We start from the raw sequence: 143211 nt of genomic DNA, 5'->3' as shown, positions 1-143211 counted from the left end.
TGGGCGTTTGTGTGTCACTGCTAATGCTTTATGGGGGAGACTGGCATGTGACAAGGTCAGAAAAATAAGCGTTTCCACTTGCTTCGGTTCGGCGTCAGGCCTCATGCTTGCTAAGCAAGTGCTTCAACCACCGAACCACATCCTCAGCCCCAAACAAAATTTTAAATTGCGTTCAATAACGACGAGACCATGTTTTGACATTTACCCGCCCTTTCATACGTGGGAGTTTTGAAGACCTCAGAACCTGCTAATTTCTCCTAGATACTATCACTTAGGACTGAATGTTCAGTTGTGGTTTGCTTCGCCACAGGGTAGTTGGAGGATGAGTGAGTCATGGTAGCGTGAACATCAGAGAGTAAGTTAGACAGCTATGATGTCACTGAGCGATAGAGTCTCATGAGACCACGGTTGCCTTCTCTGATCCTTGACAGAAGCATCATTATGCAGCCCAGAGCTGTACCAAAGGCAACAGGCTCTGTCACCAAACGAAAGTTGAAAAGGAATCTCGGCTACTTTATGTTCCTTGCTATAGGGTCTCTAGACTGTCCCATGATGTCCCACTCCTGTCCTCTGGCAGAGGAATCCAGTACATCTTCAGGTGATCACTGTCACTTAGTTTCTGACCAGGCTGCCTCTGTCCATGCATTTCACATTGGGACAAAGTGTTTGTTTGATTGTGGGATTAAATAACCTGAGATTTGGGCAGTACACAGATATCAGAGGTGAGCAGAAACCTTACACTGAAACAGGAGTCTGGCAAACATCTGTGCAGCAAACTAATAGAATTATTAAATTCTTTATAACTGTGGTGCAGAGAAACAAATCAAAAGGTAGCTGTTGTTTTCAATCCCTTAAAAAAATCCCTTAAATTTTATAGATGCTCTGTTATTTGCAGATGATATGATAGTATACATAAATGACCCCAAAAACTCTATTAGGGAATTCCTTCAGCTGATAAATGCCTTCAGTAATGTGGCAGGTACAAGACCAACTCAAAAACATTGGTAGCCCTTCTATATACAAATGATAGAGAATCTGAGAAAGAAATCAGAGAAATATCACCCTTCACAATAGCCACAAATAACATAAAATATCTTGGGGTTAACACTAACCAAAGAAGTAAAAATCTGTACAAAAAGAACTTTAAGTCTTTGAAGAAAGAAATTGAAGAAGATACCAGAAAATGGAAAGCTCTCCCATGCTCTTGGATAGATAGGATCAACATAATAAAAACAGCAATCCTACCAAAAGCAATCTATAGATTCAGTGTAATCCCCATCAAAATCCCAACACAATTCTTCACAGATCTTGAAAGAATAATAATCAACTTCATATGGAAAAACAAAAAACCCAGGCTAGCCAAAACAATCCTGTACAATAAAGGAACTTCTGGAGGCATCACCATCCCTAACATCAAACTCTATTACAGAGCTACAGTAATGAAAACAGCTTGGTATTGGCATAAAAACAGACAGGTTGACCAATGGAGTTGAATCAAAGACCTGGATATTAATCCACACACCTATGAACACCTGATTTTTTTTTACAAAGAAGCTAAAATTATATAGTAGAAAAAAGAAATCATCTTCAACAAATGGTGTTGGAATAACTGGATGTCAACATGTAGAAGAATGAAAAAATAAATCTGTTGTAGGATGCTGCTTGTTTGTTTCTGGCTGCTCAGCCCCCAAATAATCACACAGAAACCATATTATTTGCAATACTGTTTGACCAATAGCTTAAGTACATTTTTGGCTAACTCATATCTTAAATTAACCCATCTCCGTTAATCTGTGTATTGCCATGAGGCTGTGGCTTACTGGGTAAAGTTCCAGAGTCTGTCTCTGGTGGGGTTATATGGCTTCTCTCCGACACTGGCTTCTTTTTCTCCCAGCATTCAGTTTAGTTTTCCATGCCTACCTCTATTCTGCCCTGCCAGGTCTAAGACAGATTCTTTATTAACCAATGGTATTCACAGCATACAGAGGGGAATCCCAGATCACCTCCCCTTTTCTGTTTAAATAAAAAGATTTTAATTTTAACATAGTAAAATTACATATAACAAAACAGGTATTAAGCAAGATTACAGTTACAATATTTATATCTACTTTATCTTTTATCATAACTAAGGAAAACTGTAACTATCTATTTTTCAACTCCATCAAAGACTCCAGAATAATATAATATTACCTAAGTAAACAGGCAGTGCATTGTAGGCAACTTTCAAAACTCTAGAATTCACAGAGACATCTCACTACCTGGGCAGTCATCCAAAGTCTCATTTGCAATGTTGGAGCAACCAACTTTGACTAAGGCCTAGAGTAACTGACAGACCATTTTCAGAGGCAGGAAATTTTTCAAAACTGTCTTACCCTGTCTTGGCAAGATTTGATAGTCATTTTTCTTGTATCCTGCTTGTCATGTCCAGACATCGTGCATTTTGACAGTGGTCGGTGCATGGACAGTTCTTTGCCCAAAGGTCAGTTTTACCAAAAAGAAAACAAGCTCCAAGTGGAGTGTCTTTGGTGCTCAACATTCTCTCAGGAATAGATCGGTGCTGCTAGGAGCAATCTTATCTCACGTCAACAGAATCCTAAATTATCTAAATAACATAGTCTACAGCTCTTTGAAGTGGTTGAAGATTACCTATCTATGCAAAATATAGTCTCTATGTCTCTAAAGAACCCGATGAGTCTAACTATAAGTATGGACAAACATGGATAACTATTGACCTATAACTCTTAATATCTACATAATTTAAAGACTAAGACTTCATATTAGAATTAAACAACTGTGCAACAAATGAGAACAATGATCTCAAAATGTAAACAATGTATAAGTATCTTGATCAGAGGTAGAAATGTATATTGCAATATGATAAATATATCCTAAAATTGTATCAATATACAAAATGTCTTAAGCAGAGGTAGAAGCATGCCTGCATACAATATGACAAAATAACTTTGCCTAGGTGTACAAATATTATAGATAGAAATAGGAACATATTCAATATAATTTGAATTTGTATCAATATACAAGAATCTATACCAATGTAAATTGCCTGTAAATAATAGCTCACAAGTATTTACTCTATTACTTACTATTATTAGTGTGAGTAAGCTCACATTAATGTATCTATTATCCTATCTAATTTCCTGTTTTTTGTTTTTAAAGAGATCCTGAGCTTACATAATTTCCATCCCAACCCCTAATCCTATACCAATTATAATCAACCCACATCCCTAACCCCGAGGACAAACTTTGTTAAGAGAGGGGACGTCGTCTTCTAGAATTACTTCCAGATGTCATGGGGGCGATGTTCTTTCTATGGGGCTCTGTGAAAGTAAAATGATGGTTAAGTTTCAAGATTACTGTCTGGTATAAATGTAAATAGTCTCTGAGTATCCGGTAGGTTTTTTTCTGAGGATCTATTTGGAGTTCAGGCCAGAACACTGTAAAAAGGAGCACCATTTCAGCTAACCAAGATGGAACCATCTTGAGCAGTTGGTACCCAAAAAGGTCTTATGATAGCACTATCTGCATTATGATGTCATATCAACCAGGTGGAGTCGTTGTTGTGGGGCCCCATGTTATTCTTGCAAACTTCAAAGATTACTGCAGGAAAATTCATTGTTCATTGTGGAAAACTTAAACATTATTTATACAGACATATATTCAATGAAAGGTACAAAAGAGACAAAAATAGGTATGAAGAAAAGTAATTTTTTAAAAAATTCTTTCTTCTTTCTGTCCCATACCAGACATGACAGAAACTCTGAATTTTTCTTTTAACAACATGCTTAGATTTAGAGAAGGACAGAGCCATTGTCCAATTCCAAAGCTAGCTTTTATTTTTAAGTGAGTCATAACTATTATTTTAGTAGGGAGCACCACAGTGCATGCAATGCCTGAAAGGACTAGAAGAGGGTGTTAGATCCTCTGGAACTGGAGTTACAGTTATGAGCCATCTTGTGGGTGTTGGGAACTGAACTCCGGTCCTCTGTAAGAATAGTCAGTGCACTTCCCTGTTGAGCCATGTCTCCAGCTTGACTGTTTATTATTATTATTATTACATTTTTATTAGTTATTTGGGAGTTTCATACATGCTTTGATCATAGCTAACCTCCATAGCTCTTCCCAGATTCACCCTTCCTCCCTATTCACGACACTTTGTGCAACTTAAAACAACCTTGATTGTAAATTATTCTTGCTTTTAGAAAAGGGTATGTGCCATATTAATTTTTAATATCTAGGAACTTTTGAGTTTCAGCCTGAGGCAACCCGGTAATATCAGGGACTCTGGAGAGATTGGCATTGTATCAAAGGAAGAGGAGGGGACTGGCTTCTGCAGGAAATCCCTATGTGCACAGCAAAATGCCGCCAGTGACATTATTGCAGAAGCTTTCTCTCTTAGCTCAGTTTTCGAGTTGTTGTTCCTCTCTTTACCTTACTCCATCGCTCGTGGCTCCCGAGATTCCATCACCTCTTGTTATTCTTCTGTTTTTCTGGAACAGTCCTCTTGGGACTAAACACAGCATTCCTGGACTGAAACACATGGCCTGAAATAGAGAAGTGAGGAGAAAGAGTGAACGAGGAAGGTGAGGGGGATGAGACCCCTGCCTAGACCACCAAGGTGTCTCCTTGTAGCATGAGCCCAATCTAACACTAGGGCCACTTGGAGGCATGCTCCTGGCTTGGCATCTCCTGGGCTGGCTATGAACTGAGCCCAGGTACCCGTGCAGTCATAGAGCCTTTCTACTCCCCCACAGCACTGATATGCTCCACATTTCTGGTTGGCTGCCTCAGTTTCCCCGATAAGCAAATCAAGCTTACCCAGGTCCTGATCCTCTGGTGGATCCCAGCCCAGCTGACTCTGTCCTATCCAAAGTCCCTTTAATCATTTCTTGTGTTGCAGCAAGCTAGTCCACTGCACTGGGACTGTGGCCTTGTGAATTTGAGGCTGTAGATCCCTTCCCTCTACCTTGCCTGCCAGGGTCTTCTAGCTTCCTCCAGCAAGTGAAAGGGGCTGTGTCTTCTCCACTCCATGGAAGGGCCCGAAGAGGAAGAAAGCATTTAGCCAGGGATGCTTTTGTTCACAGTGGTCCAGCGGATTTGGGAGCACTTGGCCTTGGGTCCTGGTCCTGCTATTTCTGCATCCGTATATGAGATGGCTTGTGGTTAGCACCCCTCGAAGGCACAGGTTCACATCCCTGGAACCACAGCTGCTGCCCACCTGCTTCTCTAGCCTCCTGGGAGGCCCTGTGTGGGAGCAGCTGGGCCACAGAGCCTTCTTGTTTCAGCTCAGCTCCCTGCCCCTGGCTGCCCCGGCTCCACCACAACGTCCTTCTGGAGACTAGTAGTATGTTTGTATAAAAAGAGTGGGGTCTAAGAAAGGTGGCTCGGCCCTTTCAGTCTCTCATCTGGGGTGTAAAGGGTTAATGGCCTAAAGCCTCAGGTGGACGGAGAAGCTGTGGACAGGAAAGTTGACCTGACCGACAACACCCCTGGAAGTTTCTAATCAGGGGATCCACAAACCAAACACAATCTCCACTCTGAGGAGAGACTGGGACTCTTCAGCCGTTCTGATTAAAGAACAATTCTGCTTCTGGAGATGCCTGTCTGCTTTCCACGTCACTCCATCAATCCTGATCTAACAGGGTGTACAGGCCTGGTTCCATGATCTCATCTCTCTCTCTCTCTCTCTCTCTCTCTCTCTCTCTCTCTCTCTCTCTCTCTCTCTCTCTCTCTCTCCAAACTTAGATGCAAGAAAAGGTTGTCAAGGCCTGGGTGCTTCTGGGTGCTTCTGGAAGCCTCTCAGGAGGATTTGTAGAGAATGGACGTTGCAACAAGAAGCAAGATTAGAAAGCCCTTCATTACGTTAATTACCCCTCTCGCAGCGGCTTCCCAGGAAGCTTTTAACAACCTGCATTATGCTTGTACCAGCTCAGGCTCTGCGTGGGGGAGAAAGAAGGTTTGTCAATTATACATGGCCCAGGCGGGTGGAGTCAGCGCCCCAGGAGAGGCTCTGTATTGACTTGGACCCATGATCCCATGGGAGAGGGGAGAAATGTGGCTCATTTCCCAGGCTGCTCCACCTGGCTCCACCCCAGCAGGCTGGGCCTCCCTCGGAGTAACTCGGAAGTGAGGAATCATCTGGCGATGAACCGTGGAAAAGGGTGACACATCATCGCTGGAGATCTGTGCAGTGCTAGCGGTTAGCGGGGTGAACACAACACCCGAAGAGCTCATTTCTGTGGGTTTCTGGGGCCGTGCGAAACCCTGGAGAAGGGGTGGAGTGCTATTGAAAAGGCCGTGTGGCGTGTCTCATTCAGTCTCAATTCACAGATGAGGGCACATGTGCCAAGGGAAATGTGACCCACCTGAAGTCTCACAGCAGGGTCATGGGGAGACTGAGGTGCTATTACTGGGAGCTTGTGGCGGGGGAAGGGAGGCTCGAGTGAGCTCACAGTCCCCAGGTTTGTTTCATGGTGTTTCCTTAGATGAGGAAAACAAGCTTTGAAGGTAAGTATTCCATCACTGGGAGGGCACTGGGCGGCACAGCGGGCGCTCAACTCTGTGCTTCTATCCCAACTCTTTCCCCATACCTGGCCCACAGAAAATACCAGGTTGAGAGCCCTGACCCTCTGGAAATCTGATGACCCTTTCAACACAAAACAAAGCTCTCACCTCTAAGGGAGGAAGAGGCAGTTTATCCCGGAGGCACGTTTGAGTGACTATGGCCCAGAAATAGACTAGCTCCAAATTTCATGCTCCAATGGGGAAGCAGTTTCTTGCAGTTTTTATAAGTAACAGAATAGAGAAAATCATAAATCAAAACATACTAACCCTGCTACACAGTCTCCACTCCCAGGGGAGACGGTGGCTTCCCTATCATTCTTATTAAGGAGAAGTTCTGCTTCTGCAGACACCTGCCTGCATTGGTGGAAACACCGGAGAGGTAGGTACCAGACAGGTGGAGAAATCTCAGGTCCAGGTCTCAGATGCTGTGGGATAGCGGGCATTCCTAGTCCTCTGGTTGGTAGAGAATGCGGATTTGTTAAACTAATACATTCCAGCGATTTTTATCTTTTTATCAAGACATTAGATCTGAGCCAGAGGTGGGCAAGGAGGGTGGCTCATTGCGAGGTCAGAGATAGCAAAAAGATAAATTGCAGTTAGACTCTGGGCCAGTCCTGCCACGTTCCAAATTCTCCACGGGCATTGAGGTTTGAATCCGTGAGTCAGATCTGCAAACACAGCTTCTTTCCAGGAATTCTTGTCCGTAATGCAGTCTTTGGTCTCTTGTTACCACGGAGGCCCTCAGCGCCACCAGCTGCCCCTGGGACCAATGCCTCAGTCGTGTCCCTGAACACTGGGGGTGGAAGTGGAGGATGACTGGCCTCTGGTATGCCCATGGGGGCTCTGAAGGCTTTGGTATTGCAGCTGGACATAGTGTTGTCTTGGGGGAAGGAAGTGGGATGAGCTTGGAGCTGTGCTTCTGGGTAGGAGACTAAGTCTTAGGAAGAATGTGGTGACCAGGCCACCTGAACAAGCCACTGTACTGCCTGAAGCCCCCAAGGCCCTTTCACTTCCTATTATCCTGGGGACCAGGGGCTGTGTCCTCAGTGTGCCTGTTGTGGAACTTTGTCCACACCCTTTGCCCCTTAAGGGGCCTCAAGGATGGTCTCCGGGCCACCTTTGCCTTCCTGGCCTCATGCACGGCCTCTTGTGGTTTGTGCCCTGTACCAGCCCTCTGCCGACTCCTCCCTTTCATCCAGTTGACTATTAGCACCTTGCTGGGCCTGGAGCTCTGAGGTCTCCCAGCAGCCTCCCCTCTATCTGAATAGAAACAGAAAGACTTTCCTTTCTGTTAAGTTTCCAGCCCCAACAAACAACTGAGGTGCTTAGTTAGCATTTTAAAGTGAACCTGCTACCAGGTTCTCCCAGCATTCCTCAGTCCCTACCTGTTACAGGGTGTGGCTGGCACACCCTGCCCCCTTCCCCTGAACTCTCCAGCCTAGAGGCTGGGCACGCCTCACCCCCACCCTCCTCGAGGCTCTTCCTATATAATCTAGACATTTTGGTTGCCCCTTTTTTGTACCTTTGGCCTCGTGATGCAATACGATTCTTCTCTCTCCCCACTCCCTTCTCCCCCTCCCTGTCTCCCCATGTGGCTACCTCAGTGTGGTCATGTCGACTCTGGATTCTCCCAGATGCCCCTGCCTCTGGCTACATTCTCCTGCATGTCTACAGTAAACTTTCTCTTCCACCACACCTAGGAGCAACCATGTCCTGTCCTTTCCTTTCCTTTCTTTTCCTTTCCTTTCCTTTCCTTTCCTTTCCTTTCCTTTCCTTTCCTTTCCTTTCCTTTCCTTTCCTTTTCCCTCTCCCTCTCTCTCTCTCTTTCTCTTTTTCATTCCCTTTCAGCCCTGGGCGATGGACTCTCCAAGCAGATCCAAACTGCAGCTGGGACCCTGCTTGGCAGCAGAGCCCTTCTGATGCAATCAAAGGGTCTTGATTGGACCAGTTGAAGAGTAAAAGGCAGGAAACATCTTGAGTGTGACAGCAGAGACATCGCACACACCACAGACAGAGCCACAGGTTGAGGAAAGGCACTTATTGGGAGTGAGGAAATGCACGCATGTAGCAGATGCACAGGGAAAAAGACCTCTACAAAGCAGAAGGAGGGAACTCAGGAAGGAAAAAAAATCCAGTCTCTCATCGAGGGCTGGAAAAGTGAAGAGTTTTCCTTTCCTAGTTTGGTACTGGGTGGTTTGAAGAAAGAAAGCAATGGTTGATGGCCGGCTTGTCCTGATCAGGCCTTGAACTAGTTGAGCCAGTTCACCCACAGGGGGCCTGTTGTTGGGAGAAAAAGTCTTCAAGGCCCGTGTTTTAAGTCACCAGGCTTTTGGTCTCAAGTTGGCAGGGTGAGGAAGAAGCTGCCATCTTGGAAATTCATAGTCTTTGTTATCTAGCGATGGTTTTACCCTATCTGTCTGCCTACCAGAGAAACTACAGTCTGTGGCTACAGCCTTGCATTCAGAGCTCCTTTCTACATCCAAGCAGGAAAGCAGGTGTGATGAGGATCTGGGCCAACACAGCAGTGGGTGTGTTGAGGAGGAGGGAGGGACTGGGAGCTGATGAGAGCTGTAGCGTGTGTCCTGTAGGACCCAGCCGTGAGAAGCTCAATAGAGGCCAAGTCTCTGTAGTCTAACCTAAGGTTATACTCCAAGAAAGACCAGAAACTGAGACCACCCAGGCACCTCCCAGGAACAGACCATCCAAAGGAAATTCCTAATGTTCCAACCACTGTGGATCACCTGCCAGCACACACACCCATTGCTTTTACCAGGACACCCCTAGACAAATGTCATCCAATCAGGGATCCTGAGCCTTAGAGATCCCTCACCCCAACCTCTGCTATTATAAAAATCTCACCCCAGCTGAGCTTGGGGGTCTGTGATTACGCCAATAGGTAAGACTCATGAAGAGTCTGAGTTTGAACTTGAATAAGAATAAAGGCCTGTTGCTTTTACATACAGGACTCCGTCTCCTAGTTGGTTTTGGGGGGACGCTGTGATCTGGGCATAAATGTCCATTTGAAGTGCCCTTTGAGGCTTGCTAGATATAGACTGAAGGCTGGGTTAGAAACAAGTGCCGGGTGGCAAAGAAAGAGACCACCGTCCCAGCTGAAGTGTCTGGACAAGGCGGACTTTAAATGCGCTTCCTGTCTCCCTGTGTGTTCGCTCTTCCCCAGCACACCCTCCTGATCAAGAGGAAAGCGTATATGCCGCCTTGCAGGAGCCTGAATAGAACATGATCAGCCTCCCTGGTGGATTCTTTTCCAGAGGGAACCAGGTCCCAGTGCTCACGGGACAGATGAGACCTGCTATAAAAAGGCTAAAATCCTTCCACGTAGGGGCAGAGAATTTTTGGAGAGACCCACAGAGTCTTTTTTGGGTTTTAGGTTTGCCCAGACATGAGGCAAGGCTGAGAGAAAGGGGTCTTCTGGCAGGCTGGGTGGTGCTGGCCTCTCTCCCAAGAATGCTAAACTGTGGCAGTGGGACTATGACACCTGCCACCTGTCAAGGACTGAGCGTCTGTGATTCCCTCATGTTCCTATGTTGAAGCCCTAACACACATTTTAATGGTGTTCAGAGATGGACTCCTTGGAAGGGATTGGGTGTAGAGGGACAGTCAGGAGGCTGGGGTCCTGTGGTGGCATTAATGTTTTCATATGAAGAAATATCGGGGAGTAGCTTGTTTTCTCTCAGTTTCTCTGTCTCTGTCTACATGAGGACACGACAAGAAGGCTCTATTTGCAGGCAGGAAGAGCCCTCACCAGAAGTCGGTCCTGTTTCCCCTCTAACCCTGGATTTCCTGCCTCCAACATGGTGAGAAATAGATGTTTGTTCCATCTGTGGTCCTCAGCTGATGAATGATAACTGGCTACCTGGCCCTCATCATCTCTGAATCATCCTGAATTTATTTTTTAACATATATTTATTTGTGGTGTGTGTGTGTGTGTGTGTGTGTGTGTGTGTGTGTGAATGCATGTGGAGGTCAGAAAGCAACTTGTGGAAGTCAGTTCTCTCCTGCTACCATGTGGGTCCCGGGGATTGAACTCACAGCATCAGACTTGGAGAAAAGCACCTTTGCCTGCTAAGCCATCTTGCCAGTCCCACTCTGGATCCTCCATGATGTGTTTTAGAGAAGAAAATGTATGTGCTTCTCCCTTTGGCTCTGATTAGTTACCTCCAGTGTGTCTCCAAGTCTGGTTCCATGGGTATATTCAGTTTACTGCCCAGAGGAAGATGGGTGCTTGGCCGCTCAGAGGTCATACGACTCAACTCAAAATGAGAACAGATTTGGTGTCTGGCCAGAATTCTGTATTAAGGGGTAATTTCTTTTCCCATTATAAATCCATTAGGAAATTACAAATCTCAGTTCTGACATTAAAATAGGGAATGGAATTTTCCTCAGAATCCCTTAGGTAAATTTTGTTTTCCTGTGCTAAATGCGGAAATGGGATGAATTTAAGCCCTCTTGGTGAGGATTATGCTTCCAGCGGTGGCTGCTGTGCCTAGCAAGTCACTGGCTTGCAGCTAAGATCGTATTTTTAGGAAAACTGACCTAAGGTCAGACAATGCTGGCCCCAGGCTGGAACCCTGAGCTGGCAGGTATGAAGAAGTGCCTGCTGTGCGCTGGGACCCGCTGAGTCCTGAGCTGTGTAGTGGAGGTAAAGGAAGAGAGGCAGGGAGCCTCGTAGGTAGCCTGAGTACACCCAGAGCTTCGTACAAGAGAGGCCTGAGAAGATCAACGCAGGTATGGTTTGACAAGTGTGATGCCAGCCAGAGCAAACTAGGGGTCCACCAGGACAAGGGAGAATGTGGCAGGAATGCAACCCGTCTCTAATCAGAAGTGTGGTGCACACTCAGTGAAGTTAGCATCCATTTCCACAAGGTTAGTGAACAAAGAACAAGGTTAGTGCATATGTAACCAGGCCAGGTTTGAATGTTACGACGTTTCACAGATCGGAAATCAGACTTTCAGCACATCCTGGTGCAAAACAAACTCAAGACCTGGGCTTGCCAATACAGAGATGAGCAGAGAAAGGCTCTCAGAAGCCAGCTACTTTCCTGGAGGCAAATGCAGCCTTGGGTCCTCCCCCAACAGCCGTGCTTCTGCCTAAGCAGGGGAGTCATCCTTAGCTGGGACATCAGACAGCAAGCAGAGGAGACTTGCAGTGAGGCCAGAGACTTGGGGGGTGGCGTGGGTCAGGGTCAACTCCTAGCACCCAGAAACTGCAGTTTGGTGGTGGAGAAGAGAAGCTGGGTTGACCTCAAAGGTAAATGCATATGCCAACGAGCATTCTCTTTGATCCCTAAAGTCAGTTAATGTTCTACAATAATATTTGTGTACACCTTGGTTGTATCTAAGGAGGATGCTCACCAGAGTTTCTATGAGAATTTTGTGACTGATTTTTCAGGGTGCGCATACTCTGATCATATATTAAATTTGCTGAGTCAGGACATCTAGGCCAAGCTCAAGGGATCTTGGTATTTAAAAAGCTCCACATGTGATTTTAGCATGATCAAAAGTTGAGAAGTGGTTATATTAGGAGATGCTAGCTTAAAGCACGCCAGTTAAATCTCACCAGTTCAACATGGTCAACATCTGCTCTCATTCTTTTGTGGTCTTTGGTTTCTTGAACAACGTTTCTCTGTGGGACCCTGACTGTCCTGGAGCTCACTCTGTAGACCAGGTTGGCCTCACACTCAGAGATCCACCTGCCTCTGTCTCCTGAGTGCTGAGATTAAAGGCTTAAAAGCATGTGCCGCCGTGCCTGGCTCTGTTCTCATTCTTGTAGCAATCCGTGAACCATACTAACAGCTAGCCACTAAGACATTAGTGACTTATTCTAGCTCCTTCTGTCTGTGTCTCTCTCATTTTCGACCACCTCTGGGTTCTCACAGGGTTGTCTGTTCTAATGAGCTGGAGAGGAAAGAGCAGGGGAGACCTGTGGAAGGTTTTGATGGGCCAGGCGAGAAGCAGAGTGTCTCAGTTGCTTTCTCTGATGAATATAAAGTCTTCTGGTTACCCGCACCTCCCGCAAGGGCTGCTGGGAGAGATAGTTCATTGGCAGATGAGACGGGTTCAGCAATAGCTGGCTGTTGTAGCAATGGTTAACAGACACTAAGATATCTTTTTGGGCAGCAGCTTTCCTGAATGTTCATCTGTTTTTTAACCGTAGCCCTCAGCTAGAACATCTGTGTGAAACTGCTTCCTTCCACATCCCACTTAAGCATTTCTCGGCATCGCGTCTCCCCCAGATGATGCCTCAACAAGCAAGGGTGATGTCCTGCTCATCATCCTTCCTTCTCTGCAAAGCATCCACCTCACTGTTTCGCATGGATTATGGACTCAGAGGTTACCTAGGTGAATGACTTAAATACAAAATTGGCATACAGTTCTCAGTCCAGAGAAGAAGGGCAGGAGGCTAGTGGTGTCTGCCAGGTGTCTGCCCTGGCTCTGTCTCCTACTGGGAAGCCCTTCTCTAGCTACGGTCTCAGTGTGGCGTGGGAGAAATGTCTGTATTCTATCAATCATGTTTTAAATAAATGCCGATTGGCCAGGCAGGAAGTATAGGCAAGTCAACCAGACAGGAAGTAGAGGTGAAGCAATAGGAACAGGAAAATTCTGGGAAGGAGGAAGCCCATTCCTTCCATTCCTGCCCAGACCACAGAAAAAGCAAGATGTGGCCTGCCCTACTGAGAAAGGTACCGAGCCATGTGGCTAACATAGATAAGAATAATGAGTTAATATAAGTTATAAGAGTTAATAAGAAGTCTGAGCTAATGGGCCAATCAGTTTATCATTAATTCAGACTCTCTGTGTGGTTTTCTTTGTAGCTAAACAGCTGTGGGAACTGGGCAGAACAGAAACCCCAACAAGCCACCCTTTATGTTATATCAGTGAACTTGGGCAACAACAGCTGCTAAAAGGTTGAGCAATGTTACAGTGACATCGAGGCTATGAAGATGACATGCTGGTACGGCACCTCGGCACATGGCTTCTGCTGTTGTGACAACGCTTCAGCCATCAGGATCCGGACAGATCAGAGCATTTCATATTTTCAAATGGCCTGGAGAGGACGTTTGTCATCATGGAAAACGACATGCAAGATGTTCGATACTTTATCCAGCGGTCCAGCTGAGTCTTGTGCAGTCACACCGGGAGGAAGGACTGTACCTCCTTACACTTCAGTAGGATTTTATGGCTTTGATGAGTCTTTGAGCAAACCTCATCAATATCTCTGGCTTTGCAGAATGCAGAGTGGCTGTCACAGATCTGCCTATCAATGTACTGGCATATCAAGGAGCAGCTACGGCCTCATTCTGAGGAATCGGTGGCAGGTAGCACTTCAGATTTGTTTTTTTTGGTTTTTCAAGACAGGGTTTCTCTGTGGTTTTGGAGCCTGTCCTGGAACTAGCTCTTGTAGACCAGGCTGGTCTCGAACTCACAGGGATCCGCCTGCCTCTGCCTCCTGAGTGCTGGGATTAAAGGCGTGTGCCACCACCGCCCGGCAGCACTTCAGATTTTGCTTGCTTAGAGTGCCACTGAAGGTCTGGATTCATGGGATACAACTCTTCCTTCTGCAGCTGTTTGGATCAGAGGGATGGAATCCCAGGCCAGCTGTCCTTTGGCTCAGCACCATTCAGTTTCTTTCTTTAGAGAACTGGAAATTCAAAGTGAGCCCATGCAGTCTCCTTGCCTTCCAGTGCCAGGCTCACAGTGGCGTCTCATAGATGCTAGCTGAAGGGAGGACTGGAGCAAGTGACCTAGAGGAGAGACGATGGGCAGTGCTTGTACCCGTCAGGATCAAATGTGCCGTAGTGGGTAGAGAGAGCTAGAGAGGACATGTGACTCAGAGAAAAGAGAGGGGAAGAAGAATGTGCAGACAGAAACAGGGACTTAGAGAGAGAGGGCATCTCAGAGATGACCTACTGACCTGCATCTGATGACCTTCAAATACACACACCCCTGGCCTTCTGCAGGGCTCCTGGCTTTCAGCAAACACTTGGGTCTCCCCTCCAGGGCTTCATCATAGGGGGTCTGTTCTGCTGGAGGGCACTTCCTGACGTCACCAGCTCTTACTCTGACAGTGACCAACCATATCCTGAAGCCCGGGACCCTCTGCAGCAGAAACTGACACCAGCTTCCCTGAGAGCATTCTTCAGTTTGGCACTCTGCGCTTTCGTGTTCACAACCCCATTGCCCTGCTTCAGGGCTCCTTCTGCCCGAAGAACTTCTAAGAGACAGGTCTCATCACTGACAGACAGTGTTCCTTCCACCTGTTTACCACACACAGCCACACAACAGCACATAAATACTGCACACCACATATGTACCGCATACCACACAGACACCACATACATTCCCACACACCACAGACACGTACCATCCATACACAAATCATACATATGCATTGAATACATATCACCACATAAACATCAGCCACACTAACACCTACAGCTATACGTATTGTACACATCACAGAGAGCGCGAGAGACAGAGAGAGAGAGAGAGAGAGAGAGAGAGAGAGAGAGAGAGAGAGAGAGAGAGAGAGAGAGAGAAGCGTTTTCTGCTCTCCTTTGCAGTCAAGCTAACATCTCCCTTCTCCCTGCTTCACACCACCGGCATCCTGAAGGCAGGCTCCTGAGTCATTCAGCAGTATTCAGGCTGAGTTCCCAGTTCCCTCTCATTTCCTCCTATTGTTCCAGGGAAATGTGTCTGAAGCTGGGTGTTTGTGAGGAGGAAATGGCCACAGGATGGTCAGTATTCACCAAGGACAGGAGGGCAGCTTTTTGTGCTGATTCCAGGAGGAAGCAAGCCTGGGCCCTCTCTTCTAGGCTCTTTGCCATGGCTTCAGCACCTAGTTGCTGAACATTCACTGTATCAATGAAAAAAGCAAAGGAGAATTAGAAAGTTACATTCAAGTCTAGCACAGCTGGTGGGGAGGGAGTATTGCTCGTCTTTGTTGGTGCTGGCTGTGGGCATGGGGATTCTGTAGTTAGCCCCTCCCTCTACACAACCTCAGAGCTGGGTTGCATTCTACTCCACTGTTGCAGATGAAGAGATAGAGTCTGATTAGAGATTCTGCCAGTACTTGGAGGAAAAAACTAAAGTTCCAACTCCCTTCTGCTGTGGCTGAGTCCCGAAGCTGACTTGGGGAACAAAACAAAACAAAACAAAACAGAAAACAAACAAAAAAAAACATTTCTACCTCACCATAACTGGATGCACAGAAAAAGCAACAATGAAACATTAGCTCCAACTCCGCTGCTGAGAACCAGGAGCAGCCAGGGCAAAGACAATCTCCTGGGGGTGGGGCTTCTTAGGGAAGTAGAAGAGCTCCTGTTCTGTGTTCTAGAAAGAAACAGGACTCACGCATCCAGGTGAGAATGCCAGGCTCAGCCAGATGGCTTGCTTGCAGTAAGCAATCCCTACCAGAGTCAGCAGGCTGAGCCAGACAGCAAACACCAGCTCTGTCTGGGGACTTTTCTCCCAGGTCTGGAGGGGTGCTTGTCCCAGCACACATGCTGGGGACTTTCCCTCCATGTCTGGATCAGCCCTTGTCCAGCGCCCGCCGCCGCCCACTCTCCTCTCCCCTTCATTGGCCTCCCTTCACCAAGCAGAGTGGGTGGGCAAGGTGAGGCAGGCTCTCACATTCTGTTTTCTTACAAAATTGCTTCTTCTTCTTCTTCTTCTTCTTCTTCTTCTTCTTCTTCTTCTTCTTCTTCTTCTTCTTCTTCTTCTTCTTCTTCTTCTTCTTCTTCTTCCTCTTCCTCTTCCTCTTCCTCTTCCTCTTCCTCTTCTTCTTCTTCTTCTAACATCGTGACAAGGGAGAGTTGTCATTCTCCAGCCTACAATCTTACTAATACAGTCCAGGTGCTCTGGGCTGCCCATCAGGGTGCCTGTTGGCAAGCCGCTGTTGACCCGCAGCTGATGGAAAACTAAATGGCTACAGAGAGATGGGATTCCAGCCTGGGTCACCGCTGGGCTGCTGAGAAGGGATTGGAGGTGGTTCCTGCAAAAGCAGTTCACACAGGCCCTCCACCTAGTCCCACCAGCTCTGCATAAAAGTGGATCTGGCCCAGGAACTTCAGAATGCTGGCTTGAAGATAGACTCTTATCTCCAAGATGAGAGCCAGGCAGAGTGCTCCCTTGCGTCTCAGTTTCCCCATAATGCATCTAAGCGGCAAGTAGGGTGAAATAGCAACTTCAAATACATGACTGTGCCCCCCCACCCCGAGGCTCTGACTTCATGGCGGGGGCGGAGGGTTGGGGTGGTTTTTAGTGCCTTAAAAAATGTCCAAAGCAGATCCTGGTGCACAGACAGAATGGAGATGTGTGTGACAAGGTGACCACACCCACTCTTCTCCAGACAGAATCGTCCACAGGATAGTGCTGACAGGAATATATTTCAAACTTTTTATTTTTTGTAGATTGAGAAACTGAAGGCCAAAGAGGCCAGTGACTTCCTCATAGACTCAAGTCTGGGTGGGGATGATCCTTACCAGAGCCCTCTGTATTGGTTTCCTGAGCCATACTTCATTTTCTTCCAGCTCTAGTGTGTCCGGACTCTGGGCTCAGCTATGCCAGACACTGAGACCAGAGAAAAAGTGGGAAGGTGGGAGGAGCTTATAGGGGTTGCATAGCAGGGAAGGGCTGGGATTCTTTGGGGGGTGCATGGGGAACAGGGAGAGGGTGCAATCCTATAGAGGTACATAGCAAGGAAAGGACTGGGATCTTACAGAGAGTACATGGGGAATAGAGAGAGGGTGTAATTCTATAGGGGTACGTAGCAGGGAAGGGCTGGGATCTTACATAGGGTACTTGGGGAATAGAGAGAGGGTGTCATTCTATAGGGATACGTAGCAGGGAAGGGCTGGGATCTTACAGAGGGTGCATAGCAGAAAAGGCTGGGATCATACAAGGGGGTGCATGGGGAGCAGGGAGAGAGGGTGCAATCCTATAGGGGTACATAGCAAGGAAGGCTGGGATCTTACAGGGGGTGCATGGGGAATAGAGAGAGGGTGTAATTCTATAGGGGTACACATACAGCAGGGAAGGGCTGGGATCTTACAGGGGTTGCATGGGGAGCAGGGAAGGGGTGGTATCCTGCAGGGAATACATAGGGGAACAGGGTAAGGCCTACAGGTGGATTTGCAAAGCAGGGGAGAAGGCACAGGTCAGATGCCAGGCTGGATCTGAACCAGGCAAACCAGGGCAGAGTGAGGGTGGCCATGTAAGCAGTGCTGCCAAGAGCCCAGCACAGATCAGGAGTATGTGGGGACTGGTACACAGCTGGTAGCTTGTGCAGCGAGCCTTGATTCTGTCTTTGTTCTTCCCACAGGCAGGTCACTTTCTGGTGGCATTCCTGTCCTTCTGGAGCCTTTTGTATCAAGTACATCCCAAAGGGCTCTGATAACTATGCCTGGGTCCCCATTCAGCAGGGGTGTATGCACTCTTAGAAGGGCTGGCTTCCTCTCAGTTTCAGTCTCTGGCAGCCAAGAGCTGATGTGAAAAGGAGTCTTGGCCTCTTGGGTTGGTGTCTTGGGGCTGTTTGTGAAAGAGACTGGAAGGGATATGGAGAAAAATAGATCTCCTTTCTTTATCCCTTTGAAGGTCTTTACTATAGGGCCGATTTTATCAAGTGTGGGTCAGGGCCAAGTCTGTTATCTGAGATGGGGCCTGCCAGGCCTGTTCTGGAGTCCGTGCCACCTGGGAAAAGCCCCCCTGTGCTGTTCTCCTGTTGCAGGTCTGGTCCAGCCCACTCCCGCCCCCTCTCAGCCTAGTCTTCAGAGCTGAAATGAAATCTCAAATGGAATGTGTTTTTAGGGTAACAGTGAATAATTTTCATAAAAAGTGCGATTTCATTTTCTTTTCTTTTTCAAATTCTCAGTGGAACATATGACTATTAGCATTTTTAAAAAAAGTATTCAGGGGGCTGATCCGGGGGCAATTAGAGCAGGCGCTTTAAAGTCCCCAAAGTGCTCTGAAAGTGGTGTGCTAATGGTGATCAAATTATAGATGCAAGCTGGGTTCCCACTGGAAAGAGAGAGGGGGAAGAAAGCTTGCCTGAAGGATGCTCCACGTTACAAGTTAGGAACTCCAGAATCATCGGGACTGATCCCAGCTGTATGCGGGGACATCACAGGCATAGCGAGGAAGCGAGCATCCTAAACCATGGGTAGGAAGGAGCCCTCCAGCCCCAGAAGCAAGCTAGCTCCATTCTTAGGAAAAATCTCCAGATAGCTTGGTCAGACTGAGGGTCAGGGTGCTGACCTCTGTGAAATTGTCTGTTCCGCTCGGGAGTTGGTGAGGATGAGAGGTCTGTTGGTGAGAAAGTAGGAAAGAAACAGGAGTGGCCGGGTGGTTAAGAACGTGTGCTGTCCGCTCCTAGAGAGGAGCTGAGTCAGTTCCCAGCACTCACACCAAGCGGCTCACAACCATCTGTATTAAAAAAGTGAACTATGGGGGGGAGGGGGATTTGGGTTGGCGACTTGAAACTACAGGCACATTCCCTTAGTGAGCTATAGATCTGCACTGAGACACACACCTTCCTCCTTATTGAGTCTCCTCTGTCCTGTCTGTAAAATGAGTTTGTTTGGTGAACTCTATGTGCAAAAATGAATCAATGCTTCAAGGCAGGTGGGGATTCTTTTTTTCTTTAAATGTTTCTCTAGAATGGATTTATGACTTGGAAATGGGATAAAGGAAATACCTTAGGCTCCCTTAGCCCTTATGTTTTTGGTTTTGTTTTTTTTTTTAACACTTTTATTTATTTATTTGACATCCGGGCTACAGTTTCACCTCCCTTTCCTTCTCCCAGTCCTTCCCCCATACTCTCTCTACCCCTTCCCCCATTCACTCATTGCTGTTTAGAAAAGGGCAACAAAACGTGGCATCTCAAGTTGCAATAAGACTAGGTTCCTCCCGTATCTTATTTTTCCTCTCCATATCTTAAGGCTGGGCAAGGCAACCCAGTATAAGGAGTAGGGTCCAAAAGCCTGTAAAAGAGTTGGAGACAGCCCCTGATCTTACTGTCAAGAGTGTCACAAGATGCTTAAGTGAAGATTTACCTAAATCAAAGCTACAGCTGGTACCTGAACTCCACCCCCCCTTGGTTTCTTGCATTCAGTAACCCACTGACCCCACAAGGAGGGCCTTTCCCTGAGATCTGTCCCCTTCTCACTGTGGCCTCTCCTATCCCTCTTCCAGCATGAACTCTCCAGGCTGTCCTGACAGCCCCTGCCTGCTCTCTACCCTCCAACCCAGCCCCTCTCTGCCTGTGATGCTTTCTTTCCAAATCACCGTGCTCCTGAAGTCGAGCTTTCTGCCCATTCCACAGCAGCCTGGACCCTGAAGCCAGTGTGGCTACAGGAAATCATAGCCATGCTGTATGACTTCTCCTTGAGCTCTGGACTGTGATCCCACGTGTCTGGCCACACTCCCGCTCTCTGGTCTTTACAAACTCTCAGTGTCCCCATCTCATGCCCTTGTCCCCACTTCAGGGAAAATATAAAGCCACCTAAGAGTCCCTGATCCCTCTGGTTGCCCCCCAAAGCTCTCCTCTCACAGAGGTCTCTGCATCTAGATGCAACCTAATCTATGATGTCAGGTCCCACTTTCTCCCACTTGCTTCAGACATTCTTCTCGCAATTTCTGACTTCCTCTGAACCCAGGTTTTCTTCCTCTGTGGGCTAACGATACCCACAAACTATTCAAACATGCTGTACATTTCCCTCATAAAACAAAACCCGTCTTGTGATTCCATTTCCGCTCTGCCCACACCCAGCTCAGCTGTTTCCTGTCACAGCTACGCTTCTTGAGGACACTGTCTATCTCTTGTCAATCTTCATGATCTCAGTGTTTTTTTTTCATTATTCTCTGATTGTCTCTTGATATCCACCGGGAATTGGCTGCAAGACCCTGTTCATCTATCAAAATCTGTATATTTTTAGGTCCATTCTATAAAATGTTACAATTCTAGCATCTAACCTACACACATCCTTCCCTACACTTGAAATTGTTCACATCATTATTTATAGTGCCCAGTATGACGTAAGTGTTATGTAAATACTTGTTATGCTGTATTGTGTAGGGAATGATGGCAAAAAGAAGTGTTTGCACATGCTCAATACAACTGCAGTGGTTTTCAGATATTTTCAATCTATGGTTGGTTGAATTCTCTTATAACTAGAGGATGTGGAGCGCTGACGGCATTTATATACCTTGCTCAGGATCTACTTCCAGCTCTTTGAGGTCAGGGATTCAGTCAGATTTATTCGTGACTGTTACCTTAACACCTAGATCAGTGCTGGTATTGGGAGAAACTAATACATACATACATACACACACATACATACATACACACACAAACACACACACACACACTATATATATATATATATATATATATATATATATATATATATATATATATATTCCTGAGACAGGGTTTCTCAGTCTGGCCTCGAACTCACAGAGATTCACCTGCCTCTACCTCCTGAGTGCTGAGATTAAAGGTGTGAACTACCCCCACCCAGCTAAATAAATATTTTAGAACAATCAGCAAAATTTATACCTTCACATTTACGATTGTTATAAGTCATACAAAACCAGAACTAACTCTTTTGTATATGTAACATAGGACACAGGGCACAGGACGCTGCTTAATTTCTTCTGGGTCTCGGGGCTTTGATGGTACAAGGTCTGGTGTCTGAAGTCATGCCTTTGACTCTGTTTTGTGACCCACCTTTTCTCCCCCAGCCCTCTCCAGCAAAAGTGTCTCCTTGCTTCTGTTTTTCCGAATCCTTGATGAGAGGAGACTTCTGTCTACTAACTTTATTAACGGGCCCATATTGAGTGAGAACAGAGCCTCGACCCAAACAGGAGGTGATCTGCATTAACCCCGTGGCTCAGTGTCTTTTTGCTCCTCTCCCTCGTCTGACAGTGACCTTCCATGGCTTCTTGAACCACCAGCATTTGGCGAGACATTGATTGCATGATGTGCTGGTTAAGATATTTGGGGGTGTAATTAATTCAGAGGCAACTAGGCATTCAATATTCCTGATTCTGTCCTCTAGTAGGAATTAATAGAAAACCTCTCAATCAGCAATAACTACGAAACAGTTTTGTCCCCAAAGATAATCAATATGACCCAGAAGAGTGTTCTTCTGCCTTCAGTGGGCCAAGCACTCCTGGTCCATTTGAAACAAGAGCAGGACACCCTACTCCCATCTCCATCAAATGACACTGCCCTCCTTCTTTATGTCCACTCTTTAAAATGGCACAGAACTCGGTGTGGCATTTCCCAGTCAGGTGCTAGCAGTGCTCACAGAAAGCCATGCACACTGGGAAGGTGGTGTCCTTAGGGACGTTAGCTACTCCCCTCCAGGAGCCTTTCTTCCAGAGTTGCCAGGGCCCTGTGGAGAGAATGGAAGCATACGAGACCCTTTGTTTTGCCACCAGGCGATTGGTTCAGAAGTCTCTCTGAGCCAATGAACCTTGTGTGTTTTGAGGAGCACCTCTGAGCCACTGTTGGCATTTTCTCTCCCTTCTGTTGTATGTGCGTGGTCCTAGGTTGACCTTTGCCCCGGTTTCTCTGTTACCTTGAGAAGGGAGTTGCCTCCTTGGTAAAGACTATGTTCTCTCCTAGGTGAGATACTTGCAACAAAGGTTTTGTTGGCTCTGACCCTCTCTGTCTGCTCTCGTCATTCTCCATTCTGTTGTCTTGGTTCACATTATGGTCTCTGGGAAGTTTAGTGGGGTTCAGGTGGGGGCTGTGGCCAGCAATGGATAGGCATGGTTTTCATATGCTAACAGGGATAGCTTCCCTCAGAGACAATCGTATACTACAGGGTGAAGGAGACTATAGAACAAGTATAAGGGAGACAGAATGTTCTAAAAGGCAACTTTTACACTAGCTTCTTCAGTAAGAAGCCCCGTGGGAACTAAGAACATTTATGTAATTTTAGGCCCAACTATCTGTTTTTGGAAGTTCTGCAGTGTGAGCATTCACCTCCCTTGGGTTTATTACGTGCTAACTTACCAGGCTGATGCCCCGTAGGCACTGTGAGGATCCTGAAAGGGCACGGAAAAGCTGTTAACTGAGCATCTTCCTGAGGAAGCTCCTCTCTGAGAGGCCACCTCTAAGGACACACCTTCTTACTTCCCTCCAGCCCTCATACAAAGGAAGGGGGACACGAGAGGCTTGGGGATTTAAAGCCGGACATAAGCAGTAAAAGCTGTGACCAAACTGGCCAGTAGAGTGCAGGTGACATTGGAGGAAGCCTGGGAACCTGTCAGAGCACTGACTTTCTTGGGGTGCAATAGTGGATTTGGTGAAGTGCATTCAGCCTGGGCTAACACCACTAAGGAAGTCTGAGTCAGTCTCATTTCCAAAAGACACAGAGGAATACTCCTGAAACATAACCCACCAGTGTAACATTTAACCTAGGAAAGAATACATTTTAGGAGACTGGATGTCGCCATGCCTAAGTATTTATGCTCAGTGACAAGTCAATGTCTCCAAGCCCTCTCCTTCCCCCACATTCATCCTCCCTCTGCCCCATCTTAATTCTTTCCTTTCCATTTCCCACAGTTTCACCCCTGCGTTCAGCAGCAAACCAATCCACACAAAAGCGAGTCCCTCTCTTCATGTGACTCTTGAGGGAACTGAGGTTTTAAGGCCTAAAGGGACGGCTAGGAGTCATGAGAGAGGAAACAAAGAGAGCTGAGTTATTATACTAACTCCAGTCTGTGACTCTGTGTGCTGTCCACAGTGGGGTTCCCGAGAGATTTTGGATTAACTTCACACAAATGTCCCTTAAGTGCTCCAAGCATCCAGTTGTCCATTTACCAAGCATCTAATGGGTGTTTAGAATGCATTAGGCGGCTGCCTCAGGCAGTGTGGCTTATCCAAGCAGCTCAGAAGGGACCACACACCCTCACTTCTGTGATCTGCTTTTCCCAAGTCCCCACACTACCATTTCCTGAGCCTAGGGACGGAGACTTCCTGCATTGTTTATTGGCGAGTGGAACAAGGAGGTGATGCCCGCACTTATGTGGCTGTGTTTTCAATTAGCTGTGCTTTCTAAGGACTTGGTGCTGATACAAGGAGAGAAGGCCCTGGTCTTTGTGGGTGGAAAGGCAATGAGTGCTGTGTCTGCGGAGAGTTCTTCTATCAGTTCAAGAGCATGGAGAGAAGCCTATTGCACTGGGTGTCCGGTGTCTTTCTAGGTTTCTGTCTCAGAGTCTGGGTGGGCTGCTCCAAGGGTGGCTTCCTGCTCCTGATGAAGTTTCTTTGCAAGGGTAGGGGCGGCATGGACTGGTGGACCCTCAGCTTTTTCCTGCTTCCAATCCTTCCTGATCTTGGCTCATAAAACTCTCCTCTGTGAGTCCATTATCTTTATAGTAGCTTTGTGCCTTTGACCAGGCAGTATGCATCCATCCATCCATCATCCATCCATCCATCATCCATCCATCCATCCATCCATCCATCCATCCATCCACCAATATTCGTGATCTATTCTCCATGGCCTCCAGAATAAATGCCAGGTTTCTGATTTTTCAATTTAGGATGATTTTGCTCTAAGTATCAGAAAATCTCAATTCAAACTACTTTAACCTCTAAGGACATTTGTCATCTCAGTCCAGAATGTAGATAGATAGATAGATAGATAGATAGATAGATAGATAGATAGATAGATAGATAGATAGAGCCACACTTTCAAGCAGAATGACAAGACTCTGCCTCTACCTCTCCTGTCTCCCGTTGGCTCTGTCCAATCCTGCTTGTTGATTTCTCCCTCTGGCTGTCTCCAGGAAGGAGAAGGGCTCTCTCTTCCTTTGTCTTTTTTAGATGACAGCAGATCGGGTGGAAGACAGGCTTTGGTGATTGGGCATTTTCTAATCCCTAGGAAAGCTAGGAGCTGATTTTTAAGCATTGACTTGTTGGTTGTCTCTGGGTCCTAAATCAGGCCAGTGGAAAAGATAAACAAACAACTACCTCCATCGGATTCCTGGAGCCCAGCAGCTAGTGGGAGGGACAGAGCCATCTCAGCAGGCCTCTGCCCCAAGACTGCACTGAGAATCCCTTTCCCCCAGAGCCTGACATTAGCAGTCAGTTGGCAAAGAACAAATCACAAGCTGTCTGCTCACCTCCCAGCCATGGTCCTGCTGTCACGCCCGCTCTGAGAGCTGACCTCCCCTGGCCTCTGAACAGCCTTCCTGCTTGTTACCTGGGGGTCGCTTTTATTTTTTTCTTGCCCAGTACTGAAGACAGTGGGCATAATGACTCCCTTGTGTTGCATGTGATACCAGCAGCAAACCTGCCAGGGCTGCCTGCAGCTCCCTTCTCCTGCCTTGCTCTGCTCTCAGTGTTTGCAATGAGGAGCCTCAGGCCCACAAAACTCTTCCACCTTTGTAAATAAAGGGCAGAAGGTGGGGCAGTCAAGTGGGCTCAGGGCCTAGAGAACTCTTGGTCCAACAGAAGCCATTGAATTGAGTGTCCTGGTAGAAGCCAGGAATGGAAACTGTGCCGTGTGTGTGTGTGTGTGTGTGTGTGTGTGTGTGTGTGTGTGTGTTCAAGTGTGGATGGATACTGAGCTCAGAGACTGTCCTCGGTAGTTTTTTTTTTAAGAGGCTGTCCTGGCTAATTTTTTTTGTCAATTTGACACAAGCTAGAATCATTTAGGGAGAGGGATTCTCGAATGGGAACATAAGAGTCTGTGGAGAATTGTCCTAACTAGAGATTGATGCTCAGCTCACTGGGGGCAGTGGCACCCCTGGACAATATAGGTCCTGGATGGTATAGGAAGGCAGTAAACCATGGGGAGAAAGCCAGTAAGCAGCATCCTCCATGGCCTCTGCTTCAGCTCCTGCCTCCAGGCTCCTGCCTTGCTTGAGCTCCTGTCCTAACATCCCTGGATGATGAACTTGGAACTATAAGCTGAAACAAACCCTTTCCTCTTCTGCTTGTTTCGGGCATGGTGTTATATTGCCGCCATGGAAACTCTAAGACAGAGGTCAACGTTGGATGTTGCTCCTCCGTCACTGTCCACATTATCTTTTGAGATAGCTTCTCTTATGGGGACCTGGGGCTCATAATTCAGCTGGCATAACCAGGATCTCAGGGATCCCCTCCCCATCCCTTCCTCCACAGTGCTGAGATTATAAGCACATGCCATTACACCCCGAGTTTTATGTGCTAGGGGTTGAACTTAGGTTCTCATGGTAGCATAGCAAGGTCTTTCTGGATTGAGCTATCTCCTCAGCCCCGTCCACCTTTCTTTATATAATTCTTTGTTGAATGAAGTTCAAAGGACATTTCTGGAGCTGGCTGGCCTGGTAGAGGAGCTTTGAATGGCACTTATTGGGCATACCCCTCATTTGTGGAAACCGCAGGAAGACAGATAACAGGGTTTAGTGTGACCTGCTGGAGGGTGACTTTAATGTACTAGTCTGAATGGGCAGGCTTGCCTCTGCTATGGTCTGCTACCCAAGACGTCAATAGTTAGACACATTTAATCTACTTGTGTGTCACATGTGCAGGCTGTGTCCAAAGGCTCAATATCTCGTGTCCTTACAGAGGCTCAGTGGTTGACATGGCTTTGGCTTCAGCGGTTCATCATCTCAGCAATGATAGGAGGATAAATAACAGCATCCATCTGTTCTTCCCTCACATCCCACTCCTGGTCCCTTGGCAAGAACTCAGCACAGGTATCAATTCAGTGGGAAGGCAGCTATGAGATGCAGGAGGCCTCATGCCTACTCAGTGGGCAATATTGTATGCACATAGGGCAGGGTCAGCTTTGAAGGGGCAGCGTGTCTTCCAAGCAATGGGGAAGGAAAAGAAAGAGACCTTGCTGAGGAAACCCTGGGCAGCTTATCTGCAGGGGTGAGAGAAAATGAGGACTGGATGTGGACTAGATAATCTCTGGGAGAAGACAGCAAGCCATCTGGACTCCAGAGCTGTGGCCACACTGAAGGTGATGGGGTGAAGGTTGGGTAAAGAGACACTGTGGTAATCTATTCTAGGGCTCTGGGAAAGACGGTGCAGGGCTGAATGGAGGCTATGGCAGTGGGTTAGGGGAGGAAAGGTCAGGTCCTTGATTTCTCAGAGGTGTCACCAGGGAGGAGATAATGACCGTTCTCCAGATCTTCATCCATGACTGTTTTTCCTCAGGTGTGGGTCAGAGGGGCAGGGTCAGCTTTGAAGGACAACCAGGAGTTCAGTGGTGGTTGTACTCAGCAATTGCAGGACAAGCTTTAAAGGCTTAGGACGGAGGTCTGACCACGGAGCTGGGTGGTGCATTACTCCACTACCCAAACCTAGTACTGGCTGCAGGGTCTTCCTCCATTCCTCTCAGCCTGCTTAGAAGAGCTGGGAAATCATCACTTTTAAATCACTTCAGACTCACTGCTTAGCCACAAGGAACAAAACCCCACTGCTGGTAGCAGGAGATCTTATCTTACTTTTGGGATGAATTAGGTTTTGGGGACTGTGATGGCTACTCTTGGTTGTAATCTGGAACCAAGATGTAATCTGGAACCAAGATGTGATGTGGGAGTGTCATATATCAATCTGTTGATTTCATTGTTTAAGCAATAAAGAAACTGCTAGGCCCATTTGATAGGCCCACCCTTAGGTGGGTGGAGTAAACAGAAGGGAAGGCTGGGAGGAAGAGGAAGTGAGGTCAGACTCCACAGCACTTCTCTCCGGAGCAGACGCCTTCAGAGAGACGCCATGCTACCCGCTCCAGGGAAGACGCACGCCATGCCCCAGCTCCGACCCAGGATGGACTTAGGCTAAAATCTTCCCGGTAAGCGCACCTAGGGGCGCTACACAGATGATTAGAAATGGGCCAGAGCAGTGTTTAAAAGAATACAGTGTCCGTGTAATTATTTGGGGCATAAGCTAGCCGGAGCCGGGCGGCTGGGGTATTGGGGACGCAGCCCAGCCGCCGCCCCTATTACTACAAATGGCGCCCAACGTGGGGCTAACTAAACCTACTTAAAAAACCTGAGAAGGCTTAAAAATAAGGGAGAGAGAGTTTAACACAGATTTTTGCTGTTTGTTGGTGGCGTGCTGTAGAGAGATTTCCTGATTCTGCAACAGCAGCAGAAAAAACGCTGTGTCATTTCAAAGCATGGCTTCCTGGGGCTGTGCCGCCAGTGCAAACTCTGGCTTTATGTTTGTGTTCCCGCTTGGGATCGGAAGGAGAGTGCTCTGAGACGGTGCGATGACTCAGAGCTTCCCGCCTGCTCCTGGGCAGAAGGCAGAATCAGGCTTAGGCAGGCGGAAGAGCATGGCGGATTCCTGCCGCCATACAGAGACGTGTTTTCAGACTGCACAGTGCTCTGCGTGTCAGATTTGGATGTAACTTGGATGAAAAGAATTTCTGTGCTGCACGCTCAGTCTCAGAATTAAAGTGCTGAGTGCCGCTCCTACCTGGTAGCCCCAAGAGGCTTCCTGACTCAGCTTTAGCTGCAAATCCCTGCAGCTCATTAAGAGGTCCTGCCACAAAACACTTAAACAGTGTTGATGAAAGGCTGAATGCATGCTTTTCGGTTTTCAGCCGTAGCAGGAAAAAAGCTGTACCGTTTAAAAATGCCGGTTTTCTGGGCCATCCTGCAAGGGCAAACTCTGACTGTTTGAGGCAGGAGAGCCGGCTACCGAGAGAGGACTTGAGTGTCGTCTGTTGTACCTTGCTGGCTGGCAGGGACCTTGAAATGCTATAAACATGATATCTGCCATGAGGCTGGAAAGCTAAGAAATGGACTGGATCTAGCTGCCAAAGCCACGCCTTTAGTCCTACTGATATTGCCTGGTAAATTAAAGGCTCTTGTGGTCAAAAAACAGAGATATACAGTAAAGAGAGATTCAAAGACAATGAAAATTTCTGAATGGTTTAAAGTGTGTTAAAAATATATGCAAGCTGAAAGTTGAAGTTCTTAAAGCAAAAACAAAAAGAGGAAGAGAGTTGTTGTGTGTCGTAGTACACACCTTTAATCCCAACACTTGGGAGGCAGAGGGAGATAGAACTCTGTGACTTCAAGGCATGGTAGCACACGCCTTTAATCCCAGTGCCTAGAAGGCAGAGACGAACAGATCTCTGTGAGTTCAAGGTGTAGTAGCAAACACCTTTAATCCCAATGCCTGGGAGGCAGAGACAGGCGGATCTCCGAGAGTTCAAAGACAGCCTGGTCTACAGATATACGCTCAAAAAGCAAAAAGTTAACCTAGGAATGTCACAGGATAGATTCTTAAGCGTCTAGTGATTTAAAGGCGCAAATCAAAAGTGCTCCTGGATAGTAAAAAATTGCAGATTCACAATAGGACAGATTCAGACCGCTAAACGAGTCACACTGTTGCATGGATGTACGTAGGCTTGGGAGAGAGAAGAAAAAGAATATAGAAAATAAAGTTAATGGTTAAAAAAAAAAAAAGGTAAAGTCTTTAAAGAGACAGAGTACAGATAGTTAAGAGATTAAAAGAAATAAAGAAAAATAAGCCGCGTAAAGATGAAAAATTCACAGAGAGTCTGGATTCTTTGTATTATTGTGTTTTCTTTAAAATTTTTGACTGTAAAGGAGCTAAGTACAGAGAGACATTTCATTACATGGGCTGCCAAGCTAAACCAGAATGGATATAAGGGTATTACGATTTCAAAATTTGGGTCTAAGGATATGATGCTTTGGAGAGAGTCTTCTTTTGTTTTCACAGAGGATGAGACTCTATGGATTTCTTCTATTCCGATTTGGTATGATGGACCACGTCCTCCTGAAGGGTTGCTGTGAACATCTTCAGAAAATTGCCTTGCTCAACTGCCAACTGAGATAAACCTGGCACACAGGTTACACCCTAAATAATCTGATTAACGACGCCCCCATTCAGCAGGAAGCAGTTTGGAGAGAAAAAACTGCGCCCATGTTCCCAAATATAGTTTATAAATGTTCTTTTACATTTAAAGGGGGAAATGATATAGGTATGAATAATTTGCATTGGTATGGATTTTAAGGTCAATTTTGTTATATGTATAAATGTTTCTGATGTAACTTTTACTTGATAACTGTTTTGTTATATGTAATTTTGCTATGTTAAGGTTAAAGCCTTCCTTTTTTTGTTTAAACAGAAAAAGGGGAAGTGATGTGGGAGTGTCATATATCAATCTGTTGATTTCATTGTTTAAGCAATAAAGAAACTGCTAGGCCCATTTGATAGGCCCACCCTTAGGTGGGTGGAGTAAACAGAAGGGAAGGCTGGGAGGAAGAGGAAGTGAGGTCAGACTCCACAGCACTTCTCTCCGGAGCAGACGCCTCAGGAGAGACGCCATGCTACCCGCTCCAGGGAAGACGCACGCCATGCCCCAGCTCCGACCCAGGATGGACTTAGGCTAAAATCTTCCCGGTAAGCGCACCTAGGGGCGCTACACAGATGATTAGAAATGGGCCAGAGCAGTGTTTAAAAGAATACAGTGTCCGTGTAATTATTTGGGGCATAAGCTAGCCGGAGCCGGGCGGCTGGGGTATTGGGGACGCAGCCCAGCCGCCGCCCCTATTACTACAGTGATGGGGTGAAGGTTGGGTAAAGAGACACTGTGGTAATCTATTCTAGGGCTCTGGGAAAGACGGTGCAGGGCTGAATGGAGGCTATGGCAGTGGGTTAGGGGAGGAAAGGTCAGGTCCTTGATTTCTCAGAGGTGTCACCAGGGAGGAGATAATGACCGTTCTCCAGATCTTCATCCATGACTGTTTTTCCTCAGGTGTGGGTCAGAGGGGCAGGGTCAGCTTTGAAGGACAACCAGGAGTTCAGTGGTGGTTGTACTCAGCAATTGCAGGACAAGCTTTAAAGGCTTAGGACGGAGGTCTGACCACGGAGCTGGGTGGTGCATTACTCCACTACCCAAACCTAGTACTGGCTGCAGGGTCTTCCTCCATTCCTCTCAGCCTGCTTAGAAGAGCTGGGAAATCATCACTTTTAAATCACTTCAGACTCACTGCTTAGCCACAAGGAACAAAACCCCACTGCTGGTAGCAGGAGATCTTATCTTACTTTTGGGATGAATTAGGTTTTGGGGACTGTGATGGCTACTCTTGGTTGTAATCTGGAAATTAACTAAGGCCCAAGTGGCTGGGAACACCTACGAGGGATTTTTCTTTTTGTTCTTTTTTTTTTTTTTTTTGATTTTCAAGACAGGGTTTCTCCGTAGCTTTTTGGTTCCTGTCCTGGAACTAGCTCTTGTATACCAGGCTGGCCTCGAACTCACAGAGATCCACCTGCCTCTGCCTCCTGAGTGCTGGGATTAAAGGCATGTGCCACCACTGCCCGGCAAGGGATTTTTTTTGATTGGATAATTTGAGATGGGAAGACCCAGCCTGAATCTGGGACACACCTTCTGCCTAAAAGACACAGAAGAATGAAGCCTGCTCTCTGCCTGCTTGCTCTGGCTCTCACTGGCAAGCCCATTCCTTCACTGGCATTAGAGCCTACTTCTTTAGGATTCTGGTGTATACTGAAGACCGGCTGAGACATCCGGCCTTGAGAACTGAATATATTGGATCCTTGGGTTTCCTGGCGGGAGACAGTCATTGTTGCCACAGTCAGACTACATTCAGCTCTGTGTTTCTGCAAAACCCTGACTAATACAGGAACCAACCAGAGGAGCATTCTTTGCAAATGCATCAAGCCCTGAATTTCACTCCAGGTATTTCTCAGACAGTGAAGGTGAGCCAGAAGGCCATGTCATTGAGGGGTAAAAACAAAACAAAACAACAACAACCAAACCAAACCAAAACAAAAAAAACTCGAGGGTGGGAAAGGGAGCCAGAAGCTGCAGATATGAGTCCTGGCTGCCTCCTCCTCTCTGCAGAGGACAACACAAGCCTCCTAGAGCAATAGAGGACAGCTCTATGCCTAAGGAATCCTGCAGGGAAGCAGTGGGCTGGAGGAATAGGACTGTGTCTGCAGAGACCTCTGCCCAGGCGTGAGGCCCTGGTGCCTTATATTAGCTGGAAGACCAGTCTACGAAAATGCTTCTCACACAGGCCTGAGAAGTAACCATGGTTGGCTCCCTCCCAGCAGGACTGAGTCAGCAGGAAACCTGCCAGGGTGCAGCAAACCTCATGTCTTGTGGGTTCCCTGTGTTGATATTTTTTAAAGCCCAGGCTGAGAGCGTAAAGACTGCCAAGTGTGCAGTATGCATGCCACTCTCATGGGTCCTAGTCCTGTGAGTAGATGCATGGATGGTTTAGCAGCCTTGGGAAGGGGTCAAAGCAAGTTTCTTATTTATGAAACAAGATAAAGAATATTAATTCCTCAGAGTTATGAAGATCTAAAGATTTCCCAAGGGTGGAGGGTTCAGCAGGACCAGCATTAGATTTGATTGTATCTGATTACTTACTTATTCATTTACCTTGCTGTATATTGCCCCTGGCCTTGAACATGCTAGGAAAGTCTCCTACCCCGAGTCATATCGTCAGGCTTGCATGGTAGAGTGATAAGTTAATAGCTATGGTTTTTTTGAGCAGGAGGTCTCTCTTTTCTCACCCAGCTGCTAACTTTACCAAACAGTGGACCAGTATTTCCTCCATGAACCTCTGGATTTATAAACTGGTTCAAAGAACCAGACAGATAAGGAAGTGTTTGTAAAGGCATGGTTGTTTTTGGTACAGAACAGGTCCTGAGCAGCTGAGAGACCTTGTTTCTTTATGGTGTACTTTTAGCTTCTCCATGAGGACTTGATAGCAAGAGACTATATCCACGGGATGGGTCTCGCTCGTTATTAATGCTTCAGAGGAAAATTACCCAGGAGCTAGGGATGTAGCTCAGGTGATGGAGTGCCTGCACACTATGTCTGAACTGTATATGGTAGACTGGCACATGTTTGTAATCCTAGCTCTTATGAGGTAGGGGCAGGAGGATCATCCTAGACTATATAGTGAGTTTGAGGCCAGCCTAGTCTATACAAGACCTTATCTTTAAAACAATCTATCTATCTATCTATCTATCTATCTATCTATCTATCTATCTATCTATCTATCTATCTATCTATCTATCTATTTATCTATCCATCTATCCACCCCCATCTACCCATCCATCCATCCATCCATCCATCTACCTACCTACCAACCTACCGATCTATATCTCAATAGTCTCTGTTGAGTATGTTCCTCAACTCTCCCATCACGTGTTCAGTTCTCTGAGTGAACTGGAAGAAGAAATAACTGTTTTCATAGCTGCCTGCTAGGTAGACAGCTAGGGGCGCTATCCCAGCCTCAGGATGGAACACTTAGGCTAGTTGAGGACAAGAAGTACATAATCCTAGCTTTTAGAGGGTGGAGGCCAGCCTGTTCTACCTAGTAGGTTGAAGGCTAGCCAGTGATACATAGTGAGACCCTGAAGAGGAAGAGGGTGAAGAAGAGGAAAAAGTAGTGATGTAGGCATGTGTCAGCTTTGCTGGATTTTATACAAGTTACAGTCATCTGATTAAAAGGAACCTCAACCAAGAAGACACCCCTTAAGACTCACGGTAGGCAAGCCTGTGGGACATTTTCTTCAGTGATGATTGATATGGACTAGGTCAGCCCATTGTGGGCAGGGCCACCCCTGGGCAGGTGGCCCTGGGGTGTGTAAGAAAATGAACTGAGCAGACCAGGAGGGGCAAGCAGCTCCCCATCCCCAGTTGCTTTGGGTCAGTGCTTTATCACAGCAATAGAAACCTTAACTAAAAAGACGGGAGGAGCCAGGAAGACCAGGAGTGAGGCCAACCGTTTCTTTCTGAAATGCAGACTCCTGGTTGCTTTGGCCTTCCTCTCCATTCTTCACCCCCTTTCCAGTCTAAATGCCCTCCCTGTCCCTGAGTGCCACAGTCACCAGTTAAGACACCACAGGGCTGGCGGGGGCTTCAGGGTTCACCTATTCCTGAGGGGTTTTGGGTGGTGCCTGGATGGGCTGTTAGAGATAAAAGTGGCACATATTGCCGGGCAGCGGTGTCACACTCCTTTAATCCCAGCACTCGGGAGACAGACGCAGGCAGATCTCATGAGTTCGAGGCCAGCCTGGTCTACAAAGCTAGTTCCAGGATAGGCTCCAAAGCTACAGAGAAACCCTGTCTCAAAAACCAAAAAAAAAGGGGGGGGCACATATTGAGAATTTAGTTTTTCACCAAATTTAAAAAAATCTGACTTGGATTTTGTTTGGTGAGACAGGGTCTCATTATATAGCGTAGGCTGGTCTTGAATCTACAGCAATCCTTCTGTCTCAGAATCCAAGTGCTTGGATTACATGCATCTGTAGACTCCTAATGAGTCTTAGAAAGTTTTCCCTGTGAGACAACACGGTGCTCTGGTCCTTAGCCTCTAGCCCGTGCTCACGGCCCTGATCTAATGTAAATTTTTTGTTTACTTTTCAATCGGTTTACTTTGTGATAATTTTTTTTCAATAGTAAATGATAGCAGTGTTTTCTATTTTGATGAAAACAAATTATCCTTTATGGATACTGTTAAACTCTTTTCATAGTGGATTATTTCACAATGCAAGTGACACTGGAGATGCCTTGGAAGCCTGTGCCCTCCAGCAGCTTGCTTCCTGACTCCCCAACTCTTTCCATACCCCATCACAGAGCCACTCCCAGCCACTGCATGGCTCTGTCTACCGACATTCCAAGATATGAATGTTTCCCCGTGAGTGTGTTGATAGAATGTGGGGTTAGAAGTGTAAATCATGGCACCGGAAAGTCCTGGCTACAGCAATTGCCTGAAGGACCTGGGGTGACTGAGGGTGGGGACTTCTCTTCAGGCTAGCTCCTTGCCAGGTGCCTAAGATCTCTGCAGCCAGAGAGAAGGCAGCAACCAGCTCTAGCCCTTGTTTGTGTATGTCTTTGCAGACTAAGGGCCCCTAAGGATAGAGTGGGGCCCTGGGACTCCTGGGTGTGTTTAGGAGGAAGTGTGTGAGCAAGCAGGTTTACTTCCCGATGCAGAAGAGGAAGTATGCCAGAAGCTGAATGACCCCTGTAATGGCCAATCTTACGTAGGACTTGACTGAGCCTTGAGATGTCTAGATACTCAGCCAATGGTATGCTGGGTGTATCTTCTTTTGGAAGATGCGGACATTGGAATCAGTGGATTGAGTATGAATGATTGTTCTCCTCAGTGTGGGTGGGCCTCATCCAGTCAGTTGAGAGCATGTATTGAAGGAAAGCCCAAGTGAGAAAGGGTTCTCTCTGTATCCATCTTTTCTTGACTCCTGCAGACTATTGCACGGTATTGCTCCTCATCACTAAGGCTAGGATGGTGACATGTTGCATAGCAATAGGAGACTGAATAGAAATAGCGAGCCAGTCCCTTTATGCTCACTTCTCTAGGTGGGTAACAAGAAACTCTGATGTCAACGTGGAGAGGTAACAGCCCAAGGGACCATGCAATCCTAACATTCATATCCCAAGGAAGGATGTGAGAAAGAGATGCCAGGGCAAACGAGGTTCAAACCAGAGCCTGGCACAACTGCTGCATCTAGAAAAGCCCTGGTAGGATGGAGATAGAGAAAGAGAAGGGCTTGATCTGGATGTTTCCCCTCCCAGATGCCCACCCACAGCCAAAGCCATACTTACACTGGGCGTTAATTTCATCAGAGTAGTTTCTCAGGGGCGCATTTCCTTTAGTTGACATCCATCTAAAGAGCAGATAGTTCCTGGACAAGGGACACCAGTGTTTTGTGATGCCACTGACACAGAAGCCCTGTCTGATTCAACTCGAGAAGCTGATGTAAGAAGGAACCAGAAAAGAGGAAGGCCCACAGCTGTGGGAGCCTTGGCCCTGACCTGGCCATACAGACCTCAGTTGTCTTATTGGTGCCATGGAGGCTTGAGACATGAGTGTCAAAGGTCTTGACCAGAGGGTTGACAGGACCAGATAATGTTTGGGGGAGATCCTGGTGGGTCTGAGAGAGCCTGTGACATGGAACCTATCAGGACCCAGGATTCTATATTTTAAAACTCCTGAGGGACTTTACGATGAGTCAGGCTTGCGACCAGGATAGTGGCTGACTGGCCTGGCATAACACAGTTTCAAACCCTACAGTGGCACTCCTGAAGGCCCCCAGGCAGGTGCAGGTGACAGCATCGCAGAACTAGGGTGGTGGGAGTTGGATCCCTAAGGAGGCACAAGGAGAACACATCACAGTCAGTTCCCAGCACCTGCCTGTGGGCGTCATTCCCATTATCCTCCCAAGCACCACTTTGTAACATTTGACTGCGTTAAACCCGCCACCAGGAGAATGAAGCTTATTTAGAAGGTACAGGTATTTCACAGTCAGGGCAGGTGACGATGCTCACCATTTACCATGTCAACCGCTCAGTTCTGTGGTTGGGTGGGCTGTAGATCTTATGACAGAAGCAAGTAAGTGTAATGCTCCGGGCTGTAAACTTGATCTTATTGGCAAAATGTCTATTATGCAGCTAAAAACATCTACTTAATAGGCACTGCCCTTCAACAATCGGTAGCAACCGAGTCCTGCGTGGTGATAACAGTGACATTATGTCTCGTTTATCACCCCTGGGTTCTTTATACTGCCAATTACAGGACTTGTGCTCTCCCCTGGCTTCCTCGACCACACTCCCATCCTCACATGTTTCTTCTGCAGCGGCTCCGATCGTTCCTGCAGCATCCCCATGCTTCACTCGTGGGGAGAGAAGGTCTGAGTTTTAGGCAACAGGGACAATCACAGGAGGCAGGCCCCTTTGCCAAGCACCTCTAGGGTGTGTGTGTGTGGTACTAGACTGGGCTATGGGCCGGGAATGCAGTAACATGTGTGATGCCATCGCTCCAAGAGTTCTGAAATCTTAAGGATCTGGCAGCATTTCTTTTTCTTGGAATAACTGCCCCTCCCCTCCCATTATCACAGACAGTTTGTGTGTGAACGTGTGTATTTGTTTAAAATCAGCTCTGGCTTCCCCCGTGTCCCCCTGAACGTTCAGGGCCGAGTCAAGCCTGCCGCTTTAAGGAACCTCTTACTATCCTAAATCCTGTAGAGGGTTTGGATCGGGTGTAGGAAATTTTCACAAGAACCCAAATTTCACGTCGATTTGTGATGGATTAGCATACCAAAATTGGTTTAAAGTACACTTAATGGATGCATTACTGCGGGAGGGATCCGCCTAACCAAAGGATTTCTAAAATTATAGAAGTTGAAATGCATTTCGGGTTACTGAGGAGTCTAAATTTGTCAAAGTCACAGGGTGGGAAGCAGGTCGTTGCAGAAATCTGAACCTAGGGCTGCCGGAATGAATTTGAGAGCCTCTGCAATGACCTCTAGGGCCCTCAGGAGCCCTGGGCAAAGCCCTTTTTAATGGCAGAAGCAGAATCTGTGCCTTGTGGGCCTCTTGTTTACTAAGCCCTGGCATGACTGAGGGCCAGAAAGGGACAGGAACCCAGTTTTAATGGGTTTGCCCACCATTAACTTGGTGTCATTGGCACCAGTAGGTAGCAAACAGGTGTGCTTCTACACTCTGGGTTTCTGAGCCTCAGTCTTCCAGCATGAAGGATGGGCATAAGTAGCATGGCTTGTTGGGTAGGTTTAAGGATGCAGAATGGGAAAGTACTGCTTGTCTCATGGGGGTCTGTGGCGGTCCCTTTAGGAAGAGAATGGACCTTAGTTATCTCAGGGGCTCCCTCAGTCATCCTATTGTATGGCACACAGTAGGTGTTCAGAGAATACTTCCAGAATGAGTGAATGTGACTGTAAGGGCTGTAGTGGGTCCTTTTTACAATGCTCTGATGTCCTTGTGCTGTCCCTTCTAAATCTTTATTCAAGTTATAATCATCACTCATTTAATTCATTACTAAACAATCATATGGCAACTATGTACACAACTTTCAAGAATGATGCTCACTGATAATAGTTACTTTGTTTCCTATAGCCCAATAATTGTGATTATCATTTTTTCTATTTCTAAAGATTTATTTTTTTATTTTATGCATACGGGTAAGCATTTGCCTGTGTGTATGTCTGTATAACATGTGCATGCAGAGGGCATTGGATGTCCCGGAACTGGACCTACAGATAGCTCTGAGCCACTACATGGGTGCTGAGCACTGAACCCAGGTCCTCTGTAAGAGCTGCCAGTGCCCTTAACTGTTGAGTCATCTCTCCCACCCCTGTGCCTAGCATGTGCTTTGACATAAACACACTGCTGTAAATGGCTCAGTCAGCTGCTGCCACAATAATGCTGTGTAACAAAACAGCTTACAACAGAGGAACATCCACCCCCCAACCTTGTTTATGTGTGTGTGTGTGTGTGTGTGTGTGTGTGTGTGTGTGTGTGTATCAGCTGGTGTGTCTCTGAGTGCAGCTGGAGCTGGGATCACTTGGCTCCAGAGTATAAACTGAACTCAGGTCTGTTTCACGGTGTTCATTCTGCAGCCTTGTGGAAAGACGAAGCTCCTGTTTAAGACATGGTCTTTATAAGACAGGCCACTAGAATAGGACACAGCAAGCCTGGCCTCACAAGAGCACTTCTAGCCTCTGGCCTAATGGTTCTCTAATATCTCATTGTCCTCCCCCACAAAAAAAAGGCAAAAGTCGAGTCGCCAAGAGGAGCAGCCCTTTCACCATGAGGTGGTGGCAGGGGAGATGTATGTCACTGATACCGCTGAGAAGTGTGTCAGCCAAATGTGCATATGGTGAAATGTAATCCTCGTTGTGACACGTCAGGAGAAACTTCAACTATAAGATTTGGAGGTGGGGCCTCTGGGAGGTGATCAGAATCAAATAAGGATACCAGAGTGGGAAGTCCTAGGATTAGATACTTGCTTTATAAGAAAAGGAAGACAGAGAAGACACACAGACACACAGCTCCCTGCTGTGTGATGGTCTGAACTGCCTTGGAAGTCTGCCAGTAAAAAAAGAACTCTGCCAGATCCTGGCTCTTGAGTCCCCAGGATGACGAGGTAAACAAACCCCTTTTCTTTAGTGTTAGCCAGCTTCAGGTATCTCGTTATAGTGACACAAATGTACGGGTGGGACCACTGTGGAAGATTGAAGAGCTGGGATTAATAATTCAATGGACCAATAGCTGCTCAGAAAGAAGGGACTTATGCAGAATTAGTTAGTAGGTATTGGAAGTAGGATTTGAACCCAGGCAACAACTCCCTCTCTCCCCCCAATCATGACAACCTGGGAATGAATGCTGAGGAGGCCGTGTTTACTGTCTTAAACTTTCTGTGTTTGTTTCTTATGAATTGCCAAAGGCCTACCAGCACTAGTCTCTCCCCGTTGCTATCCATCCATCCCTCACTCCCTCTCTGTACTCTCCCAGGGCTTGTGGGTGTTGTTAGAGCCTTTTGGGATAACGGGCAATACTTGGATAATTTTTTGAAGTTAATGTTGAGCGAGGAAAAGAAAGAATTCCTTTTCCAGGTAATCGCAGGAACATGTATAATAATGTTGGAAAGTCCCGGTGGAACTCATATCAAAGCGGCACAGGGATTTTACTTAAAAACAATTTGCTCCCATGTCAGCTGTGATTTCTGACACCTGAATTTGAAAGTCATCTGGGTGGGCCCAGCGCCATCTCCATAATGGGGCATGTATTGGAAAGCCCCCATACGTGTGGCCCGGGGATCATGTTCCACACACTCGTACAGGAGGGGATTTCCTCCTTGCTGTTTCCAAAGAACCTTCCCTGTGTTTGCTTAAACCGGCTGCACGCCCTGCTCTGACAGCTGCCTGGCCCAGGACTCTGCTTGCCGGCGCCTGCACAACCCACCCTCTTTAACAGCAACCTGCACTGTGTCCCAGCGCAATTACTCGAATATATAAACGTTACTGAAAGGCAGTCTTTTCTCCGGAGCTAATAAATAAGCCCCAAAGCCACAACGTGTGTAAGACCATGAAAAATGGCATCATTATCTATTGGGAATTGTGAACTCTGCAAAAACCAGCTCATTGTATTTTTAGAAAAAAAGGTTTTTGTTTAAAAAAAATAATAAAGACCTCCAAATCGCTAGGCCGAGTCTACACGGGAAACAGCAATACAGTCTGCTGACTAGGGGAGGGGAGCCCGGCCTCATTGCTTCATTAATCTTTCTTTGCGGATCTTTATGTAAGAGGCAGTATTTGTTGGAAAACAAGACAGGGGTTTTGAAGAACTCCCTTGTCATTCACGGTTCCCATCTGCAGTTATAATCCTCTGATTGTGACCTCTGAGTCAGTTGCCATGGAGGCTGAGCCAGAAGTTTATGACTTCAGGGTGATAGTAGCTTCTAAGGCATGAGGTGCAACCTCCAGCAAGAGAGAAGGGGGACTCCCATTGTCTAGAAACACCTTTCTTACATGTTCCAGCATTCTACAGTTTAGAGAGTGGTTTCCCTATTGCTTCGAGAAACAAGGTGCTGGATTCTGGCCATGGGAACAGACTGTGGCTTCTATCCTGTTCCCAGAGTCTGGGTTGGGTGCTCTTGAGGCTTTCCCGAATAAGCCTTAAGAGTTTAAGGTGTCTTTACACCAACCGATTTGCATCTTCAGCCCACAGTATGGGGCGGGGGGCGTCCACAGGAACCCTTCCTTGGAGCAGCCCCCCGTGGGCCACTGCGGCAGTCAGTGGTGCTCAGTGTCCTGCAGAACCTTACCTCTCAGAAGAAGCAGACCTACAAGGCTAAAGAGCTAGGCAGCCTTTGTAGGATGCAAAAATACAACAGAGGGCGCCGAAACCACCAGCGGCAATGGCCTTGAATATCAATGTATGGGCTGCCTCTGGACCGCCAAGTTCCTTAAAACTGTCTCTGGTAGCCTGGGTCACAGCCACACACACCAGGTTTCGGTTTTGCCTTTTCAGAGTTACCGCAACAGACAAACTGTATTTACTTGCAGGGCGAGGGGGCGGGGACCAAACCCACCGCTCAGTGGGGCGCGCACGCCTTGATCTCGCATTCCAGACTCGAGCTGATGTGTGTCAGCGCGACATGGGGCGGGGGGAGGGTTCTCTTCAGAGGTTTCATTCGCCATCTGCAAGTCTCTCCCAAACTTTTTCCTCCTAGCGCTCGTGGAGTCAGGTTGATGCGCCCTGGATGCCGGGCGCTAGGCGCGGGGCTGGGTGCGCGCTCCCGCTTAGTCGGAGCTGCAGAGGCTTCTGAGCTCGTCTTGGGCTTTTCAGGTACAAGTTGGGTGCGGGCTGAAGGGTTGGGGGCGGCGAGAAGCCGCTCGCGGAGGTTTGGCTCGGGGTTCCGGTGTCCCTCTGCGGGTTCCGCTCCGGCTGGCCGGGACTGAGAGCTGGGAGTCCAGGTGGCGGGGGCAGCGCGCAGCCTCACTCCCCGCGGTGCTCCCGGCGTGGAGGCGGCGGCAGCCCAGGCAGACAATGAACTTGGAGCGCGCCGAGCTCTGGCAGGTTTGGGCCCGCACCCCTCGGTCGGGCCTCCAAGCTCCAGGCGCAGTCCCCAGTAGGAGGCGTCCCTTTCACTGCGCAGTCCTGGCCGCGCTCTGGGTGCCCAGCGCGCTTGGGGGCCCTGCGGGAACGACTGCGGGTGGAGGCGCCGGGGCTCACACGCCCCCTCTCTAGCCAGAGCGAATGTGGCCCGAGCTCCGAGAAAGGGGACCGGGTGGTGGCGTGGTGGCGCTGTGGACAGCTGGAGGCCGGCGGAGGACACACGCCGCGGGGCACGCACCGGCCGGCTGTCCCGCAGAAACGCCCCAAGGAGTCAGAATCCGCGCGACCCTGGGCCAGCCAGCCCTGGAAGCTGAAGGCGGAGAACCGCTGGATATAGGACCAATGGACAGACAGGTCGGCGATTTTCTGGAGCGAGTTCGCCGCGGGCAGAACTGGGGACCGGGGTTCTCCTAACCGTGCTCAATGCCCCTCCCCCGCACACTTTAGGGGAAGTTTCCAGGCACAGCCTGGGGCAGGTACGTGGGCATCTCCCACCGTCTCTGGTACCGATGGGAGCAGCCTTGGAAACCCGGGCTATAGCTGCTATACGGCTCCCAGCAGGAAGGCACGTGTGGATTTGGGGGAACAGTTTCAGGCGTCGGCGTCTGTAGGACCAGGGTTCTTGAGGAGGGACTGTGGGAACAGGCCTGGGAAGAACGGATGGAGAGGCCTGAACTTTTTTTACTCTCCGCCTTTTCCTTCGTCCCTGTCCCCTAGTCCCCGAAGCGGCCTGACTAAGGAGTCTGATGGTGTCCCCGGCCAGCTGGGGAATAGCGGGTAGAACGAGGCTTGTCTGAACCGGGCCGCGGGGCGGCGGCGACTGCCGCCGGGAGCCGGGAAGGCAGCGGCCCGGACTTGGGGGCGACGCTGGGGTTGGCGATGGCGTGCTAATCGGTGGGGTTGTGTGCGCCGGTGGAGAGGAATCGAGCGTTGTGGTGGCTGGTGGCAGGTCTTGGCGCACTTGGCCGGGTGGAGCCCCTTGGGATTCTGGATGGCGCCGGGGCGAGGGGAGCCAGGCTTTGCAGGGAATGAATGGAGAGCTGGGGAAGCGCCTGATTTCTTCTTCGGGCGAACTGATTGGCTGGCTTGCGCTCATCAGTGTCCACGTTTAGGATTTCAAGGTCCCGCGCACCCTTGTTTGACTGCTCCATCACGATCTGAGTGTCCACGTTGCTTGCCTGTCTTGAGGGGCAGACAACGCTGCTGGAGTAGCACTGTGTTGGGACTGGGTTGCCTGCTGCTAGGCTGCTGGCTGGTGGCCGGACATTGGCGCCTTTAGTAAGGGCTCTTGCTGGTGGCGGGGAGTCTGGGGGTTGGAACCAACTGCTGGGGGTTGTGTGTGTGTGTGTGTGGGGGGGGGCTCTTGTCCTAAGTCTCCTAGTAAATCTGCTGAACGCCTTCACCTCATCCGTGATGAGTACAGTTTTCAGGAATGAAGTTCAGGAAAGCCTTGTGAGGGCTTGTGGCCAGTGACTCCCTGAGGTTGGTTGCCCATTATCAACTGCTGCTTCTGACCAGTGGGGTGCCTCTGTTACTGAAGCCTAGCTTTTCAGTGCACCCATCTTTTGCAATGCCTGACTGAATGGTGTGGATCACATCCCAGGATTGGAGTGATCATACCAATAGGCCCCCTGAGAACATCTGTATACTCCTCCACTGTGGTTGCCCCGAGGGGAGATAAAGCTTAGAGGTTTTCCCAAAGTTTCTCTTGAAGTTCCTCTGTTCTCCACCAGAAATTTCCTCTCAGGTGCCTCCTCGCAAAATCCAGACCTCTTCTTCAGAATATGGCATTTTCTGCTTTTAAAAAGTGTTTGTTGAACCAGGATCTGTTGACTGATATGTGAACACACACACATCATATGGTTTTGTTCAAAGAAGGCTGGGAATAAAAATGCTTTCTGGGTTGGATTTTGCCAGCAAGTTTGCTTCCCCCCAAACTAAAGAAAAACTGAAGATTTTTTTTGTTGTCACCTCAAGAGAGGTGAAGTGGCTTGCTATTGTTTCCCTACTAGGGCATGGGTGAACAGGAAGACTTAGGTCCAACCTTCTTCCCAAGGTCTCACTCCCCCAGGAACTATCTTAGGATCTCCTGAAGGAAACACAGCGCTGGAGGAGGCTGGTCTATCATGCTTTTCTCTGATGTACAAAACCTGGGCCACTGTCCTACCCAGGGATCTAGTGCTGTTAGCAATGGGTGCTGTGAGGGCCACTGTTCCTTCTACATCCTGTCTTCGCTTGCATCTGAAGAGAGGCTTCCCTTTCTCCCATTCCCAAGAGAGTAATCCTTGCATCAGGAAGGAGCCAGAAAAAGAGGGAAAGGTTGGGCCAGTGGCAACTGGATTGTGCCTATTCAGTGCCTTGAGAAGAACAATCTCAAATTAACCAGTTGGGCCCCAGGAGCTGGGAAGCTTTGAAGCTGCAGAGAACAAGCTGGGGATCTGCATAATGGTGGTGGTGGTGGTGGTGGTGGTGGTGGTGGTGGTGGTGGTGGTGGTGGTGGTGGTGTGTTTTTATATGTGCGTACGCCGTGGAGAGGAGATAGATGCCTTGAACAGGTGAGTGACACAGCAGGAAGCCTCCACTCGGCTCCAGCTAGTTGGGAAAAAGCAGAGTCCATGGGTCTTGTTAATTTCCGAACAGTTCTTAAGCCTGGGTATGGATGCGTGGGCTGGAGTCTAAGGATGATAGAGGTGAGGCAGTGGTGGCAGTGGTGGTTCTGTGTTGAGATGTCAGAGAAGACTTAAACTGTATAGACAGGTGATGGTCCACATGGACTCACACACTGGTATCTACTTGTCTTGCCTGGAGCTAGAGGAGGCCTGCCCAGGCTTCTCTACATGCTCTGTGTCGTGGGTCCCACAGCTAGTCCATGCATCCCCATCAAGAGCAGTGAGACTTTGCGTAAAACATCTTGTCTGCTGGTTTACTGAATAGACCCCATAGTTGCGCCTAGGGATGCCATGGGAATAAGACAGAGTCCCTGCTCTCTCTTAGGACAGGCAGACAGACTAGCCAGTGTCACGTGGACAGATGATCCTTCAGCTGCAGGCCTCGAGTGAGAGTAAGGCAAAGCCAGTGTAAGAGAGGGATTGGCTGTGGGGACAGGGGAAAAGCCTGGTGTGGTGGCTCTTCATGGCCACTATGCTGGCTTGGGTCTCTTACAAACTCTCAGATGAGGACACTCTTTGGGATTGGCAGCTGTCACTTCTGTCCACACCTCTTGAGCCTGTCCCCTTCCTGGAGCCTTAGCTGGCCCCTGTTTGTAGAGATGCCATTGGAAGACCATCCATATGAGAGAAGAGATGTTTTCAATTCTAAAGGTAGAAACTGTGTTTTCAAAAGTTGTAGCAGGCTCGGGAGTGTCATACATCCAAGCAGATGTGTCTTCGGTAGTGTGTGACTTAGAAGTGACTGTTGAGTCACTGGGAATAAGAATGCAACCCCTGTCACTTTCTGGGCTGTAAGTTCGGGAGGCTCAGGTACCGTGGATATTAAGTTACTTCAAAGGACAATTGGGTCCTCCAGCTGGGAATAAAGAGATCTTGTTTATTCTTAGCTGGTCGAATATTCAGAGACAAGGCGTTTCAGCTTACACAATGGGTTTCTTTATTGTCCTCACGTATTGGGTCCTGTGTGTTCCCCAAGACTGCTTCTCCTCTGAAACACTATGACGAAATGATGCATGCGAAGACCCCGGCTTCCCACATCCTGAGGAGACTATAAAGGTGGTGGTTACATACTTAGTTTGTCCAGCCTAATATCCAGGAAGAGAAGGGTTGGTGTCGATGTGGCCAATAGGAATTGTTTTCCTAAAACACGAGAATCCATGAGCCCCTATACATTCACAGCTGGCCCTGTGCTAGGCAGGTCCCACAGATACACGTATCCTTTCGTCTCTCTTAGAGGTCCAGGGGAGGGTAATGGAGACCCTCCCCATGGTTTTGATTATTCCTATGTGCAGGGAGGATGGGTGAAGGGGGGATGGGACAGTCCTCATCCTCACTCCAGGAGAAGACTGTGTTTCTGTGAGTGGAATTAACAGTGGAGGGGAGTTGGCAAGTGGGAAGCGGTTTCTGTCCTTTACAGAATTTGCAGGGATGCAGAGAGAAGGGGAGCATCGTCTCCTCCCCCACCCCCGTGGTTGAAAGCAGCTCTGTGCAATATTTATGCATTCCCTTTAGGTGTGGCCCTGGGCCAGGTGCATGGGGGCAGAGAGTCAGCTCTCAGCACACAGTTCCTGCACAGCAATGAGATTAGTGGGCGAGGCAGAAGTTGTGCAAGTCAGAATTACATAATGCGGCTGACAGGCGTCTTTGAGGGGCCTTGGGAGAGTGCAGTGGGAGTCTGGTGAGTGCCTTGGAGATTGGAGTCTTCGGATGATTTCGCCCAGGTGTCCTATAAAAGAGTTAAGTCCCTGCCAGGTGCTGGGAACAATGCCTGGTAAATAGCACTCAGTGAGCATTGGATTGTGTAATTATTTCTTTTCTAGAACTCCTTACATGATAGAGGAATATCTCTGAGGCCTAAAACTGCATAGCACCCCTAAACCGTGTATCCTTAGAGCAGCGGTTCTCAACATGTGGGTTGTGACCCCATTAAGGGGCCATATGACCCTTTCACAGGGATCCCTTGAGATCATCAGAAAACAGGTATTTATTTTATGATTCATAACAGTAGAAAAATTACAGTTATGAAGTAGCAGCAAAATGATTTTATGGTTGGGGGTCACTACAACATGAGGAACTTGTACTAAGGGGTTTCAACATTAGGAAGGCTGAGAGTCACTGCCTTAAAGCATCATGTTCTCTGTCTAATCTAGTCCACCTTAAGGCCATCGCTAGGAATGTAGTTCAGTGGTGGAGGACTTGCCTAAGTACATGCAAGATAAAAAAAATAGAAAAGCATTAGAGAGAGAGAGAGAGAGATAAAGAGAGAGATAAAGAGAGAGCTGGGGGAGCCCCTTATTGCCTTGTCCCAGCTAGATTTCCCAAGGCTGTGGCTTTAACTCTCCCAGACATCTTCTCATCAGTGCAGGGAGGGGACAGGGTACCCACTAAAAGAGGCACCCTCTGTGCCTCTTTTAGTTGGCCCTGTAGGTAGGCTGTAGGTGCCTGTCTATTTGATGCTGTCACATTAAGTAGAGTCCAGGCCATCCTCCAGGAAGAAAAAAATGTGCTGGTGTAGCTGGCCTTTGAACATCACATCTTGAGCCCCTCTCTGAGTTTGAAAGAACCTAAGAGGGAATGGATGTGGAAGGGAGCTCCTGGCGAGGGCAGGTACTCCTGACACCTCGTTTACATTTCTAGAACTCATCTTGGTTCAGGCATTTTAGACTTCTGAGGAAAGTAATGCTGGCAGATCCTCAAAAGCAGAGGGTGTCATTTAAAAAAACGGAAACTTGGATACTGTCCAGAGTTGTGTTTGCAGTAGAAACACTGAAGCAGGCGGCCTAGTCACCCAGGTGTCTGGAAAATACCCCAACATGGGCAGATAATTAGATACAGGCTGGGCACCATTATGTTTTCCTTACCGTGTTCTGGGGCCGATGGTTTCACATTTTCTCTGGAAATGGAATATGTGCCTGCTGGGCTATTTTGTTCCCTGTGGTCAAAAAGATAGTGGTACAGCCACCTAAGAGGAAGATGGGCCAGGATGGATCTGTTGTACTTTTCTGTGCCCTCGTAGCTAGCTACCCTAGGGGTACTGGGCCCGTGGCACCTTTATCACACCGCCCAACCCTGCATTTCAGAGTGAAAGAGATTGGGGGAGGGAAGTGATACACTGTTGATGAATGGGGCTTGGAGCATGCCTGCACTTTCTACGCTTGTGAGCGAGCTCAGCTGATTGGAAGAATAGCTAGCACTTCTGGTCAGCCTGTTTAGGGACACAGTGCATTCCCCCAGCCACTCAGAAAAGCCACCTAAGGTCCCCGGCAGAGCCCATCCGGCAGCTTCATGGCAATTCCGATTCAAGTCCCTGCTGTGGTTTTCCATCTCATTCCCATGACCCTGGACAAGGCTGAATGTATCACAGTTTTCTCATGTGACAACTGCGCCTGCTGAGTGGCTTATTATGACCAGTACAAGCTGGGGTTCAGGGATCTTCCTCAGATCCAGCCAGTTTTCTGGTGGAACTCAAATGTGACTTTGTTCCTATCTGAAGCTGAGGTTGGCATGTATGCTGAACCAGTATGGTGGGTGAGGTATACTGCAAAACAGGGTTTGACGGACTCCGCAGTCTGCACACATGGGAGGCTTCAGTCCCTTCTGGATAGCCACTTTCCTCCTTGGGGTAGGCAGCAGGAGAGGTGAGGCAGGCAGTGAAGATCTGTGTCTTCTGTATTCTTGGGACTGTGCAGCTACTTCCTGGCATAGACACTTTTCTCGTAGGCAGGAAGCACCGTGCTGAGCTTAGTGTCTGGTCCATGGTGGAGAGTTGGTGTTGCTTTCATAGCACAGCGGCTGCACCTGAATCTACTGCTGTTTCAGCTACTGACTGGCTCAGCAATTCCTGCCCCACTGCTCAGGCTGAGGCCTGATGGGACTTCTGCATCCTGCCGGAACAGCCACTGCCTCTGCAGCCTAATGTAATTTTTAACTAAGTCTCTATCATTCTATTTTACCAGTAAAAATTCAGGAGTCAGATACTGGGGTAAACCTGCTAGCTCAGAGAGGCCAAGAAGAAACCAGTTGACCTTCCTTCTTAGCCAGCGGCTCAACAAGAAAGCTCCCCTTAGCTGTCCCAAACTCAAAAGTCTCTCCTCACTACTTCCTGTGCATGTCCCTCTCAGGTTTCCAGACTCCCCCTAACTCTCGATGGCTACTTCCTGTCAACTATATCCTGGCTCCGCCTCTTGCCTCAAGGTTGATTTTAGTTAATTAACACCATCTTGGGGTTCACAGTGTGATCAAATATCCAGTAATAGGTTGGTCTGTGTCATCTCTTGGGCATGAGGTGGGCAGGGTGGCCGTAATGTGGTGGGCAGGGTGGCCGTAATGTGCTTGCAATGTATCAATTCTGTGTTATTATCTGCTTTGACCACAGACTTCAAGGCTACATTCTAACCTGAATGCAGTTCACTTGGATGGAGGTAATGGCTGTCTGCTAGCCAGAGAGCTTTTCTTTCCTTCTTTCCTGGCCCCTCAACTGGAAGTGGGCCTCTCCCTCCCCCTGTTTCTCCTTTTTGTCTTGCTCTGTCCTTGAGATTGGTCTCAAACCGATGGACTTGTGCTATGCTGTCTCGGTCTTCCAAGGGCCGGGACTGTTGTCATCCAGCATGCCTGCCACTGGCCTGCAGGTCTACTGGGTAGAGTTCTGTCTTTGTGCCAAGTTCCCTGACCAGCCAGCCTAGACTTGGGTGTACCCAAGTCTCCTCGCCACCGGGAAGGGGAGCCCCTGCATCTGGCTGTTCTTCCTTGTGTCCCAACCGTTGCCTTAGCATCACCACTATTAGGAAGCCCAGCTGGCCACTGTCATGTGCCTTCTTGTCCCATCCATGGGCAGCCTTCCTTCTCTGAGCTTCTACAATTCCACTCCGTTGTATTTCTCGCTTTTGAGTTTTTTCCATATGTAGTGTGGTCTGACTTTCTGGGTAATGTCTGTTTGCCTGGTCTAGTGGGCCCCGTATCAGTGAGGAGGCTGTCCCTTCTCACTTTCTCACGGCTGGCTCTGCTCCTAGTTGAGAGTGATTGTCATGTATTGAATCTGTACATCAGTTTACAAAGATCTGTCTGAGAGCCAGTCTCTGGAGGATGCTCGTATATGTCCAGAAGATAGGGATTCTGAGCTTGGTGTCATGACCCAGGAGTTGACACTTGGTGACCTTCTAGAAGAGACTGGTGTAATGACGCTGGACTCCTGGCATCTTCTTGGAGCAGTTATTTTTAAGAACAATCACTGCTTTTTTTTTTTGGTGCGTCTTGAGAGTTGTGGGAAGAATGTTATGGGGATTTGGTTGCTGTTCCAAGAATATAAACAAGGGTCATCCACTCAGGCAAGAGCCAGGGGCTGTTAGCATTTTGTGTGCCTGGAACATATAGCTTGTCTTAAGGTTCCAGGATCCTTTGTTTGGAATGTAAATATTTACATTAAAAATATAAAGCTTGTCCTGGTGTATGTTTTTAGTGACTGTAATTTCTAAACCCCAAGTCAGACTATTAGTCTACAGAGGATTTTTCTCCTCCAATTTGTGAACCTGTTTATATAAAGAGTCTTCCAAATGTACACATACCAGACCGTGTTTACTTTGTGTGCATGAGGGATCTCCAGGCCTCCTGGAAAGTGCTGGCCCCGGATGAATCTGCATTGCTGGCGGTGAGTCTCAGTACACACGGCCGATCCTTCTGTATTTTTAGCGGTAGAGCTATAGGGAACAGTAGCAGCCTTTGGGACCAGGCCTCATGGCATCATCTAACCCTGATTTCTGGTTCCGTTTCCTGTTCATCTAGGTAGGGGCTGACTTGGTGGTCCTGGTCGATCCCCATGTCGCTTCACTGTGCATGTCATTTCAGAGGTGTTTATTGCTCTAGGAAGACATCTAGGAGAGTCATCTTGGAACCCTTGCGGACCCATTGCTGGGTTGATGTTGAACTGTGGAATCTGTGTGACAATTTCCTCTCTCATCGTCTTTGGGGGCAATTTGGCTTTTCGTTCGTCCTCTGGAGACGAGCCCAGGTCTGTCAAATGTTTGCTTGCCTTTCTGGCCTGTCTTATTTTCCGGGTTCAAGGCTAGTGGCTGATGGGAACTGGCCTCGACCATCTGCCCTGCGTGGGGCAAGGTCACTTCTGGGACTTCCTCTCAATCAGTCCTGGATGGAGAACGTCGCAGGGTGAAAAATGTCTTCCTTGTACATCTGGATTCTTGACTGGGTTACAAGAAATTAAACTGACATAAGACAGATGGACAGATGGAGGAACATAGCTGCTTATATCCACATCGTAGGGTCACCAACTAGGACATGGGATGAAGGGACGGATGACTGAAGGCCTTCCCGAGCTAGAGAAAGGAGCAGGGCTTGAGGGTGTATGTGGGGGGGGGGGCGGGGATGGCCACACAAATTTTACAAGAGGATAAGGGCACTGTCATTGTCAACAGAGTCTGTGTTGTGTGGCTCAAGTCTCAGTAACTAACACCATCTTAGGAACAACTACCAGGAAAGGTGAGTCTGCCACACTGACCAAAGCCTGGAGGGGACTCTCCGCACAGACCTTCTGCTAGAGGACCCTCGCCTGGCACACAAAGGGCCCAGAGGAACCCTCAGTCTCTATCCTCTTTCTCAAGTGGCCTCCGTTCGAAGGAGCCAGCGTATCAAGCATGTTTCATTGGTACTTCAGTTTGAGTGTGAAATGTTCCCCACAGACTCGTGTGTCTGGACATGTCGTTCTAAGCTAGTGGTGTTGTTGGGGAAGTTGTAGAAGCATTGGAGGTTCCTAGCTGGTAGATGGTAAGGTTGTAGGTAGGGCTTGAGGTTCTAGGTCGTCTCTGAGTCTGGCTTGCGTCTTGCGTTTGCTGATTGGCAACCAGGACATGATAAGCTCTGGCAGCTGCAGAGAAAGCCTTTCCTGCCGTGATTGGTTGTAGCCCCTGAGCCACGAATCCAAACAAATTCTTCCTTAAGTTGCTTCAGTCAGGCATTTAGTCTTAACAATGAGAAAACTTCACTAGGAAATCAGTATTGAGAATGGGATTGTGGTTGTGATAAACCTGACCATGTGGTCTGTGGGTTTTCAGAACTGGTTTACAGGAGAAACGTGGATGAGTTTAAAAATCCCTAGACTAGCTGAGCAGAACTCATTAGGTCTTCTGATGGGAGTCTGGAAGACGAGAACACCAATATGAATTGTGGACAGTAAAGGTTGGGCTCACGAGAGGGGAAGAAAAAATTCCCTCTGAGCAAGAGATTGTTTATGTTGCATTCTGGCAAGGAACTTGGCCTTGTTCTGTCCTTGTTCTGAAAATTCGAGAGTGGTTGAATGAAAAAGAAATGGCCTAACTCATTAGTGGAGGAAATTTGAAGACAACACAGCAGTCAGGCCAAGACATGATTAGTGCTCGCTGCTTTTAGCAAGGTGGAGAAAAAAAGATGTAAAAAAATGAACGGTTTGGCCAGGAAAGGGTTGTGCTTTTGTTTGAGGTCCTGGACAAGGCAGGTCCAGGCAAATCAGACTGGACTATTAAAGAGATGAGTGCCATTCAAGAGAAATTGCAGCTCTTGCCCCAGGACAGTGGAAATGGTACCTTGAAGACAAGATCTCACTTATGGAAGACTCCAGGGTATAGCAATGTAAACCAGTGGGAGAAGAAATCCCTTAAGAAGATAAAGCCTCCAGGTTACCCCCGTCCAGCAGGATTGCCTAGTGAGGTGTTTCCCCAGGTGCAGCCCTCCAGGCGCTTGGGGCAGCTGCACGCCAAAAGTCCCTGGGAGCCAAACTTCATTTTGAGCTTTTGGCAGAATTTGGCTTTGTCCAAATTGTGCCGATTTTGCAAACATGCAGAATTCAAGAGCCCTGGGGTGGTGGAGGCTTGCACCAGGGTTCCAGAAAACAGCCGTGAAGGACAAGCAACACACAGGAAAATCGCATTCTGAGTGCAGAGCACTCCTGAAAGGTTTACCTGTGAAGCTGTGGAGATGAAGCTCGAGCTGCAGTGGAGACTGGGGATGTTTACATCCCAGGAAAAGGGATGCGACAGGCACTGAACGAAACCTATGCGACACCAAAGGGGCTGCATGTGTTAGACGTGACAGGATTTAAGGGTGAGGTTGCTCAAGCCTATTAGAGTCCAGATGCCTCCATTGAAAGCCTTGAGTGATAGACGTGAAGCTACAGGGTTTGCTTGTCTTGTCCTGCTGGGTTTTTGGTGTTGCCTTAGTTGGTCTTCCCTTGCAGTGTTTCTCTGTTCCTTTCTGTTGGAATGGAAATGTTTATTTCACACCAATGTGTATTTAAAACATGTTACTTGGTGTTTGCTATTAGAAGGACTCATGGTTAAGAGAGTGCATGAGTCGCGGAAGGTACTTTGGACTTTTGAACAGTGTTGGAACTTTGAGACTACAGGGACTTCTGAAGTTCGGATGGATGCATTTTACATTATGAGACGACCAGGGGCTTATGTAGGGTAGGCTGCTATGCTTTGAGTGTGAAACATTCCCTGCAGGCTCACTTGTATGAATACTCAGTCCCCAGCTGGTAGCACTGTTCTGGAAGACTGTAGCACTTTTTGAAATGGGGTCTAATTGGCAGCTGGGTGATCAAACAGGGACAGAGCTAGATAATTGTAGCCTGGCTGTCTCTCTGCCCCTAGCTCTCTACTTGCTGGTTGGCTACTGAGATGTGAATAGGGTGGGCTGTAAGCTCCTGAGGCTGGATGGAGTTGCCTGTCTATAGCCTTCCGTATCATGATGGACCCTGAGCATCCTTCATGTAGCAGCCTCCTTCTCGCTGCAGGATGAAGGGCAAATGAAGGGGAGATGGGAGGACCCTAGAAAGGTGCTTTCAGGGCTCTCGCCTTTCTCCATCTCTGGTTCTCATCTCTGGCTCCTTTTTGGAGCTGGAGTATAGGGCCTCCATTGTCTTCACTTCTCAGCCAGCCCATGCATCTTATCTTAGATGAGGCTGCCTTCTTCTCCGTCCACTGAACACGGATGGCTTGGGGCAAGGACTTGCTGAGGCACCAGGATCCATCTTTTCTTATTTATCTCTGTCTCTCAAAGGGAATGGAGTTCAGGGGCTAGGATGCCTGCTTTTCTGCTTGGGAGCATTTCCTTCTTAACAATCCTGGGGTGCTGAACCCCAAATGGAAGAGGAAGTATGAGGAAGTGGCCCAAGGGCAGAAGAATAGAGTTCTGTGTTACACACCACCAAGCATGAAACTTCCCATTTCCCTTTGACCAGCCTTAGGTGACCTTCCTCACCCAAAGGACTTGTTATCTGGGCTTAGGAGTGAGGACCCTAGGGACATCTTACGTGTTCTAAGGATTGAATTAAGGTAACACTATTCTTGTCTGTGCTTGTATTTGGCTTAATTCACAATGGTGTGGCCCTTATTGTCTGCCACAGTTTTTTTTAATACAGATAATACATTCCAGGGAGTTCCACCTCTGTCCAGAAATGGAAGTGCATTATGTCGGAAGTCAGGCAATAGTTGTTTCTAGGATGTGCTGAACTTGCCTAAGAAAGTTATCAGGAGGACGAGAGGAGGGGTGAAAGGGTGCCCATTAACGTATCAGCCTGGCATTTGCATTGTGCTAACTCTGAGAAGCTATTAATACCCACTTGATAGCAGTTTTAGTGAGGTGCTGGGGGTGAGGGTGGAATACCTGAAGCCAGAGAAGGAAGCTAGTGCTTTGGATCCCCTCTTCAGAATTATCTGTCAGGCAAAGCAGGGGAAAACATTTGCTCCCTAGCCAACCATGGGGAGTCCACTAATCCTTTGCCCTGTGTGTGATTTGGCTCCGAATAAAAATGATGTATTAAAAAGCAGGTGAAGCCTCCTTGCTGTTTGAGTGGGGCAAGATAAATTTGCTTTCAGCTGTTGCAAACAAATCAATGGAAAAGCCGCCGGGCTGCTCACTTCTCCAGTCAGCAGGTTTTTGGTTTACAAGAGGAAGCCCTGTCTATTCACAGGGCTTCCCCTTCAGATGGCCTAGGGACTGGCTGTCTCCCATATTCATATATGCAGAACATAGCTCTCATCCGGAGGATTTTGAAAGTCATACAGAAGGCCTTAAAAAGAAACCTCAGTCAATATTTTCTTTTAAAAGCAGTTTTTTTTTTTTTGGCGCTATTACACACCATGTTAGTGACTTTTCTCATTGTTGTGACAAAAATTTCAGACAAGAGTGACTTAAGAAGAAGGGGTTTATTCTGGTTTACAGTTGGAGGGCACAGCTCACATGGTGGGCAAGGCCTGGCAACAGGAGCACGAGGCAGCTGGGCGCGTTGTAGCCACAGTCAGGAGGCAGACAGAGAGCAGTGTTGGTGCTCAGCTTGCTTCTCCTTTTTATTCAGCCAGAGACCTGAGCCTGTGAGATGGTTCTACCCACAGTCAGGGTGGGTCTTCCTGTTTTAGTTGAATCTTTCAGGAAACACCCTCACAGATACCCCACTGGTGTGCTTCCATGGTGATTCTAAATCTAGCCAAGTTGACAAGAGACACGTGCTATGTAGTTCATCCGTGTGAAATAGATAATTTAATGTTTTCTGTGTATCCCATAGGTATGTGCACGACATCACAGCCAGTGTTATGGCGTTTCACCCACTGAACAAAAAAACCCGCACCCTTTGCTTACCACCCCCCCTGTCATACACCCCCACCACCTGAACAGTCACAAATCAACTTTTGGTCTCTGTCAGTCCGGCTTCTCAATTCTAGACTTCTGTAAGGACAGAATCATGAAGGATGTGGTGTTCTGAGGACGGTGTTATCCACGTTGTAACATATGAAGTCCATTCTTCTCATGGCCAGAGAATAGTCTGTGGGGTGGACTGACGACTGTTCTATTTACCCAAGTGTCCCTTGGGAGTCATTTCCAGTGTCTCCAGGTTTGGGCTTTCTTGAGCATCGTTGCTGTAAACTTTTGTGTGTAGGCTTTTTTCACGTGAATGTGTTTCCCTTTCTAGGGTTTCATTTTGTTTTGTTTTAAGATAGTTTTGCTTTCTCCTCACAACAGGGATTTATTTAGTTTTCTTTCTCTGGCCCTAAAGAAGTCTTGCATTATAGTGAGGTCCTGACCTTGCTTGTTGTCATGCTGGGGGGGGGGGGGGCGGGGATTACTGAGGAGCCTGACTTGTTGAGTTCCAAGGACCTGCACTGAACATAGTTCAGATCTTCTTTATAGATGGGGAAACTGAGGCCCCAGAGAAGTCACACACAGAGCCAGGATTGTATCTAGGTTTCCGAGTTACACTTCCGTTACTCTCTATGTTCCTTTAAAGTCTTTGTAAAACTCCAGGTTGCCTTCTAGACCAGGCTGGGGAGTAGGTGAGGGTGGGTGGACGGATGGTGACTGCCTTGCTTCAGCCTACTCCTAACGTAGCACAGGGCTAGGAAAGTCTCATCTCCACCGGATACCAACGAGAGCTGCAAATTGTGGCGCCAGTGACTTTCTAGTTCTCTGTCCCTGCAGCCAGAGAGGCCGCTGCTGATCTGGGGGGGGGGGTGATTAAATTAGGAACCAATTCAGAGGATGAAATTTTATCTGATCTGGCCAAGTCTATAAACAAGGGGCTGTGATTGTGTTTCCAGGAGACATTAAGAAGTTGTGTTTTAAAGAATTGTGCTGGACGAAAGCATGTGAAAAGACTCCATTGGGGCCAAGCTGGAGGCCTCCCTGGCTGGGGTTGGCAATGGACTAGAGTGTGCAGTCCTGGGGGTCTGGCTGTGTCCCCAGGCCAGCCTTCTGCATGCTCTGTTTCCAAGTCCCTCTTGAGCTCCACTGCGGTGGATGTGTGTGTTTTGTGGCTGGGATGGTCTCTCTGTTTAGGAGAGGAGTTCTGCCTCATCCCTCTGAAGTGGCTATAGAGGATCCAGGGAACTCCGAACTGGTCCTTTGCCACCCAGACCAGCAAACAAGACAGCCACGTGGCCAAAGCTGACCTCAGGAGACCAGAAAGCCAGATGCCTGATCTGCCCACTTATATACATGGAGATGAACAGAGAACAGAGAAGAGACCCCAGAGGTGCCCCTCAGTTTTGCAGAACCTTCCAGTGCTCCAAGAGGTGGGAGACAGTCATAGAAGGAGAAGCTTCTATTTGATGATTGAAATGATGTGGCCATGCTGACAGAATCCATTATGATGGAGAAACCTAGGATTATGGATTGGGTCAGGGAGACAAGAAGGACCCCGCCGTCCAATAGAGAGCCATCTGGCTTCTTCCTATTCTGAACTTAGTTCAAACCCTCAAACCTTGACCTCTCTGTTGGAGCTGTGCTAGAGAGATGCTGGAGGAGAGGCAGATTGGGATGCAAGATGGCACAAGGGTGAATAAGAAGCTGCCATTGTCCCTCAGGTGGGGGAGCTAAAGGGTGCTGCTTTCCGTCTAAAGAAGCTTGGTAGCCCTGGGAGAGGATGAGGAGGGTACTGTTCACATTGTGGTGGACTACGAGGTAGAGAGGGCAGACCAAGCAGCAGGCCAAGCCTCAAGGGTCCAGCGAAGATCACTCAGGAAAAGGTGCATGAGGAAGATGCAGATGAGAGAAAGATGAGTTGAAACATTTTTCGTCTACTTCTCCCAAATTGACCGGCATTGCACTATCATGCTGTTGTTGCTAGCATCACGACTAATAGGCCTTCACGACTGTGCAAAGAGGTGAAATCTGGGCGGAAGGTAGGGACTCTAAATCAGTGTCCTGGAAACTCCACGGGGTTTAGAAAGACTTAGACTTCCTGTGGTTTTCTATTAGTTTGTTTGCACTGGCTTGTTGGTGGTATCTGTGTGTGCATGGATGCACGTGTGCTCAGGTGTGTAGAGCTATGTGTGCCCAGCTCTTCCGCTAGGAAACACTCTCTGGAGTTTGACTGTGATTACAATCATTCTCCAAGGGGCATTTTCTAGCTCCTTCACACTGAAGATGAGGGCTAGGTAATCAGGACAGTGATCGTGACAATGACGCTCATCTGTCCTGAGTGTCTGTTGTGACTTCCTCTGACTGTCTTTAGGTCTCATGTCCAGATTTCCTAGATGCACCTCACCTTCTCTTGTTCAGCAGTGTGTGTGTGTGTGTGTGTGTGTGTGTGTGTGTGTGTGTAGTTTAGATTAGTTTTCCTTTTTGTGAGTGGTCCCACCCCTCTGTCCCACAGCAGCCCGGCCGAAGGCTTGGGCGTCATCTGTGACAATGGCTGACAGCACTCGCTTGCCTTTGTTCTGTTGCTGCCACTCAGTCCCCTTGGAGCAGGAAATGAGTCTTCCTCATCTTAGAAGGAGAGGGTTGGGCAGCTGGGTGGATGGATAGACAGGCTGATGGGTGGAAAGAAGGCGGCAAGAATGGGTGCAAGTGTCTTGACCCACAGTGCTAGGGTGGCTGCAGGCTTCCTCACCTGTTCTGTCCCCACCCTGCTCGCTGCCTTTGTTTCTGGGGGGACCTGCTGAGGATGAGTGGCCAGATTTCCTCCCTTTATCCCCCTTCATAAAAACACGTAGTCTGACCCCAAATTGCTGTTTGCCGTTTCCTCCACTAGGATGATCAACGCCCATCTGAGCCTTGCTGGCCAGCAGCTGCTTTGAGATTCAGAAGTCAGGAAAAGAAAGAAAGATGGAAATAAACCAGTAGCCCAGTCTCTTTTTGCAGTGGTTGACCTGAGAACGGGAGCTGGCGGGGGAGAGGGGGGGACGGGACACCATGGTGGACAGCTGGAAGCATCCTCCTGGAAACAATACTGAAATAAACACGAAGTTCAAAGGTGAGCAAGGCTGTTAACTTGAGTCCAGTGATAATTTCAAGCAGGGACAGGAACTGAGCACGGGAAATGTGCACACTGGCCCCCTTACCCCGTAGATCAACACTTTCTTGCCCTCCTCTCTTCTACAGAACTTGATTAGTCCTTGTTCCTTGCCATTGCTGCTTTCAGATGTTTCTCTTGAGGTTCCTGCCATGGGTTTTCCCTCTGCTGCTGCTTCCTCTCTGTCTCCTAGGTAGTAGATCCCCAGGCTGCCTCCATGCCTTCTCTTCTCAGGGCCCTCTGCCTAGACCTTGTCCACAGCTGGGCTACACCCATGGCATGTTAACCCCAGCCTTTCTTCCCAGCAAACGAACTGACAGGTGCTCAGCAGATTATTCCTGTCCCTTTCTGTGTGTTAGGTCTCCTCCTGTTCTCCTTGGCTGTCCTTACGACTATCACACCAGGAAAGTTTGGTCGATAAATATTTATCATGTGGCGATATACAGATCTGCTTCCTATTGCTTATGATTAGTTTTTTTTTAAGTTGTGTATAAAATATAAACTTCCTTGTATTTTAGTAAAAATGGAGAGAAAAGAAGATAGTTTTTCTTTTCTTTTCTTTTTTTTTTTTTTCAGAGAAGCTTGATTTAGAATCATTCCAGATGTTCACCCACCATCTCTCTTCTCCAAGCCCGAGCCCAACTGTCTAGAAACTGTCTTGACGGGCTGAAAACCTGCCAAGGGCCCCCTTAATCTTTCCCCACTTCTAACGCTGCCTCATAATTTTAACTTTTTATTTCGAAATAATTTGAGAGATGCAGGAAGTAGCAGTGTTCCTATGTCTCCTTCGCCCAGCATCCTACCATGATAACATCATCTGTGACCCTGAGACCCCATAAAAGCCAGGAAATTGAGGCTGGCCCAGTCTCATTAACAAAGCTGCAGGCTGCATCCTGCGCCTTCTGATGTTATTAAGCCCAGGGATCCACAGCACTTTGGAAGCATTTTAGGATTTCAAGAATTTCAGCCCTGTCGTTTATCTTTTAGATGATTTTTGGATCTTTTCCAATTGGCAGTCAATGACATTAGCTTTCGTCAGGTCAATAAATCCTAGAAGAGCCTCTTTAATGTTTTTCCCAAATTCTGCCGCCCATGTGGTACTCTATGGGTTTCTGTCCCTGAAGAGTGTACTGAGAGAACCCTCCTACCTGGGTTTGAGAAGTTCTTAGAGATGAGGGATGGTTCAGCTCAGGCTGGTGTAATGGAACATAGCACAGAGATCTGGAGCTCTTGAGATATGGTCACAGTAACCAGCGTGCATGGGGGACCTAATATGAGCTGCTTTCATTTAATATTCTTGGAAGCCTTTGAGGAGATACGCTTAACAGCCCAGTGCCCCCACTTCACAGTTTAAATTCCTGTAACTCAGTGGTAGAGTGGGGACTTGAACCCAGGCAGTCTGAATCAGAGACTGCTTGCAGCCTGGTAGGCCTTAGTCCTTGAATCAGGCCTACACACTTGACCAGACTGCTCTGAGCATCTTTGGCCTCCCAGCTCTGAGATGGGCTTGTCTGAGTTCTGTCATGTCTCTTAATTTAAGTGTAGTTGGTTTTTCTGGTGAAATGGTCCTATTGATAGAGCTGGGAACCCTCAAAGAAGCAAGCAAAATCTCTACCCCACCCCTTGGAGATGCTTTAAGGTAGGGATATTTCTATAGTCCTATTCGCTGTGATAGAAGCCTTAGTTCCCATTAATTTATGTTTTGATATATTTTAATTAGGCTGCCTACAAACTTATTTCAAGGTGCAAAATTCTGAGTGGCAGGCAGACCCAGAACTCCCACGTATGCTCAGGACTCAAGACTCAAATGATGCGTGTGCATCCTTCTCTCTCCCTGTCATGGGTACCATAAATGGTGACATGCCGCTAGAATGGGATGTGCGAACTTTATCTGCATGTACCTAATTGGGTTTTGTATTCTCTACCAAGGAAGGTTAAAATGAAGCCTGTTTATAAATGGTGTCTAAGCCGCACAGGCTGGGGGACAAGCTGTAAAAACCAACAGTGCAGAGCGCTGGATGAAGGGCTTAATTTTCTCTTCTGGTTGGGGACTAAGCACATCACTCCACGAAGGTAAAGATTTTCCCATTTATAGAGGCTGTGAGGGATAAGCCTTGGCTCATCAATTTCCTCCATGGCCTCTCTTCAGAGCCTGTGAGATGGCCTGACTCCGGGGACCAGTGTCTAACCACATTAGTGCGATAAATTAAAGGGCCTAGTGTTGGCTAAATTGTCAGGCTGAGCTGTATGGGAGCTGGTCCTGAGATGGGAACTGTGATGAACAGGCTGCTGCTAGCTCTTCCCGAGAGAGGGATCATTCGGATCCACATTCTCAAGTACTCCTAGGAAGGTCCCAGCGATGATCCCAAGTCTGAGAGACAGAATGCAATTTTCTGAATGATGGCCATCATTATCTCTAAGGAATAGGAAGAGATCCCAGGGAATGTTGTCTCTCTCCATCCGACCCTCATTGTCGTCTTAATTCTCCTCCTCCTCCCCCTTCTCCTCTTCCTCCTTCTCCTTCTTCTTTTCTTCCTCCTCCTCCTTCTGACAGTGTCTTATATATTTTGGGCTATCCTTAAACTAAATATGTAGCTAAGGATGTCCTTGAATTTCTGATCTTTCTGTATTTACCCATGAGTGCTGGGATTACAAATGTGCACCTATAAAACACACGAGCAAAGCAACTTGTGAAATAAAGCATTTAATTTGATGTTAGAGTTCATGACGGTGGAGCAAGGGCCTAATGGCAGGAAGAACTGAGAGTTCACATCTTGATCTACAAGTAGGAGGTAGAGAAAGCGACACACTGGGCATATCGCTAGTCTTTTGAAACCTCTAAGCCTGACCCCAGTGGCACACCTGCTCCAACAAGGCCACATCTTCCATCCCTTCTCAAACAGTGCCATCAACTGGGGACAAAGTTTGAAAATATATGAGTCTATGGGGGTCATTCTCATTCCAAGCTGAGCTGCATCTCAGCTTTCATTATTAAAGTCTATGAATCTCTAGACTGGCAATGTCATTTACAGGCTCCAACGCACCATGGTGATATGAGTCCTGTATTAAAAAATTAAGAACTTTAGAATGGGGCCAGCAGAGTGTTCAGTCAAGTGTGCAGAGGGTTTGAGTGTGGCTTGGCTTTGCGAATGTGACTGTGGAACTGCTGAGTTCTTGTCCATCCAGCCGGCCCTGGAAACCTGTATGCTACTGAAGCTGGTACCCAATGTAGGCCATACAGAGAGAGTCAGACTGTACATGTCCAGACGGTGTGCTGTATTTGCAGTACAGACCTCTGAGCAGGCTGGCTGGGTGCCTATCTGGGAACACGGGTGTCTGTCTGGGGATACTCTTAGGGAATGCTTGACGAACTGAAGTGACACATCATGATTTTTCTAATCAGGGCTGGGGTTTCATGCGACACTCGGATTCCATGCATCAAGACTCTGGAGTAATTACCCCTGGGTTATTCAGAATGAACAGCGGCGCGGACCTAGATATCTAATGAAGCTCACAGTCTTCACAGCTCTGCCTTGAGAAGACAAAATATGAATATGCATTTCTTCTAGAGTGTGTGTGTGTGTGTGTGTGAATCCTTGTACCCCGCATGATGAAAACAGGCTGACAAGCTGGTGTGTTTATCCGGTGCTGTGCATGGCTACCCTGAGCTTCTCTTTCTGGCTTTTTGCTTCTGTGTCTCAGTCCCAAGAGGGGAAGTTGATCTTCTCTTTCTTCTTGGCTTCTTCCCTCTGATATTTTCTGCGTAGGCTCTGCCCTCTGTAGCTGAGTGGAATGTTCTTAGAGACAGCCTATGATCTCAAAGGCCACCACAGGTCACCCTGGTTACTGTGAAGAACGCCACCCTGCGAAGTCGGGGGGCTCCCGAGGGGGACAGAGCATTTTGGAGAGAAAAGGAGCTGTGGAAGGTGTCTCCCCTCTGGAGCAAGTGGCTGCAGAGCCTTGGAAGGAACCTATCTGCCTCTTGTCAAGGCTTCATTCTCTTTCAGTACGAGGATCCAGATGTGGTAGGCTGGTCCAAGATGGGGTAGGTGCCCTGTTCTTCTTGGAAGCTAAAAGAAACAGAGCAGTGTCAAGGGCTGTCTCCCAGCCTAGGGCAGCTCGGACTTTAAAGGATTTTCAGTTGGAAACAGGAATCTTGAACAAGGATTAAAATTACCTAAACATTGATCGGGGGAACGGAGGGTCTCAGAGTTACACAGGGAGGGAGACCCATATACCACAGAGCTGGGTCATGGGGCAGTGGTGCATACGGCCCCCATGGTCACCACCTTTTGTCCTCAGTTTATACAGAGGCTACTGGACTTGTGAATTCCCAGCCGGCCAGGATTCTGCTCTCACTCTGCATTCTCACAAGTTGGTAAATCTGAATGGGGCTATGACTCTTGAAAGAAACTGGCTGTCTTTTATGCCTCCTGGCTATGGGGAGGAAGCGTGGCAGGCAGCCAGGTGTGCTGCGGGCACAACAGGGGGAGGTCGGCTATACCTGCTTGTCTGGAATTAGATCCTCACGGGCCGTAGAGCGCTGAACCTGTGTTTAACATAGTCACTGAATGACAAACACAGAGCTTACATGTTCAGGCGAAAGCTGGTTTTGTTTATTTTTCCTGTTAAGACCACCGCAATCACTGTTTTGACTTTAAAAAGGAGAATAATAGGATTAAACATCCGTGATATCCTTATTACCTGACACGAGAGCCTATTATACTTGGATAAGTCTGGTTTAAAGATATTGGAGAAAAATTATCTTAATTGGCAAATTAAAAAAAAAAACAAGAAAGGAGAATGAGGGGAACAGGAAAGCTAAATTCTGTCCTCTGCGAAGCCTCAGCAGCTTTTGAGTGGGGCAGGGTTTCTTCTGTTGTGTTTGCCCTCTGTGCCCAGAGCCAGCTACAGTGGTACTCGGTAGCACCTGTCAATGACTGAAAGAACCAGGTAGTGGATTCCTGTTAGTGCCTTGGACTCAGCATCCTGGACAGTGTCCTCAGATGGAAGCAAGCTGTAGAGATAAAAGAAAAAGCAAGCTATGGTGTTTGGTCACTGTGACCTGTGTTTGTCATAACTCCACCTAAGTCAGTTTCTTCAGCCCACAGGGGCAGGTGACATGTTACCTGATTACAGAGGTGCACACCTGGGTCCTGCCTTCATGAAGTTGCTTAGACCCTTGAAGGGAACCACGCGACCTTCTGGTTTCAATAGCAGCTAGGGAGACTGCTGAGTGGTGTGTTAGTGACATGAGCCTCCTGCAGGGAGGGTGGTGGGTGGCGTTCCAGAGCTCCATACTGTGGGGAGGAAGCATGGAGAGGAGCTAGGGCACCGAAGCCCTGAACCCAGAGGCAAGGGGATAGAAAGACCTGGAAGATTTCCTGAAGGCAAAACTACAGGGACTCTGTGACCATGGTCTTGTTATTGGTATCAAGGGACCATCAGGGAAGAGGTCACCCAAATGACAACACAGCGATGGACCTGTGGCTCTCCTCCTAAGTTTTAGAATATGCTAGAAACCTGTTCCTGGGGACTGGATTGATTTTTTTCCCCCTGTTAATGGATCATTTTACTTATAGCTAAAAAATGATGTATGTATGTATGTATGTATGTATGTATGTATGTATGTATTTATTATTTCACATGTCCACCTAAGACTTTTTCCCTGACTGTGTGTGCCCCCGTCTGCCAGTGGCCACTGAGTGGTTGAGCAAGGCTTATAACCTGCTGGCTATCTTCACTAGAGAGGAACCATTTAAGACCTTGGCACTTGGAGGTCATTAGCCATCTGACTGCCTGCCAGATCATAAAACATAGCCCCAAGTGCTTATGAATGCCGCTAGCCACTTAGAAAAGTATGGAGAGTGGAAGTTAGATTTGGCACTTCTGAAAGGAAATGCATTGATCTGATGGAAGAACACTCACCCTCCTGGTGAAGGTATGCAAGGACAGGCTGTTAGACAAAGGCCCATGGGATCTTCTCCACACCGTTGACAGAAACTCTACCCATTAAACTAATGTTATGAACTGCTTCTTCTTTCTCTTTTCTCTTTCTTTCTTTCCTTTCCTTTTCTTTTCTTTTCTTTTTTTTTTTTTAGACAGGGCCTCATGTGGCCCAGGCTGGCCTTGAACTCCTAATCCTGCGATTCCCTCCTGAGCTCTGAGATTATAGCCGTGATTTATGTTCTGTTTTTAAACTGGAGTACAACTTACATCAAAGATATACACCATAAGTATAGAGCCTGAAGGACGGTAACAAATAGCTCCCCTGTGGACAACCAGCAGGAGTATGAGTAACAACCTAGAAGTCCTGACCCTGCCATAAAGGTCACTAGCCACCTCCCCACCCCGCCCATGGGAAACCTCTTGCCTCACCTCCATAGCCTTGATCTTTTTTTTTTGCTTGGATCTTGGACTTCATGACAGCGGAATCATGCGGTATATTTTCCTTTATGTTTGATCTCTTTTGTTCAACACCTGCCTTTATGAGATTCTTCCCTGTTGTTGCTTGTTCGTTTTTGTAGTTGGGTTGCATTCATCCACTCCACTGTGGGCTAACACTGCAAGACTTACTTACAGTTGGAGCATTACAAAGAGAACCCGGGCAGTTCCAGCTTGTGTCTTTTGGTAAGCCTGGGAGGTGGCTCTGATGGGCATGCGTGCAGGAGTGAATGGCTTGGCTGGGGATGAACTTGAGGGCGATTCTGTCAGCCCTTCAAGTGATCACAACAGGTCCCCCTTCAGTGCGTTATTCTCCTGAAAAATGAAGTAAGAGGCTGCGTAAGGGAACGTGAGAGAGAGGACTCCCTTGTGTCCTGCCTGAACTTCCCAGAAGATAAATTTCAGAGGGATGACTACTGGATTGATGGATGAGGGAGAGAGTCCTTAAGTTGGGACTGTGTAGTCTGTGTTGAAATTTGGGCTCGGGATTGGTCAGTCTCTGAGAAGGGGCTCATGACCAGCATTTTGGTCTTGGTGTTCTGGGGTATGTGCTTACAGTGGAGTAGGGTTTCAGGGCTAATCCTTGAGATGGAAGGGTTTGATTTAGAAGCTAGCCTGGAGTTTGCCTTCCTGAGAGGGGAGTCTGGGGCTGCCGTGCACAATCATACAAGGACTTCAGGAGATAGGAGAGAAAGGACTTGGAGCTGTTACACCTAGGCTGTTGCCTACCCTCATGGCTCCAGCTATATAGGTTCATCCACTGGGACAAGCATTGCACAGTTTTATGTTATAGCAGCTCAGGGAAGTGGCTTTCCAATGCCTTCTGGTTGGCAGGCTTGCAAGGAGGGAGTGAGAAGTGCGACTCTGACCTCGCCTTCCAGGGCTCACAGCTCGAGTAGTCCCAACATTTCGGTGATGCTGGACATACAGCCTGTCCACCTGCATCATCTACCCGCATGACACATCCTGGCGATGCCACGTGGCCAGCAGGCACTTGTAATGTGACCAGGAAAGCCCAAGGAATGAGATCTTTATGATTCTTTTTCACGTCTCCTAATTTCACTTAATTTAAATTTAAAAGTAGATTCTCACCTCTAGTGCTGAAAGATTATTTTAAAAGAGTATTTGGAGCAGCTTGGGCATATAACTCCATAAAAATCACATTATGAAATAAGTACAGATCAGTTACTCTCAGGTCAGATGGGAATTTAGCACCCAGAATGGGACATGCTGAAAATGAGCATTTTTCATGAACAACTTCTCTATGAAGATGTGTGGAAATGGTGACATCTTGAAGATGGTGGCTTGAATAGCACACGGAAATGAGCTTTTCCTGGGGCTCACGCTCAGAGCTGCTGTGAGGAGTGTCCTGTCTTCCAAGTCCAGCAGGGGGTTCGGAGTGGGGAGGAAACCCCTGTTTCCCATTGTCTCTGTCTCCTGGGAGTGGTGTTTGGGGATGACTACCCTTGAGGACCCCTGGTTGCTTGTGTGGGTCTCTTGGACTCTGGTTGGCTGTGAGAGTCTTGCCCATTGTGTCCATTGTCCAAAAAGGGGGAATCCTGGAAAAGTTGGGGTCTTGTTCTTCCTGCCACTTCTCCCTGGTATCTTTCCACCTCAGTGGAGGATGCAGCCTGCCCCTCCACCTCACCCCCAAGGTGGGTGTTTACTTTTGAATCTTTGATGTGAAATGTGTCATTGGATGTGAAACTGTTCCTTAGGCCATTTTCATACTGGTACACACTGTAGGTTGAGCAGATGCCCGTACCCCCTACTCCCTTGTCTCCCCTCTCTCCACTGTTAGTCCCTTCTGTTGCCCTAGACAGTTTTGAGTCTACTTTCATGTCATATAATATATGGCATGTATATATATGTAAAGATCTAGGTATCACATGAACGAGAACAGACATTATTTGCCACTCTGGGATTAGATCTGTTTACTTCATTGGCTTTTTGGTTTTTTTCTTTACAGAGTTTTTCCAGCCATTCTAGTTACTTTCTCCTGGAGCACGGTGGCCATGTCACCGTTTCCACGTGCCTTGGGGAAGCAGGCATGGCCACTTGTCCAACGTCTTACAGTTAGAGGGAGGAATAGCTGGACTTCAAATTCAGGGGAATAATCATTTGGGATGACTTCTTGACCCTGGTATATTCCGCGTTTAATGCACACGGATTTCTAAATCCTGACGGCTCAGTCCCTCGGGCGAGAAAGACTGAAGTCAGGTATCAGGTTGTATGATAGAAAATCCATATTCCTCCTCAAGAAGATTGGAGTCTGCTCTGGTGAGGACAAGCTGGCCACCTGTGTGCATGTGTTTCAGACTGGCCTCTGTGTACATGTGTTCCCTACAGGGAGCTCATGAAGGAGCGTGCTGCTCCAGTTTGTGCACCGGTGCCTGCCTCTCTGTTTACAGCCAGTGATGTATGTTTCTAGTACCCGAAACTGTCAGTGTGGGTCCTCAGCCTTTTCCAGGCCACAGGCCCTGCATGGTGCTCTACTGTGTCACCCTCTCATGCTTGGTGACCTGGATGTGTTGTCACAGTGAAGGCCAGGCCTTACCCCTTCTAAAAGCCCCATGGCTAGGCCTGATGGATTCTTCTGTGTTACCCTGACATGGTGTCTCTGCTTCTAGTCCACTGTTCCCTGCTGCCAGTGGGGAGGGAGCCTAGAACGTTTCTGGGATAAACTTGAACTTTGCAAGATTAGTGCTTCCTGGTTATGAGGCGCTGGTTTGTAAGAGGGCTAAGACTGCAGGATTCAGTTGAGCCTGAACTGTCTGCTGGGGATTCAATGGGATGTTGGAGCGTGGGCATTTACAGCTTGCGTAGTGAGTGCAAAACACAGACTAATGGTCCCCTTGAGCTGGCCTGAAGGTGGGATTGGAGGCTTATACAGAGCCCAGGAGGGTCTGTGCTTCTGCATGGCAGAGGCTGGTGTTGGATCTGCCTCGTCCTGTCCCACTGTGCCTGTGGCAGCGTGTCCAGAGATACATGCCCAGGCAGGCGTGCTCTGACGCTCTCTGGCATGGATCATCTCGCTACACTTTCTTTGTGTACTCAGGGCCCAAAAAGCAGAGCGTGCTAAAATAAAAAAGACCTGTTTTTATCATTTTATTTTGTGTTTTTATTAAAATCAAACACTTCAGAGCCATTCACAAAAAAAAAAAGGTCTCCTTTTAAAAGTAAACTCTTCCAGTGCTGGAGAAATGGCTCAGCGGTTAGGAGCACTGACTGCTCTTCCAGAGGACCCAGGTTCAATTCCCAGCACCCACATGGCAGCTCACAACTGTCTGAAAATCTAGTTCCAGGGGATCTGACACCTTCACACCAATGCACATAAAATAAAAATAACTAAATCATAAAAATAAAAAAAAATTTAAAAAGTCAACTTTTCCTCTGATTTTCCCCCATTTGAGAGCAGGGGTATTAAGGTGGGCTGAAGAACGTTTTTTTTTTTTTTTTTTTTTTTTAAATAAGAGTGTAATGATACTTTTCACAGCTGCCATAGAGAGGACATGAAAATGGTTTCACCTTTTCCTGCTTCGTATCAGAACCATTTCAAGGAATCTGGTTTCTAGAAGAGACAAGAGAGACGCCTGTCTCTATAACCTGCGTGTTATGGCCCAGACCAACAATAGACACAACCCCATGTCACCAAACACAGACTATAGAAATGGCGATGGGAATAGCAATGGAAAAGACAGTCACGGTAGTCTGGCAACCATAGGACACTGGGCTTCTCACTCAGTTCTTTCCATGGATTGTGTCAGTTTTGTCCCCGGCTTGTAACCCAGGCCAGGGCTTGTTTTCAAGCCTGAGAGGCAGACAGTTGAAGAAGGCGGTTGACTTATAACTCCAAGCTTAAGGCATCAAACACTTTGGGAAAGTGAGTTAGAGACTGAAGTTTGCCGCTTTTCTCCTCCGATAGAGTTGCATTTTCAAAGGGCTACGGAAGGCTGTGTCGAAGCACAGGAAGTGAAAAGAGGCAACAAGGCAATTACTCAGATACTTAATGTCAAAACTCTCAGCACCTTTGCCTCAATTAGTGAAGTAACTGAAGCAAAAAATGAACATATGGGCCATTCCACAGGCAGTTCCGGGAGTATCTGGCTCAGGTTCTCACCTTCTGAGGAGCAGAGGGCCCAGAGGAAAATACAGGGGCTGGCAGAGCCCTGACTCCGTGTGGAGTGGTTTGGGTTTTGAGCAGTGGGGAACAGAGGGATAATTACAAGGACACAGGTCCTCAGCACTAACCTCATTTCAGCTCCTCGAGTTAAAATGGAGATGGAGGGGCTGGGAGCTGGCTTAGCGAATAAGACCACTAGCTGTAAAAGCTCACAGAAGCCAAGGGTGCCTGTCCTATAACCCCAGCACTGAAGGGTGGGCCCAGGAGCAACTGGCCAGCCAGGCGCTTGAGCAATGATTTTTGTGTTTAGTGAGAAGCCCTGTCTCAAACAGTTCCGTGGTTTTCAATAGAAGAAGACATTCAGTGTTCTTCTTGGGCCTCTGCATGGGTGTATCCACATTTATACACACACACACACACACACACACACACACACACACACACACACACACACACACACACAGAGGCCTCTGCATGCATGTACTCACACTATACACGCAGAAACATGCATCTCTTTCTCATGGGGGTGAGTGGGTGGGAGTGGGAACAAAAACTCAAAAAAACAAAACAAGAATGGTAATGTCAAGTGGTATAATCTCAGAATGAAGAAGTGGAAGAAAGAGGGTTTGATGTTCAAAGTCAGCCTTAACGACATAAGGAGTTTGAAACCAACCTGAGACTCTGATTCTCTCCCCCCCCCTGTCTGTCCGTCTGTCTCTCTGTCTGTCTGTCTGTCTGTCTCTCTCTCTGTCTCTCTCTGTCTCTGTCTCTGTCTCTCTCTCTCTCTCTCTCTCACACACACACACACACACACACGCAATCAAATCCTTGGTCTTCAGCAGGCTGTCATCTTGCTGTTCACCTGGGAGCTGTTAGCATTACTCAAGACTGTCCTCTAGTTACCCCTGCCCAGTGGCCTTGGCGACCATTTGGATTGCACATCTTAGGACCCGGGACAGAGGCCTGCCCTTCTCTGCTTCTTTCCTTGGTGCTGATGACTTGAGAAAATTGGGCTGAAGAAGTCTGAGATCTGCCTGTGATTTCAATAAATGATGTGAACAAAAATGATAGGCCAGGAACCATCCATAGAGAGGAACAGGCAAGCGCCGCATGCTATGTCTGAAAACGATTCCTCTTCTTTCGTGATCTCCAGAGATGGTTCTAAGGAGGCTTGAAATATGCTGCGTACGATAGTCCTGATACCTCAAGCGTGTTCTTTGACATGTGTGTTTGTGGAGTGCGGCGTCTGGGAGTGCCTGATTACCTGGGACTGGAGGCTGTACTCACTGATGTTCTGAGAAGGCCAGCCAGTTACTTGGGATCTGCAGGTAGCTCTCTCCTCCTGTAGGTGCAAAGCCCCTTTGGGGTGGGTCGGAACCTAAGAGGATTGTGCTAGGGGGAGGCTAATGTATGGGACAAAAAAGGAGGCTGAGCCTGTGGCAGACACTACAGAGTCCTGGGGACACCGAAAAGCCTGTTGTCTTAGAAAGACATGGTAAGGTCTTTGGTTGATGAGGGAGCAGTGTGGGGTACAGGGAGAGAACAGGCCCTTGGCCCAGACCTACCCTCCAGTATGGGGATGCTTGGCCTAAGTTGGGGTTCCCCTTCATGAAAGGGAATGTGTCCAGGTCTTTTATAAATTGTGAAATGAATGCTGTGGGCCGGTGTGGGGAGCAAAATTTGAGTTCCATTCACGATCCCCTGCAGCAAGTGTTTGGATGAGAAAATCCCAGGAAAACTGTCAATCAAACCCTGTCTACTGAGGTCATCTGCTGATTGTATTAATATGGGAGAGTGGAAACAATCCTGGTTTGAGAACACTGAGAAGGTCACTAGGATTGCTCTGTGACAGTTTCATAAAAGGGGGAGTCGGGGTGGTGAGGAGGTAAGAGAAATCATATCCGGAGGCAAGACAGAGGCAGCCCTACTGAGCTTCTCCCAAGGCTAAGAAACACCAGACCCCTTTGTGTCATCTGCACCTCCAACTCTTCCCATGCTCAACCTCAGCACCCTCTAGTAGGGACACTTCCAACTCCCCCAATGCTGAGGAGAGTCCTGACCTCAGCACTTTCTAGTAGGGACCCCTCCAACTCTCTCCATGCTGGAGGGGAATCCTGACCTCAGCACTCTCTAGTAGGGTATCTATTTAACTCCAGGACTTGCCACCCCCCCATAGGCCCCAGCAGACCCATTATGTAACCTGTCTTTTACGAAGTATAGAACAGAGAAAAGCAGCTGAGGGAGCCACAGCCCAGGAGAGAAGCAGAAGCAGGGTAATTAGGGGTTTTAGTCTCTGAATACTGGATGTTTTTGAAACACTTCCAAATTCCCTTTATAGGAAAGGAATGAAATGTCCACAAGGAGGAGGGACCCCCCCTTCCCACGCACACTTCTTTTGTCCTGAGCTCAGCACCTGGGATTTTACGGCATGTGGTTAAAAAAAATGCTGTGGTCTGAATACATTCAGAAAATTTGCCTGACAGGGGTGTTAGAGCTGAAAATGGGGCAAAACAAAAGAAAATGGAGAAAACAGAACTTCTGCACACAGATCAGAATCATAATTTACCAAGACGTATCATTCTGTTGTTTTCTGAAGCGTGAAAGCTAATTTAGAAGAGCAGAGAGGCGCACTGGGTTTGGCAGGAGAGCCAGGTCCTGGGGCCTTTACCCGTCCCCTTGTTCACAGTCCCCTGCAGAACGGGGTGTGGTCATCAGAAGCTCTCAGGCCAGGGCCAGCCTCCCACACATCCCCATATTAGTGACAACATCCACCAGCAAGATACCAAGAAATGCATTTTCAGTGACAGACACTAATCCCTGAGAGGCAGAATTTAAAGTTCTATTTTAGATATAAAAATTGTAGCATTTATCAGGAATGTTTACTTGTGGCTGCATGGGGTTTTGATGCATGCTGATGTTTCCCGTGTCCTTTTCTGGTGTCCTTCCTTTGGGTCAAGTTGGTAAAAGTGAACAGAGGCTCTCCCCTCTGCGCCGAGCTCACCAGTTGGTGATTGAGGCAGGTGCTATCAGACACCCGCAGGGATGCCCAGTGGAAGGAGCTTGGGGGGCAAGGGAGTCAGGGAGAAGCTTTGGTTCAGGCCTACAGCATGGACTGCAGCGATGGGCCAGTGGGACCAGTGGTATTTGGAAAGAGGTACTGGCCAGAGGCTGAGGAAGGCACAGACTGGTACATAGAGGCAGACAGGACGAAAGATGGCAGTGGACAGGTGGACTTTGGTTTCTCCTTTAAATTCTTCCCATGATGCAGTAACGGAGCAGCCAGTGACTCTGGGCACCACCCCGATGATGGAGGAAGGACTGGAGGCAGCTGTTTCTCCGGGGCCACACGGTTGGTGTGGTTGCTGCCTCACCGTGGGTGTCCACTGCTCTGTAAGTACCACACAGCCCAAACACACCTGCTCTGCTCATCCCGAATCACCCAGTCCTGCAAGTCCAGTCTTATGTCAGCTTCTCAGCCTGCTGTGCTTTTGCAAGTGTGGGATTGTATCACGCAAGCCTTTGACAGGCATCGCTACTACCACTGAACTGACCCAAGGACTGGGAACTGTTGGGCCAGATGTTTGTTTTTCAGACAGAGACCAGCAGCCACTTGGTAAGAAGTTAGTTGCAAGGTTCTTGCCCTTTTGACTCTTGCTTTTAAGTCCAGGAGGAAGTCTGACCTCTGAGAATAAACCCTACTTCACAGGACAGGGGTGGGGGTATACACGCCCAGGTCTCCGTGTGTGACTTTGCACTCTTCTATAGTTAATTCTGAGGTTACAGATTTCTCATCACACACACCATTTGCTTTGTGGGAGTCTGTGCTTGAGCCAAGACGCACTGATTATTTTTTGAATAAGTGCTTTCTCCCCCCCCTTTTTTTTATTAACTTGTTTGCATAGAGCTGAGGGCACAGCAGCTCTTGGGGCCAGCCAGCTGCCTTCATCTGCTTTGTTACAGTCTCCCTGTGTTCTCACCTGGCCTCACATAGCTGTGAGCGGCACTGTCTTCCCAGCTAGTGATGTCCTTGACAGGCTGGTTGCAGACAGCCACAGACAGCCACGGTTCCAGTGTGTCGTAGCAGCACCTGGCAGACACCAGGATTCTTGGGGAGCATACCCTTGTCAGAACATTGGCACTCACCTCCTCAGCTTTAGCTATGGAGACTTGGGGAGACGTTAATGAAAACAAAAACAAACAAAAAACAAAATTCATGGTCTACAAGGAACTTTTCAATTGTTTGACTAATAACCCATGGAGTGAGGTTCCCCTTTTGATATAGACAGCATATCTGTGTTTGGTGTCTTGGGTCTATATATAAATCCTTGGTTGACCTACTTTACAGACATTGAAAATGTAGATTCCAGGTTTGAATCAAGGTTCCAGAAATTGGGTCTGGTGGGCCCAGTGTTCTGGGGTTCCTATGTTGGCTTTGATGCACTTGAGCGTGAGGGGGCTCTATGTATGGGTTTGTTCTCACCCTGCTAGTCTACTGCCTTAAGAATTCTTGCATCATTCAGTGATGGCTGGGGCTTCTGACACCGGACCAAAGTTCCTATGGCTGGCTGAAATCTTTGCAGACCTAGGGAAAGGAGAAAGCCACGACAGGATGGGGGAGATGGTCGCGGCAGGGATTTTCAAACTCTGGTGGCATCAAGGAAGCATTTTGCATGGATGATCCCATTAATCCTCCAGCATTTCCTGCTGCAATTTTCTCTCCGCTGAAGGGAAGCAAACAAGCCCAGAATTGTAAAGCATTTGGCCTGGGGACACACAGCCAGGAAGAGATGGATGCAGTCCAGACGTGGGCTGTGTTAGTACTTCTCGGTTTTGGAGCCTCATCTTTTTAAATACTTTCCTCCACACTTCTCTTTACACCAGAGTGTACCTACCTGTCCATCTCATGGCCCATGCAGCCACATCCAAGGACATCTCTGTTCACATGAATGAGTAACTCACAAAACAGCCTCTTCCAGAGCCCGTAATGGGCCTCTGCTTTTGACTTGTATGTGTATTCATAAAGATCTACACCCACTCTGGGGAGTTCTGTGGTCTGCTGTTGGGTGTCATATCATTGTGACAGAGAAGGCAAGAGACAGTGTTCTTTCTGGGATGGTCCTCAAGTGCATCATTCTCAATCAAGTGGGAATTCAACTGATGAAGATGATGATGATGATGATGGCAATGGCAATAGCGACAGGAAGGACAACGGTTGAGTCTCATGCTGTGGCTAGTGGGGAAATGTTAATAATTCAAAGATACTTGAGAAATGAGGGGTTAAAGTCAATCTGGGTGGTAATTCCTCTTCTGCTGTTCTTTGCACCCAACCCTTTAGCTTGATCATCCCTAGCCTCAGGCCTCGTCTCCATCCCTTGTTTACCTGTCTGATGAGGACAGCAAGGAGTGCATGTATTTAAGTGCAAGGGGGGGGGGGGGGAGTTGAAGCCAAGGGCGTGTTCCTGCCTGTTTCTCTTTGTCCTTGCTCTGTTGCTTAATTTTCATTATTTCTTTACTGCTATTGTAGTTGCAGGAGGAAAACTTGATCTAAGTGAACATCAAAGCCAGATGGAGCTGTGCAAGCAGGAGGCCAAGTGCCCCAAACTCCACCCTCAGTCACTCCTGGAAACTGATAGATAGGGAATATGTGCATCTCCATGCTCAATGGAGAGAGGGCCAATTGGAGCTTCTGCTGTGTCTAGATATGTCTCCTCCTGTGACTTTTTTAGAGTAGGCTCTGCCCGAGGCCTCTGATTCTCTTCCTTCGGTATTACAGACTGGCTACACTCCACCTGGAGTGTTGTGATTGGTCAATAGATGAGGATTTTGGTGGGTCCTTGGTGTAGGACCAGCCCGCGCCTACCAGGCGGCCCTCCACGGTCCTCCAGCAGTAAACGGTAGCATGACCTTTCATTTTATCATGTACTTGGCTACCACTTAGTTTTTAAATGATGTTAAAATTTAAATATTCTAAACATGGACTCTTGCACTTGTGATGCAGGTGCCTCGTACCCCCAGGTGCGTGCAGTTCCTCGCATTTTAGAGGTCTCCAGTGGCCACACTTGCTGGCCTCTTGCCACACCTGGTAAGGGCTGGTCTCCCGGAGACGGGTCATGCATGCTACGTCCAGCTCCACCTTGGAGAACCATCTGGAAGACACTGTCCAATGGGTTGTATGCTCTTCCTGTCAAGAAGAAAGAGGTCCCACTGAAGTATTTCAGGAGGTTCTCCCCACTCAAGGGTTAACCAGACTCTTCTTTTGCTTATCGTTGAAAATAAAACAATATTTAAAAGTATTCAGATCAGGGAGGCCATCTGGTGGGGGAGCTCACAGCTGCTCCCCTTTCAATTGTGCCGCCTCTAATTTATTCATTCCAGGGCTCGGCTGTACATTTGCGAGTTCATTATTCTCATTCTGTGCTCAGTGTGTGAGTTCTGTTCTATGAGAGGCCCGTGAAGGACATCTGGGCTAGCCACTTCCTGCTACTCAGGATCAGAGTGGACAAGGAGGATCTAGGGATGCAAAGGTGGACAGAGTCATCCTTTTCCTCCGGGAGCTCTCTCTCTTTCTCTCCCCCCTCCTCTCTCTCTCCCTCTCCCCTCCCTGGGCACATCATCTTTCATTCATTCCGCCCCCCCCCCCCCCCGCTGTATTGGGCGAAATGGTTGGAAGGTGACTACAAGCCACTGCTTAACTACTTTGTACTCCAGCCACATGAGAGCCCAAATCACCCTTGTCCGCACTGTGTCACTGTCCCCATTTGTTACGGATTGGGGCTGCACGTGCTGGGAACCTCACAAACAGGCAAGAAGAATAGTAACTGGCTCTCAAACACCTGAATTCCTGAGAATGTTGGGCCTGTTCGGCAACGTGACGCTTTCCATTTTGTTTTTCAGAAGAGGATGAGGGTCTCCGTGATGAGGGAGTTTGTCTGCGGTCACATTACTATTGAAACATTGTGGTCGGTGCCCAGTGCAGATTCTTGGGTCCTTAGCCGCCTCGTCTTCGGGCCCATGTTCTCTCCTGTCTCTGTAAGTCACACCAAGCAGAAAGTATATGGCATGGAAGTCATAGTCGAGCCACCTGGACAGTGGGGATAGTGGTTATGCCTCTTGCCTCTAATATTATCAGAACACCGAAACCTGAACATCCACATCAACCCGAGGTTGGTGTATTGAAACAGGTCGGTGTTCACTGGGGTTGTTCTTGTCACCAAGCTGCAGAAGCCCTGTTTGGAGCATTCCTAGGAACTCAGTGGAGCATCCTAGAGTTTTCTCCTGTCACTAAGGTGGGAGTATTTACTGAGTACCCACCCAATAGGAGGCGCATGCTCTTCAGAGGTGAGCATCGCTGGCCCTGCGCTTCTGTGTAGCTCACAGTCTAGCCTGGCTGCCTTGCCTTAGTGGTCTCAAATCCAGACTGGCCAATCAGGTGTTGGCCGACATGCCACCCTGCCAGCCTCTGTTGGTGGCAGCTTCATCGAGTGGTAAAGGTCAAAGGTCTCAGACTTTCCAGTCAAACAGACCTGTGGTTTTCTAATCACGGTCTGTTTCTCCACTCTGGGGCAACCTATAGTAACCAAGCTTCATGCATTGCTTCAGAGCCTGCTCACCAAAATAGCTCTAGGGAACATAGCCACTGGCTAGCTGTGTGGCTCTGGGTATGTGTTTAACCCTACTGTGCCTCAGTTTTCCACATGGACTTTGAGGATCTGCATGCTGGCCTTGGAGAGTTAAGAATGGTTGGAGCCGGGTGGTGGAGGCACACGCCTTTAATCCCAATACTCGGGAGGCAGAGACAGGTGGATCTCTGTGAGTTTGAGGTCAGCCTGGTCTACAGGAGCTAGTTCCAGGACAGGCTCCAAAGCTACAGAGAAACCCTGTCTCAACCACCCCTTCCCCCGCCAAATAAAGAATGGTTGTAGTTCCCTTCCACACACGACTGACCCTGTATCAGTATTTGTTTCTGGGCTCCTTGGGAACTCTGAATCTACATGCTCCCCTGGGAGTTGTGTCCAAAGGCCACAGTCCCTATGTTCCCCAGAGCTATTTTGGTGAGCAGGCTCCAAAGCGAAGCACAAAGCTATGGTTCTGTAGGTTGCCTCTGAGTGGAATGCCGCAGACAGTTTACTAGCCAGGCTTGCGTGAAAGATCTAGTTCCCCGATGATTTGAATTACCACTCGAAATAATAGAATGAGTGCTCAAAAATCATCGCCCTCTTGACACGCTGGGCTCAGAAACAGAAAATTGCCTGCTATGTCACACAGACCTTTAGAGTTCTTTCTGCACGTGGAGATCACCCAGTGGCACCTGCCGTGTGAGCATATTGGAAGCCCTTGCCCACTATGCCTTTGTGAAGCAAACCTGATATGTCACGACGATTGACGAGACGGGGCATCTGGCTGCCTTTGGCTTGGTCAGAGCTGGAGCAGATGGACGGACCCACCCACCCACCTGTCCCTGCTGTCAGGGACTGTGGCTCTAGGCATTGTCACTGTTGTTAGCGTGTCTCCAGCCCCTAAGCCAAGGTGTGTCTTTTGCAGTTTGCCTGGCACTAGGTGGGGGTTGGGGCTATTCCTGTAATGGGGCTGAACCGTTCTAGCAGGCAGGTGATCATGTTTCTGGAGTCCCCGGAGTCTGCTCTAGCGTTATCTGGATACTCCTGAGCTCTGGATTGTGTGGGCCCCACGTTCATAGCCCCAGCAAGTTCAGGCTTTGAGCATGGTGCAAGTAGTTGATTCCTTGTGATGGACAAATGGGGCTGGGGTGGGAAGGGTGGTCTGCTCCTGGGAGAAAATGCACGGTGAAGCTTTAAGAATGGTTCTGTGGAAACTGCTAAAGCGAGACCTGTGCTGGCTTTTAACATTTGCTCAGAACTAGTGGCTGAGCAGTCGCGAAAGGCAGAAATGATGATGGCAGGTTTTTGTTAAGGAGAAATCAATTTCAGGTCCTGTGTCTGAAAGTGCTAAAGCTCAAAGGGGAATCCCCAGTCCATGGTTCTCATATGGGCCAGAGAGAGGCCACAGTTCATAATGATGACTCCCAGTATTTGAGTTCGGTTTGAGAGATGGGGGGAGTTTTGCTCAGGACCTTTGCTACCCAGCAGCTCCCTGCCATTTTGGGAGGGTACTTATTTTAGACTTTCAAGTTTGGAACCACAGCCCTCCTTTGAAACACACAAGGAAGCTCCTACTGGGTACTCAGCCCTGAGAGCATTCCTACATCATGGCCTGTCTCACGGAACCTGGCCTGTCACCTGCAGGAGTGAGAAGGGACTTGTATCGGTGGGTTCCTGGACCTGTCTGCTTTGCAAGGTCATTTTGTGTTTCTGTGGGCTCAGATGTGCTGGTGAACCCGGCTCTGCCTCTTCCTCCTCCTTCAGCCAGCACCTGGCCCAGGCTTCTTGACTTCTTGTGGCTCCTTCTCTGTACAGGACCCGTGGCACCAGACCCCGAGCCAACAAGGCATTCGGAGAAAGTTTGACAATGTCCTACTTCATCTCCTTCTCTTTGGGTAGTGCCTTCCTCCCCTCTCTCTGCAGAGCCCCTGTGAGACAGAGAAGCTGATCTTTAGGCAGACTCTTGAAGGGACCAGGAAAGAGAGGAGCGATGGGTTTGGATGAGCCGCTGACCACTTGAGACTAAGCTAGATAGTAGCCTGAAATCAGGGTGGCCCTCTGTGGAGGTTCAGACAATGAAGGTGTGGTGCCAGGCCCTTGATTCTCTTGCTGTGTTTGTCTCTTATGAGCTACGTGTTCTTGGGAAGCAAAAACCCTCCCTTGATAGAAGACAAGGCTGGATGAGCAGGTGCCTATAGGCTTGTACTGCCTGGCCGATAACTCTGGAGTGCGTGGGTTCACCTACACTCTGAGCATGCCCACTATTGTCTTCAAGATATGCTGGAGATTTCCCATTGCAAATGACCCTTCAGGAGAAGTTCTAGGTGTCCCCTGTGGGTTTCTCTCTGGAGCAGCAATCTTCCTAGTTTCCTCCAAACATTTAGGGGCAGGCATGATTCTGGAAACTGGGTTGCCATCTGCCTCTTCTTGGAATTTGTGACCTCACATTGGATGCGGATGGTGAAGTTGGACATGTAGGAATAGAATTATAAGTGTTGAAAGCAGGTAGCCCTGGAGTGAGGGGCTTGAGGCTTTATCCAGTGACCCAAAGACTGTGTTTTACTTACGGAAGTTTGCCGTGTGCCAACTGCAGATTAAGCAAAAACCCCTGTGGTGTGATACGCACTTGGGGCCAGTCAGGAAGAGCCTGATGACCGCGGTCAGGGAATACTTGCAGACGAAGCACTGATAAGAGGCTCCAGGCACCAGGAAAGATGAAATTTGGCAAAGAACCTATCAGGGTCAGATTACGGCAAGGCCTTGCTAGGGGAAGGGGACATAGTGATAAATGGCAATAACCTCAAAGAGGCTAGATGGAAGGGCTGTACATCCTGTTGGGGAGTGGGGTCAGTTGTCCAGATAACTGAAACAAAATAGCCATGTCTGTCATAAGCACAGAATTGCCAGAAGCTAGTTTAGTGTGTGGGGGGCAGTTGTGGCCTAACATGGGGAGAGCTTCCTCCTGGTTTCCAGTGTTGTTGTGGGATTACCTCCTTTTGGTGCTGGGGGAAGAGAGGCTTTCAGAGCAAGGGTCGACTCCATGATTAGCAGCATCCCTGTGGGCTGCTTTGGCTGTGTTGTGCTCTCCTAAGCTTTAATCTGACGCCAGCTCTGTGCAGCTGATCTTTGTAGCCCTGACGGCTCATAACCTGTAACACCATATTGGTTAGCTTTTACTACATAATGAGAAACTTAGAACATGGTTTCTGGATGGGTCAGTTGGGTTCCAGCTCTTCTGTGTTGTCCTGGGCTCTGTTTCATGTGTTTGCCATCCTTCTATTGACTCAACCATGTTCTTCTGACATGACAGCAAAGAAACCAGTGGGTTGAATAGGCACACCCTGTGCCTTTTCAGCAGGGCTTAAGACGGGCATGTGGTCTCTTCTACCTCATTCTGTTGGCTAAAACAGGTCACCTGACTCAAGTTGAAGGGTAAGGAAATAGTCTATTCCTTTACTGTAAAGTGCGAAGTCAGTCACGTGACATGAGTGTGACTACAGGGAGGAATAATGAATAGGGCCAAGTAATACAAAGTGTCCTAAGTAATATTTATGAATAATAAGTAGAATCAATGCTACTATGGGCCAGCATTATGTGTATGCGATATTCACTAACATCTATTGTTTATGGTGGGTCACCCTCATAAGTATGTTACAAACGTTATGCACTTGATGCTCATGGCAGTGGTAGTCTATAGGTCCTTTGATTGGTCTCATTTCTTATTCAAGAAAACAGGGAGGAGAGAGATTTAATGTCCTGTCGAGGTCAAACCCAAGCAATTTGGCCCCAACATTCAGGCTCTTAACTCCAAATCTGTGGGTGGTCTATGCCTGACCATTTGCCATTTGAAAACGCAGAGGCCCAGGTAAGTCACTTGTCTGAGGTCCCTTGGTAGACCAGAGCTTGGAATCTTTATTCACCAGATCATGATGTGTTTTCTACAATGCTAGAGGATGCTGGACGTCAAGGCGAGGAGCGAATCTGTTCTGTTAATTGACTGTAAAACTTTAGGTGTAAGATTGACACTGGAGCCTGAGAGATGGCTTAATTGGTCAAGCACTTACTGCACAAGATAAGGGCCTGTGCTTACACACATAGCATGCATGTGGAGGCTCCCCGGCCCTTGTATGCCAGCCAGTCTAGCTAAATTGGTGGACTCCAGGGTCAGGGAGAGACACTATCTCAAGAAATAACGAGGAGAGCAATTGGTGATGACATCTGTTGCCAACACACATGCACACAAAGAGAGAGAGAGAGAGACAGAGACAGAGAGAGAGACAGAGACAGAGAGAGAGAGACAGACAGAGACAGACAGAGGGAGACAGACAGAGAGAGACAGACAGAGAGAGGAGGGGGGAGAGATGGAGAAAGAGAGAGAGAAAGAGGAAGAGAGAGAGAGAGAGAGACTATATTTTTGTACAGAACTCTGTCAGCCTTCCTTTTGGTCTTGCCAGTCTCTTCATATCTTTGGGTTGACTCAAAAAAAAAAATCCTTCCTCCACTTACTGACTAAATGAAAGAGTATTTTGATATACAAAGCCCAAAGAGAGATGTCAGCATTTAGACATACTAACCGGAAGAAGGCCTTGTGATTTAGGAAAAGGTTAATTAAGACCCCTCGAAAAATTTCCCCTTAAAACATAAATGTAAAATCATGTAATTAGCTATTTTTCCCTCTCTCCCCCCAGAGGGCAGACATGAATGTTTTGGCTAAATGAAGCTATTTATTGAGGTCCATCCAGATCTCCTTTGAAGTTTCATACATCTTTCTTCTGCTCTATCAGCTTCTAGCTACAATAATTTAATAAGTTTTTCCTGGGGTGAAATTGGATGCCCTTTATCGATCTTTCACTGAGGGGCATTCAATTACTTAATCTAAAGTGGTATTTCTGGGTCTCTCAATTACAATTTTGTTATAAATGGTCTGCTAATGATGCCTGGGGTACGTAGGTTAATAGGGGGCATCCAAGCAAAGGCCGGGTAATTGAATGCTTTCTATTTGGGGACCAGTTATCTGATCTCACGGTAGCCCTGGGTTCCCACACTTTTGGTCTGCATCCACGGGGCACAGCGTGGAGCTCTGCCTGGGAGGCGACAGTGCTGTAATGTATCCCTGAGTACCCTGGTTTACTACATGAATGAAAGGACCGGGAGCCCTGTCTAACCTGAGACGGTCGGCACCGAGCACCGGCATTCCAGCCAGGCGAAGTGTGGGCGGAATGTCTTACCTGTTTCTGAAGGAAGAACGCCTGAGTGTTAAGTTTCTGAGTGGCTGTTCCCTGGGATCACCTGTGGTGTATGGGAAACGCCAGCGAAGGGAAGTGATAGCAATCTGTTCTCCTTCTGGTACAGGCACGTGAATTGGATTCCCCCCCCCCCCCATTGTGCTGTGTTATTTAATAGCCACACAGCTCATGGAGAGCCTTGGGAAAGAATATGCAGCGTGCCTCTCTTTATGCACTTGTACCAATATCACCCCTGATTCTAGTCTTCAAGGCACATAGAATTCAGTCTCTACTCCTCCCCCCAGTGTGGTTGCTGCCTTCTCCAAGCCAGCACGAGTCCCCCAGGATCTACTCACATCTAGTTCTCAGGGGCTTCGATTTCCCCCCAGAGTGTTCTCCTCCCTTGCTTCCTCTATTTCTATAAAACTGGGCTTTTTCCTTTCTCCCAGGCTTCGCTCAGAGGCATCTCTGAAGTCACTGACTCTCTTCAGTGTGCATCGAATGCCTTCCTCTAAGACAGGCTCCACCTGGGGGAGATTGTGCCCCCAAGGGGACCTTTGCCTGTGTCTGGTCCTGGTTTTTCTTGCCCTATCTCAGTACCTAGCAGTGGAGGCTAAGGATGATGTTGAACGCCTTGTGTATCCTACAGTGTGGGGCAGCCTGTGCTGGGAGGAATTATCCTGTCCAGGCCTTGCATCGTGGCACTGAACACTGGCTTCTCACGGTTTCGCTCTTTGGGAAATTTGTGGCTCTTATTGGTGCCTGAGATTATCATGTGAACTGTGATTTCCTTTCCACACCCCTGGCCAAGATGGAGTAAAAGCCAGCTCAGGCGGAGAGAGACCTCTGTCAGGGTCCCCTCTGCACCTTTCCTGTCCACCCAGGGAATGGCTTGTCTAGAGCTAATAAAGGTTCACACCCTGTGCTTAGGGCACCAGTGACTCCATTACCTGGTCACAGGATGGGTCTTAATCAACTTTGTTGAGATGCAGTTCACAAACGGTAGAGTGTCTATATAATTTTGGTAAACCACAACAAGCAACAACAACAAAAACATGAAAAAAACAGTCCTTGTAAAAATAAGACAGTTTCCTATCTTTTTCTTGAAGAAATGCTCACTGTCCCCTTCCTCCAGAAGTGTTACCAATTCCAGCCACTTCTTCAGTTTTGTGACACCGTCCTGGAGTCTTGCCATTCATGGTCTGCACGCAACGCCTTGGAGTCTGAGGGCTCATTCTCAAGAGACGGCTCCACTTTCCTTTTCGGTCATGAGTGGGGGTTCCCAACACCCACACTTGTGTCTGGACTGAACACAGTGGCAAAGGTTCCCAGGGTTTCCTGAGTGGTTTCAGTAAGTCCCTGGAGGAATGCCTTGTTCTCCAGGAAGGGCCCCAGCAGGAGTTTTATCAGGAGACTGTGGACTGGCCAGCAGAAACACAGTCAGTCAGGCAAAGGGAAGAATACTCACGATGCCCGTCTTCACCCGTCTCTGTGTGCACCTCAATCCTGAAGCCCTCAGGTCCCTGTGGTTTTGAGTTTGGGCAGAGGTCTCAGGTCATCAGGGAGATTTATTACATCATCTATCACCAGGTATTCGGTCTTCAGTTCTACTTCATCCTACCTGAAAATTTAAGTTTCTAACCGAGGCTTGGGCTTTTTGAAGACCACTCCCCACCCTGAAGCTCCTAGTGGCTCCTAGTGCCGTTAGCTGTGTGCTGAGGGGGAGGGGGGCTGAGGCCAAATACCAACGCTACATGTCTGTGCGCATGTACCTACATGCTACATCTTATATTGATTTCTGGTCCCCACCCTAAGGTGTACCCAGCACACAGTCGGCCTTCAGAAAGTGTGTACTGAATTAGCGAATGAATGAAATTAGAACACACTGTGTTACGGTGTTTTGGGGAGTGATCTCCCTGGTCCTTTAATGAGTAGGAAACCGGTCTTGGAATGGTTTGCCTGGCTGGAGGTACGGCTGCTAGGAAGAGGAACACTAGGCATGTTGGAGCCTGTCCTGTGCCCCATCCACCCCCATTAACTTTATCAGCTTTCCCCATTCCTTAGCTTTATTTACTTAGCTCTTGGTTAGAAATGTTCTGCCCATTCTGTTGGATCCTAATGATGTACATTCTTGTTCTGTGGCTTCAAAGTCCATGTTTGGTTTTCTTTCTTTTAAGCCAGCAGTAAGATAGAAGGGTGTGAACATCCTCCCACTGAGTCCCTGCTTGGAGCCTCATTTTAAACCCTGCCTTGGCCCTGTCTTTGACAAGTGAAAAAAATGTTTCCTTGGCTTCGGGGATGGAGTTCCCAAGGAGGGATCTTGCCCTTTTGTTTCTTTATTTAGAAGAATTGTTTGTACCAAGCAATGGGTCAGGGGTGACAGAGCAAGACTGGAAGCAGAGGCTCCCAGTATGCTCTGCTAGCTGCCCTAAGGGAGGAGAGGGACCTAGCTTTGTCCCAGGGCATCTCCTCCCACGCTCCTCAAGTATGTTCCTCTGGCTGTCCCAGGCTCTGCCTGACTCTAGTCCCTTAGACTAGCACATCTCAGTGTGACCTCCTGGTTATAGTGATAATTCCTTGACCAATGTGGTGAGTGTGTGTGTGTGTGTGTGTGTGTGTGTGTGTGTGTGTGTGTGAATTTGGGGCACATGACATGATATGTATGTGGTCAGATGACCTCAAAAGTCATTCTTTGTCTCCCACATTGTTCGAGGCAGTCTTTCTTGTTCACGGACACATATACCAGGCTAGTTGGCCTCCTAACTTCTGGCAATTCTCTTGCCTCTGTCTCCCATCTTCCACGAAACAGAGTGCAGGTTGAGGTGTCTGGCTTTGATGTGGACCCTGGGGATCTGAACTCAGGTTGTCATGCTCCCATAGCAAATGAGTTCTCCTTGGAGGCATCCCCCAGGCCCACACAATGCAACTTTTGTTTATTATATTTCTGGCTGTGGACTCACAAAGGCTCATTTTCATATTAAGGTTCACAGAGTGCTGCTGTGGTGAGTTGTATAGAATCTGTCCAGCTCTCTGCTCCTCTAAATACTTACGTACCAATGCTGGCAGCATGCAGGGCACTCTGTGGGTGGAAGAAACAACACTTGATGCCAAGATATTTCAAGAAAACATGGGCTTTGGATCCAAGTGACATGAAAGTTTCTACTGTAGGGTGGTGGCTGTTTAGATCTCTAGCCAATGTGTAGAGTCTGTAATGACGGCTTGGTTAATGCCGCTTCTCTGAGGATAGAGGATTGCTTGGGGTGTATACAAGTACAATGGGATGCGAGCTCACCACCCTTGGGTAATTAAGGAGAAAGTATGTGGCTCAGGTCTCCCATCTGGGACTGCATATCACTTGCTTTTAGAACTCACTGACAATTAAAGATGGCAGTGTGGCCAATGATGACGCTGTTATCACGTTGTGAATTTCCTGGGTCCCTGAGCACATGTCAGGCCTATACAAATGCTTGACACACATTAATTAATGTCACATCTTTAAAAAGTTACAAAGGCCGGGTGTTGGTGGTGCACACCTTTAATAACAGCGCTCAGGAGGCAGAGGCAGATGGATCTCTGCGAGGTTGAGACCAACCTGTTTTATAAAAGCTAGCTGCAGGACAGGCTCCAAAGGTACAGAGAAACCCTGTCTCGAGAAACCAAAATAAATAAATAAAAATGATACAAGGAAACACTGTTATTATTCTCATTTTACTGCTGAAGACATGAGAACTCAGAGAGGTTGTCTCACAGCCAGTTTTGGGGGTGGTGGTGTTTATGGCGGCTAGAAATCAAGAAAGGCTCTTTCATTAGTTCATCTGTTGCCCCTGTAATGACATCTCCAAAGAAGTGTCATTTGGGGAAAAAAAATACGCTTTACTGCCATGGCATTACGTTAATGGATTTTTAAGAATCGCATCTTCCCCCGATGATGAAAATGAAAAAATGCCTTCAGGGTCCGAAGTGTTACGTGGCTCGGGGGAATCCTGTACATTTAATTGCTTAATAACTTGAAGTCAGATGGTTTTCTTTCTTTTTTTAAAATGTGATACACTTGACTGAAGAAGACGATCATTTCATTGTTGCTGAATTTTCATTAACTTTTGCTTCTTAAGCTGTGGCGGAGAGACGGAGAAGCTGTGAGGAGACAGGCTGCCTCCCTCCTCTTTCCCTCACCGTTCCCATCCCCCTCCTTACACGCCTCACATGTATCATTGAGGTAAAAATGGTGTTTTGATTCATGCCTCAAATTGGAAATCACTGATGGTCTTGGATCTCTCTCTCTCTCTCTCTCTCTCTCTCTCTCTCTCTCTCTCTCTCTCTCTCTCAACTTGTCAAAAGCTACAGTTAAGTGGGAGGAGAAACCTCAATTGAGAAAACTCCTTCATCAGATTGGCCTGTGGGCATGTTTTTAGGGCAGTTTCTTGCTTGAAGAATGACCTGTGTGGGCCAGCTCACTGTGGGTGGTGCCACCCTTGGTCTGCCAGTCCTGGGTTGTGTAAGAAAGCAGGCCGAGAAAACCACAAGGAGCAAGCCAGGAAGCAGTGTTTATCCACGGCCTCTGCTTCAGTTCTTGCCCCCCAGGTTCCTGCCTTGAGTTCCTGCCTGGACTTCTTTCAGTGATGGACTGTGATGGAGAAGTATAAGATGAAATAATCTTCTCTACCCCAAGTTGTTTTGGTCTTGGTGTTTCATTATAGCAGCAGAAGCCTAACTAATACTGTGCATGAACCGACTGTAGTTACACAAGCTTGAGATACTGGGATGTCATAGCTCGGATGTGTGAAGGCAGAGGTCCTGAAGGGTGTATCAGCCATGCTAAGTGTGGTGTTTGGGGTCACATTTGGTGACAGAGAATGAACCCTAAATCCAAACACAAATATCCTAAACATCTCTATTTACCTTGTATGATGTGTGACTTGCTTACGAGCAAGTAAGTATGGTTAAAATGGACAGGTGGAAGAGGCAGCTAAACATCTGCCCTTCTCTGGGAAGCAACTCCTGTACTGTCATAGTTACCACACAGTGCAACACAACTTAGGTTTTTTTTTATGTTTAGGTCACCTGCCATTCATAAGAGTCTGCTCCCCATGACGAGCAAACATTCCGGAGGCATGCCAGTCTACCCATCAATGAGGATCCCATGATGACTTCTAATCTCCAGTGTGGCTCCATGCTCTCCACGGATGCCACTCCAACTTTCTTTGGTGCCCTGGGAAAAACCTGAAACACAAGCAGAACTGCTTCCAAACCTGTGGCTGCTTCAGTGTTGCGTAGCTGGTGCAGAACAGACGACTGGGATTTGCTTTTTTTTTTTTTTTGTATCGACCTCCGTATTTGAACCAAAGAATGTGCCTCGTTCTCTAGTGTGTTGGTGTCTGCTCTCTTTTGCATTTGTTTCTGTTGCTCGTGCCTTTTACCATCTTTGGTCATCACAGGATATCCTTACATTTTCCCAGCAAACTCCTTGAGGGCTGGTCCATGGCTCTCTAAGCAGGCTGTCCAAGGGCTCTACCATGAGGCACTGCATCAATTGCTGCATACAGTTGTTTCCTGAGGACACACACAAGCAGCAAGCCGCCTGCCAAGGAGGCCCCCATCACGGCCATCAAGTGTGCCCCGCTTGCAAAGGGGAAAACAAAATTCTGTTTCGCGTGGACAGTAGGCAGATGAACTTGCTTGCCGTTCTTGAAGTGAGGACTGAGGGCAATGAGAACTGGGGTGGGTTTTTGCGCTTCAGGAAGGGGAAGCGATGTAGCTTGGTCTTTGGATTGATAATCATGACCTTGGTGATGGCTTCTTATCTCCTTTCCGGGGCTCACCAGGAGCTTCTGATTTCATCTCCTTTCCATTACGGGAGTTTCCCTAGCAACCCCAGCTTGATGGACAGTGAGAACCCCAGTGACATGAAAGAGCATCACTACCAACCTTCTATAAACAACATCTCCTATGTGAAGGACTACCCAAGCGTTAAGCTCATTATTGACAGCATCGCTGCCAGGATTGAGTTCACCACCAGGCAGCTCCCAGACTTACAAGATCTCAAGAGGCAGGAATTGCATGTGAGTAGCCTTGTGTCGTTATTGATGATCGGCTTTTGAAGAATGGTTGCTTCTTCCTTCTCTACCACCATCTTAGGGGGCACACGTGGAATAGGAGAGACATTTCCTAGGTGTCTACAGCAAAGATAATTAATCTGACAGCCTCTGGGATTAGATAGCGTTCTGTGATTATGCTATGGCATGCCAAGGAGGGAATTTGCTGTCTCGAATGGCCGTACCAGAGATATTTAAGGCCGTCTCTTTTCATCATTGCATTTGGGTACTTCTTGCCTGGAATGGGGTCATGGTGGTTAAAGTCACTTTAAGCAGCATTTAGTATTTTTAAAAAATGATTATTAAATTTTTTTTGTCACGTGCCTGTGTGTGCCTGTGTAGGTGTATGGGCATGTGAGGGCAGGCGCCCTGGAAGCCAGAGTGGAAGTCAGATGCCCTGGAGCTGGAGTTACAGGCGGTCGTGAGCTGCCCGATGGTGGGGGCGGGGGAGCTGGGAACTAAACTCTGATCTGACAGCAGTATACACTAACTGCTGAGCCACTTCCCCGGCCCCATCCTTTAGATTTGTTTTCCAGACAGGGTCTCTCTATGTGGCTTGGCTATCCCGGAACTCACTCTGTAGACCAGGTTGGCCTTGAACTCACAAAGACCCACCTGCCTCTGTCTCCCAACTGCTGGCCTTACAGGTGTGTGTCTCTATGTCTCCGCGTTTAGAACATGTTCTTGCTGATTGCTGCCATTCATTGTGTCTGTCTCCTTCTTTCTTTGATTGCAGATGTTCTCTGTAATCCCCAATAAATTCCTTCCGAACAGCAAGAGTCCGTGTTGGTACGAGGAATTCTCTGGGAGGAACACCACTGACCCCTACCTGACCAACTCCTACGTGCTCTATTCCAAGCGCTTTCGCTCCACCTTCGACGCCCTCCGGAAAGGCTTCTGGGGCCACTTGTCGCATGTGCACGGCAAGCACTTCCGCCTGCGCTGCCTGCCCCACTTCTATATCATCGGACAACCCAAGTGTGGCACCACTGACCTTTACGATCGCCTCCGGCTGCATCCAGAAGTGAAATTCTCAGCCATCAAGGAGCCCCACTGGTGGACCCGGAAGCGCTTTGGTGAGTGGCGGATCTCACTTTCTCTTGGTCATTCCATGGATGCATGTCATGACGGGTGAGGGATGGGCATGAGGTTCTGAAGAGAAGATGTACCGAGATTCAGAGACGTGGGTCCTTGTCGGTAGGCAGTCGCGTTAATCTGTTTTGTGGCGTAACCACAAAACACCAGCGTGTGGGTAACTTAGAAGGCAAGAAATGTATTTGGTTCATGGTTCTAGGGGTTCCCAAAAGCACGTTGTTGCTGTCCTGTTGAGAGGCCGCAGGCTGCATTACAAGATGGCGGAGAAAGGAAAATGTGACTAGCCGTATGTGACAGAGGCCAAGTTCATGGTGGGGCTTGGCTTTATAGTAAACCTCTCTCAGGAACAAAGTCACTCCCAGAGAGCAGCATTAAACTTTCCAGGCAGAGCTCCCGGAAGCAAATCACCTTCTACCGTGCTCTGCTTTATAAAGGGTTCCATGACCCTCAGCATCCCACCCTGGGTGCCAGCCTTACCAAGCTTCCAGCACATGAACCTCTGGGGGGATACACTCAAACCGTAGCAGCATTTCACAGGCAAAGGCACACCCAGTGATCGCTGGCTGAGTGCTAGGTGTGCAGGGCAAGGGGCTGGTGCAGAATGGGAATTTGTTGCTATTGGTGGGTTGGTGATGGTGGTGGTGGTGAGTGTGTATATGTGTGTGTGTTTCTGAGGGTTTTAGTTGTCTCAGAGAACTTTAACATACAAACTTAGCAGGGATCAATGCATGCCAGGAACTAGCTGGGTGTCTGGCACCCAGCTCTGGGCTGCTTTACTGAAGCCAACACACCTGGAGGAGACACAGCTTCTGGTCTCAACTGAGGGACGTGCCCTGTCTACCTCATGTGTTTGAAATGCAATGAGAACACATATTCCCCCTGGTCACCAAGGTTGACGGTGGACCCCGCCTGCTCTGCCCCTCCTTGTAGGCTGGTTTCTGCTCCACCCAGCCCCAGGCACCCTGTGGCCCTTGGTCACTGTTTCCTGTCCATAACCTTTTCCTTCTGCCAGGAGACATTTGGTCACTCAAGCTAATGGGTGATACATGGCCTGTTGTCTGCCAAAGTCTGGGCGAGCCACGAGGGTAGTTTCCATATAAAGGACCCAGGTCACTAGAAGAGAATCTTAGATGTTTTCCTTAGACTAACTTTTCCTGACAAATGTTTGACTTTCTCCTTTTGTTATTCCTTCAGGAGTGGTTTAGCAGTAGCTGCTGAGTAGCCAAGGTCCCTCTTCCTAAGGCATTTGATGGATTTGTGTATGAACACATACTCTCCCACCACAGCCCATGTTCCCCCTAAAGAGAACCAGCTCCCCCCTCCCCCGGCAGGAAGGAGGGAAGGACAGAGCGTGCCTCAACTTCTGATATTCAGTATCACCTTGAAATCTTTTGCTATTTTGGCCAGAACTGTTTTCTTCCTACTTTCCAGTAACTTTGGTAGCTGTGGTGCTGGCCAGTGCATGTTTTTAAATGTTTACAGGCTGGTTAAAGGCAGGGAACAAGTTTCAGATATGTGTAGCTGATGCCATAATCCGTGTCCATCCGGGGCACTATCAGTTCACCCTACTGTTTGGGCAAGTAGCAGGGCGCTCGATGGAATGCGTCTGTATTAGAGCATCTGATACCATGGGGCACTGAAGAAAGAGGCACTATGCAGGCAACAGGAGGCTGCTTTCTTGCTACCTTTCTTTTGTCCTTCTTCATGTTTGGCATGCCATTCAAATCCTAGGCACCACTGTTGCATGGCTGCTTTAGTCTCTTTTGATAAAAATATGACTCAGTTCTCAACTCTAGCCCTCCACATGTCCCCTTTTCTACCTCTTGAGTAGGCGTGGCCTCTTTTAAGTGGCCACTGCCCAGCAGTGGTGGTACCTTTTACCTTGTGAGGCATGCGTATACTGAAGCAGGCAGGCAGTTGACAGAGCTCTTCATCCCACTCCCTGTACCTCCTCCCAAAACTTAATCTGCATCAAGCCTTTTGCTGCTAAGGTTAGGTACCCTTGGCCTTTTCCTCCCTCTCTGGTCATGCTCCAGGAGGCCACCACCCTATCAGTGATAATGTTATCTTCGGTAACTCAGATTTTTTTTTAATTGTTGTTTTGTTTTGCCTTTTTGAGACAGGGTTTCTCTGTGTAGCCCTAGCTATCTTAGAACACTCTTTGTAGACCAGGCTGGCTTCAAAGTCATGGAGATCCGCCTGCCTTCCCCTCCCTAGTCCTGAGATTAAAGGCGTGAGCCACCACCACCCGGCCAGTAACTCACGTCTCGGTTCCTGTAGGAATTGTCCGCCTGAGGGACGGACTACGAGACCGCTACCCTGTGGAAGATTACCTGGACCTCTTTGACTTGGCTGCACACCAGATCCATCAAGGGCTGCAGGCTGCCTCTGCAGAGGACCAGAGCAAGATGAACAAAATCATCATTGGTAGGTATAGCTTCTGTGCAGCTTCAGGGGAGCTGGCAGAAGCAGCCTCCTTGGGGTCCTGGTCCATGTTCTGGGCCCAGCTCTGACTCACCTGCAGAGCGTTTTCAGGTGAATCCCTTCCCCATATGGCTGTCACTCTTACCCCAGGTAAAACAGTCACACCACCTGGATCACTACTATAGAGCAGAAGCATTCAATCAGCTTGCTTATTCTGTGCAGACTCATGGATGGCTGAAACGACTTTTTAAGGAAGTTGTCATTTTTGTTGTTCCTTAAACTAAGCAGGAGTGCTTTACTTCTTCCCACAATGCCCTGGTCAGGGTTAGTCTTGGCTGAACGCAAGGACTGTGGGAAGGACACAGCATCTCCTCTTGGTCTTAGCAGAGCTCTGCAATCCCCAGGGATGAGTTACTGTGCAACCCAAGAGCCTCTGAGCACTCACAATGAAGCTGTCGGAATGGCACGTGCTCAGGACGTGGAGGCAGGAGAATCTTGAGTTTGAGACTTGCCTTGGCTCTTTCGCAAGAGCTTGTCTCAACAAAGCAAAACCAAGCAAAGCCAAAAAAATAAAGCGATGGAAGACGAAACAAACTGAGATTGCTTGATGTAAAAATTTGCAAGAATGTTTTGTTGAAATAAAAAAAAATTGTTTCTATGTAGATGTACATTTCGGTACGTACACTTAATGAGATGATTATTACAGCTAATCAAATGAGCGTAGTTGTCTCCTCACAGCTTCCTCCCTTTAGCCTTTGCGGTTTTTCAAATGGTGAGAGTACCTGAAGCCCAAATGACGGCACACAGCAGGGCATCGCCACCTCCAGCCCCAACTCTGTGCTTTAGATGCTAGACTCCTTTCATCCGGACGGAGCTCTTTTCATCAGATTTAGCTTGGGACGCCTTCTGAAACGGAGAAATTGAATCATACATTTCACTTAAATTGGTTCCCCGAGGCAATGATCTATTTTGTGTTCCTGGATCCATTACATTTTGATTCTTTAAACCAAATGAATCTCTGGATGAGCAGGATGGATGGATTGTGACCAGCTGCTTGCGTGAGGACCCTGTTCCTGCCTCTGTGAGGAGATTCTGGCATCTGCCAAAGCCTGGGCTGATGCATGGATCGATTTTTTTTTCAAATTCATAAGTAAAATCTCTGGATCCATTGGGAATGTACTTTACACTCATACCTACAATATGAATTGGCTGTTAGTTATTTTTTTTTAATTTCCAACTCGGGTGCAAACACCCTATTTAATAAGTCTAATTAATATTTTTCTGAGACTCCCATACCATATGCCTCTGGGGAAATCTCAGGTTCTGTGAAAGAGCTAAAAATATTCCTACCAAAGCCAAGAAACAGACTTAGAAAATGAATGAGAAAGGAGAGCCTTCGTTTGGGTTCCTATTTATAGTCACTGCTCTATTTCAAAAAGAACAAGAAATAAAAATACTACATGGATACCTACTCCAAGCCAGGTTTGGTGCTATGTCTGAGGATAGCCTCTTGGTGTGACAGGCAGTGTGGAGAAGCAGATGACGAGCTGGCATCTGGCTCTCCCTGTCATCAGCCAGCTCCATGCCACTTTGGGGCTTTGTTTTCATCCCAGCCTACAGGTCTGTAAGATGGGGTTGCCAAACCAGTTTAGGATCCTGCTTCCCCCAGCCCTGGAATGTGACTCAGCCCTTTTCAACTCCTCCTCCCCCCAATGGAGGCCTTGGCAGAGGTCAAAGGGTCACCTCAGCTTGGGAGAGGGGCCTTGAGTCAGAGGAGGCCCTTCTTATCAGCCTCTGGAAGAAGAGACACTCAGGGACTCAGGACTAAAGCAGTCAGGTTCGGTGGGGCTGGGGATGCTGAAAGGTCCTGGGTGACTTGTCCCTGTCCACTCCCTTAGCGACTGATGGCTTCTTGACCTTTAGGTGACCTCTCAGAGGAGACCGTCTATGCCAGTCTTGTTTCTCTCGTTAGCCTCATCAGTCTCCTGTGCCAAGACAAGGCGGGGCATGCATCTGATGTCAAACGGGTGCTTTCTGGGTGGATGAAGGCGGGGTGGACAGACAGGTGGGAAGATGCATGGTTTTAGAACCAGCTCCCTTTTGAGATCTGGCAGAATTAGTGCCAGGTTCAGGTTACAGTCTCCACCTCTCTTCTTTATGGTGAGTAGACTTGCCAAAGGCTTGACTTGTCTTTTCTCTCTTCGTTATGTTGTTAAAAAATGAACTAAGAAAGGAAAGAAGGCTGGGATAGAAGTGTTCTCCTGACGCGATCACAGACCAAGCAGCGGAATAGGGCCTGCTGTCTGCACACATTCCACAGTGTGCTCACTACTGTCTGCACACATGTCCACAGTGTGCTCACTGCTGTCTGCACACATGTCCACAGTGTGCTCACTACTGTCTGCACACATGTCCACAGTGTGTTCACAGTGTGCTCACTGCTGTCTGCACACATGTCCACAGTGTGTTCACAGTGTGCTCACTACTGTCTGCACACATGTCCACAGTGTGCTCACTACTGTCTGCACACATGTCCACAGTGTGCTCACTACTGTCTGCACACATGTCCACAGTGTGCTCACTATTGTCTGCACACATGTCCACAGTGTGCTCACTACTGTCTGCACACATGTCCACAGTGTGCTCACTACTGTCTGCACACATGTCCACAGTGTGCTCACTACTGTCTGCACACATGTCCACAGTGTGCTCACTACTGTCTGCACACATGTCCACAGTGTGCTCACTGCTGTCTGCACACATGTCCACAGTGTGCTCACTACTGTCTGCACACATGTCCACAGTGTGCTCACTACTGTCTGCACACATGTCCACAGTGTGCTCACTGCTGTCTGCACACATGTCCACAGTGTGCTCACTACTGTCTGCACACATGTCCACAGTGTGCTCACTACTGTCTGCACACATGTCCACAGTGTGCTCACTATTGTCTGCACACATGTCCACAGTGTGCTCACTACTGTCTGCACACATGTCCACAGTGTGCTCACTACTGTCTGCACACATGTCCACAGTGTGCTCACTACTGTCTGCACACATGTCCACAGTGTGCTCACTACTGTCTGCACACATGTCCACAGTGTGCTCACTGCTGTCTGCACACATGTCCACAGTGTGCTCACTACTGTCTGCACACATGTCCACAGTGTGCTCACTACTGTCTGCACACATGTCCACAGTGTGCTCACTGCTGTCTGCACACATGTCCACAGTGTGCTCACTACTGTCTGCACACATGTCCACAGTGTGCTCACTACTGTCTGCACACATGTCCACAGTGTGCTCACTATTGTCTGCACACATGTCCACAGTGTGCTCACTACTGTCTGCACACATGTCCACAGTGTGCTCACTACTGTCTGCACACATGTCCACAGTGTGCTCACTGCTGTCTGCACACATGTCCACAGTGTGCTCACTACTGTCTGCACACATGTCCACAGTGTGCTCACTACTGTCTGCACACATGTCCACAGTGTGCTCACTATTGTCTGCACACATGTCCACAGTGTGCCCACAGGGCCTGCTATCCTATAATAATGTGCTTATCACTACCAGGAAGACCCCTTAACTCTGACTGTCCCTAAATGAGTAACACTGAGATGTTCATGGTCCATGTCCAGGAATCAAGTGCGTAGCTGACTGGCTTGTTCATCCTGAAGAAATAGACTGGGGGTAGTGGTGGCTATGGAAGGGTGGGTGCCCGATGTCCTCTCACTAGGTCCCTGGAGTCCCTGCCCTTCTACATCTCTACAGACAGTCACAAAACATGACAAGATAAATGTGACTGGGAACATGGCTTTTCTGCAAGGCACCTGTTGCAGAAGCATGAGGACCTGGATTTCCAGCATCCCTGTGTGTTCCTGTAATCTCAATGCTGGGGAGGTGGAGGCAGGAGCACCCCTAGGGCTTACTGGCCAGTCTGTCTAGGCAACTGGCAAGCTCAGGGTTCAGTGACAGACCCAGATTCAAAAAGATAGAGAATCTGTCTAGGCAATTGGCAAGCTCAGGGTTCAGTGACAGACCCAGATTCAAAAAGATAGAGAAATAGAGGGAGGCATTCCGTGTTGACTTCTGGTCTTCACAAGCAGGTACACATACATATTCACTTAAGAGTACAGGTGTCAGACCACACACACACACACACACACACACACACACACACACACACATACATTCACACACTCATACACAGTAATAACAACAACAATAATTAATTCAATTATCCAAGAGTCTCTGTTGTTTAAGTGCCTGTGTCTTGGCCTCACCTCTCTCCCCAAAGCTGTGTTGACTGTTTCCATCCTCCTGTCAGGACCCTGATTAAACAGTGTTGAACTGTCCTACAGAGTATTGACTGGATAAAGAGCAGGGGCTGAGGTGTGGGCAGTAGACAGCTGGCCAGGCAGGCAAGTGGGGGGACTGAGGCTGAGACCCCCTGGGCTTCTGGCTAAGCCTTCCTCCCATTTGGGCCCAGATTGTGCCCTGTGACTAGCTGTTATGGATCCAAGAAAAGATAGATGTGAACCGCGTCCGACTTCCCACTGAGGGTCAGCTTCGGCAGATGCCTCTTTTTCTGACACATTCTGAAGGAAACCGTCTAATAGATTCTCAGTGGGCCCTTAAAAATGCCACAGAGCTATGAGCTGCCAGCAAAGCCAAATATTGTGAAATTGAGGTCCTAAGTGTTAGTAAAGGTTGTATTTCTGCTCTTCCGGAAGGAAGAAGCTGGGGGTGGGGGTGGAGGTGTTGGCCGCACAGCAGAGGTAGGTAGGTGCCCTTTGTCTTCTCATCAGATCCCTGGATGAGTCCCCATCTGCTAACAATGACCTATAAGCTTGCTGGTCATGGCTATTCAAGAGGAAGGCACAGAAGCCAGGCTTGGCTTCTGGCTCACAGTGGGAGTCCATACTCTCTGGCCCAGCATCTGCTCCCTGTCTGTTTGCAGGAGAGGCCAGCGCCTCTACGATGTGGGATAACAATGCCTGGACCTTCTTCTATGACAACAGCACAGACGGTGAGCCACCATTCCTGACCCAAGACTTCATTCACGCCTTTCAGCCTGAAGCCAAGCTCATTGTTATGCTCAGGGACCCTGTGGAGAGGTGAGTGGTGGTGGTGGGGGTGCCACGTTTTGCATTTTGGGTGAAAAGAAAGGGCTTTTTGGAGCAGTGTTTCCATCCCATCACAAAGAAGATTTGCCTGTTTAAGAAAAATAATAAACAAGCTTAACTTGCTACATTACTGCTGTTTCTTACATAAATGTTATTCTTAGGGCAATCCTCTCTGTATTTAAACAAATCGTGGCCTCTTTTCTCAGCAGTTTTGACTGCGGTCTGTGGGTGCTAGCCTCTGATGGGTCTGACCGAGGGACAGAGGATACAGGTGCTGTTAGGGCTGGGGATACCCTTGGTGTCAGGTATGGGTGTGTTGGGGTTCTCTGTGCTCTGACTCCCAGAATCCTAATGGCTTTGGTTGTTGGGTCCTTTCCCCGTGCAGCTCTGAACATGTACCCTCTCCTCCAGTTTCTCTGGAAACAGAAGAAGGGGGAAATGACTGACAGGTTGCTCTGCCTCTGATAAGGTCAGGACTTGCCCAGGTCTGGATGGAGCAGAGCTGGTGCACCTGATCAGACAGTCCCCGGGTGGCAATGCTGTATATGCTGTAGAGCGTCAGGACCCTTTTACATCACTTAGTTTGCTGTGCCATCCAAATGCCATCTTTTCAGGAACAAGGGGTTGCCACTCAAGTCTAGGAACAGCTCAGCTTCCTGCCTGGAGATCAGCTGTCTTTTATCCACATCTTGTTCTCATTTACTCTCCTGGAAGCCACACAATCCAATCTAACCGTGTCAAACTATGATAGCTACCTGGTATTTAAAGACAAGGCCTGCAGCCCTTTGTTTCTTAGTTTCTGTGTTTTCCTATGGGTTGAATTATGATCCCTGCCCCCAAATAAGATCTGCTGAAATCCTAAATCCTGTAGCTTTATCTGGAAATTGGGCCTTTGCAGATGGATGAGGGAATTTACTTTGTGAAGAGATTGAAGGATGTGGCTACAAGCCAAGGGATACCAAGGATTGCTGTACTTCCTAAAAGCTGGGGGAGAGGCATGGGACCTCAGAAGAAGCTAGCCATGTTAACACCTACATTTCACAAATCTAGCTTCCTGAATGACAGATGAAGAAGTTCCTGTCCTGGGTGGCGCTTTGTGACTGCAGTCCTAGGAAATGCCTATCTGATTTCTTCCTCAGATGCTACGGCTTTCTCGTCCCGCTAGAACAATAACTGTTTATTGTAAACGCGTTAAGGGAATGCATCGGAAACTATAAAGGAAACAGGCCATGTATGATCTCCCATGTAGATAGCTGTTAGGTTTTCCTGTGTATTCTTTGAAGCTTCTGTCATGCACGTGTGCCATGTGCATGCATCTGTGTGTGCAGTATGCTGTCTAGCCTCTATCATGACTGCCTGAGAGCACATGCTTGCCCCTCCCACTGGTGAGCTGGGTTTTCAAAACCTCACAAGGCTCTAGAAGGTTCCCAGTTCTTTCTTTAGATTATTGGACAGAGGACAATCTCTCTGGAGCAGCCTGGGACACAGTAGTTTTCTAGGTCCACAATATGGGGTAGTCATTTCATGTGGTTCCCAAGGCAGCCACTCCAACAAAGTCACAGCTTCTAATAGTGCCACTCCCTATGAGATTATGTGGGCAAATTATATTTAAACCTCTCATGGTCTTATTGGAGGAAGTGTGTCACTGTGGGGGCGGGCTTTGAGGTTTCCTATGCTTGGAATATCACCCAGTGCCAGTGTCTCAGTCGACTTACTGGAGTACTCTGTGCGGCTGGATCATCTCAGCTAGCAGTCTTGAAGCTGTTCTGGATGTTGAACTTAGAACTCAGAACTGTAACAAATGTTGTTCTGACACGTTAGATCATCTGGGTCATCTGTTCCCACTACAGATTTTTCAGGGGTCTTCCTCTATCAAACCTTATTTTTCTTAACCCAGAATGAATCCACAGCCTCTCATTTCCTGTGTAAATAAAAGCAAATCCTCTTCTCCAAAGTAACATATCTTTTGACTTAAAATTTGAAATCAAGGCATTTTCAAAATATACGGGTTGCATTAATCCAGCAACATTAATAATCAAATGTCCTTGAGCAGCTGTTGTTCCTTCCACAGGAGTCAAACTATTCAAAGATAACATACTAATAATACAGTATCCAGATGCTCTGTGTGTTTTCCATCTTTACATGGAAGCTAAGCTGGGGCAGATGGGAGCTGGGAGCATTAGTTTTTCTCCCAAACCCAGGTAGCTAGGTTTGGGTTCCGATTCCTGGAGCTGGAATTCCAGTACCAGCCCTGGCCTGGGCTGGTACCTAAAAAGCCTCAGGCAAATTGCTTTTTTGTAACCTTTGCCACAAAAAGTTGGGCACCAAATGAAGCACCATTAATAAAAACTCAGGGTCAGAAATTGGGGTTCAATCTGAAGATACAGAAAACAAAACAGCCAGCCCCTGGCTTTTACCTCAACCTCAGTGTGAAATGGTGATCCTGCCTCCCAGAATCTCAGAATGAGACTGTGTGTTGAGAGCTGTTTCCTTCTATTTTAATAATCCTCCCTAGGACTAGGATTAAAGGTGTGCACCACCGTGATTAAAGGCATGAACCGCCCTATTTCTATGGCAAATAGTGTAGCTACTGGGATTAAAGGTGTGTGTTACCATAACCTGGACTCTAAGGCTGACCAGTGGAACTGTGTAACTCTCAGATCTTCAGGCGGTCTTTATTTATTAAAATACAATTGAAATGCTGCTACAACATGTCTTCTTGATGGAGAGTGGAAGCATCTTCCCCCAGAGTGTCCTTTCCTAGAATTGTGCATCCACTTCTGAGGACAGGAGCACTTGGAAACTGAGCCCAAGCTCAGATTCATGGCCAGAAGTAGAATCTGCTCTATCTGCCTTCTTGACCCGGCCGTGTGCCACCACTTTGCAGGAGGTTCAACTGGCCCACTGTGTTTTCTTCTTGCTTGTTTTTAAGGTACACATAACCTCTGCCAGAAACCAAAGGCAAAAGCTTTCAGCCTCCCTCACCCTCAGCTTAACACAAATATTCCATCAAGGGAAGCACCCCTTACTGCACGCTAAGTGCTGTACTCGGTGCCTAGTTGTTGAATGGCAAGCTGTGGTAGTGGTCCAGGGCTGCAGGTATCGACCGTGTTGTAACCAATGTGATAGTACTGGGATCGGGGAAGGGGTGCCTAGCAGTGGCATGTGTTAGGTAGGCGGCCTGCAGCATTAGGTAGCTAGCAGTGTGACAAACTGCTTCAAAATGTCATAGCTTCTGCCCACTTACTATTTCAGAGTTACTGGGGATCAGGGGCCTCAATGCCTTGTCACTGGGTTTTCTGCTTCAGGGTTAAGGTGTCTGTTAGTGTTGGGGTCCCACCCGATGGCTTGGGAGGGAGACTGAGTCGCTCTCACACTCATGTGGTTGTGGCCGAGCTGGGTTTCTGCAGGGCTGCTGGATCATAGACCCCTGTTCTTTTCTGACTTGACCGGAGGTGGCTCTCAATCCCTGCCCACTAGGCTCTCCAACATGGCTGATAATGTCATCAAAGCAGCAAGGGAGACGTTGGCTAGCAGATCCTTTGTGATGCAGCAGGCTGGTCTGACATCTAGATATTGTTGCCATGTTTTGTGTGTCACAGACAGATCCCCTGGTCCTGCCACTCTTCTGGGTGTTTGTCTCTCACCGGTGCTTGGGAACTTGGAGCCCTCCCTGTAGCCTTAGAGAAGAATAACTTCAGCTCGATGCCAGCTCCAGCGCCTGCAGGAGGCCGTCACGTGCTGAGTTAGCAAGAGCAGCAGCTGTTTGCTGCTTCTGAAACATGACCAAAAAATACGCAACGGTGGGGATTTCGCCTTTTCGAAACCCGTAGCTGATGGCCTATCTGAAGTGGCCAGCTCAGCTTCTTCCCTGACTCAACCAGAAAGAATGATAAATATTGTATGTTTAGGTTACTCTTGAAGAAACAAACACTAGAGCCCAAGTCCTCATTAGCTGAACTGGCTCCTGGGCCTCTGGCCCACTTTAGCTATCCTTTGGCCTTGACTTCTGCACGTGGGAGATGCTTTGGGCTGCTCCCTGTGAGTTGGATTGGTCCAGATTGTTCATTAAATTCTATGAATTCACTGGAGGGGAGGAGGGTCCTTAGGAGTTTCTGAGTCACAGCCTTTATTTCTGTTCATAGATTAAAGGCAGAGGGGGTTGAACGTGCTGGGATTGGAGGAGGCTCACTCTAATGACATTTAGGTTCCCAGAAAAAGACAGAAGCATGAAGTCCAGCCCCCACCCTGGGGGAAGCTAGAGGAATAATGCAAAGAAGTCTGTGGGGTGGTTTGAATGGCAAAGACACCAGCCACAAATTCGTGTTCTGAGTCTCTCTCTGTAAGAGACTGCAACAACTGAGAACTAATGAATTCTTGGGCTAAATTGTCCACTTAATTAAAAACAAGCCATCAACAGACAGACAAGCAGAAATTTTCTTCATTTAATCCTTCTCTGAAATGGTCCAGTCCTTTTTTTTTATTTTAACTGCTTGTGAGATGACCAATAGAGTTTGTTTCCTAACTCAGGGACACTTCAGCTCTCCCATTCTATCTGAGGAATAGCTCGTGAGGAAGGTGCTGGTTCCCTTGGCCCTGTCACATTTCTCTTCTGTTCAAGGGACATGAAGAGAAGGGCCCTGCACCATTTATTAAGGCTTTTATAGCGTCTTCAGTTTTGCTTTTAATTCAATCTAGTCAAAGCACAATGTTCAGAAATGACCATTGAGAAAGAATGGGTGCTCCCACAGTTCATTGGGATGGGCTTACAGGGAAGAGGAGCTCCACTCGGTTCCATAGTCTTCCGTCTTGACCCTAATCCCTTGGGCTTTGAAACCTGGAAAACTTCTTCATCTGCTTATATAAACTGACTTTATAGCAACCCCCTGGACTGGTTAAATAAATAATCTACATATAAACTAGGAAGGAAGGAGATGTTAGATGAAGTTGTTGCCCACACTCCTGGGGAGCACACGAAGAGTGAGGCTAAGCATTTGGATGGAGACGTAGGCTTGGTTGAGTCCCCATAGTCTGCAGAATGTGTGGAGGTATGTAGATAGGGAGCAGCTTCTACCACTGAGTGCGTGTGCAGATGTGTAAGTGGATAGTGCCCCAGAAAGACCATCCCTGGGTCCTCAAACAGTTCGCTTCAGAATCCCAGCTCTGCCACCTGAAGGTTTTGCTCCCTGGGGCAAGAAACTTAAGCTATCTGTGCCTTAGCTCCTCATCAGTGAAATGCGGGAAGGGGGCTGTTATTTAATTAAACATGCATGCTTACTATTCATTCATCAAATGTTATCGAGTACCCTCTATGCGCTGAAGGCGCCGTGTACAGATGATGCTAAACCATCCATCTGCTTCCTGGAGCCCATGGCTAGTGGAGGTGTGAGCACAGACTTGGGTGAAATCAGTGCACTTGCTCACCTGAGTTCTGTGTCGTGCCCTGCTCAGACATTGCCTCCCTGAGCTTTGTCAGCAAGTGAGAGGGTGGTTGTGGCACACGCGCAGGTGCTGTGATGGATTTCCCACCTTATATTTCTTACTTCTCCGCGATGAGCAAGTAGCCATCACATCTGGGTCTCACGGAACCAAGGGTTCCTCTGCTGTGGTGGATCAATGCTAGTATGGACACTGAAGGCCACTTTCGTGTGCAGCAAGCAGGATTCTCAAACCACCCTGAGAGGGATGTGAAGATAAGACCCGCAGAGGAAGTGGGGGGGGGGGATCTCTGATGCATCCCACAGAGATATTAGATTGCACAACGGTTCCTTGGGGCTGTAATCGTCTGTCCGGTTGGGGTATTTCTCATCCATTAGTTACTGGATGTGAATTCTTTGGGGGTTTCCCCTGGGTGAAGTGGGTCTTTCAGCCAAACAGGGATAGTTCTGCTATCCCTGAAAAAGTTCTGGAAAAGGGGGAGAGATTTCTGGTTTTGCAAAGTTGTGTGGACAGTAAAGATGAGATGAGGGACTGAGCCCAGACTGGCCTTGCTCACTTACCTCAGCATCTATGGGAGCAAAGTCTGAACTAGGGAAGGAGCTAGGGAAGGGAGCTGGCCCAGGGAAGCACCCGAGTGGCTGTAGATCCTTTGTCTGAGGTAGAGATCACTTGCTGCTAAAACCCTCCTCCCAGCTGGGCCTCTTCAAGCCTGGGAGCATTGGCTTCAGACTGTTGAGCAAGGGGGAGTCACTTGTAGCAGTCACACCACAGAACAGTTTGTGTCTTTGTCGGGGTGCTGTGTGAAGACTATCTGGGGTGGCCACCAGGTAAGGGACTTGAGTCCCTCAGCTTACAAACTGTCTGTCTTGAGGGTCCATTTGCGAGCCCATTGGCCATGCAGTGTATTCCGAGAGAGGTTGTTTGCAAAGGGCAATTCAACGGGGGGGGGGGGGGGGGGGGCAGTGCAGGAGACACCCTGGGGCAAGAAACGTGTTGTTTACTTTCTGAGAATAGAGGGATGTCCTAATGGGTTGGGGTCTGGGAGTGGGCTCTGGGTAGCCTGGAGGACTGCCCAGACTTGTCACACCTAAGGATTCTGGAGCTATGATGTAGGAGAGGTCAGTGTATGTCACCTATTAGCCAGTCTTAGTGTGTGGCAGTGACCCCTTCGCAATGACCTAGGCTGGCTTGGAGCCTCCTGATTTTCTCCCCTGCTTAGGATCTCTTTCTGCCGTCAGGATCACGTGTGAGTTGCGAGAGGTGTTGTGTAAGCCTTGTGTTTCAGGGATGCCAGGAGGACGTGTAATGTCACCAGAGGATTTGTCCCCATGCGGTGAACACTGGTGTGATGGACGCACTGGAAGAGGCGGAGGTAGACTCAGAACCCACCTGTGCTCAAGGAGCCTTGGGTGCCATGAGGAGGGAGAGGCCTGTTCGGTGTCCCAGCTGACAAAGACTCTTGTGTCACTTAGAAGTGTGACATCTCTGATCTAGATGTCCTTACTTAGATAATGTGTGCCTCCTCTGGGTTACCTGTCTGGCCTAAAGTGATGCTAGATGATCCTCCAAGTAACTTGTCCTGGCCAGTCCTGCCTCGTGGTAGCTCATGATAAAATAAAGTCTTTGCAGTCTGTAATTCAGGAAGACAGAGACCTTCTTTAAAGCTGCACGAAATGGTCATTTTTTTCCATGTAGGAAAAGTATCTATAATGATTATTGATGCGTCATATCAGAGTCTGGGAAGCTATTGATCCGTGATTAGAATGTGGATGCTGGCAAATGGAGAATAACGAGGCCAGCTGCTCTGGCGACCATCTCGGTGTTCCATTTATTACGACCCTTGCGTGGCTACAGCACCGGGAGACGGGGGTGTAAAGTTATTTGAAAGGTAAAAGTGTGCTGGCCTTTCAGGGGCTCTTGGATGAGGAAATGCAGCCACTGACAGAAACGCTGTCAGGTGGAGGGGGTGGTTTGTGGAGGTCAGGGAGGAGGACAGTGTTTTGGGGAGGACCAGCTCAAGAGGAATCAGCACAGCTAGCTGATGGCCACTACACTAGTGTTGGCCTTGGACCCTTTCTCCGAATGTATCTCTGAGAAGTATGGAGCATGGAGCAGTCGCTGGAGGAAGGAGCACGGAGCAGACCCTGGAAGGGACATTCCCAGGTGAAGCCACCAACAGTTGTACTTAGCCTGACCTAGAAGGCTATGACTTAGTGCATGCCTCTGAGCTGGATCATGTGACTTCTTCTTCTTCTTTTTAATGTATTTATTATGTATACAATATTTTGTCTGTGTGTATGTCTGTAGGCCAGAAGAGGGCATCAGACCTCATTACAGATGGTTGTGAGCCACCATGTGGTTGCCGGGAATTGAACTCAGGATCTTTGGAAGAGCAGGCAATGCTCTTAACCACTGAGCCATCTCTCTAGCCCCCGATCATGTGACTTCTGACATGGCCCTGCCTGTTAAAATCAGTTGTCGCATGCTGGGTAGGGAGCTTGCTCTGGTATTAGATCATGGTGATGGCTGTACAACCTTGTATGTAGCCACACTGTCATTGACTGAATCCTATGGGGTGTGCTTATATATGGCGATGGAAGGGCTACGAGAAAGAAAAAGTGCTACGAAAGGAGAAACCCGGTGCAGAGAGAGGTTTCACCAAACTAGTGACCTGGAGCTTGGATTTGCAGAGTCCCCGTGTGGAGGGAAGGTGATGAAGGGACCTATTGAAGGTCTTGGCAACAAACACTGCTGACAGCTACTGAGCGATGCGAGCCCCATTAGCTTGTCCAAGTGACAAGTGACCGCAGTGTGTGCGGTGTGCAATGGGCTCCAGAACACCCATTTATCGCTGTTATCATTTTTGTAGATGAGCGTGGTGACGCACCATAACACATTGGCTTTTTGTGACCATGGCAATGCCATTTTTTTGTGTCATCCCCATGTTTGTTTGCTGCTCTGTCACCCGTTGTAATTTTTTTTTATCAGTCTCTTGTGACTTATTAAGCCACTCCAGAACAAAATTGCCTCGTGCTTCCAAATCACTGTGCACCTAAAGTGATAGAGACATCAAATAATATCCTCAAACCATTGACTCAAATGGCTGGCATCCTCCTTGGTGAGCCACTGTCTTGTCTCCGACCTGAAGTTGGGAGGGACTGTGGGGCCTATGGGCTTCGGGGCCAGGTGGACCTTGATTTGTTTCTGGTATGTGTGACCTGGGGTGAGCCCCTGAATCTGTCTTAACTCCAATCTCCTCTTTGATGAGGTATGGATCTCATGGGGTGGTTGTGGGGTACAGAATAAAAACATGCACACTGTGCCTACCGTGGAGCCTCTGCAAGTTCTTCATAAACAGTCACAGGCTGGAAATGGGGGGATTTCAGAGGCCAACTTGACTTGGCCTTCGCAAAGCCGAGGGACCAGCAATTGATTTATCCCCCCACCCCCGCAAACTGTGGAGGCGGGGAGAACAGAGAGTCTCATACATGGACGCCAACCAAGTGCTCAGTCACTGAGCCACACCCTAGCCCAGATCCCACTTTAACTGTTATCAGTATGCCGACCTCTGGTTTGTGCTAACGAAGAGCAGAACCCCTTAATTGAGCAGCCGTGGCATTGAGGCCCCCACCCAAGTATTATATGGCGAGGCATTGTCTGTCTCTGTGGGAATATGTGGTAATTTTAAGAGGGAGCCCTCTTTTTACCCATGAACACACCCTTCTAGTGCCTCTCCTAGGGTTTCAGGATCCTCCTCTGTGCTCCACAGAAGTGGGGTACACAGACAAGGCATGTCTGGCCCTCACGCAGGCCCGCAGTTACAAAGCTGCACCAGCAGGCTTCTAAAATAACCCCAGCACAGAAGGCCTGGAATGTTCTTGGGCTTATATTTGGAATTGCCGTTGGAAACAGTCTTGGCCAAATGTAACACCCATCTGTTCAGAGTGGTTTGGTCCCGAGAAGATGAGGTAGATCACGGGAGGGGGCTGGGCAGCGCTGACACAGGGCGCCAGGGGCTTTTGAACCCCCCTTTTCCTTCTGCCCCTCATGTTACTGCAGGTCCTGCACCCCCTCCACTCTAGGCTACTGGAGCCACTGCCCTCACCAGAAAATTTCCCTTTTATGAAGCCGGACTTTCCCCACACTGGTCTGTCCTTTAGGGGTTCAGAAGAGCAGTCGTTCCTACTGAATCTTTGTTTCCCTGTGGATACCTCTCTTCCCCACCACCATCTGGCACCTAGCCCCAAGGATGGGTATCCCTTTAGGTCTGGAATCGTCTGCCACTTTCCTGTACCCTCCCCAGACTTTCCTTGCTATCTTTGTCAATACAGCCTCAGGTGGCATTGGTGTCCCTCCAGCCCCGTGATGATTCACACAGCTCACACTGTGTTGTTCCTTCTCCTCACGTCATCACAGTGCTATTGAGGTTAAAGCCTGAGCTGTGAGTGTTTGGGTCGGTGTCTTTCCATTTGATGTCGCTACACACCCCTGCCTGCTCTGGCTCTTTAGGTTCTCTAGATACATAGTCTCGACCTGTTTGCTGTCATTGATCATTTTTGCCATTTAATCATCCAGGTGGCTTGTCAGTCGTCCAAGGTCATTAGCCTTGTTGGTGCCTTGTCCTCCTTCCTCAGAGGACTCAGTTCCTGCCTTGCCCTGCCTTCTTCTGAGGGAGTTTAGGTGGCTAGTTCTGTGTTCATCCTTGTAAGGGTCAGGTTTGGGTGTATCACATGCAGGGCTGGGCAAGAGTTGAGGCAGTTGTCATTTTTTCTCTGGCACAGTTTCTTGGGTTGAGTCAGACTGTTTATCGACAGAGATGCTAGGATACACGTGTCTCAGGAAGGGTTCTGACCTGTGTACTGAGGTCCATGTAAATCTGATTCCTAGCTGTAACCAAATGCTCTGCAGTGATTGTTCTGATGGTGAAGAAGGAAGATATCATGGTACAGCTGATACCAGCGGAACCAGATGGATTAACTTGGGTAAATGGATGTCTTAGTTAAGGTTTCTATTGCTGAGAAGAGACACCATGACCAAGGAAATTCTTAGACAGGAAAACATATACTTAGAAGTTCAGTCCATTATCATCATCAGAGTGGGGTGCATGGCAGCATGCAGGCAGACATGGTGCTGGAGAAAAGGAGCTGAGAGTTCTACATCTTGCAGGTAACAGGAAGTTGACTGTGGCATTGGACACGACTTGGGCATATATGAGACCTCAAAGTCCACCCTCATAGTGACATACTTCTTCCAATAAGATCATACCTCCTCCAACGAAGCTACACCTTCCTAAAAGCGCCACTTGCTATGGGCTTATGGGGACAGCTACATTCAAAATACCACAACATATGAATCTTGGGGATCATTCTGCTCATGCTTTGTGAAAGCATGGGATGTCATGAGGAAAGTCAGTTTGAAAGTAGTATTTTTTTTAAAATTTATAATGTGGTTTTGTGTGTGTGTGTGTGTGTGTGTGTGTGTGCACACATATGCCAAGGCATGCTTGTGAAGTCATAGGATAACTCTCAAGAGTTGGTTCTCTCCGTCTGCCATGTGGGTCCCCTGGGGGTCCTTGCAATCTCTATGGGCATCAGTGGAACAATCTGAGTTCAAGGAAAGAATGAAACTCGACTCAGTTTAAATTTTGTTAGCCATCACCGATTTCAAACTTCCTGAGTCTGACATCTGACTGTATGTTTTAGCCATATTTAAGCACAGCACCATTTTGGAAAAAAGTTTCCTGATGACAATTAACTTCACTACCCCCCCCCTTTTTTTTTTTTTTTTGGTTTTTCGAGACAGGGTTTTTCTGTGGCTTTGGAGCCTGTCCTGGAACTAGCTCTGTAGACCAGGCTGGTCTCGAACTCACAGAGATCCGCCTGCCTCTGCCTCCCGAGTTCTGAGATTAAAGGCGTCCACTACCCTTTGTATAACAGAACTTAAGATATGTTTATATTGAAACTGTTTGCAAAGTATGTGTGGCGTCTTCATAAAGATGAGTTCCACTGACTTAGAAACAGTGATCAAGCTAAGGCTCTAGGGAGAATGGCTGAGGTAAACTCTGTGGGAGTCAGGATTGGCCTGGCCCTAAAATAACATAGAAGTCACTTAGGCTGTTGTAAAATACGAGTGACACCTCCCACAAGGATACATTTTATGAACCGAGAAGCAAAGTTCAAGGTTTGGTGGGAAAAGGCCTGGAATAAACAAATACAATATTCTGTGGTTTTTGGGTGAAGCCTGGTCTTATAGATAGCAAAGACTCACCAGGTCGTAAACTATATCGTTTCCCATCTTTCTTTGAAGAGACAAGCTTCCTTATCTGTGTTCACAAGGATCTCTTACATACTACATGGGTCCCAGGTATTGAACTTAGAACCATAGGCTAGGTGTCTGGTATCTTTACCTACTGAGCCATCTTGTTGGCCCAAGGCAAGTTCTTTTGAAATGTTCGGCTGGCCAAGCTGAAATAAACAAAACACCCCAGTCCCACCTGTGTACTGCTGCTTTTAGGCAATCTCCAAGCAACCCCAAACACCCCAAAACATCCTCTGTGGACCTGACTGAGAAAGAATACCGAGGGAGAGACCTTAAAGACATTGCGCCAGGTGGGGGGTCGACACCTGGAGTGTTACCCTGTTGTCAGAGGTTCGAGTGGAGAGAGTGCCCAGCAGGAGGCCTGGAAGCAAGCCTTGACCTCTGCAGAATGCATGTAGCTCAGTGGAGGTGGGAGCACAGGGGTGATGTTCAGTGCCGATATCCCATCCCTAGACACATAAAGATAAGGAGACTCACTGGAAGGAGAGATAACAGACTGGGGATGCAGAAGGCTTGAGAGTACAGCGCTGGGAGGAGAGAGCAGCATGCCATAGAGCCCCAGGCTCTGGGCACCAGCCCAGCCAGCATCGCCCTTGGTAGGGGGTGCAGTTAGGGTTTGCGTGTTCATGAAGGATGTCTTGCAGAGCTGTGGGAGCACGGGCAGGTGTTTGCAGGAGGAGCAGAGAGGGAAACATCTGGAAAAACAAAGCCAACAGCGGGGAATTCTTACTTTCTTTGCAAGCAGCAACGGAGGTTTAATAGTTAGGAAACACGTCCCAGGAGTTCTCAAAGGGAAGAAATTATCCCAGCATCTGCTGAAACATTGAAGCCGATTTCATTTCCGGCTGTTGCTGGAGGTGTAGCTGCTGCGATGGGGCTCTGCTGTGGAGGGGAGCAATTGAGCTCGGCTTGGAGTACCGCAGAAGCAGGATTTTTATATGCAAGAATCAGGGACTGGGAGTGGAAATCACTAAAGGGAAACTCAAGGGTGGGGGAGTCTGGCTAAGCTGTTGCACCAGGATTCCTCCCTCAGCAGGCCGGAAGCATCTGCTGGGCTAGGAGGATTCCTGCCAAGTCAGAGGGTGGTCACGATTTAGGAGTGGGGGTGGGTTACAGCCTAGTCAGCTTAGCCATGTCTACAACCCAAACATCAACAGATTTCTGTAGCTGTTTAGTTTTCTAGTGGCCTCCCATGAATTTTCTGTCCCTCCCCTCCTGCCTCTTTCCTTTCCCTCCTCTTCCCTCTCCTCTTCTCCCTCTTCCAGGGGTCTAGATTTTGAGTCACAACTGGACTTGAACTCGATATGTTATTTTTTATATTGTCCAATATGTTGTCCTTGAACTCAAGATCTTTCTTCGTCAGCCTTCTGAGGCACATACCTTCATAAATTAACTCTCTCTCTGTCTCTCTCTCTCTCTGTTTTTCTCTCTCTCCCTTCTTCCCTCTCTCCCTCCCACCCCCTCTTTCTTTTTCTTCTGTTTGGTTTTTTGAGACTTAGTTTCTCTGTGTAGCCCTGGCTGTCCTGGAACTTGCTTTGCAGACCAGGGTAGACTCAGAGATTTGCCTGCCTTCACCTCCCGAGTGCTGAAACTAAAGACGTGTGCCATTCTTTTAATAGCAGAATTCTTGCTCAAATGGGACATTGCACACAGAAAAAAATGGAGCACTGACAAGTGAGGTTAAGGGAGACGGTCAACTCCCGTGGAAAATGTGGTTACATGCAAATGCCCACGTGTGGTGTCTGCACAGCACACCGGTCTGCAGGTGTTTCCATGCGTATTTGTGGGTGCTTTTAGTCTGTTTTGAGACAGGGTTTTTACACAGTAGTCAAAACTGGCCTAATGACTTTATATCTATCCCCCATGGGCCTCAAATTCAGACATTCACCTGCCTCAAGCTTTTTGATTACAGGTATTGAACTACCATAACCGATTTCTAATGTATTTTTAGATATTCAGAATATGTATGGGAAAACTCAGGAATTTCACGGGGGATTGTAATCCTGCCTGGATGGCATGTACCCCGGTTTAGGTCCCTTCAAGAGAAGGGAATGAGACAGTGTAGAATATTTTCATGGCTTCTCTTTGCTTTTGAATGGTTTTTGAAACCTGGTTGTGGAAATAACTGCCGTCTGAGGGAACTAGAAGGAATTTTAAGCAGCAAGGTGGGGTAGTGAGTGACTCAGTGGGGAAAGGCGCCTTCTGCCAAGGCTGAGAGCCTGAGTTCAGTCCCTGGACTCACATGGTGGAAGGACAGGACCGCTAACTGCATGCTGGCCTCTGGCTTCTACACGCATGCTGTGGCCCCCACTCCCAATAAATAAACGGGTTTTCTTTAAAAAGTAGATGAAGGCTAGGTGACCTAGCGACAAACCTGGTAGGCCTGAGTTTCATGTCTGGAACCCGTACAAAGGTGCAAGACGAGAACTGGCTGCACAGAGGTGTCCTTTAATCACCACACAACAGGCGCTGTGGCATCTGCATGACCTCCCATACCCCAATAATAAACAAAATAAAATTAACGAAAGACAGCAACCAACCACAAGCTAATAACAAAAGCCACCACTGGCTGGTGTTTGGGGCTGGGGTAAACATGTCTGAGTTGGAAAGGTAGGTGGTATGATATGGGTGGGAGCAAGAAGAGAAGGGAGGGAGGGGGCTCATCTGAAAGAAAGGGAAGAGAAATTGTTGTATTTTAATAAATAGAGCTAGCTAAAGTAATGGCAAGATGATTTTCATTGTCGCCCACGTGGTGTGGCCTCACGTTCTCGGGTGGTAAGAGTATCATTTATTTTATTCACAGGCTGTACTCAGACTATCTCTACTTTGCAAGTTCAAATAAATCTGCAGACGACTTTCACGAGAAGGTGACGGAGGCTCTGCAGCTGTTTGAAAATTGCATGCTGGATTATTCACTGCGCGCCTGTGTCTACAACAACACCTTGAACAACGCCATGCCCGTGCGTATTCGCCAAGCCAAGCCCGTACAGAGCGGGGCCACTCGGATGCTATTCTGTGCGGGGGGGGGGGGGGGGGGGAGGGGTTCATTGTGTGAACTGGGTTTTAGCGCAGGGGCGGGGCGGGGGGCGGGGGAGACAGAGCATCCGAATGTGCAGATGATACCGAGCTGTCTCAGAGCAGTAGCTAATGTGGAAGCAGATACTCCTGCCTGGAGAGCCACGAGAGCAGCTGGATCTTTCCAGCCTGTTGTTTGTGTTCTTTCTTGCCTGTCACCCAGACACTTGGCATCGAGCATCTCCTCCCTCTACTAGGGATCCAGGGTGCACTTAAGAGGCCTGCCATTTAGTAAGGCTCCAAAGCGCACTCTGTAATTAGAGACAGGAAGACTCTGGTCCTCAGGTTGTCTCGAGCATCACTGCGGCATGGGCCATTCCGTTGGGTTCCAAATTACCCGCTTATGAGTCTGAACATTCCGACAAGGTCTTCGCTGAAGAATGTTCTCTCGACTCCTCTGTTGTTCTCCGTCTCCTCTTAAGTAATACACCCAAAGTTCCAGCCTCATGCAAACAGCACAAAACTGTTGCTGGCTGTGAATCCAGTGATTTAGCTGAGGTCGCATTTCCACTGTAGGCTCCCGGGTCTGAGTGCTTGCTTCCACCGCAATGCTCTTGCCTTAGGTCGCTACCTGTCCCCATGTAAAGCCATGTCACACGTTAGGTATGCACAGATGGCTGTAGGTGAGACCCCCACTCCAGGAGAGTGAGGCTCAGAGGAAAGACTTCAGTCTCTGTGCCTGGCTTCTCAGACCATCTTTTCTTACCCTGGGGGGTCTTCCTGCAGAAATTGTCGTTCGACAAGGAAGATCAGCAGAGGTAGCCACGTTTTCAGCTAGGCAAGCTTTGGAGGCAGACGGTGGCATGGGTCCACTCTGGCTGTGTGACTCTGCACAACTGTCATGGCCTCTCTGAAGCTCAGCTGCTTCATTATAAAATGGCCAGGCTTTTGTGGGAACTCAAGACTGAGAGTTGTTTCACATGTTTCTGCATTCATAAATGTATGGTTCCACTGCCTGGTACAACTGAAGCCCCCCGAAGAGTGGAAGTGCTTCAACCTGGTTGGGAAGTGATGGACTCTGCCCGTGTTGGCTGCCCACCAGCCTGGGGTTGTCCCTCGACACAGACCCTCCTGTTGCTGGGGCTTGCTTTTACAGACAGGGATAGTGAGGCTCTGTCTTGTTGCCTTTTGTAGCCAGCTACGTAGTAGATGGGGAATCTGAGACCCCAGTCTAGGCTTTGAACCTAGCTTTCGTTGGGGCTCCAGCCTGTCTCCAGAAGTCCGCTCTCTCGCACTAACACGCAGCAGGCTCTGGAGGGTGGGAGTAGGCAGGTGGTCTATTGGGAGGATTCAGATAATCCTGGATGCCGCCTGCCTCAGGGTGCTTCCTTCCCGGACCTTCTGGAATTTCCTGTTTGTGATGGTGCTGTGCATCTCTCAACACAAGCCCGCCAAGAAGGGAAGAGAGAGGGAGGCAGGAGCAGGCCAGATGGGCAGTGAGGCGTGAGGGATTTGGCTAGTGTGTCTCCCAAGAGAGGCAAGGACATTCTCACCCAAGCAGTCAGCACCCAGCTCTCTCTTTGGGAGCTCTCCTGAGGAAGACTTCAGAGAGGGAGAAACAGATGTAGGCTCATTCCCGCCTCAGTTGCCTGGGCTTCATGGAGAGAGAGAGAGGCAAGGCTTTGGGAGTCCCGACATAGGCGTAGTTGGGTTTAATAGCTGTGAACCGAGCTTCTCCCACCCTGTGAAGGGTCAGTGTCGGATAGAAGCTGATTTGTATGAGGTGACATTTCATTCTACCCTGAGGTCTGCCCTGGGAAAGACAAAGCCTGCACCAGCCAAGCTGGATGTACTTTGGCTGTCTCTAAATAGCCTTCCTAGAGACAGGATATCCACAGCCATTTCCTCCCACAGAGAAGAGGGGCCGTGCCTGGTGTGTTTCCTTTCTTCTTCCTGGCTACAGGCTGACGGAACATGGGGACACCATTGTGACTGGGTGGGAAGTTCATGGGTAACCGCGTGATGCTCTCCACCTCTGGGTGTACTAGAAACATCCATACTAAATGTTTGCCACGTCCATTGGTGTAACTTCAGTTTACTGCTCACTGGATACTATCCTAAACTCTGCTTCCTCCCTGACCTCTGAAGTCACTCCCGTTTTACAGATGGGGACACCGAGACTCATGGAAGGTGTCTCCCACCTACAGCTAACAACAGGCTGCCAGTTCTGATAGGCTTTGAAACTGGTCTTCCTTTCTTTGCTCTTAAAAGTGATTCTGAGCCAGCAGGAGGCATGTACTCTGAATTTCATTTCTGACTGGCCGAGGTTTACAACACCATAGCGTGACGCCTCTTGTCTAAGGGAGAGAACTCCAGGGGCGTGGCAGTGGACAGGGTAGCTGAAGTACAGGAGGGGCTCTCTCTGCACCGGAAGAGGAGTGGGCAGTTAGGGATGGAAAAGAGACTACTTTAGGAGATGGTTTTTCACTGGGATGAGGAGAAAGGTCCTTTCCAGCTGCTCATGCAACCCATCTATAGCATGGGGAATGTGGTCTAGTCTCCTGGGTGCTGATATTACAGGCATGCCCACCACAGCTAGCCCTGGGTACTCTATTAAGGCCTTCATATGGCACCTCACTGCCCGAGGGCCTCCTCCCTTCCCCACAGTCCCTCTTTTTCCATTACTGTGTCATGGCTACCCTCTCCCCATTTAGGTCCTCAGATGGCCTTTGGGCAGGGCCTCTGCTCCCCTACATATCATGTAGCAGATTCTGCCGGAGGGTACAGGTGTGAAGACCCTTCTAGGCTGGGGGTTAGGCTGCAGGTGGGGAGACCTATCTGCCTAACTGGCCTGCTGAAGAAATGCGTGTGTTCAGTTATGCTGGGCTCTGGAGCCTTCACTGTGGCTCTTCCCCCTCTTCCTTGACATGCTTCCCCTGCCTGTCCGAGAACTTCTCATCTTTAATAACTTTCTTTAATCTGACCTCCCCCATAACACTTGTCACAATTGGTGATGACAGGTGTCTGTTCCTTGATCAGTTCAGAGCTGTCTCTGAGGAGTCAGGGCCTTGCCTGTGAAGAAGCATCACATCTTCACTGCTTGGTGTGGTACTTGATACACTATGTGAACGCACAACATTTGCTGAATAAATGAGTGACTGCCTGAGTGAGAAGGGAGGCAGGGTGGGGTCCTTCTGGAAACTGGGGGAATAGTGAGGGCTGCAGTGGCTCCTGTTTGGGCCAGAGTTGGACCTGTCACTTGGTTCGGCTCAAAACTGGATCCCCTCGGGTGCTTTCTAGGGTTCCCATGAGTTGGTCCCTACTGGTCTTTAGACTCCTCAAGGTACTTTTTTAGGATGTCCTGTGTTGCTTCCTATGCCTCCCTGAGGTGTGCCTTGGGTCCCCCATAACGTACTCCCTCAGGCCCCAAAGGGGGTCTTTGCTATGTGGTGGAACAGGCATCGTGTTCATGAGGAACTGGACCCCATGACTTGACTTTGTTAGGAGTTAGCTGCTAAGTCCAGGCAGACACCACTGCCCTCCTGATCTCTTACTCTTTGTCAGTGAGTCACCAGGCATCCATAGCTCAAAGGCTTCCTTCAACTCTGGCGTTCTCTAATTTTAAATGTACTGGGCCCTTGCCCTAAATATCATCTCTGTGTTGGTTCTATTTTGATTCTCACTCTGTTTTGATCCCCATCCTAAGCTGGACAGACAGGAGTTAAACGGGACTTTGTGTGGTGCTGTCTTATCTTCATGGTTCCCAGCTGCAACTGTGTTGCTGCATAGACAATGTCCCGGAGGGGCCCAGAGCTCTCCCTGGCTGAGGGGGAGATGGGTTCTGGAACCAGTGGGTGGGAGGTTCTCCCTTTGGGAGCCAGCACATTTATCGGCATCCCACATCCTCACTCCCTGGACCAGCCCTCTCTGTAAGGAAGGCCCTGTGCAGCCAGGATCCCGCAGGGCTGTGTGCTGAGGGCAGTGGTAGACTCTCACCAAGATCGTCTCTGAGGTTCTTCTGCCACCAGAGCAGATGCATGGACAGGATACAGCTGCTCTAAGCACCAGTGTCCTGTCGCTGACCAGTCACCCCCTTTCCTTCTGGAAAGCTGTCAAGTTACAAAAGTAGTTAGTTTTCCTGGGAGAGATGAACCTTGTGAGGCCAGGCTGGCTGCAAACTAGTCGGGAAGAGATGGGGAAAGCCCCTGGAGTCCTGACCTAGCACGGTGTTCTCATCCTTATTCCTTGTTGAAGGCTACATGTGTGCGTGCTCCTGGGACTAGCACATGCCCATTGCCTTCAGCCCAGTTTAAAGTCTTTATGAGCTGGTGTGTAAGGCAGTGGTACCAAAGTGAGTCTTAGCGACAGCCAAGGGATTTCAGAAACAACTTAGGCCTTTCCTCTAGTTGTTTTCCTTCCTCCATGGCTTCCTCCGTTGTTAGAAAAATGATGAAGTGGGAAAAAGACCGTGAGGGATGAAGACAGTTAGCATCTGCACGCACTCTGTCAAATGTTCCCTTGCTGTGCTAATACTGTGTTCAGCATTTCTGCCAGGAGCTGACGTTGAGCGCTGACACAAAGCTTTTAAGGAGGTGACTTGATGGCCCTGCCCCCAGGAATCTCAAAGTCAAGTTAATCAGGGAAAATGATGAAGAGTGCTTACCTCAATAAACAAACAAATAAATAATAAGGAAGAGAATGCCCCAAGGAGGAGCCTAGGACTGGGAGGAGACACAGAGGAAGAATGATAGGAAGTTGGAGGCAGCTCGGGGCTTTCCAAATGGAGAGCCCTAGGGCCCTGAGCCAGGGCCAGTGAGGGCCGGCTCACTGCTTTACAAAGCACATGGCCATGACAGGTGGAAGGAGGAGTATAGCGATGAGAGATCCAGCCAGGAGCCTTGTGGGTGTCTAGTAGGTGTTAATAGGAGTAGACGAAAGGGTCTGTGTAGGGAGGTTGGAGGGGTGAGATGCTCCCACTTCTGACGCTAGCTCAGCTGGGGGTTCTGGGGTAAAGTCACCAACCGTCTTCAAGTTTGGTCTTGCAGAAGGGTTCACAGGGCACACTAAAGGCTCCTATGACCATAACCATAACTTATGGCATGGGAGGATTCCGAGTCACATCCACAAGGGAAAGTGAATGGCAGAGCCTCCAGTTCATGCCTCCCTTCAGTCAGAGGTGTGCCAGCACCTCCAAGCAGTGATACATGCATGACCACATGACTACAGTGAGGAATCTGGCCACCCCAAGTTGTAATGTCCAGAGTTCTTATTGGGATTCCATCAAAACTGACCCTCTGAGCAGGGATACAGGAACATACCTAAACATGATAAAGGCAATAAACAGCAAGCCAACAGCCAGCATCAAACTAAACGGAGAGAAACTCAAAGTGATCCCACTGAAATCAGGAACAAGACAAGGTTGTCCACTCTCTGTCTACACCTATTCAATATAGTTCTTGAGGTTCTAGCTAGAGCAATAAGACAACAAAAAGAGATCAAGGGGATACAAATTGGAAAAGAAGAAGTCAAACTCTCACTATTTGCTGATGATATGATAGTTTACATAAGCAATCTCAAAAATTCTATCAAGGAGCTTCTACAACACATAAACGCTTTCAGTGATGTAGCAGGATACAAGATTAACTTAAAAAAGTCAGTAGCCCTCCTGTACACAGATGATAAAAGGGCTGAGAAAGAAACCAAAGAAACAACACCCTTCACAATAGCTACATATAGCATAAAATATCTCAGAGTAACTCTAACCAAACAAGTGGAAGACCTGTATGACAAGAACTTTAAGCCTTTGAAGAAAGAAATTGAAGAGGACGCCAGAAAATGGAAAGATGTCCCATGCTCTTGGATAGGTAGAATTAACATAGTAAAAATGGCAATCTTACCAAAAGCAATTTACAGATTCAATGCAATGCCCATCAAAATTCCAGCAAAATTCTTTGCAGACCTCAAAAGAATGGTACTCAACTTCATATAGAAAAGCAAAAAACCAAGAATAGACAAAACAATCCTGCACAGTAAAGGAACTTCTGAAGTTTTGACTCTACCACAGAGCTACAGAACTGAAAACAGCCTGGTATGGCATAAAAACAGACAGGAGGACCAATGGAACTATCAAGACCCAGATATTAATCCATACACCTTCGAACACCTGATTTTTGACAAAGAAGCAAAAAATATCAAATGGAAAAAGAAAGCATATTTAACAAATGGTACTGACATAACTGGATATCAACATGTAGAAGAATGAAAATAGACCCATATCTAGCACCATGCACAAAACTCAAGTCCAAATGGATCAAAGACCTCAACATAAAGCCAACCACACTGAACCTTATAGAAAAGAAAGTGTGAAGTACACTTGAATGCATTGGCACAGGGAACCACTTCCTAAATATAACCCCAGCAGCACAGACACTGAGAGAAACAATTAATAAATGGGACCTCCTGAAACTGGGAAGTTTCTGTAAAGCAAAGAACATGGTCAACAAGATAAAAACCACAACCTACAGAATGGGTAAAGATCTTCACTAACCCCACATCAGACAGAGGTCTGATCTCCAAAACACAGAACTCAAGAAATTGGTCATCAAAAGAGCACATAATCCAATTTAAAAAAAAAAAATGGAGTACAGGCCTAAACAGAGAACTCTCAACAGAGGTATCTAAAATGGCTAAAAGACACTTAAGGAAATGTTCAACATTCTTAGTCATCAGAGAAATGCAAATCAAAACAAGTCTGATATTCCATCTTATACCGGTAAGAATGGCCAGTATCAAAAACCCTGATGACAACTTATGCTGAAGAGGATGTTGGGTAAAGGGAACACTCTTGCATTGCTGGTAGAAGTGCAAGCTGGTATAGCCCCTTTGGATATCAGTATGGTGATTTCTCAGAAAATTAGGAAACAACATTCCTCAAGACCCAGCAATACCACTTTTGGGTATATATCCAAAGGATGCTTAATCGTACTACTAAGACATGTGCTCAATTATGTTCATAGCAACATTGTTTGTCATAGCCAGAACCTGGAAACAACCTAAATGTCACTCATTTGAAGAATAGATAAGGAAAATGTGGTATAGTTACATAATGGAGTACTACACAGCAGAAAAAAATGATGACATCTTGAGATTTGCAGGCAAATGGATGAATCTAGAAAACATCATATTGAGTGAGGTAACTCAGACCCAGAAAGACAAACATCATATGTACTCACTCATAAGTGGCTTTTAGACATAAAACAAAGAAAACCAACCTTCACTTCACAATCCCAGAGAACCTAGACAATAATGAGGATCCTAAGAGAGACATACATGGACCTAATCTACATGGGAAGTTGAAAAAGACAAGACCTCCTGAGTAAATTGGGAGCATGGGAACCATGGGAGAGGGTAGAAAGGGGAGGGGAGCAGAGAAAAATGTAGAGCTCAATAAAATCAATTAAAAAAAATACTGACCCTCTGGTTATTCTGGAGACCACAGCTCCATTAGAAATCACTGTTAGCTTGACTGGTGCTCACAATCTAGGGAAATGAAATTGCTCCTGCCGAGCAGTGCAATCCAGAGGCCTTAGCAGTCACCTGCCAGGCCATAGGGCAAGAGCCGGACTTATCTTTGAGTGTGGGTCAGTTCTTTACTACCAGTTTCTAGGTTGGCATGAGAGATGAAACAGGGTAAAGACTCAGGAAATGAGTAGGAGGGAAGAAGGAAGGCTTTGCCTATGCTTGGTTTTATTCCTCTATGGTTATGTTCTAAGGACGTCACACATGTTCACTGTCATGGTTGCCTTTGAGGTGTCTATTGTGATTGACAGCAGGGAGACAGCCACCCACATGTCATGCAAAGGACTTGCATGCCCTTGACATCTTTCCTAGGCTTCTGTTCTCACTTGTGAGTAGAGGTTGGAGCCATCCATGGGCTGTCGTGAAGATTATGTGCAGCCCTCAGTGTGGGGATTCTTCGCACATGTGGCACAGACGCCTTGTGTTAATATTTGACTTCAGAAAGCAATTGTTAGCTAAGATGAGTCTGTGTTGCTTTACAGAGAGATGTCCGTCATGCTTTGGAAAAGTACCACGCAGGGCTGGGGAAGTGCTTTCTTAGTAACATCCTCCTCTTCCTTCCTAGGTGAGGCTCCAGGTTGGGCTGTATGCTGTGTACCTTCTGGACTGGCTCACTGTCTTTAGTAAGGAACAGTTCCTCATTCTGCGCCTGGAAGACCACGCATCCAATGTCAAGTACACCATGCACAGGGTCTTCCAGTTTCTAAACCTGGGTATGTGCTGTGCTTCAGGCAGTGGGGCTCCACGGACATGAGCTTTCTCATTTGTGTGTTTATTTTCAGTGTGTGTGTGTGTGTGTGTGTGTGTGTGTGTGAGAGAGAGAGAGAGAGAGAGAGAGAGAGAGAGAGAGAGAGAGAGAGAGAGAATGCATGTGTAGCTCTACCTATGTGTGTTGGTGTGTGTGTGAGTGTGTGTGTGTGTGTGTGTGTGTGTGTGTGTGTGTGAGAGAGAGAGAGAGAGAGAGAGAGAGAGAGAGAGAGTGTGTGTGTGTGTGTGTGTGTGTGTGTATCTGCACCTGTGTGTGTGTGCTGGGGTGTGTGTGTATCTGCACCTGTGTGTATGTGTGTGTGATGGGGGTGAATGTGTGCACGTGCACACAGGTAAGAAGTCAACATCCGTTATCTTCCCTACTCTTCTCGTTTTTTTGAGAAAGGGATCTCATGGAACCTAACTTGTTGTTTTGGTTAGACTGGCTAGCCAGGGAGTCTCAGGGTCTGTCTTTTTTTCCTCCCTTCCAATACTGGGGTTAGAGACACATGCTGCCATACCCAGCTTTTAAAGGGTATGTTGAGGATTTAAAATCAGGTCCTTGTGTTTCCAGAACAAGCCTTACAAGTACTTTACCCTCTGAGGCATCTCCCCTTCTCCATGGCATGTGGGCTCTTTAGGAGTGTACTAGGTTAAGCATAAAAAGGGAAGAAATGGACTGTGTGAGGCCCAGGGACTACTGAAGAAGTCCTCCATTCCTGTTTACGGGGTAGGTATCGCTGCATGAGGCCCTGTGCACGCAGTGTTGGGCAGGCTGTGGCGAGGAGGTACTCCTCTCAGCTCTTTCAACCTAAGAGAAGGAAGCCCGGTCTAGCACACAAAATGACTGTTGGTATCCATGGGGAAGGTAGGTACTGTCACGGTGGGCCTAGTGATGATGGGGGGCCCCAGCTGCTTCAGGAGCCTAGAGATGTTAATGAAAGGCCAGAGGAGACAGCTTGAATTCTGAAGCAGTTCAAGGTCACAGTGGGTGGCTAGGACAGCTCTCCAGGGACATGGAGTTTGGAAGTCTGGCTGTTAAAGCATCTCAGGTGTTTGGTAGGGAGTCCCTGAAGTCAGAGGTGGCTCACGGTTGACCTTTGGCCTGCCTTCAGCCTGGGGATACCAGCCGAAGGGCACTCTGCTAACTGGCTATGCCCCTGGCTGGTAGAGGCACATACAGAGGTGAGGAATGCTGTCTGGGTGTGAATGAGTCACCCAAGGACAACTGCTGAGGCCGTAAATGTCAGCCCACGCCACTTTTTCACAGGACATTTCCTATAGTCCCGGTCCAATGACCTAACGTAGGAATTCTGTTAACTGAATGTTTCTTGAAATTTATTTGGCCACCACTGGTATTCAGGACTCTTATCTTGTAAATTTTCTTTCTTTCTTTTATTATTATTATTGTTGTTGTTGTTGTTGTTATTTTAGAACTGGTATGGGCTGAAATATAGACACTCTCTTTTCCATTTAAGGCTTAGAACCATTTTTCTTTGATTTGACCACCTGGAAATCTCTTGCATCATGTGGTTGCCTTATGTTCCTAAGAGGGACGGGACTGTAAGGTCAACTCTCTGGCTTGCATAACCCGGAGACAATGTGCTATTGCTGTGGTTTTAGTTGGGTCCTTCATGCTTGGGGTCCAGAAGCACGAGGAGATAGCGGTCTAGTGACGGGTTGATGACTCAGAAGTTTGGGTGTGGAGGTATAGCCTTATGTGCAACCCCTGCTGGCCTGCCCTGGGGCATTTTCCCCATGGACGCAATTGCTGCAGGGTCAGGGGCTACCAGTCCTCCCACCCTTATGGCTTCTACACAAGAAAGAGGAAATAGAACTCACTCGGGCCTAGGCCCTTTGCGTCACTCAGGAACCCAACATGAAAATGATGGTGGCAGAATTCCAGGCAACCAAAGTCCCTGTACATAGTTACCTAGGACAACTGAGGGCCCCAAAGGGCAGCCAATGCAGAGTGGCTGGAGGTAAAGGGACACCATCCCACAAGAGCAGACATGACCCTAGACTTTAGAATCACTTTACAACATCTAGTGGTTTCTTCCCTCTTTGGTTTCTTCCAGTGGATCTAACCAGATCTTTTTTTAAATTTCATTTTATTTAAAAAAATTATTAGCTTTATTTTATGTTTGTTCTACTTGCATGTATGTGCATGTGCCATCTGTGTGCCTAGTGGCCTCGGAGTTCAGAAGAGGGTATCAGATCCCCTGGAAGTGGAGTTAAAGGATCGTAGGTGCTGCAAGAATCAGGGAGGTTAGCCACTGAGCCATCTTTCCAGTCCAGCCATGTATCTTCTTACAGAAACGTCTTCTACTTGCCCGAAGTACAGCTGGGCCTCTTGTGACGTCCCTTCACCTCCCGCCTTACAGGATCATTTTCCTTCTCATTGTAGGGCCTCTAAGTGAGAAGCAAGAAGCGTTGATGACCAAGAGCCCTGCGTCTAACACACGGCGTCCTGAGGATCGTAGCCTGGGGCCCATGTGGCCAATCACACAGAAGATTTTGCAGGACTTCTATGGGCCTTTCAACACTAGGCTCGCACAGGTCCTAGATGATGAAGCATTTGCCTGGAAGACGACGTGAGAGCTGAGTCCCTTCTGCCGGAGCTGGACCTATAGACTCTGTCATTGCCATGACTTTAAAAGTCTCCTGATGGAGAACTGTCACCCACAGTGTGGAGAAAGCCACCGGCGCCCCTCTTCTCCTCCAAGGCGATAGTCAATGGGAACTATCTGACATTTCTCTTGCCATGTTCAACAGCTCTGCTCTTGAATTCTTCCACCTGAAGCCTTGGAAAGTACACTGGGGTTAGGCTCCTGTCTGTTCCCAGAGTACCTTGGAGCTTAGGCGGTAGACTGGCACCCAGTGGGTAGGAAGAGGAGGTTTGGGGAACCCACAGACCAGCCCTGACCTCCTACCTCCAGAAGAGCTTGTCTGGGTGTAGGATTGGACAGCTCTGAGATCCGATTAAGTCCAAGCTCACTAGTGGCTGTGCTTTGGGGTTGACTGGAACCACCCTTCATTGTTATTTCCCAGCACCCCTTGCGTAAATGGCTAACCTCATCTAGCAGAGAAGGAAGCAGCTTGGAGAATAGAGGCGCTTTTCATTTTGGTTCATATTCCCAAGTCAGCCCTTCAGTGACATCAGAAATAAGCCCTGTTCCCTTTGCTGTGCCCAAAAGAAAAGAAAACAAAACAAAACCCTGGCATTTGGCAGCGCGCTCATCTCTCTGACCTCCTATTCCACCCCCGCAGACTGTATTTATGCCCAGCGTAGAGAAGGGGCACTCTTAAACAAACATTGCGCCTTGGATTTGACTAACCCTGCCTCTCTTTTCTGCTCCTTTGGATGTTTTCTCAAGAAATTCAGTTTGTATTTGGAAAGAGAAGTTTTGGTGTTAATGCCAGAATAGAGCAGCCTCAAGGCGTCGAACAGTTGGCGGGAAAGGAAGTAAAGCCCTCGCCATGTGTGGAAGGTCACCAGAGAGCGCAAGCTGCTTCAGTTTCTGGTTCTGGCTGGTTACAGGCTCCCTCCCTCCATCTTCCTGTCGGAAGAACCTTTTATCTACATTCTTTGTCCTGTGTGGCCAAAGTCCCATACTCACGAAGGCTCTCAAGACACCCGTGTCCTCAGAAACACATCTCACAGACTAAGCTTGGGCTAAATGCAGTGTGTGGTGACGAGGAGATAGCTTGGCTCTCTATGGACCTTTCTAGGCCTTTTAGGAACTTGGTATGCAGTGGATAAGCTAATGGTTTTGTCACCCAAGGAATACCAGGGAGAACAGCTTAAGCCTATTTGGCACACAGGACCAGGGGGAATGTCACAAAGCTTCTCCCTGGAGTATTGCCAAGGGATGCTTCCTGAGAAGCTGTGTTCTCGGATCAGGATCCTGTCCTCCAGCGTCAGAAAGTGTACCGACTGTCACGTGAATGTGTGAGAAAACCAGGGCGTTGGTAGCAGGAGGATGCGCAGTTGCTCGGCTATGTGAGTCCTTCTGCTGTCCACCATTGCTGGAGATGGGACTCTCAGCCCATGGGAAGGTTCGGAGAGCTCTGAGCATCAGCATGGACTAGGCCAGCTCTGCTACTGAAGGGGCTGTGTATCTTGAAGTCTGCGTTCCAGGACAATCCCCCCTTTTCTCACAGCCAGCGCTTGGCTGAGTCGCCAGTGGGGAAATCTGGCCAGAGTACAAGGATGCTTTGGGAAGAAATGATGAGAGAGAGAGAGAGAGAGAGAGAGAGAGAGAGAGAGAGAGAGAGAGAGAGAGAGAGAATGAGGGAATGGATATTTATTTGGAATACTGTGTGTGTGTACATGTGGCCGTGTGGCGTGTGCAAGAGCGCACATGCGTGCGGGTGCTTATACTGAGTGGGTTCCCCTCAGCTATCTTGCTGATGAGGCTTCTCCCTCCATTAGAGACACAATGCCTTGATGGATTAATTTCCCCACCAGTTAGCCTGTCGTTTTCCAGAACATATCTCTCACCACCCCACCCATCCACAATTAGAAGACATTTTTCTTGCGCACTCCTATGCATGTGAATAACATGTAGCGTAATTCTGCTTCTTACAGAAGTATTGCCAAAGGTATTATTTCCAATATTATTTGGTTCATTGCTGATCTTTTTAAATATGCAGCCCCCCCTTTCTTCCATCTGGGGCTATCCAAACCCGGTTTGGCCTCTAATGGTCTCTCCCCAGGCGTCACCAGCATTGTCTTTGCTTTTGCTCGGTCGAGGCCTCTTGTTTGAGAGCACAGGTGGTGTTTTGGGTGGTAGCTCCCTAGCGTGTCACCCCAAACCAAAGCAAAACACAGACCTGGTGCCGAAGACACTTCGTATTCCCAAAGCTGTGTGCCAGGTCATATGAAACCTTCCCTCCCTGTGTCATATAAGGTATGATATGCGAGTCACATTTATTCTGTACTTTTATTCATATTTAACAGAATTAAAGATGGACCCACACAGCTGGTCCCTGCGAGGAGTGGGCCCTCCATCACAAGCTTGCCGGCCATTTCTTTCCATGGTGTCCTGTGTGTGCGAGCGAGTCACGGGGGGGGGGGTGGACGGTCACCACCTCCCCTGCCTTCCTCATCACAAAGGGGTCGCCCATGATCCTCATAGCAGAAAAAACCCCCAGAGCAGTCACAGGGCCACACCTGTTTCCTGGGGACATCTCTGTGGAGGCCTGCAGTGGTTGGCAGACAGGCTGGGAGGTCCTGTCCAGCTCCTAGCGGCCCTCACATGGTCTTCAGATGTAGGAATCGAAGATTGAGAGACCACTGGCCTCAGGCGTGTGAGTTTGGATGCTTGGTGCCTCTGGGTGTATCTTATCACTGGGTAGGCAGGGTCTCCTGTTGGGGCTTGAAGAAGGTGAGGGTGTCCCATTCAGCGTTGGCCTCCATAGCAAAGTAACTCAGACAGGGGCCTTTACACACTGGGCCACATTTCCCAGTGAAGCTCCAGCCCTCAAAGGTTCCACATTCCCGAACAATGTCAAGAGCTGAAGGCCGTGTTCAAACACGCGAGCTAGTGGGGACATTTCATATTCAGCTACCACACAACACATGCTTATTCTGTCAGTGCTCAGGTGAGCTCAAGGGACCAGCACAGTGGTTTCTCCGGGGCCTCTTACCATGGCTCATTAGTGACCGTTCTCTTCCCTCCTCTTCGCATGGGTGTACCTCTGGGCAGGTCCCCGATACCTTTTCCTCTTGCCATAAAGATGACAGCGAGACCCTAGAGGTCTCCTTTAACTTCATTGCCTCTTTAGAGGACTCCCCTTCAAATGCAGTCATACTCAGAGGCTCCACCCACTCAGGATGTCAACACCTGAATTTGGGGACGGAAACCATTCACACAGAGAGGGCTTAATTCACACTTAGAAGCTTGGGTCATCCTGGACCCAACCTGTCTCCCAGCATGGCTCCTTACTCTGGTGTGTTGAGTGTGGGGCTAGATTCAGCACAACCTGGGACTGGCTTTACTCGGGCATGCCTCTGCGGGCTTGTGCTCCCTCTTGCAGGAGCTCTTCCAACCCTTGTTGCTAGGAAACACAGCTACAGCCTCAAGCCTGGGTTGTGCTGTGCAGGATGGTGTTTCTCTGTTGGGACAGCAGTCACATCCTGAGGACATCCTGGTGCCCCATGTGTGATGCCAATCTAGTGGAGACTTGCAGGGAGAATCAGCTTCAAGGAGTTCAGATTTCCCTGAACTCTGGAACTAGCTCCCTTGCAGGCACCAGAGAAGGAATGGGGTTGGGCAGAGTTGAGTGAGGGTTTTAGCTACTGCTGTGACAAGTCACTTCAACTGTAATGTATCTTCATCCCAGAGGGAGCTTTGGGCAGTAATCTCCTTAGTCAGGGCCTTTGGAGGAGTGTCCTTCAGCCTCGCTAGCATCCATCCTTGTGATGGCTTCTGGCTTGTTTCTATGACCCCAGCCCCTTCCCATCGATCCCTCAGGTCATCTTAGTGACTTCAAACAGAGTGAGTTTCTCATCATACAGTCCTGGAGGACAGAAGTCCCACACCAGGCATCCTAGGCTGAAGCAGGGTGCCAGTGAGGCTGTATCTTCTGGGACCAAGCTATGCGCAAGCCTTTCCAGCTCTGAGAGACTGCCAATTGCTTTGAATCATAAGCTCCTTTCTGGGATGGCATATTTAGTTAGACTCTTATCTCTGTCTGCCCCTGATTCCCTGGTCACGTGGCTTCTCTTCGCTTTCATCTCTCATGAGGACCTTTGGAGTTACATGGGACGATCTGTGGTTACTTTCCCATCTCAAGACCCTGCAAAGTTTCCCTTGCTGTGTTAGGGAACATAGCAATAGGTTCTGGGACCCTCATGTGAACATCTTCAGGGGCTGTCACACCCGCTGACCACAAGAAAGTGGCCCTGGGAGCCTGTGGTTCTACCATATGGAGCCCTAGTAGGACTGAGGGGGCAGCAGCTCACTAGAGGCTCTGAGATGATACTCCAGTATTCTGTGATGATGCTCCAGTATTCTGTGATGATACTCCAGTATTCTGTGATGATACTCCAGTATTCTGTGATGATACTCCAGTATTCTGTGATGATACTCCAGTATTCTGTGATGATACTCCAGTATTCTGTGGTGATACTCCAGTATTCTGTGGTGATACCCCAGCATTCTGTGATGATACTCCAGTATTCTGTGATGATACTCCAGTATTCTGTGATGGGGTGAGTGGGATGGGAGTCACAGTTGTAAACCCTTTGGCTTGTGCCTTTCCCCCCAAGACACTCACCTGGTTGACTGCTGTACAACTCGGATAGACTACTGAGCTCTGCAGGAAGTATCTTAAGGGCTTCTGGTTGCCTTTTCTTTTTAGTGTTTGTGAGCCTACTCTGGCTGTCCCCCTGTTGCAGCTGTGAGGCAGCTAGGAGGTTCCAAAGTCTGGCTGTTGTTGATGTTGTTCTGTGGAGACAACTGCTTGTAAACATTGCAAAAAATAGAATCCTTTCTTAAGTTCCCAAGAGATCTTCAAGCTCACAGCCTCCCTGGCCCCAATTTCTGCAAGGCTGACCTCCAACCCCGCTGGCATCCATAATGGCCCAGGCTGGCCTTGCCTTCATGACCTCTGCCTCTGCCCTGGCACAGGCTCTGGCCCCGGTCCTGCCCATCTGGCCAGCATCCTTTTTCCTCTTTGTCTTCCTTTGCTCCTGAGCATGACTCAGACGGAAGAACTGTCTGTGAGCAGCCATGGGGTCCTTGGAACTGCAGGTTGCTGTCCCAGGAGGAGTGACGTGGGATTAATGATGGGACTTTCAGGCATATGGGCTGGAGAGGAGCAACGGTGTGCCTCGGTTGCCACTGATATGTGAGTGTGTCCCGTGCAGGGTCTTCAGGGCAGTGGGCAGAGGAATGCCCTCTTTGCTGGGCAGCACATGGCAGCAGCTCTGTGATAGGCACAGCTAAGGGTGTGAAAGAGACCTAGTTCACAGTGGAGAATCCCTAGCTAGGACAGCAGTCTGGGGTCCCCCAAGCTTCATCTGGTTTCTCAGTGAAGAAGTCATCAGGGCTCTACCTGTTTTCTGGGGGTGCTTTGGAAGTCCTCAAGAGAGTCAGATCCTGGTCATATCTAGAAGCAGGTGGGTCTCAGTTAAGGATGAAATATGGGTCACAAGTACACTTGTGACTTACCCAAGGCAAAATAGTTGGGTGACCGTGGGGACCGAACTCAGTAGGTCCCTGAAGACCCTTCCTGGCTAAACTGAGAAAGGCTGGGTTTTGTGAATGGAGGTGAGGAGGTGGCACCTCCCCTGACCTAGCTATTCTCTACCAAGAAGGATGCTCCAGTTGGCATCCTCAGATTCCAGCTCCTATCTTAACCCTCAGAAGAATATCATGAAGGAAGACAGTGAGTCCTGGGTCTAAAGGCCAGTGTCCCAGTTGATCCACTCTGTAACCATGGGGACACAACTTTTCTGTTGTCCTCGTGAGTGGATAGATATTAGAGTTAACTGATGCAGGCTGGGTATCAGAGAAGCCGACGTCACAAAGTGTGGATCCCCAGAAAGCGGTCTCACAATGTCAGCTTGGAGTTCTTAAACTTTCACTTCCATGTCAACATTTTTAGCCCTGATGCCACACTGCATGTCCTTGGCACCCTGGTGCCCCTGGTTGGTGGGCTGTCCGCATTCTGAGTGTCCTGACTCACTTCTTCAGACTTCATTTCAAATGCCCTCAGGAAGGAGTAGCTGGTTGGTGTCAACTGGGCTGGGGGTCTGAGTGGTGACAAGCTTCCTCGTGGGAACCAAAGGACATTCAAGACACCTGTTCCACTCAAAGGCTTGCTGCACTGAGTCTTGGCTGACAGAGGTGCCCTCCCTTCCTTGCCCCAGACTGGCTGGCCCATGGGTTAAGCCTCCTACACAGACAGGCTACCGGAGGCTGACCTATGGGGAGGTGTCCCTCAAGACCTGAGTCACAGCCTGAAAAGGACAGCTCCACCCTCTGGCCCCAGGCCTGCCTGGGCGGCACCAAGGTACACACCCTAGCTAGAACTTGCTCAAAGAACTAACATTTCATTTTCTCAGTAAATATTTTCTGGACATCTACTTCACACAAGGCCCTAGGCCAGGCAATGAGGCGAGGTTGGCCTGTAGTTCATGTGCCTATGTGCTGATCTTTTCTGTTTTCAGTAAGGATTGGGGAGGGGGTCATCATGGTATCTGAGAGAGAGAGCAGAAGAAGCCCCAGTCATGTGGCGCCTGCTGCCAAGGATGGGAATAGATCATCTACCCAAAGCAGCACAGAGAGAGGTGATGGGGGCAACGACACCTTCAATCTGAGGCTCCCAGACTCTCCTTAGCTGCTGTACTTGGTCACCTCCCTGTTTGCTCACCCCCAGATCAAGCCTGACAGCACGCATGGCTGGAACCAGTGATCTGGTCTTCCCCATGCAGGATAAGGATAGCTTCCCACATGCTCAGGTCTTGCTGGAGTCCATGCTGGCCAGATTACCCCAAGGCCCTAACTCCTGCTCTGGGTGTCCACTCTCTGTCCTCCATGAAAGCCACTGCACTGTCCCATCCGCTCTCAGGGGTACCAGGCCCCTTCTTGCTCTAAAAGGCCAGTTGATCAGCAAGTGCCCAAGATAACCAAGTGTAATAACATTCGATTAGTACAAGGGCTGTCCCAGAGACTGGTGGTAGGAGTGGTGTAGGCACAGAGGTTGACCCGAAGGAAGCTCTCAAGGCTCTCAATGTAGGTCCTATGGGGGAGGGATGGAGCCCAAGCTCTTTGCCCTGTCACTCAGATTGGATCAGCCCTTGTTGGCTCCAGAAGGTATACCGGCTTGGAATTCTTGAGGCTGGGAGTTCAGTAAGAGAAGCTCAACACCAGGGACTGGTCAAGAGCAGCTGTGGAAAGGCCATTTGAGCAGAAGGGCACCTGCCTTCCACCTGCAAGGCTGCACCAGCTTTGCCAAGCGGAATGTTGCCCACCCTGGAAGGAAGCCCTTTCTCATGAATGGGCCCTACCCACACCAACATGCTGTACTCCTGCATTTGAAGACATCAGTGTCACTGGAGAACAATCTCTCTGTTAATCGGTCCCTAATGGTTTCCAATTTGTTCCTGGGACCTTCCCAGGCTGGTCAATCCCTAGAGAGCCACTCACCTGCAGGGGCATCAGTGCAAAGCTCAGGAAAACCCTCATTCATGGGTCTTTTAGGGGGCCCTCACTACCATCCTTTACATCGGGTAGGCGTCAGACAATTAAGGCAGTTCCTGTACCCTAGCACCCCGTATAAAATTTTACCCAGTGGCAACCAGCTGCTCACCTGATTGTCTCCAATTCTTCCCTAGAGAAAGGGCAGCCAAGGTTATTCTCAGTCTGTCTCCTGATCCTCCTGGGTGGCGTGGTGTAGGCTGGCCCACTTCCAGGTGGAGTTGTGAGTGACAAGCTCTTTTCCTAAGGGATCCCTGACACTTCAAACCCGAGGGACTAAGAAGCATTTCGATACTGTTTCCTGCAGCAAAACCGTAGCCCCACGTGGCTGGCCTGGACCCATTACTCCCCGACCCCTCGACATGCACATACACACTGTCCTAATTGTGTGCTCTCCTCTCTGAAGCCCGGGCATCCTCAGCTCATGCAGGATAGAGCGCGAAGGCCTGTCCCTCTACCATGGCATTCCTTCCGACTCAGACTTCAGCTTCTCAACTCACCCTCATTTAGCGCCAATGCTGCTGCCTCTCCGCTGCCCTCAGTGCTCCAGGCACTCTTGTCTCATACACCCTTTCCAGGCCTTTGTGGTCCTACAGTGAGACTTGGTGGCTGACATGTGGGAGCACATGTGTGTATATGTATGTGCTTTTATGTCTGTGCATGTATTTGTGTGTGTATGTGTGTGGCATGTGTGTTTGTGTATGTGTGTGTATGTGTGTGTGTTTGTGCATGTATTTGTGTGTGGCATGTGTGTTTGTGTATGTGTGTGTATGTGGTGTGTTTGTGTTTGTGCATGTATTTTGTGTGTGGCATGTGTGTTTGTATGTGTGTGTATGTGGTGTGTTTGTGCATGTATTTGTGTGTGGCATGTGTGTTTGTATGTGTGTATATGTGGTGTGTTTGTGTTTGTGCATGTATTTGTGTGTGGCATGTGTGTTTGTATGTGTGTGTATGTGGTGTGTTTGTGTTTGTGCATGTATTTGTGTGTGGCATGTGTGTTTGTGTATGTGTGTGTATGTGGTGTGTTTGTGTTTGTGCATGTATTTGTGTGTGGCATGTGTGTTTGTATGTGTGTGTATGTGGTGTGTTTGTGTTTGTGCATGTATTTGTGTGGCATGTGTGTTTGTGTATGTGTGTGTATGTGGTGTGTTTGTGCATGTATTTGTGTGTGGCATGTGTGTTTGTATGTGTGTGTGTGGTGTGTTCGTGCGTGTATTTGTGTGTGGCATGTGTGTTTGTGTATGTGTGTGATGTGTCTGTGTGTGTCCCAGCCTTGCTCACTCGGCTATGTTACGAGCACTCATCACATAACAGTCACCTGAAATGTGTCGCCTGTGTCCTGCTGCTGCTTACGGGCTGTCCTCTCACCACAGCCACCGACCGCTGTAGGTGGAAGATCTTTCTGTCAACGCGTATCCTGAGAGCCTAGACTGAGCAGCCTCAGAGCAAAGACATGAAAGTGGTGCCCCAGGCTATGAAGGAGTAGGGTGTGGCCTTGGGATTTTGCCAGTTTCAGGGACAAGTCCTCAGAAACCGGCAGGGAGATCTTTGGAGTTCTCAAACCACGGGCGGGGGCTGCAGATGGCTGGAGCTGCCAGTCAGTCAGTCAGTCAGTCAGTCAGTCAGTCAGTCGTCAGTCAGATAAGGGAATGGTACTCAGGCAGAGTCCTGAAGGCTGGCAAGGAGATCAGCCTAGGAGGAGGACCTGGGATGGAGGTGGGAAGACACAGGAGCTGGAGAGACTCAGTGTCCCCAAGAATGCGGTGGTCAGAATCAAGGACATACAGACTGACCTCCACTAGGTCATATGTGTGGCTCCATATAGGGGACTTGGTGCCATTGCGCCTCTGCCTTCTTCCCTGCAGAATGGGATGTGCTTAGTCTCTGGTCCCAGAAAGCAATTTAGGTCGGGGCACTGTATCCTAGTCAGGGAGAGATCAGCATTGAGCTTAGTAGGTGAGGCTCCACCACAAAAGCAAGAACTCTAGAAGCCAGAGGGCTGGGTGAGGGAGTGTGTGCCGAGCCTCCTGCCAGACACTCTAAACAGTCAGCTACTCCGTGAGAGCAGAGCTCTGGGTCATCACGGATGGAGTGTGCACAAGCCGGAGGGCAGACTGAGGTTACGGCCTGTGATGGTCCTGGCTGGTCACAGGGCTAGGGAGAGAGTGGGGTGGATGTGTGAGCATCATCTCTGAGGCACTGTGCCCGTGGGATGTGACATCCACAGGGGCCACACCAGCACACTGCAGGAACAGTTGGCTGTTGGGAATGAGTCTCCACGCATGCTTATATGTGATTTCCCACTTCACTGCAGAGGACGCTGGGACTCTGAGACGTTAGGTGGCTTCTTTAAAGTCACAAAGAAACTGCTTTTCAAACACACAAGGCCGGCTTCCGCTATCTGATGAATAAAGTGTCGAACAACTGGGAGAGGGGTCAAGGCAAGACGAAAGGCAAAATGTTCCAAGGCAAGGACGAGACTTGGAGCTGGAGTCCAGCCCAAGGTGGAAGAGGGCCATTCGCCAAGATGGGAGGGGACCTGGTTGGGTCATCCCCTGTAAATGGAGGTAGTTTGGAGACTTGGCTAACCTTAATTGTCAACTTGGTGTGGCCTAGAGTCATCTGTGAGAAGCCTCCGTTGAGATATTACCTGGATCATGTTGGTCTGTGGGCATGACTGGGAGGGATTGTCTTGATTACTAATCAATATAGGAAGTCCTGGCCTGCTGTGAGCAGCACCTTTCCTAGGTAGCTGGTCCCAAGCTGTATAAGGAAGCTAAACATGAGCCAGTGAGCAGCGTTCCTCAATGGCTTCTACTTCATTTCCTGCTTTATTTCTTGTCCTGCCTTCCCTTAGTGATGGGCCATGACCTAGAAATGTAACTTCCCACCTCTCCACACACCAAGTGATCTTCAGTGTTTGGTCGCAGCAGGGGAGTGAACCTAGAACACTTGGCAACCTGGATACGTTGGCAACTCCTACCTAACATACAGACATTTCTCAAATGTTTAAAATAGTGTACGGTGCTGGGAATTGAACCCAGGGCCCTGCAATGCTACTAAATGCCATATGTAAAGCATGCTCGCTTGTCTGTCTCTTGGTGTGGGGCCAGAGCCTCTTCCCAGCATAGGTCTACAGCAGTGTTATCTGCTGGAGAGAAACCCCCTGGAATGAGTCAGCCCGAGTTTCAGGTTTCGGTTTTTCTAATGGGCCTGGGAACCAGGGGGTGTTTGAAAAGCCTCTGAGGCAGGCGCTCTGGCTGCTTGCTGTTGTGTGAGTGTGGCTTTCCGAAGCTGCCAGCCTGGTTTTCAGCAAGCAATTCACTTCTGCTCTTGTGTCTTTTGTGTGTGCCCAAGTGTGTCAAGTTCATGTGCACAAATGCCTGTGGAGGCCCAGAGGTTGACATCTGGTCTCCTTTCCAATCACTCCCCACTTTTCTCTTTCTTTTCTTATTTCTCTCTCTCTTCTTCTGCCCCTTCTCTCTCTGTATGTGTGTAGAGAGAGAGACAGAAGACAGAGAGACAGACAGACACACAATACATGCTGTTTCCTATGGTCTTGAGTAATGTCAAGACTGTAAAGGCTCCTGGGATGAGCCAGTTGGAAAACTGCTGATTTATCTAATATTTAATTAAATAGCATATTTATAATGTCCAAAACAACTGTTATAAAGAGGCCTGGGGACAAATATAATTGAATTGTGGTGAACATAAAATTGACTGGAGCATTCTGCACACTGGCCTAAAACCAGGAGGGCCGACGCATGTCCCTAGCATCATCTGGGATGTTTCCTGGCGTGGTGAGAAGCCTGTCACTGGGGAGACCAGCTGTGAGGCATCTGAGGTGAACAGGTGGGAATGAGACGTGCTAATACTGCTGTCACGAGGTAGGGACCAGGCCCCATGAAAGGGCACTCATGAGTTCCTTACTGGACTCTCCACAGCCTTTGGGGCAGGTCCTGTCTGTACTCTGGTTCCTTTACAAAGGCCAGAGAATAGACACTCAGAGGGATTGAAGAACATACCCAGGTCCTGAGGCCACGAGAAACAGATCAGGGCCTTGAGCTTAGGTCTGTTGTCTCAGAGACAGTCCTAACCCCAGCTTCTCAAAAATTTTTTATTTTTTATCTTTTCGGTTTTCTGAGACAGTTTCTCTGTGTGGCTTTGGAGCCTGTCCTGGCACTCGCTCTGTAGACCAGGCTGGCCTCGAACTCACAGAGATCTGCCTACCTCTGCCTCCCGGGTGCTGGGTGGGATTAAAGGCGTGCGCCACCACCGGCCTGGCAGGAAGAAGGTTCTTTTTTTTGTTGTTGTTTTTGTTTTTTTCGAGACAGGGTTTCTCTGTGGCTTTGGAGCCTGTCCTGGAACTAGCTCTGTAGACCAGGCTGGTCTCGAACTCACAGAGATCCGCCTGTCTCTGCCTCCCGAGTGCTGGGATTAAAGGCGTGCGCCACCATCGCCCGGCATGAAGAAGGTTCTTAAGGGGGCAGCAGGTGGCGCCTTCTGGACCATGTTTGGGCTGGGAGGCCAGGTAGTTCTAAAAGCAGAACAGCTGGCAGGCAGTGGGACTGAGTGTAGGTCGGGTTGCAGCTTCAGTGCTATTCACTCACAAAGCCTAGAAATGGCCACTGGGACCCCTCTGGACTCTAGATCATCCTGTACCCACAGGAGTGACACGGTGACCTCACTGCCACCTCACTGCCCCCGCTACATCCTTTCCACAACCTGCTTGAACCTGGACAGTAGGCTCTGTGCACTGTGCTGTGGATCCTGTGAGGAAATGCCCAGATGTGGTCCCTGCACCTCCCGGGTGAGGCCATCGTAGAGGATAGGAACCCGGGGCTTCCACAGTCAGTCAGTCTGTGGTCAGTCTGGACTGCGGTGGGTTCAAATCATGGTGGAGGAATGGAGTTGAGGTTGCTTTCTTCCAGGGCTGCCCTCCAGCCCACAGAGGGGCCATTGAACCTCTCCACAGTGGCCATGGCAACCGCTTGTTTACTCCCACCTCAATATGAGATAATCTGGGGAACTCCTGCCATGGACAGCACTTTCAGCAAAATGGAATTCTGGAAATTTCCGAAGGGAGCCAGCAGTTGTTCTAAAGGCAGAGACCCAGGCAGCCTGCAAGAACTCAGCTTAGGCTAATGTCCTATCCATCCTTCATCCTCCACCCCCGCCGTGTTCCATGCTCTCGGTCCACAACGTTGGTCCACAGGGTTGATTCCTTATTGCACCCCAAGACCAACTTCAAAGGTCACAGCTTCTACAAGTGCTGGCTGGATTGCCCCATCCCCAGACACACAGCCGTACAGCACAGTTTCTAGAGATGAGTGCCTGGAGAGAGGGCTAAACTGGGGGCTTCTGATTGGGGTGCAGTCTAGAGGCTTTCAAGGGGCCTGTGCAGATCTGTCTCTTTACCGACTTGAAAACAATTCATTTGCCCCGGTGGAAAGCCTCTAATTCCTACAGTGTTTTTGCTAACGTGTAAAAAGAGGTAAGGGACGTGGTGGTGGTGGTGGTGGTGGTGGTGGTGGTGGTGGTGGTGGTGGTGGTGGTGGTGGTGGTGGTGGTGGTGGTGGTGGTGTGTGTAGGGGGAAGGGATAGTCCCCTCCTCAGCACCTTGGAGTTTTTTCTCCCAGCGACCAGGAAGACCCAAAAGGCGTCCCTGTGCTGTCCTCTTGTGGTCAATATAGGCATTGCATCAGGAAGGCCTTTACTAATCTTTGAATAAGTAACCCCACCAAGACAGGACCATTTTTAACTGTAGGGATCATCTTTGACCTGGGCCAGGAATAAAGACCAGCCATCGGCTGTGGTTCTGAAGAGGTCCAAGAGTAATGGTCGGCTCCCAGAAGCAAGTCCCACATGCTACTTGCTCCTAGGAGGAATGACAGGGAAGTCTGTAGACCATTGGAGCAGCACCCTCAGGACAGTGAGGCTAGGAGAAGGTGTACAGAAGCTGGCCTGGCTGCTAGCCACAACTGTCTAGGGATTGTTCCTCCTGCCAGGGGACTGTGTGAGGACCGAGGGCCTGCGGTGCCATCAATCTACCTGCTGACTGAGCAGGGCTTTTCCCTAACCCTCTCTTTTCAGCTTCTTCCAAACTTTCCCTCTGCTCTGGATTCTCCTCTCCCCACCCTGTGGAAAGACTGCCTGGCTCCAGGCAACTTCTTCCATTCCTCAGACTGCTCAGTATTTGCCATCCAGCTCTTCCCTCCCAAATGGGGAGAGATTCGGCAGGCCCAGGGAACCGTGACTCACCCATTCCTAACCCTTTCCCATGCTGCCTCCTGTGTTAATTCATCATCCATCCAGCCTAGTATAGACACACAGGTCCAGGACTATCTTCTTGGGCTGGATTCTCAGCCTTTTACAATGACCAAGTGGGCTAGGTGTCTTTGTTTGGGTTTCTATTGCCATGAAGAGACACCATGACCATGGCAATTCTTATAAAGGGAAGCATCTGATTGGGACTGACCTACAGTTCAGAGGTTCAGTCCATTATCATCAGGGGTGGAGACATGACGGCATGCAGGCAGATATGATGCTGGAGAGGTAGCTGAGAGGTCGACATCTTGATCTGTAAGCAGCGGAAGGAGACTGCCACACTAGACCTAGCTGAAGCATAGGAGACCTCAAAGCCTGTCCCTTTTGTGACACACTTCCTCCAAGGTTGAACCTACTCAAAGTGCCACTCCCTATGGGCCAAGCATTCAAACCTACGAATCTGTGGAGTCACTTCTATTCAAATCACCATGTGGGGCAAACCCATCCTTCTTTGACCATCTGCTTTTGGGTTCTCTCTCCCCACCCCCCACCGCCAGCCACCATGACCCCTGGCTGTCTCTCCAGCAGTGACAAGGTTTGCTTAACCAGCCTGGGCTGTTGGTTAGCTTTCCCCTTGTGGGCCGGAACACCTGATGCAAACAACCTAAGTAGGTATTCACTTTGGTTGACAGACTCAGAGGTTTTAGCCCACCTTGGCAGGGAGGGTGTGACCAAGAAGAGCCATTTGCATCATGATGACTAGGAGGGAGGGGGTGAGAGGACTATGGTCTTTGTCTTTCCTCCATTTCATTCTGTTTGGGCCTCTTACTGGGATTTCAGATAGCACTGCCTACCTTCAGGGCGGTCACCCCTCTTTCTTCTCCCTACACCCCCCTCACAGACACACGGCACACCAGAGGGAGGCTTTCCTAGTCTCCTGGTTGCCTCTCTGTCCATTCAGGTTGATGGTCAAAGTTAATCATTGCAGATGGCTTTGGGCTTGGGGTACCCCAGGACAGAGATGCTAGAGAAGTGCAACAGTGCAGATTTAGGGGCACCCCCAGTCCCCACAAGAAACCAAACCAAGCCAGGCTCACACTGACCAGATTCTAGATGCCGAGATATTGGGTGAATACTGACTGAATACTGACCATTTTGGGAAGGTCTAGTCTGTGGCCCTGGGCTTGCGGCCTTGGGTCTGTCTAGTTGTCTGTCTAGCTGTCCAGATCTTCAGATCTGCCCACCTCCCTCAGTACCCTCTGGAGTAGCTTTCCCAGCTTAGCACCGAAAGGGAACCTGCTTAGCTCCACTGAGCAATGATCCATTAAGTACTTTCTTAGCAGCCTGAGATAGATCTGTGGTAACCTGTCCCGCCGACAGGCTGTGCTCATCCCAGCATAGAGGAACGCACAGATGAGTCCCCGCTGTGCTCAGAATCTTCCTGTGTTCCTGCTGTCCCCCCCCTCACTCACTTTTTCCTGTCCACTGCCTTTTGCTGTTTGTCTCCCCCCTTCCCCATCTGAACAGCCTCCGTAGCCTCCCATGCATTTACCTCCCAGGTCGCTAATGCCTACTATGGGTTTATACCATCGATTGTATTATCAAAACTATTAAAATTTAAATGATTTGGGAGGAATTATTTTTAGTTCCCAAACTATGATTTGGTTCATTTTCAAGCCTGCCTGCTATTTTATTTTCATAGAATATTGCTCTTTCAATATACTTTGTAATCCTTCGTATGCATTTAATCTTTTTAAACATATTTGGTTTATAATTTGATCTGGGCCATTGCTAGCAAGTGCCGGGGCACCCAATTACCCTGGTGATCGCATCTACTTACTTCTCCTATTCTGAGTGGGAAGCGAGGCCTGTAACTTTAAAGAAGGGATGAGAAGATGGAAGGGCGATACTGGGAGGTAGGAGGGGGGAGAAAGGAGAGGAACTGGCAGAAGTTGTTGGGAAACCTATTGCTTTTTATGCGAACTGAAAAATGAGTAAACAATGAAGAAGTTCTGGTTTTTCTTGAGTGCTGTTGATGTTTTTCTCCCCAAAGGGCATTTTTGCGCCCCCATCGAAGGGTCGTTGGAGCAGCAATGAGACCCAGCCATAGAAGCAGTGTTTCTTTGGAAGTGGGAGGAATTTTCTTGCTTTGGTGGGATCTGGTTAGGGTGGGTTCCCCCTTTGAACTGAACGCTCTTCTGTACCTTTTTTTGGGCAGAGCCGGGCTTGTCCTGGGCACGCCTTTTGTGTTGTTACCTGGCTTTGCTCGGAAGGAGCAGAAGTGATGGGCACACTCTGCCCAGTCTTCTCGGCCTCATGTAGGCCAAAGCTTCCCTTATGGGCATTTAAGGTGCAGTTTACAGCTTAGGGCCATGTGTATCCACGTGACATTTTCCTGGCTTCTGTGGCATTGACTCATAAATACGCCCATAGCTGGTACCATCACTTTTACTTTGTTTGGATGGAACCTAGGGTCCCCGTACATGGGGCAGGCCTTCTACCACTGAGCTACATCCCCAGCCCTCTTCAACATTGTTGTCTGTAGGTATGGTATGTGTGTGTACATGTTCATGTGTGCGGGTGCGTGTGCACATGTCTCCACATGAGTGAGGTCACATGCTCAGATGTTTGAACACTTGGCTCCCAGCTGGAGGTGCTGTTTCAGGGGGTTGCGGAAACTTTAGGAAGCGGGGCCTTGTTGGAGGAAGTGGGTTACTAGGGGCTCTGACCTCATCAATGATTTCATCTATTGATATCATGATTGGGAGACAGCTGGAGATGGGCCCTAGTTTGAGAAAGTAGATCACAGAGGTATGCCTTAGAAGGGCATTTGGTTACTGCCCACTTCCTGTCTCTCTCTCTCTCTCTCTGCTTCCTGCCTCCCACAAGGGGAATTTTTTCCTCTGCTATGATGAACTGCTTCACCCCAGGCCAAGTGGCCCAGGACTGAAATCTCAAAGACTGAGTGCCAAAGGAAACCTTTCTTCCTTTAAATTACTTATCTTGTGTTTCTGTCACAAAGACTAAAACCTAACTAACTCAAATCCCTTTCTTTTTGAAGGCTGTATGATATTTTGTTGAATATAGAATTACAAGTGAGTTTTCCTTATTTTGGTGGCTTGTTTCAAAAAGCAAGATCTCACTCTGTGTTCCTTTCTGGCCTGGAACTTGCCTCATTGACATGGCTGGTAGTGAACTCACAGAAATCTGCCTGCCTCTGCCTCCCCAGTGCTGGGGTCAAAGGTGTGCACCGACCATGCCCAGTTCCTGCAGCAACTTTAATGAATTTCTGTATTATTTTTTATCAGTTTAACTGTAGCAAGTTATGGTTTCTTTTACATTTATCATACTTAGGTCACACAGTGATGTTAAATCTGTGCATTTTATGTAAAGGGAGACTGCAGTTTGTTTCCTGGCCACCCAGATCCAAATAACCACACAGAAACTCTATTAATTACAGCACTGTTTGACCAATAGTTTAAGCATACTCCTAGCTAGCTCTTACATCTTAAATTAACCTATTTCTATTAATCTATGTACCACCATGAGGCTGTGGCCTACTGGTAAGGTTTTTGTATCTTTCTCCTTAGGCAGCTACATGGCATCTGCCTGACTTCGCCTACTTCCTCTCAATATATCTCTGTTTGGGTTTCCCACATGACTTTCTTCTGCTCTGTCATAGGCCAAAGCAACTTCTTTATTAAGCAATGATAATAAGACATATTCATAGCATACAGAGGAGAATCCCGCATCACATCAATGCCTCCATTTTGGGAAGACTATCAGCTATTATCCTTTTATTAATTTTTTAAAAATTACTGTACAAAACTCTCGTCTTCATTATGACACATTTATTCAGGTATATTATTATACTTGACTCCTATTCATTTCCCCATCACCCTCTCTTTTCCACCTCCACCCTTTCCCTGGTCCCTTTCCTCATTCCAAAAAGTATATGTACAAGCATGTATTTGTTTATAGTCTAGATATTGCATATGATAGAGAATGGGTTTATCTTTTAGCCTGGCTTATTTTCTTACATTTTCCAGGAAAGAGCAAATTATTTTTGTTCTTCTCTATGGGTGAATGAAGCTGGACTAGATATATACTCCACATTTTCTTTATCCATTCTTTTGTTGATGGGTACCTAGGCTCGTTCCATACATTGTGTCTGTGAAGGGTGTTCAATAAACACACATGTACAAGTTTCTCTGTGATATGCTGACTTTTCTGCCTTTGGCAGCATGCCCAGGAGTGGCACAGCAAGATCATATGGTAGTTCTATTTTTAGATTTTTTTTGTTTGTTTTTTGAGACATGTCTTTACTGATTTCCGGAGGGACTGGAATGCATGCTCCCATCAGCAGTGTATAAATAGTTCCTTCCACCCACATCTTCGCCAGCATTTGTGGAATCATGGCCTCCCCATCTTGGGGCCTCCAAAACCCTCCAGAACCTCTCACAAATGCATCCATATTCCTGTCCTCGCTAGGAAGAATGTTCTCTGAAACCTGAATTCTCCCAGCATCATCAGGAGACAGCTGAGAATGAAGAGAGCCTAAAAGGAGACAGTGGCCTTACCAGTAGATGTATTTAGAGCAGGATATAAATCAAGCTTTGTCTCGATTCTGATGAGAAGGTGCTTGCCTGAGAGATAAAGGTAAAGAGAGATCCATGAGGATCACAAGGATCACGATCACTCCAAGGATTAAAGGCTCCAGGGACTCTTGAGTTACAGCGCCTCATCTCAGAGAAATTCAAACCTTGGGAATAGCACTCAAGTCAACTCCTTTAACAGAAACAATGACACAAAGACTTTAAACATAAGGTTTACCATGGAGATAGTGCAAGTGGGCCTCAAATGTGAGAGCAGCGGAACTGGGAAAGCTATTCAGGGTTCAAGGTGTCTAAGCCTGGAATTGAACTGTCAGGGCTGAATCTGAAGAGCAAAGACAAATTTATGTCACTAAGAACAGAATAGCCATGCCACTCCCCCACCAAACAACAACGGCCACAAAAATGTCAGGGAACATTCTAGATGAGGAGCAGGAAGAGTACAAGAGCAAAGGTGGGGGTGATGGCTGTGAAATACTGTCCTCACGAACTCACAATAACTGTGTTTGCCTAAACAAGATTCACACGAGGTCAAAATTCCAGCTCAGATAGCAGAGGCCCACCTCCTAACTGAGATGGCTGCTGGGGTAGAGTCACTTTTTGTTATGAGTGTGGCCTCTCTCAGGCTGTGTTTGGTCCCTCTTGTGTTTGGGTCACAGTGTATTTTGCCTCTGTGTTACCTCAACACAGCCCTCCTCCACCAGATACAAATTTTAGCCTGCACGTAGGAAATGCTGTTAGGAGAAAGTGGCCTACAATAGCCGCTCTTCCAGGTTGATGGCTCTGGTGTACATGGCAATAAAAACACAAGGGCTACAATTCTGAAACCAGACATCCATGACATCTGCGAGATAAAGGAAATGAGTCAAATACTGGGAGGGGAGGAACATTTAAGATATTTATTAGTCCTGGAGATCAAGCTCAGGCATGCTGTTCAGCACTCCATCCCAGGGGTACACTTTACATAAAGGTAATACTCGCCTTCAAGAAATTAACATAAACAGGAAGGGAAAGGATTAAAGTCCAGTGCTTACAGGAAAGTGCTACTTACCTATCTCATTTTCCAGTCATCCTATGCATTTGGCTTAATTGATATCATGCCATCTCACTCATTCCTCACCATGTGTATCATGTTATTTCAATAGCATCAATGATCATGTCAATCGTGTATTATATCATATCAATTATATCATGTCACCACATCATGTAGTGTCATACCATAATGTGAACTATATATTTCACGTCACATTAACCATGTCATACTATATCATGCCATGTCACAGGTCAATACATGTCGTATCTCATGCTATGTCTTGCCACATCATATCATGTAATATGTTAAACATACAATATCATATAACATGTCATGTCAATCATACCATATCATGTCATGTCATGCCATATGTCAATCAAATGTCTTATCATGCCAATAATATCTTGCTGTGGGGGACAATGGTCTTGTACCCTGTAAAGGTTTGTCACTTGTATTGGTTTAATAATGCAGGCAGGAAGTATAGGCGGGGCCACCAGAACAGGAGAATTCTGGGAAGAGGAAATGCTCAGTCTGCAGTTGTCCCCCAAACACAGAGCACACAAGATGAGAATGCCTCACTGATAAAAGGTACCAAGCCACATGGCTAACAAGAATTATGTGTTAATGTAAAATATAAGAGTTAATAAGAAGCCTGAGCTAATAGGCCAACCAGTTTATAATTAATGTAGGCCTCTGTGTGTTTCGTTGGGACTAAACGCCTGCATGCCTGCAGGAACAGGCAGGACAGAAACCTCTGTCAACAATATCTCTTCTTTCCTTGTCATATTATACCATGCACATCATGCCATGGCATATTACATCATTTCATAATATGTTAACCATATTGTAACATATCATATCATGTTGATCATAGATCAGATCATGTCAATCATATGAAGTCATGCCATGCCATGTCATACCACGCAATGCCATTCTATACCATCCCACATTATGTCCTATTATGTAAAAAGACCCTGTATCATGTCGTGTCAATCATATCATTTCTTATGTCTTATCATATGCCATCATATGAACACTTCTACACACTGCTCAAAGAAACACGCAGACAGACCCAAAGCATGGGCTATGCTCCCTAGCTTGCTCAGTTAACCTCACTGTAGCTCAGTCCTCCCTTTGGCAAAACAGCTCCCTGTTACTGGGCTGTGGTGAAAATTTAAGGGGCTATATCTAAGCAAAGTTCTTTAAGTCATTCCAGTTGCACAATTGCTCCGTGAGTGGTGATCAGACTTACTAGCTGCAATGATCACGCAGAGATGAGACAACCGAACACGAGAAGACATGCAACCAGCCCCAGGGCTAGAGAGATGGCTCACTCAGTAAAGTGCTAATGAGGACCTGGATTCCATTCCCAGACCAAAGCACACAAGCTTGGTATGACCGCACATGCTTGCATTTCCAGTGCTGTTGGCAAAGAGAGACAAGGGGACCTCTACGGCTTGCTGTCCAGCCAGCCTAGCCATAAATGAGCCCCAGATGAGTAGAAGACCTTGTCACAGAAACCAAGGTCCCGAGGAAGGACACCCAGCGTTGACCTCTGGTCTCCACATGTCCATGTCCCCCTTCTCATGCACCTGTATTCACATTTACTCACACACGTGTGCCCACACTGGCACACCCACACATACCCACCTGAACCCTCAATCTCCCCAAAACAAACAAACAAAATCACCCACCAACCACAGCATCTTGATGTCACAGTATTTATTAGTTGTAACTAGGGTCAGTAGGTCAGGGATGTGAACAAGCTCAGTTGGGCAGTTCTCCTGGTCTTGGCTGAGAGCTCAGTCATAGGCTGGCTGGTCTAGGAGGGATGTGGCAGGAATTCTGGGGTCACCTGGCTCTGCCTCATGCTGATTGTCCTCTAGGAGCCACTGTTGCTTCTAACTTCTACTGCACCATGCTTAGCCAAAGAAAGTCCCAAGGAGTCAAGGGAGTGAGCAGAGTGCCACACCCAGCAAGAGGGTGCCACATCCGTCAAGAGGGTGCCATACCCAGCAAGAGGGTGCTGTCAACTCATAGGGTAGGACACTAGGGCACTTGTTCTGTTTCTAAAGGAGGAATGATAAGCTGGGAGTCATTCAGAAAGTTAAGCCAGGTGACAGAGCCACCTAAGTCACCCGCAGGAGGACATAGAAAAGAAAAATAGTCACTAGATTAATTTCTTTGTGAAGAGAGGGTCCTATGTATCCCAGGCTGGCCTTGAACTTGCTGTGCAGCCAGTAATGACCTTTTACCTCTGACCCTCCTGCCTCTACTTTCTGAACGTTAGGCCTACAAACGCACACCACCGTGCCCAGTTTATGCAGTGCTGAGAACCGAACACAGATCTTTGTGGATGCGAGACAAGCATTGTACCAACTGAGCCGTACTCCCAGCTCCCCGCA

At 48.2% G+C, this 143211-nt stretch overlaps 1 protein-coding gene across 3 annotated transcripts; it reads left to right on the top strand.

The window, feature by feature from the left end:
• Positions 1–40601: 40601 nt before the first annotated feature.
• Chst15 (carbohydrate sulfotransferase 15) lies at positions 40602–123701 on the top strand. 3 transcript variants are annotated; one of them, XM_075972540.1, is made up of 8 exons: positions 40602–40724; positions 85899–86901; positions 87671–88010; positions 90310–90456; positions 95420–95576; positions 110146–110302; positions 118501–118648; positions 121090–123701. In XM_075972540.1, exons 2-8 carry the CDS (start codon positions 86356–86358, stop codon positions 121278–121280), a joined length of 1686 nt encoding a protein of 561 aa, XP_075828655.1. In that variant the 5' UTR covers positions 40602–40724; positions 85899–86355; the 3' UTR covers positions 121281–123701. The 3 variants fall into 3 exon arrangements, with proteins under 3 accessions (XP_075828655.1, XP_075828656.1, XP_075828657.1); XM_075972541.1 differs by lacking the exon at positions 40602–40724 and adding an exon at positions 40844–41470; XM_075972542.1 differs by lacking the exon at positions 40602–40724 and adding an exon at positions 40893–41348.
• Positions 123702–143211: the final 19510 nt, after the last annotated feature.

This window comes from Microtus pennsylvanicus, chromosome 5 (assembly GCF_037038515.1).
Source record: "Microtus pennsylvanicus isolate mMicPen1 chromosome 5, mMicPen1.hap1, whole genome shotgun sequence".
Classification (NCBI taxonomy): Eukaryota; Metazoa; Chordata; class Mammalia; order Rodentia; family Cricetidae; genus Microtus; species Microtus pennsylvanicus.
Note: the sequence above shows the minus strand (reverse complement) of the source record. Positions and strands in the feature narration are given on the sequence as shown.

Coding starts and splice junctions, on each gene's coding strand:
- Chst15 (XM_075972540.1), top strand. CDS start 86,356: ATGAGGCACTGCATCAATTGCTGCATACAGTTGTTTCCTGAGGACACA. Junction 90,457..95,419: donor GATGAACAAAATCATCATTG/GTAGGTATAGCT, acceptor GTCTGTTTGCAG/GAGAGGCCAGCGCCTCTACG. Junction 95,577..110,145: donor CTCAGGGACCCTGTGGAGAG/GTGAGTGGTGGT, acceptor TTTTATTCACAG/GCTGTACTCAGACTATCTCT.